Source organism: Sceloporus occidentalis, unplaced genomic scaffold (assembly GCF_023333645.1).
Source record: "Sceloporus occidentalis isolate IW3139 unplaced genomic scaffold, rSceOcc1.0.p SCAF_3, whole genome shotgun sequence".
Classification (NCBI taxonomy): Eukaryota; Metazoa; Chordata; class Lepidosauria; order Squamata; family Phrynosomatidae; genus Sceloporus; species Sceloporus occidentalis.
In genome coordinates this window covers 67936551-68068141 of record NW_028316983.1, presented here as the reverse complement: position 1 = coordinate 68068141, position 131591 = coordinate 67936551, and the positions used below count along the sequence as shown (strand labels likewise).

General features: G+C 41.7%; 3 protein-coding genes across 10 annotated transcripts in view; 1 reads left to right on the top strand and 2 right to left on the bottom strand.

Moving 5' to 3' along the window:
- The window catches only part of LOC149316132 (glutathione S-transferase Mu 1-like), a 25904-nt gene extending 20174 nt beyond the window's left edge, over positions 1 to 5730 (bottom strand). Inside the window, exon 1 of the mRNA XM_089514860.1 lies at positions 5624 to 5730. Coding sequence (XP_089370986.1) covers positions 5624 to 5659 — 36 coding nt within the window. The 5' untranslated portion in view covers positions 5660 to 5730. The remainder of the gene's footprint in view (positions 1 to 5623) is intronic.
- A 20159-nt stretch (positions 5731 to 25889) lies between these two features.
- Positions 25890 to 87825, bottom strand: AMPD2 (adenosine monophosphate deaminase 2). 8 transcript variants are annotated; one of them, XM_089514855.1, is made up of 19 exons: positions 66849 to 66911; positions 56214 to 56267; positions 55960 to 56090; positions 52465 to 52595; positions 51468 to 51536; positions 49785 to 49896; positions 48690 to 48876; positions 47500 to 47641; positions 44583 to 44672; positions 43974 to 44103; positions 42247 to 42441; positions 41464 to 41595; positions 40262 to 40425; positions 36860 to 36986; positions 36330 to 36493; positions 35827 to 35947; positions 34483 to 34656; positions 30819 to 30929; positions 25890 to 29491 (listed from the first exon to the last, which is right to left on the bottom strand). In XM_089514855.1, the coding sequence occupies exons 3-19, from the start codon at positions 55987 to 55989 to the stop codon at positions 29276 to 29278; spliced, it is 2295 nt and encodes a 764-aa protein (XP_089370981.1). In that variant the 5' UTR covers positions 55990 to 56090; positions 56214 to 56267; positions 66849 to 66911; the 3' UTR covers positions 25890 to 29275. The 8 variants fall into 8 exon arrangements, with proteins under 8 accessions (XP_089370981.1, XP_089370980.1, XP_089370977.1 ...); XM_089514854.1 differs by lacking the exons at positions 56214 to 56267; positions 66849 to 66911 and adding an exon at positions 87607 to 87825; XM_089514851.1 differs by lacking the exons at positions 56214 to 56267; positions 66849 to 66911 and adding an exon at positions 83012 to 83167.
- Positions 87826 to 105141: 17316 nt separating this feature from the next.
- Positions 105142 to 129918, top strand: GNAT2 (G protein subunit alpha transducin 2). The gene is made up of 9 exons (XM_089514850.1): positions 105142 to 105545; positions 114667 to 114709; positions 116492 to 116633; positions 122933 to 123090; positions 124844 to 124972; positions 125812 to 125941; positions 127563 to 127716; positions 128600 to 128807; positions 129751 to 129918. Exons 1-8 carry the CDS (start codon positions 105428 to 105430, stop codon positions 128788 to 128790), a joined length of 1065 nt encoding a protein of 354 aa, XP_089370976.1. The 5' UTR covers positions 105142 to 105427; the 3' UTR covers positions 128791 to 128807; positions 129751 to 129918.
- The last annotated feature ends 1673 nt before the right edge of the window (positions 129919 to 131591 follow it).

The following is a 131591-nucleotide window of genomic DNA, read 5'->3' as shown; positions in this document are numbered from 1 at the left end:
AGTTCGGAAGCCCCGTGGAAGCCCCACGGGAGGGGCTCCCGTTGAAAGCAACCAGGTGTGAAAATACATGAACGTTATGACGTGAGTTCACATCGCTCAGTCCGCACTCACCCTGGTTCTGAGTGAGAAAAACCCCGTTTGATAAACGCCTATGTGTATGGTGGACAGCTCCCATGCTCTTCCTCACAGCCAAATGTCGTCCTTGCTTTTTCAATCAGCATTCCTCAGACAGGATGGAAATCAGCTGTAGGCTGTCCACATCCATCCCAGTATTCACATATGTTTGTATACGTGTGTGTGTGTGTGTGTGTGTGTGTGTGTGTGTATGTATATGTATATGTATATATGAGTTGCCCCTTTGAGGGAGCCACTACAAGGCTGGGGTGAGGGAGAGTAGTCCTCCTTTTGGGAAGGCTGAAAAGATTCTTATTACATTTGACCTTTAGCGATAATAATAATAATAATAATAATAATAATAATAATAATAATAAATTTTATTTATGTTTCCCCGCCTCTCCCAGTGGATCAAAGCGGGGTTACAGACTAAATAAAAGCACAAAATGTTTACATAAAAATTCAATTACAAACAGCTAAAAACAGTAAAATATCCAACATCAGACAATGTGGCCTGCTAGCATATACATCTCATTTAGGCTGCATCCACACTGCAGAAATAATCCAGTTTGACTGTCAGGGCTCAGTGCTATGGAATTCTGGAGGTTGTAGTTTTGTGAGCCACTTAGCCTTCTCTTTCAGAGATCTCTGATGTCCCAGCAAACTACAAAACCCAAGATTCCACAGCACTCAACCATAGCAGTTAAAGCAATGTCAAACTAGATTATTTCTGCAGTGCGGGTAGACTCATAGAGAGCTGGGAAGGAGAGCAAGCCAGGAAGCAAGCATAGGTATAGTAAAGGCTGGAGAGAGAGATTGCATGGAGGGACATTTATTTTATTTTGAGAGAGAGGAAAGCCACAGGATAATGGTTGCTCAAACTGTCCCCTACTTCAAATAGCCTGGACAGCCCTAACAACAGAACCTCTGGGCTGAAAATGCTGTTGCTCAATGCCAGGTTAGTAAATCAAAAAACACAATTGATCCAGGACCTGCAGCCCAGCCCGCATTACAGTGTCCTGGGGGGCATTTCCACTTGCGATTTAAAACAATTTTAAATACAGCGATTTGTTTTAAAACTACTCAAAATACAGCGAGTGTTATCCCACTTTTCAAATCGCTTTATTTGTATCGTTTCCATTTACGTAACGTTTTATTTTGTTTCGCTGTAATTGACACAGTATCATTCCCATTCACGGATGAATTGATGTATATTTAAACTGGTTTTGTTACTTTTTCATTCACATTCACTTTTTAATTTGTATTAAATTTTGCGTTTTTAAAAAAAAGAGCCAATGAGGAGGCGCTTAAGCCCTTAAGAGTCCTGTAATTTCTGGTCTCTCTTACTTTTGTTATTCGCACTGATCGTATCTAGAAGCATGGACCCTCGGGGGAGGGCAACTCCCCCGAGCCAGCCCATCGCGCTCTGCTCCTCCCATCCTGTGGAACCCGAATCAAGACACCGAAACGTTCCCATTTAAATACAGCAATTCTTATATTGGCACAAGGGATAACCCAGGGTAAAACCTACTATTTTTTTGTGCCGGTTTATAGATTTCTGATCCGGTTTAAATGTTTGGATTCTAATCAAATTCGAATCGCTGTGGGAACGATAGAGGGTAAATCTAGAACTGTTCTAGAGTTAATTTGGGATTGAGTGAGAATGATATACCCTGGATTCGCTTTGTAAACTAGTGTATAAGCGAGTGGGAACGTGCCAATGGATGGATGCAGCTGATGGTGGGTGTAACCTTCTCTAGGTTTTTTGCTCCCAGTCTATGGAATACTTTGCCAAGAGAGGGTGAGTTGGCCTCCTCTCTGCTCTCTTTTTGCAAATAGACCAAGGCCTTCTTATTTAAACATGGCTTCAGCTTTTAACTGCTTTTGGTAGTGCAATGGGGAGGCTCTAATGCACTTTTAACTGTTTTCCATTAAAGTTTTAAAGTGGATTGTTTTAACGCTTTCAAAATTTTAGTGTTTCAAACTGCTTTTAGTTGTAATGTTTTAATGTATGGCATAAGCTTCGTGTTTTTGTATGAGAGAAAAGCAGGACATAAATGAAATAAATAAATGTATTTGAACTTCCACCATTCCTTCAACAGTCTTATTCATCAGAGGAAATCTTTTTATAACTGTGCAAGTACTACTATGTGCATTAGTTGAAATAGAACACAGTGGGTAAGAAAATAAGCTGTATAAACCAGGGGGAGGGAAGTAGATTGCGATGTATGATGTATTGTATTTTATTACTGTTAGCCGCCCCAATTGACCTCAAAGGGGTGGGATATAAATAAATTATTATTATTATTATTATAGTTTCTATGATGTAAACATGTTAGTATGTTGTAGTCAAAAGAGTAAATGATGTTGCTGCCTCTTAAAAATCTAACAATTGGTATTGTGCCATAAGCTCCCATCAGCAGAGTCCATGAGGAGGAATGAAGGGAGTTGCAGTCCCATCCAGAGGCATTACATGGCTCCCAATCTGGCACTACTAGGGGATACTATCCTGCACCAGTCACTCTCCATTATGTATCCTTTCCCAGGAAACTTTTCCTTTGCTGATGAAGAAGCCAGTGGAGCTTCCAAAGCTTGTAATATGTATTTTGTACATTTCGATTGGTCCTACAAAGGCATCCCCGTTTTGGGGATTTGGGATGTTTATTGTACTTTGCCATATGTCCAAAATAGCTACCACTTGATGTGTTTTCTATTCTTTGGTGTGTTACTTCTCTTCTTCTCAACTCCACGGCAAAGGGCTGAGGCCAGGATGCAGCAAAAGAGAGGCGTCAAAGGATCCTAGGGCCTGGATTGGCTGGAGGCAGACCTCCCCTCCATACATACCCACACCACTTTGGAAGAGATCTGGCTACTTGCAGATTAGAAATAAATAAATGGGGACTTATGCCAAGCAAGCATACCGAGTGGAGCCTATAAGAGAGGCCTCGAAAGCAAAGCACCATTGGGTCTTTTGAAGAATCTGTGAGTCCCTGAGCAGGGTGAGCATATGTCCTCACTGCAAAGAAGGACAAGGCACCACAAGATGGAGGACTTCTGAGACAAATAAAGGAGATGACCAAAGAAAAAGCAAAAACACTACTATGAATGTAAATCTATAGTCCTGCTCCAAATGGAGGGCATTTTGGCATTCCTCGTGGACAGAAGGTGGAAATGGACCCCAGCCCTTGACCCTCAGAGGAGAACCCCAGGCCAAGCCCAAGGAGCGCCCTGCTCCCCCCCCCCCCCCCCCCGGGCCTGGGCTTGCTTCTTCTTCCTAACTTGAAGGTTTCTCCTAGGGAGAGTTTTTGCTTGATCTGTTCAAGGACCCATTTGATTCTCTTTTTGGTTGTCCATGGACTCCTCATTTCTCTCCTCCAGCATCACAACTCAATACTTGCCCATAGAGGATCATTTATGGATTCCCCTTTTTTGGGGGGTTGAATGGTTTAGCAACCCAGCCTATTCTCTATGAGCAAGTTTCTCCAATGATCCTCTGTGGGCAAGTATGGTTTCCATATGGGCAAGTACTGTTGTTTGTTTTAGTATGTCCCATAGGGAATACAATGGCTTGGACGATTCTAACTTCATTGCTCAGTTGTTGGATATCTTTAACATGTTGTGTCCCTTCAAGTCTTGCCTATCCTGGGCTTTTTTGGCAAGATTTCTCCAGAGGAGGTTTGCCCTTGCCTTGCTCCCCCTGAGGCTGAGAGAGTGTGACTTGCCCAAGGTCACTCAGTGGGTGTCATGGCCTTTGCAAGGAATCAGTCCCTGCTCTCTAGAGTCCAACACTCAAACCACAACACCACCACTGGCTCTGTTCTTGTATAAGTACTAGCATGCAATGCTAATAGCTGGCCCTGCCTGGCACATCAAACCAGATGGTAGAAAGGTTGTTTTGTTGTTGTGTGCTTTCAAGTGAGCCTCTTTGGGTCCCTTTTTGGGAGAAAGGCAGGATAGAAACAGAACAAAACAAATAAATGTATCGAGAGATCTTGTAGCTCCTTTGTGACTCACTGAAAGAAAGAAGTTGGCAGCATGAGCTTTCCCAAACTTCAGCCAACATTTCCTCAGATGCATCTGAAGTCTATGAAAGCTCATGTTGCCAATTTCTTTGTTTCAGTGAGTCTCAAAGGTGCTACAAGATCTCTCTATGTACTAATTCTACAGACTAACATGGTTATATCTTTGAAATAAATATATAAATAAAGTAATTTCTGATTTATGGCAACCCCAACCTATCATGGGATTTTCTTCGCAGCTTTCTTTAGATGGAGTTTGCCCTTACAAGTCCTCTGAGGTTGAGACAGTGTGACTTGTCCATAGTCACCAAGCAAGTCTATGTGGCCAAGCTGAGATTCGAACTCTGGTCTCCAGAGTTATTATCCGACGCTCAAACCACACTTTGAGGGTAGAAAATGAAATGCACAGATATAGGATGGGGGACACCTGGTTGAACGAGACTACATGTGAAAGGGATCTAGGAGTGCAAGTAGACCACAAGTTGAACATGAGTCAACAGTGCGATGCGGCAGCTAAAACGGCCAATGCTAGTTTAGGCTGCATCACTAGAAGTAGAGTGTCTAGATCAAGGGAAGTGATAGTGCCACTCTATTATGCTCTGGTCAGGCCCCACCTGGAATATTGTGTCCAGTTCTGGGCACCACAATTCAAAAAGGACATTGAAAAACTGGAGCGTGTCCAAAGGAGGGTGACTAAAATGGTGAAGGGTCTGGAAAACATGTCTTATGAGGAAAATCTCAGGGAGCTGGGGATGTTTAGCCTGGAGAAGGAAGGTTAAGAGGTCATATGATAGCCCTGTTTAAATACTTGAAGGGATGTCATATTGAGGAGGGAGCAAGCTTGTTTTCTGCTGCTCCAGAGACTAGGACCTGGAGCAATGGATGCAAGCTCCAGAAAAAAGAGATTCCATTCAATATCAGGAGGAAATTCCTGATAGTAAGGGCTGTTCGACAGTGGTAGACACTTATTCCTCAGAGTGCAGTGGAGTCTCCTTCTTTGGAAGTCTTTAAACAAAGGCTGGATGGCTATCTGTCTGGGATGCTTTGACGGAGAGTTCCTGCATGGCAGAAAGGGGTTGGACTGGATGGCCCTTGCGGTCTCTTCCAACGCTAAGATCCCAAGAAATATCGCACAACATTTCTGTAGTGCTTTTGAGTTGTGGACTAGGGCTCTGGAGACCTGGGTTCGAATCCCAGCTGGACCATGGAAACCCATTGGGTGACCTTGGGCCAGTGGCACTCTCTCAGCCTCAGGGAAAGGCAAGGGCAAAAACTCCCTCTGAAGAAACTTGCCGACAAAGCCCCAGGATATTTTAGCCTCAGAAAGAACTTGGAGGCACCCCAGAGAGAAACACTTTCTGGCTGCATCCACACTGGTGAAATAACCAGGTTTGGCACCGCTTTAACTCTTTTCTGGCTCAAGGCTACAAAGAGTTAAAGCGGAGCCAAACTCGGTTATTTCTCCAATGTGGATGCAGCCCTCGACTTACCCCTCTGATGTCCCAGTAGCCCAGTGTGACTCCCATCCTCTTGGCTTGGCGATCCTCGGCCTCCTTTGGCTGGAAGGGCTTCAGAAGGCGAGATCGGCGCTTTTAAACTGGTCCGGGAGAGTTGCCTCCCAGCAGAAGGCGGGGAAGGAGTCTGGTCTGGCCTCGATCTCCCCCGGACTGGCCCTGGGCCACCTCCCTCCTCCAGCCCAGCCTCCATCGGAGCCTCCCCTTCTGGCCTTCCAGCCTTTCCAGCCCTTAGTTCTGCTCTTAGTTCAGATAGTAGGGAGGGCAATCTGCAGGCTGGCCCTTACCCCTTTTTTGGCCATGGGGTCACTGATAGATCGTCACAGTCAAGGAAATGTAGTGTGTATTTGCAATTCAAAGAAGATGTTTCCTTGGAATCCAGCCTGACTCCTTTCTTTGAGAAGCCACAGGATCCTATGTAGGTAGAGAACACCAGAAGTCTTCATGTTTTGCATCAGGAAAACTTTAAGTGGTGTAGAGGTAAAGCATGCCCATCAGTGCCAGTATTAGAAAAACATTGTTTTACCTTTGCTGGAGGCAGGAGCCCCAGATGGCAAGGTCCCAGTGCACTGGCTGACCAAAGGGGGAGATGCCAGCCTGCAGATAGCCCTCCCTACCATCTGAACTAAGACCAGAAACAGAAAAGGCAGACCTATGACTAACATCTTCAACATTTTCCTCCTGTTTGCCTGATGAAGAAGCCAAGAGTGACTTCGAAAGCTTGCAGCATGTAATTGTGCGTTTTGGTTGTTCCAATAAAGGTATCATTGTTTGGATGTTATTGGTTTTATAAAATGCATGTTGTTCTTCTGTGCCTTCCAGTCATTTCCCACCGATGGTACCCCTGAGGCCAGTCTTACTTCCCAGTTGACAAAGGGGTCAACCTGTGCAACTTATATGCAGAACATCTTGTAAGAAAGTATGTAGAGAGATCTTGTAGCTCCTTTGAAACTAAGGAGTTTATCACATGGGGAAAATTGGGACTTGAAACCTTGATTAACCCAAGAAAATCACTCAACTGACATTAAAAAACGCGATTAAAATGAGATTAAGGACCTTATCACACAGGGAAAATTGGGATTTTAAACAGCGATTATCCCATACATTATTATTTTTGGATTTCCCTGTGAATGATTTGTTGCGGTTTATTGCCTGTTTATTGTCTGTTTAATAGCAACCTCTCATGAAAATCTTAATTGCAATATCACATTTTGCATGGGATAATGCTGTTTAAAACCCCAATTTTGCCTGATTTTCCCCATGTGATAAGGTTTTACCACAAGAGCCATTATCCTGTGATATCCTGTGAATAACCAGGCACTAAACAGCAAAAAGTCTGTGAATGACTTTTTGCTGTTTCTTGCCTGGTTATTCAAGGGTTAATGGCACTTTAATCACGTTTCACCTGGACGTCGTGTGAAAACCCTCAGCCCAATTGCGCGATAATCATAGTCATAGTCTTGCACTCAGAGCACGAAGCCACACTGCCAATACTGTACAGTGTTTCTAAAATGTGGTGTAGTCAGGGCCAACCATCACAATTGTGGCCAGTACCTGTGCAAGAGTAGAGCCAGTGTGGCACATTGGTATGAATGCTGGACTCTTGACTCTGGGGACCAGGGTTCAATTACCAGCATGTTGTTGTTGTATGCCTTCAAATTGTTTCCAACTTATGGTGCCCGTAAGGCAAACCTGTCATAGGATTTTCTTGGCACGTTTCTTCAGGGAGGGTTTGCCATGGTCATTCTCTGAGGATGAGAGAGTGTGACCTGCCAAGGTCACCAAGTGAGTTTCCATGCCTGAGCTGAGACTCGAACCATGATCCCCAGAGTCCTCCAACATTCAAACCACTACACCATGCTGGCTTGCATGCATGTGCCTTTATATGAGTGTTTTGAACTTTTATTTGGTCCTGTCCTACATTTTCCTTGTCTTGCTATGCAGTTAGGAGAACATCTGTGGATCCGGAAGCACCCGAATGGTCTGTAGGGAAATGTTTGTGAGAAACACCTCTAGATGAAGTGGAGAGTTGTTTTGGGTGTGTTTGTTTTTTAAAAGGGGAGGTGTTACCCACTGGGTGACCTTGGGCAAGTCACACTCTCTCAGCCCTCAAAGGATGGCAATGGTAAACTCCCTCTGAAGAAACTTGCCAAGAAAATTTATAGGCTTAGGGTCTCCATAAGACAAAAATGACCTGGAGGTACAATTTACATATTTTTGGAATCTGGAAACAGAAACGTGAAAGAGAGGTCAGAGAGGAAAATCTATGTGGATCACAATTTGTGTTTCCAAAAAAAGTTGCAAGTTGTCCACAATCTATTGGAGAAGTAATTGCACAGCACTTCTCCCCCCTCCAACTAACCCCCGCCCCAAAAAAGTTGCTCCGGCATGGGGTAAATAGCAAAATGCTGCTATTGAAACATCCATAAAAGGGCTACACGATCCCTTTGCAGTAGTGCATACTGATACTGATATTCCAGACTAACACGGCTGTGTCTTTGAATTCTACCTCCACAAAAAATAGTTTTACTAATACATTCCACAGAGATGGGGATGGGAGAACATGTTCATATCTGTAATACACTGTGGCTTTACTGGGAGGAAGTTTCCAATAACTTCTACCCTACATACTCCAGGGCATCTGTTACCATTATCAGATAATTCCAGGAAACTTTTTGACAGTGAAGCAATGCTGAAGACTCTTAAGGAAACAGAATACAGGGCACTAAAGGCTTGAGTGATACAATCTGGCTTTAAAACAGATAAACGCTTGGGAAGACTTCTGTGGTTAAATTACCTGTTCAATTAATCTAGACATCTTAGTTATTTAATAAGAATCACCCAGTGTTCATGCATTATTTCTGAGACCATAGGCAAGTATATTTCACAAACCTTAGTGTGTACTTTCCAAAGTAATTGTACTGAAAATCTCCAGACACATAATGGTTTCAAAAACAGTGCCAATGCATGTACAAATTTCAGGCCAGTCCACATTCAGAAATGTACAACTTCTGTATACTGCCCAGCCAATGAGCCTAACAAGTGCTCAGGTATTAACAAGATTAATATAGCTAGAGAACAACTTATTCAGTTCAAAATATTCTGAGCAAAGTCTGTATTTTCATTAAATGTCATCTTTAGATTAACCCACTGGATGAAGCGTATCATTTTGATATGTAACTGTTTACCAGGCCAGATTAGATAACCATCTAAGACTGATCTTTTATACTTTGACTAACAGAAGCTCTTTGGACTCTGGGACAGAGGTCTTTCTCATCACTGACTATCCAGTTGCTTTTTAATTTGAAATGTTTTAATTTGAAAGCTTTGTCTGAAAATTTTTACACCATTTTTTCACTGGGGGAATCATAAAAACAAATCCATGTCATTTACCAAAATCAACAATAAAACAACCTCTTTTCTCATGCTAACAATCTAAAAGACTTAACACAAAAGGAAATGAGAATGCACGGTAGGAAGAGGAAAAGGCAAACCTAAGCAGTATTTCTACAAACCTCTTATAAGCAGCTATTAGATCAGGGAAGCAGTTCTAGGAGAGTTTTTTGTGGGTTTTCCAGGCTCTGTGGCCATGTTCTAGAAGAGTTTATTCCTGACGTTTCACCAGCATCTGTGGCTGGCATCTTCAGAGAATTCAAGGAGAGTACAAAGATCTAGATGTTTCTCTTCAATAGCTCCTTCTGCTATTGCAGTATTGTGTAGCTATTGTGGTAACTGAGCAAGTACATAGTAATGCAGGCATCACCTCACATAGGCAGGCTCTAAGACATGAAGCTTTAAGTTAAGAACCAGCACTTTGAATTCACCTCAGAAAACAACTAGCAACCAGGACAGATATTTCGGTATTATGGATCCTAGCTTGGGAAAACGATGAGATATAAATTTAATACATTTTAAAACAATCATGATATCATGCACTTGTTAGCAGTGTTGCCACATTTTGTACTGATGGAAGCTTCTGGACTCTCTTCAAGGGTAGTTCCACACAAAAAAATCACATAAATTGTAATCATTTAAGGAATGGTCTTATGGCTGCCTCCTTTAAGCAAGAAGTGGCCTGGCTTTTTGACAACATGGCAGTTGCCATCTAGACTGATTTAATTAGCCAGGAAGGGAGAAGGTTAAGCAGACAACAATTTATCATAAAAATAATTGCTTGCATTGACAACTCTGGTTTCCTGCAGCCCTCAGCATTATTGCCCAAGCGGTTTCCCAGATTCACTGATCCCACTATGATAACTGATGCCTGAACCTTTGTTATACAGTATTTGCATAAAGTTTTTGAGTTTCTGTGTTTACAGTAACCAGTCTTCTGAATCATCATCAGCCTGTAGCATTTGTTGCTAGGAGCTAACGCTTACCCCAGAAATGGAAAACTGGGGCAATTCCATGCTGAGGTCATGCTGGCAAAGCAGAGGTGGCTGACATAGGACTTCATCATATGAAAAAATTGGGAGTTTAAAAAGGCATTTCCCCCAATCATTTGCGTGATCATGGCAAAGATTTTCCCACACATTGTGCTTAGATAGGACTTATCCCAGGAAGAACCAAGAATGCTCCAGCAACAAATCATTAAGAACGATTTGTTGCTGGAGCATTCCTGGTTCTTCCTGAGATAAGTCCTCTCTAACCGTGACATCATGGGAAAATCCCAGGAAAATGCTTTTTTAAACCCCCGATTTCCCCATGTTAAAGTCTGTACATTAACAGCAAGGACCTGTTATACAAGGGCAAACTGAGTTAACAGAGACAATTGGGTACTATAGCCAGAGTGGTATAGTGGTTTACTTTTTGGATTAAGGCTCCAGGGTTTGAATGCTGGCACAGCCATGGGAACACACTGGGTGACCTTGGGCAAGCCCACATTCTCTCAGCTGTAGAAGAAGGCAATGGTAATCCTCCTCTGTACAAACCTTGCTGAGTAAACCCTATGATAGCTTCACTTTAGGTTCACCATAAGTCTGAAATCATTTGAAGTCACAACAACAACAAACAAACAACAAAGTTGGTTGCTATATAATAGTGTATCGTGTACTGAAATGTTGAACATGTTGCTTCTGCAGCTCAGGTGGAGTTGCCAGTTCTCAAGGCCTGGCCAATCTCCTTCAGTCCTCAGAGTGAAAGGCATGAATCTCAGGGTGAAAAGACTGCCTTGAAAGGGTTATGTGTACATGCATATTTTCCTCATGTTTTTTATTTAAATGATACATTTTGTGCAACTGTGGCTGATGCTTAATGTATCATGCTTAATGTGTCAGGGTCTCCCTAATGTAATACTACTCTTGCAACCATCCTTGTAACATCACCAGGGCTCTTTTCCTGTGACCTAACAAAAAATAATTCCTAAATCTCAGGTTTTGGCCCTGAAATCTCAGGAACTGCCATAATCCTGACCTGGCAAATTTACAGTCAAGTAACTTTTGAGGAGGTTCAATAGTGCTGAGGACAGAGGTTTATAGGAGCTGTGGAATGCAGTGGAGGGCCTTTGACTCTGAAGGTTAGGTATCTGCTGGAATATGAGAAAAACAGATGTTGCAAGTTGGGCAAAGACAATGGACTAGTGTAGAGGAAGATACAAACTGAAGTACTTTGTGTGCCCAGCTACTCTGGGAGGTCCTACATGGGCCTTGAACATACACTGATAAATCACGAGAAAACACCAATTTTTGAGAATAATGAACAGTCTTTGTATGTTTCTTTCCACCCATCTTCTACCTTGTCATTCACTAACCCAGAACTGAATTTCTAGTGAAAAAAACAATGGGAAGAATCGACAAATAAAAATGCAGGAAAATTTGACGGTTCTAGTGGTCTACTTTTCTTAAATTTACTCCCTCCACCCCCCCACCTTTGCTTGAGTTTTTGCTATCAGATCATTGCTTTTCATCATGTCTTCTTGGATCCAAGTTTGCTTTCCTGCCTTCTCTTTGACAGAAGGAATTTCATTTGTTTTAACAGGCACATGCTTCAATTTTTGAAGCTTCTTGTGAAATTTCCCCTGAATGTTATCCTAGAGGCTGAATGCTTGGCTCATAAACCACTCTTCAGACACAATGTTAGTAGTGTCCTTTAAAATTATATTGCATTCAATTCTTGCTTACTTCCTCACTTCTATTTTCAAACCTCTTTTTTTCCTTCTATTTTTTTAAATATTTGAACTAATTTTCTCATCTGGATTTCCCTGGATCAGTGTACATCTGAGTCTTCATGCCCTTCTGTCTTCTGCTTAAGATAGGTAGCTAAACTTTTCCTTTCCATCCCCCTACCTTAATATTTGGGCTAAACTGCTGTATGGCTGGGAACTCTGGAAGTTTAACTACACCGCAGAAAGTTTTATGAGTGTGCAGCATAGGATTTCATAACTGCAAAAATTGCTTCCCACCTTCTTTAGGCATGGAGGAGATAATGGGATGGGTTTTAACTTGTCTGCCCTAAGGACAGACAGATGAGCAGTAAACAGGATGTCTTCAAAACCCTCTAATATATAACTGTGCAAACTTCACAGGAACAGTTCAGAGATGCTATACAGATTCACTGGCTGAATCTACTCACAAAAAAAAGGAAAGTGCTAATACAGTTACTCAGACAATTTCTCTTAGAGACAGATCCTATGTATTACAACAACATTCACATGTGTACTTTAATGGTAATGACTCGTTGTCTCTTTTAGTTAAATATTTTTGTGTAAAATTGTTCATATTTCCCTGAGCCAGTAGTGGTTTGAATGCTGGACTAGGACTCCAGGAGATCAGAGTTTGAATCTCCACCTGAAAAACCCACTTTGAACAAGTCACACTCTCTCAGCTTCTGAGGAAGCCAATGGCAAACTTATGAACAAATCTTGTCAAAAAAAATAACAACAAACAAACCAAACCAAAACCCTGTGATAGGTTGGTTTACTTCCAGGTTGAAAAGAGGCATTCCTGGGCTTAAACAATTGGGGGGGGGGGGGAGGATGGAAGCATGGAGAAATTTTCATGATTGCCTGAAATGAAAAGGAAAGAAGGAAGGAAGGAAGGAAGGAAGGAAGGAAGGAAGGAAGGAAGGAAGGAAGGAATTGCAAGTAGAAAATAATACAAAATTGCTCTAAGGGACAAGAGAGTGCAAAAGGAAATAAGGTTTGTATGTATGTGTTCTGTCACTTCATTTCCAAATTTATGACAACACTACAGTGAACATGATAGGTAGGCTCATGCAAAAGCAAATTTCTACAGCGTTTTCCTCCTTGTATATTTTCCCTCATTAATACCTTTTGTCATGTTGACCACATCCTGTTGTTGCTTGGCTACAAGTGTCCCATTTTTCATCTGTGCAATCTTCAGGGTCTGAAGCCAGAGTCTTAATAATAAAAACAAAGTGCAATAAGTATATTGTTACAAATTATGCTAAGTATCATAGGTACAAGTAAAATGTGAATTATAATCCACATCAGAGTAATATCTTTATTAAGTCAGCCAAATACACACACATACGTTGTTGTTAACTGCTCTCGATTTGACCTCAACTCATGACATCCCTGTGGATGAGACATCTCCAAGACCTCCTAGCCTCAACTGCTCTGCTTAGGTTCTGCAGATTCAGGCTGGTGACCTCCTTAAATGAGTCTATCCATCTGGTGTGTGAACTTCCTCTCTCTCTAGCGCCTTTTCACTTTCCTAGCATTATTGTCTCTTGTAGTGAGTCTTGCCTTCTCATGAGGTGGCCAAAGTACAACAGCCTCAATTTAATCATCTTGGCTTCCAAGAAGATTTCAGGCTTGATTTGTTCTAGGACCCATTTGTTTGTCTTTCTGGCTATCCCTGGTATCCTCAGCACTCTTCTTCAGCACCACATGTCAGATGAGCTGATTTTCTTTTTATCTGCTTTCATCACTGTCCAGCTCTCACATATGTACATGGTGATGGGGAATACAATGGATTAGCTGATTCTAACTTTAGTGCTCAGTTGTATACTCTTTAGCATCTTGTCTAGTTCTCTCATTGCATACACACACACACACACTAGATGGCGAAACTAATATTTTCATCGCATTAAGTCCTGGCAGTTAAAGAGATGTCAAACTGCATTAATTCTGCAGTGCTGATGCAGCCTCAGATATAACTTTGGTCCTGGTGCTGTTTGAGGCACTGGTGGGACAAACATGCAGCTCATAGATTAGTTGTCATACCTTAGGAAATTGACATTGATGAGATGTGGCAAGAGAGAGGAAAAAGAGAACAGAAAACTTGCCACTGACATGTAATCTAAACATAAGCTATTCTACTAAATTAAATGGGTATTACTTTCACTTGGGATAGGATTCACTGTTGCATTTTACAGTGATTTCATAGATCCCAGTAGCAAGACAGGGTTAGTAAAATCCTGCTCTGGTTGTTGCCTGGGCTATTTACCATCTGATACATCTGTCTTATGTTACCTCTCATTCATGCCTCACCATCTGGGCTTTCACAGTCTAGAAAACATGCAGGGGCAACTGTGTTGGCCATTTAGTAAATTGGTGGATTTTCATCTGGGCTTTGTAATCCTTCCCTACATAGATTCTTCCCACAATGTCTGTGTCATTCTGTTGGCCTTCCTTCTAAGCTGGTATATCTTTGAGTTTCTTACACTTTCTCTGGGGCTGAAATGTCCTTTAATAGATACTAATACATAAAATTGCCTGACATCATGAATCAAAGTGGGAGGTGGAGAGAATGGTCTGGCCCCAGGGGCTGTGTTCTGGGAGAGAAAAAAGGAATATATATGTGGGGAAAATATATACAGTATTTTTGTTGTTGTTATCAAATATAAATTTTGCAACATAAAATGAATAATTTAAATGATAGCCTTTAAACTGCATGATTTTTAAAATGTTTTAAAATTATTAAAATATTTTATAAAATTAAGTTTAGGGTATGTGTATAAGGTGTATATGAAACAAAAAAAATCTGTGTTTAAATTGGATCCCATGTCCAAAATATCTCATCATGTACATATATGCAAATATAGATATTCCAAAACCAAAAACACTTCTGGTTTTGGATAAGGGAGATTCAACCTATAATTGGTTCTATTATTTCCAACAGTGGAAGGCAAGAAGCCATCACTGATATCCATCATTTGATTTTTTTCCCCAGTGTTTCCAAAATTGTTTTTCTATTTTTTATTAGTCTTTTGAAAACACAGGGAAAGAACATTTTACAAGCCATTTTTATGTTCAGATGCCTATCCAGTTTGGCTGTCTTGCAGGTTGTGTTCAGCTCCTACACCAGATCTATACATAATTCAAAGTCATAGCCACCACATTCAAGCTAGTTAGTCATGACTTAGTGGTAATATTTACTATGGTGTAAGCTCTTTGAACTATGCTGTTCTGGACAATCTTGTCTCTGTTTTTAATTTGAACAGACTTCTGTACTGTGCATTTCCAATGGGGGTGGGGAGTTATGTAGTAAACCTGACAATGCCACAGCACTACACAGCAAAGACACAACACAGAGCAAGCAATGCCCTTGCAATGTATTTATTTTGTGGCTTAAATCCAACTGCAAGTCCCAACTAGAGTAGCTCCACTGAATCAGTGGGAAGTTGGTAAGATGACACTCATGTATGTTTCATCGATTCAATAGGTCCAAGCTGGTTAGAACCAGCAGTTATATCCATGTCGGTAAAGTTTTCTGTTCTCTCTAACCAATGGCTGCATCTGACTTTTTGACCAATGTACTAACCAAAAACTCGTCCCAATGCACTTTTCTAATTTAATGGATAGTTTAATTGCACATTAACAATAACCTTTTATCATAGGTCTATATAAGTGTTTTTAACTGTACAGTATTTAATTAAATTTTAAGCCACTTTGAGTCCCAGTATTAATTAAAAGACAAGATATAAGTGAATAAATCATTATCACCATCATCATTACCATCATATTAATCATCTCCAGCTTGCTGATAAACGCTTTCTCATTTCTTTCTTATTTCTCTCTGCTTTTGCTCCCTGCTTACCCAGGAAACTGTGTAGTTTAGCCAAGGCAAGAGACAAATCTAAACAACCAGTATGTTCAGAAACTGAGATCTGGCTTTTTCTTTATCCAAGAATCCTATAATCAGATATCTGTAGCATCTCACAGTAACTAATTGATTCCATTTCCAGTCTCCATTTTGACACTAAGATCTCTTTGACACTACACAATTATAGCAGTTTGATATCATTTTAACCACCGTGGCTCCACCCTATGGAGTCCTGGGACTTGTAGTTCCCTGAAGCATTTAGACTTCTCCAGTGCCTCCCCAAACTACAAATACCAAGCTTTCATAGGATGCAACAGTGGAGGTTAAAGTGGCTTCAAAGTATCATTTGTAATGTGAATAATACCTGTAACTATGTACTGTGAAAGCGACCTAAGTCTAATGTGCCAGCCTTGTGGCCACAAAAACAAGCCTAATTTTGGTACAATTTTGTCCCTTCTCATATCTCCTGTTTTTTGTACCATCAAGACTAGAGGGGGGGGGTTCTTAATAGAGATTTTGTGAGAAAGAAGAAGTAGGACCCTATTGCCTATGCAACTAGACCAACACTCCATGAAATCCTATGTTGTGCTGATGATTCCATTGCCCAACAGTGCTGCTGGGCAAGTCTTTCATAACAATGCAGATGGACTTCCTTTCTCTTTATATCTTAAAATATGGTTCTTTTCAAACAAAGGCGGATTCTTTCAATGAAAGATGTGATAATTTGCAAGAAAAGTAGTAATGCTTTTTTACAAGAGCACAAAATATTTGCAACCAACACAAAGACAAAACATTTCATCTCAGCACTGTTCATATGAACTCTTTGCCTGTCCTACATACTTGGAAGAAAGGAAAAGAACAGCTCCTCAGATCAAGTCCTCAGAGCTTCAATCGATAATTTCAAGAAAATCAGCTTTGACTGGTTTGTTTCAGAATACCTGGAGCACCCTCTTCTGGCAGCATAGTAACTGAAGCAGCATTTTGCAACTACTTTATATTCTCCAGACATGGAGCTTGGGAAAGTTAAATTTTTGGAGTACAAATTCAAAAGTGTGTGTGTGTGTAATTCTGGATTTATACTCTAAAAAATAACATGCACAGGGTCTTTCCGTTTTGTGTTTTCTGCCTGTTTCTGAAAGGTTTTCTGTTCATAAAGTGCATCACAATTTTTACTTCATCCCCTCTCCATTCCAGGTGATCTTACTCGCCATTTGATTGACAGATGGGAAGCCAAGGCTGGGAAAGAGCCATTTGGCCAAGGCCACAAAAGAAGGCTAGAACAATGTAGCTTTGAACTCAAAATTTCTCCAATCTAGCCTTTTTAACTTCAGGTGCTCACTGTTATTTTATTAAACAACTGTTTTATAATTTTAATTTGCCTTCCACAGAAAAGAGCAAATATTATGCAAAACCTTCAGAATACACAGCAAAGAAGTTTGCATTAAGTAATCTGGTTAGAGTGCGATACTAATAGTGGCAAAAGTATGGCTTCACTGGAGAGCCAGTGTGGCATAGTGATTTTGAGCATTGGGCTATGACTCAGGAGATCAGGATTTGAATCCTACTCGGCCATGGAAACCCACTGGGTGACTTTGGGTGAGTCACACACTCTCAGCCCCAGAAAACCCCATGATAGCTTCACCTTAGGGTTGCTTTTAATTTGCAGATGACACCAAATTAGGAGGAATAGCTAATACCCCAGAGGACAGGATCAAAATTCAAAATGACCTGAATAGACTAGAAAGCTGGGCCAAAGCTAACAAAATGAAATTCAACACAGAGAAATGTAAGGTATTGCACTTAGGGCGGAAAAATAAAATGCACAAATATAGGATTGGGAACACCTGGCTGAATAAAACTACATATGAAAGGGATCTAGGAGTCCAAGTAGACCACAAGTTGAACATGAGTCAACAGTGTGATGCGGCAGCTAAAAAGGCCAATGCAATTTTAGACTGCATCAATAAAAGTATAGTGTCTAGATCAAGAGAAATAATAGTTCCACTGTAATCTGCTCTGGTCAGACCCCACCTGGAATATTGTGTCCAGTTCTGGGCGCCACAATTCAGAAAGGACATTGAGAAACTGGAGCGTGTCCAAAGGAGGGTGACTAAAATGGTGAAGGGTCTGGAAACCATGTCCTATGAGGAAAGACTTAGGGAGCTGGGGATGTTTAGCCTGGAGAAAAGAAGATTAAGGGGTGATATGATAGCCCTGTTTAAATATTTGAAGGGATGTCATGTTGAGGAGGGAGCAAGCTTATTTTCTGCTGCTCCAGAGAACAGAACCCAGAGCAATGGATGCAAGCTGCAGGAAAAGAGATTCCACCTCAACATTAGGAGGAACTTCCTGACAGTAAGGGCTGTTCGACAGTGGAACAAACTCCCTCGGAGGGTGATAGAGTCTCCTTCCTTGGAGGTCTTTAAACAGAGGCTGGATGGCCATCTGTCAGGGATGCTTTGATTTGGATTTCCTGCATGGCAGGGGGTTGGACTGGATGGCCCTAGTGGTCTCTTACAACTCTACGATTCTATGATTCTATGATTCTATGAAGGTGCACAACAACAACAAATGCCTTCAATGGAGACATACAGTGTACAGGAGCCTAGGGGAATCTCCTTTTTGCAGTCTGCAGGTTATATAATCAACTTTTACTGCTACAGTTGATGGACTACTTACTAGTTCTATTGCACCCCACCACTGGCCAGACTGGATATGGCTGAAAGGAACTGAAATTCAAGAATGCCTGGTGGGTCACAGATTATGCATTCCTTTCTTCTTCTTTGGTATTTTGGCACTGTTACTCAGTGGCACAAATAACAGAAACTCCCAGATTTAGTTCCTGACACTTCCAGCTGAATGGTTCAGGGAACAACTGATATATGAGAGACCTCCTCCTGCATCCCTAAAGAGCTTCGGGCAGTTAGATAATACTGGGCTAGATGAACAGATAGTCTTCTCATCTATGAAGCAGCTACCTCTGTTCTTATGAGCTTGATGTCTGCTATAATCTTGCAACTAGGCATACTTGAAAGGGAAGTTTCCAACTTGCCATGTCTACTACTCTCCCTGCCATCAGTACATCCCCATCAAAGTACCACATAATCCAGCAATATAGTCCTTCCTCACCAGGAATTCCTGTGCTGAGCTTTGTGTGCAGACGCTGCAAATAAAACACGCAAATAGCTATGCAAGAAAATTTCAAAAAGAGATGGTTTCCTTTCGTACTGGAAATAAATGCAAGCAAGAGAGCTGATATGGATACAGTTCAAAGTTATTCATAAAAGAATGTTGGTCTACACACCCTTTTAGAAAGGGAAAGGAAAGGAAATGTTCCATTTCAATGACATTATTTTATGAATGAGTGAATGAATGAAATTTTATTTCTATACCGCTATTCCTTGCAGATCACAGCGGTTTACAAAAATCACCATCAAAAAACCACTACAATACATCAACCCATAACCCAATAATACAAAAACCCATGATACCAATTTAAAAAACAATACAAAGTATCCTAAGACATTTCATACAATCATCCACAATCTAAAAACCAATTAAAATGACCCAATGGACTAATTAGATGTTAATTCAATGTCTAAAGCCCTTAAAGACATTTTATGCTCCTCTCAGAATTAATGTTACTGAGTATCTGAGAAGGAAATAAACAACAACATTTAGTTCAAAGAACTTTTTTCTTTTGTCTGACTTGCCTACTGCTTGTACTTGAACAAACTGAACACCAAGGTCCTTTCTTAGTACACAAACATAGCACTATGATTCCATTTTAGCTTTTATGGCAAAATCCTATGGAATCCTGGGGTTTTATAGTTTGGTTTGGCATTAGAGTTCTCTGTCTGAGAATTCTCCATTCCCACACCAAAACTCCTGCAAATCCAAAGATTCCATAGGATGTTGCCATGGCAGTTGAAGTGGAATCATAATGCTATAACTGTTGAACATGAAAAGCCCCCAATTCCACATAATTATTCATTTTAGTATGCATCTGTGCCAGATGAGTGGTTAAAAGCCTTCCTTACTCACTGGACAAAGGCAAGATGCAAATAGCTAAGGCCTCCAATCCAAGGACAGTTGTCAGTGCAGACTCTTCGAAACACAACTACATATGGAAGCAACCATTCTTTTTTGTGCAGGAGAAGGAAATAGCATGGGAAGTAGCATTAATAACCTGCTTAAAACCTCTCACTTTCTAATTTATCCTTCCTCAGTTGCAAAATGTTTTCTTTAGCTTTCCACCAATCTGCTTTGATAACCAGAAGTGAAATTTGTAATTTTTCCTGCTCTAGAAAAATGGTACAGACCATTATTCTATGGTGCCACAAGAACAACTTCATCCTTAATGTAGAACTTGGGAAAGTTAAGTTTTTCAGTCTACAATGCCCAGAATCCAGTGGAGGATTCTGGGCTTGTAGTCCAGAAAAGCAATTTTTCTCAGCTTTGCTTTATTGCTATGGTAGCTCCTGCTTGAGCAAAGAGATTACCGTACAAATGTAATGGGAAGAAGACCTGCTTAGAAGAAGTTATATCATCTTTCTCCTTGCACTTGTGAGACTGGCACTCACTTCATGAAGTAAAGCAATGTTTAAGAAAAGCTGTTTGGTGGGTCACTTGGAAGTCTTGCTTCCCCCCCCCCCCCCCTTCTTATTGAAAGTAATCAAGTGTTAACAATCTGAATGACAGGAAACATAGATAACCCTGAATATTCCCCCCCCCCCTTTGGATTTCAAGTGAAATTTAGCAGCAGGGGAATCCTAAAAAAGAGGGAGACAAAGGACTGGGTCTTAAATTTTTGAGGTTTTCTACCTTGAACAATGGTAAAACTCTTTCATTGAACAATGATTTGGCATGTTTTACTGCAACAGCGCCTCATTTTCCCCCAAGTGTAACAGTAGACTCCTTGATAAATTCAGTATTCTCTGCCTAAGAAAAGAGTAATTAGTTTGCACAGAACAGGGACATCTAGATCTCAAAAGAGCTTACTTTCCTGTTAGTGATGGGAACTGAAATTTTATCACCTGCCTTTCATTGCTCTTTGAATGCAGCTTCACTGTAGAAATAATGCAATTTAACACCATTTTATCTGCCATGGCTCCATCTTACAGAGTAATAGGATTTGTAGTTTTGTGAGATACCAACACACTTTGGCAGAGAACTCTAAAGACCTTTTAAAACTACCAATTCCAGGATTCCATGGGATGCATTAGGTGCCAAACTGCATTATTTCCACAAAGTAGAGGCAACCTTTGTACCTGGTCCTCACATGGCCAATAAGGAGAGTGGCTTCTGTCTGTGTTGAAATCCCTGAGTATCGTCTTAACTGACATTTCAGACAGAATGTAGGCCTGTGGCGCTAACATTATAATCATTTTTCTTCTGTATGATTTTAAACAACTTTTCCTGATGAAGAAGCGAGTAAAGTTTTAAAGGTTTGCATAATGTATTTCATGCTTTGGAGTTGGCCTAAACATGGTATCACCACTTGTGGATTTTGAATTTTGTTGTATTTTGCTGCACAGCCAAAACAGCTACCCCTGAATATTTTTTCAGTCTTTACGTGGATAAAGGGATAGCCATACATACAAGCTCTTTCTCTCCATAGAGAACAGTTTCAAAACGGTCTTAAAGTGCTACAGATATTTGTGAATCTGGGAGAACCACAGAGTTCTGTGGGTTACACAACAGAATACATAATACACAACACAATACATGTGCACTATTGAGTGTATGAACTGGAGCTAGTAACAGTTCTGTATTCTATATTCTCTCCAGGCCTTTGGAAACCTTTGTGTACAGTTCACATTCCCTTCAACCTGTGGGTGGTCACAGAATGACTGTTAGCTACATTTTTATCAGCCTGTCCTTTTCCTTATCTGTGTGTTCACTTGGGTCAAACTCCACTAGCTTGTGGATTTTTCCCAGATGAAGCAAAGTGTCTGTTATGTACATACACTTTGGTTTCTTGCTGTTCCATGTTCTCATAATAGCTCTTCCGAGCAGGACACTGTGCAAACACAGCACTAGTAACAGGACTCCTCTTTTTCTTTTCTTCATTTTTTACTGCCATTCATAAAGCTGTGTTTCAGTGTAGGGGGATATTTCACTGCTATACTGTTTTGACAACTGTCACATAAATTGTGTGTGTGTGTGGGGGGGGGTCACAGTTGGAGAGGGAAAGGTTAACCCTCCTGTCCCTCGGCAATGTGACAGTTATAGCTCTATGATTCCATTTTAGCTGCTGTGAGAACATCCTATGGAATCCTTTAGAGTTGTAATTTGTTGTTGTTAACTGTCATAAAGTCGACTTTGACATATGGCAACCCTATGAATGAGGGACCAAGTCACCCTATCATCTACAACAGGGGTAGGCAACCTATGGCCCGCGGGCCGGATCCGGCCCGCCAAGGCCTTCCCAGCGGCCCCTGCGCAGTCCTGCCGCCGATTGCCGCCGATTGTCCCCGTTTTTCTGACGCTCTGGGCGCCATTTTGTTTTTCAAAATGGCGGCTGAAGTCTCGCGTGACCTCAGGATGGCAAAGGTCACGCGAGACTTCGTCGCCATTTTGAAAAACAAAATGGCGGCGCCCATCTAGGAGGCCCGGTGCAGCCCCTGGAGCACTCCAACAGGGCTCCAGGGGCTGCAGTGGGCCTGCAGCAGGCTCCACCTCACCCTCCACCCTCCTCCTCCTCCTCCCTAAGAGCAGGGAAAGGAGGAGGAGGAGGCAGAAGGAGTGCAGAGCCAGGGAGAAAGGGAGCCAGAGCCTCAGCGAGGCAAGAGGTTGGTTCCTTGGGGGAGGGGGTTAGCTGGGTGGTGTTTGTGCAAAATGCCCTCTCAGCACCCTGTGGCTTCTCTGGGTTGACACAGTGTGCATGCTTGCTGCAGTTTATTTTCAATTGCATTTTAGTAATTTCCTTGCTTGTAACTTTATTATTAGTATTATTATTTATTATTACTACTTGCCCTGGGTGTTCTTTGTGCAAAATCCCCTCTCAATGTGAAAGAGGAGGAGAAAGAGGGGGAGGAGGTGGAAAGGTGAGTCATTTCAGGTCTGCCTTGGTTTTTTTTCATTAATTTTAAAAAATATATAACACTTATTTTTGTTTTTTTATTTCATTATTTTTATTATTGCTTTTTATTGTATTTCATTATTTTTATTATTTATGAAGGTGAGACAGTGTGACTTTCCAAAGTGCTGTAACAAAGGTCTGCTGTAACAATGATAGTGGTGATGATGATGATGATGATGATGATGATGATGATGATGCTTCGGTGGAAGCTCCACCCCTGGCATGTGGCTCCGCCCCTGGAGGGTGGAAGCTCCACCCCTGGTATGCGGCTCCTCCCCCAGAGGGTGGAAGCTCCACCCCCGGCTTTGGCCCCCCAGTTGTCTGAGGGACAGCAACCTGGCCCCCGACTCAAAAAGGTTGCCTACCCCTGATCTACAACCCTGCTCAAGTCTTGCAAATTCAGAGCTGTGGCTTCCTTAACTATGCATCTGTAATTAGGTCTTCCTCTTTTCCTGTTGCCTTCCATCTTGCCAAGCACTGTCTTTTCTTCTCATGTCTTCTCATATGTCCAAAATACAATTACTGTACTAAACTCAGTTTAGTCAGTTTAGTAATATTGGCTTCCAGTGAGAGCTCAAGACTGATTTGTTCTAGGATTTACTCATTTGTACTTTTGGCAGTCAAATGTATCTGCAGAACTCTTCTCCAGCACAACTCAAATGGTTTGATTCTCTTCCTATCAGCTTTCTTCACTGTCCAGCTTTCACAACAATACCTACAAATTGGAAATACAATGGCATGGACAATCGTCAATCTGAGATTCAATGATGGGCTCACCCTGAATTCTTATTCATATTATTCAGTCTGATTTTGCATTATATCCCTGCTTTTGCTAGTCTCTAGTCACTGTTAATACCATCCCATTTCTTCTCAGATTTTCATTTCCCAAGTAAAACAGCATGTAATTATGGGCCTGAACAGACAGGCCAAAATAAAGCTGCTTCGGGTCACTTTAGAGGTATGCTATTTAAATGCTGCATGCATCTTAGAGGCTGGAGGTTGTAGCAAAACCACGCTCCAGTTCTAAGTACTGGAGCATAGCTTTGGCAGTTTCTGGCCTCTTAAGATGTGTGTGTCATTTAAACAGCATACCTACAAAGTGACCTGAAGCAGCTTTATTCTGGCCTGTCTGCTCAGGCCCTATGTGACTCAAAATATCCCATTCCTGCTAAATTTGGCTCCCTTACCCCAAGTTTTGCATTGTTTATAAGTTTCATTTCTTGTACAATGTCTAGTTTTCCCGATCCATGCATCTCATATTCCACATTCCATCAGCACGTATTATGCAGCTTGATTTTCTTTTAATCTCTGAGCATGTCAACAGCTTGAGTCTAGTTGCATCAGTAGCTGCGGTGCTACTTGTACTTGTCCTCTGCTCTTCCCCAGTAGCTCACCGAGTGCCTTCCAACCTGGGAATCTCATCTTCTGGCACTCTCGTTTCATTTTGGATTGTCTCATCATATGGTTTTCCGGGTAGAAGGCTTCAGGAATGGATTACCATTGTCTTTTGCACAGTACTAACAAATGTTAGCTATGGTACATACCACTGCCTTTTTATCAAAGAGATCCACTGCCAGTGTCAACCTCACCCATCCCCACTACTACGGCTGCCCAGCAGCTGTTTGGCACCTTTAGTCTGGTTCCTCTGTTAAAGTCTGACATGGAAGACACCACCAGCAGCACAGGAGCGTGCAATCCCGCCACCATTGCTATTTAGAGAAGGGCATTTAGAGTTCTCAGCCAGATCTCTAGTGCCTCACCAAATTACAAGCCTCAGGGTTTGTATCATAGTGGAATCATAGTGCTAGAATTTTGTAGTTTACAAGGGCACTTAATCTAAAGAGAAAATGGCCTTTAGGGAATGCCACATTGGGAAGTAGGACTAATATAATAATGACAGCATTTGCAGCAATAAAAAGCTTATTTCACAAGAAGTGGGAAGTCCAAATTGAAGCACTAGCTCACTTGCCATTCCCTTTGAGAACTGTGCTGCTGTTTGGCAAAATGTAAGGAAGAGGAAATGGCTTCCTTTAAACAGTAACATCAAATCCTTTCATCAGTGAGTGAAGATTATTATCATCATCATTCTCATTCAGACAGGCTTTAGAATTGAAGATTTTAAATGAAAGGGCTTAAGAGGATGCTTATTGTCTTAATTGATTTTTAAGTGTTTTAAAATTGTTTTAATATTGTTAATAGTTTTGTTATATCTTAGTGTTGACTTTCTGTATGTTTTAATTATATCATTTTAATCTGTAAGACACCTTGAGTCCCAATCTTGAGGGGGAAAAGATGTGTTATTGTTGTTGCTGATTGATTATGATGATGATATGTTTCAATTGATTTACTGGGTTTTTGGGAAGAACCACCCAGGAGCATGAAAAAGGGACACGTAATCATCTTTAAAGTAGAACCCATATATTAATGTCCTCTTTAGTTTAACCTCCTTCTCTGTGAGAACAGTGTAAGATATAAATGTGTGCAAAGAGCTTACTAAACTATTACAGTCGGCTCTTCTTATACACAGATTTTTTTATACATGAATTCAAGCATCCACGGTTTGAAAATGTTCAAAAAAAGTATAAATTTCAAATATCAAACTTGATTTTCCATTTTTTATAAGGGACACCATTTTGCTATGTCATTATATTTAATGGGACTTGAGCATCCATGGATTTTGTTATCCACGGGGGATCTTGGAACCAAACCCCAGCATTTAACAAGAGTCCACTGGAGTTATGAATAAGGCCAAGGAAGTATTATCAGGATGAATCACTGAATGTGATGTGTCTAGTTAATACAAGTAACACTAATAGTGTTATAAGAAAAGTTTTCCACAAGCTGCATTTGTCATGTGTATCCTTATGTGTGATATCTATACATTTCGGCTCCCCTGGATCATGAATGTCCCCCCAACACAACCCCCCTCCATCCTTAGAGGGAAGTGACTTGAGCAAAGTGAGAGATGCTGAATGTGTGACTTTTCAGATGTTATTGGGCCACAATTCCCCTCAGCTAGCCAGCCAAACCAGGGGCAACAGATAACAGAGGCTGTGATCCAACATCATGGAGGTCCACCCATCTTCCAAACCCTGCACTAAGCCAAGAATAAGAAGAAGAGTTCATTCACTCAGAAACACAGAGATAATGGTTTACTTAAATAGTTTTTAATGATGGATCATGCTGATGTTCAATACGATTTCTAACACCACATTTCAGCACAAACAAATATAGAAGTCATCCAAATGACAGAATTATCAGTGATAAGAGTAGAGTTATTGCCAGCAAGACAAAGGTTTCATCTCCAGCTGACAACAAAGCAAAAACTAACATGGCATACATACCTTCCAGGTACCAAAGAGAAGCAAGGCAGGTTGTGGCAAGGAGGAGGAAGGTGAGACTGGGGTGGTGTGGGGCAGGAATAGAGAATGCTCTTAACATGGACCACAATTATGTTTCACTCACTGGCCAGACTGTTTCTTCACAAATTACCCTGCTTTGACCCAGAACATGTGGTTCAGATCTGCAAGGCACATCTGCTGGTTACAACCAAGGCAATTCATTTCCACCCCATGCTTTCTTGGTACTCAGCAAGATCTCAAACAAAAGTATAGAGATGGAGAAAAAACATTTCCTCCCTTCCAAATCATGGAGGTGGGATGCCAGACTAAGACTTTTTAGAAAGGGATTCCTTTCTCTCACATGCAAGCACTCTCTCACAAGACAATATACAGCACACTTCAGTTTCAGAGGTAAAATCACATAGAAGAGGGGGACTTTACTCAGTCTTGGCAAACTCCATGCATGACTCTAAGCAAGGCACTGGCTACAAGACAGATCTTGAGATTTTGGTCCATAGCAGCCTAAAGGGATAGCACTGCAAGCTCTCTGCTTACCTTGGAGACATTCCTTTGTATCTGTCACTGTTGTCCCCATAAGGTTTAGGAAATGCAATATGCACTGAATTAAATTAGCACTGCTAAGTCAGACATGCCCGGTGGCAAAAGGGAGGCAATGTTTAGGAAATGACTGCTGCTGTGGTTTTGGCCCTAAATGGCACAAAGACTCTATGAAATTGATCTCCTACTCTAAGATGGCAGATAGACAAAGGTTTCCCTACTATAGTTGTGCCCCATTATTTTCTATGGGGCTTGAGCATACGCTCTTTTCCCCATACGCGGGGGAAAGGTCTGGAACAGATCAACCACATATCGGGAGGGCAGATTGTATCTGCCTACATATATATTATGCAGGGCCAGAGACCTGACCAGAGGTTGTCTCCCTAACCTAGTATAATCAGGACAAGAGGGTTGCCTAGGTGGTGAGCCCAAGCATGGCACAGGGAGCTAAACATTCTCCCCAGTCCAAAGCAACAGGGAAGCGCTGTGTTTTCTGATAAAGAGTATGTGTACAAACATCTCCACAGTCACACACGTCAGGCACTAGGACACTGGCAAAAGCAGATAGGAGAGTAACCCTCCAACTTTTGTTTAAAAAAAGAAGCAAACAAAAATGTTAAAAGAATTCTCCAGGGAGAAGCAGTCAGATTTTGTTTGGGAAAGTAGTGCAGATGTTATGACTACTCTTCCTTCTGCACCATTTTTCTAATCTCGGTCCATTCCCCCAAAATGCTACTCTCCCTCACATAAAAAAAAATAAGGACAACTATAATGCAGGCTCCTGTATCCTTTGTTCTTCATGCAAGAACAGATTTGGAGGAACAATTTAGATCAGGTAAATGTACTAAACCCACCCTTCCCTAATCTGGTGCCCTCCAGAGCTGTTGAGCTATAGTCCTCATATTCTCTTTAGGCTGGCTGTGGGATTATGGGATCTACAGTCCAACTGCTCCAGACGGTGCCAATGTGGGGAAAGACAGGTTAACATTTTCCTCCTCCTCTCTATCCTCGACCAGTGCCACTGATCTGTTCAAACTGGAACCACTTCAAAGCAGAGCTTGGAAAAGTTACTTTTTGGACTCCCAGTGGTCATACTATCTGGGAAATCCGGGAGCTGAATTTTAGAAAAGTAACTTTTCAAAGCTTTGCTTTAAAATCATTTTTTTAAAAAACAAAGCACAATTCAGTCTTGATCACAGATCTTATGCAGCTCAGAAGACAAAGACAGTTCCTCTCCATACCGAACAAGCGTCACCCACCGCAACTGCTATAGAGGACAACCTTATCCCTTCAGTGCCAAAACCACTGTTAGCCATCACTCACCACATTAATAAAGGTATGCAACCCTTAGAGAAATTCAGAAAAGATATACAAAGGTTAAAAGTGCCAGATATCTGGCACACAAGCTTTTCCCTATTATCTCGAGCTAGAATGAGCTCCTCCCTGCTCACAATAATCCACCTCCTAAGGCAGAGGTTCAAGGGTTGAGGCTGTCCCTGAGCCAAAAAGACTAAAAGCTTTGAGCAGGGGTAGGTAAAATGCAGCTTGTGAGCAGCATGTGGCCCACAAGCCATTTTTAAGGCCTGTGGAGCCTTTCAGAGCTTCCCTGATTCCCTCTACCCTCGTTTTATTTTCTATTTTAAAATGATGTTTTCTGCTTCTGGAAGCTTGCAGGAGCAGTGTTTGGGTTTTTTCAAGGTCAGAGGATCCTAATCCTCCACAAACTTTAAAAAGTTTAAAAAAAAAGAAATTGACACCCAACAACTTCTAACTGAATATTTTTTGTTACTGGGATGGGGGTGGTGGTGGAATTTTTAGCCAAACTATGGTCTGTGGAAGGTCCTGGAGGCCAAAAATTGCCACCAAATCTTTCACCTTTGCCCACTCCTGGCTCAGGGGGCGGTAAAAGGCGAGGCAAAGGCTCTTGTCTATTGACTGTACTTCACTCACAGTGAAAGGTTTTATTGTGCAGTGGTAACTGTGGCAATACGCTACAGTAGGTGGATGGGAAAGGAGAGGTCTGGCTCATCCAGAAAGAATATTTTTTACTGGCCAATGGAAAACTGCAGCTAGGAACAGCCAAGGAAAGAAGATACTGTAACATGAAAATACATGTGAGCTAGCAGAAGGAGCTACCATGGTTGTTTAGCTTCTGGCCTGGCCAAACACATAAATCTCATTCTGAACCTAACCAGGATATGTGCTTGTTCACTGGTGCTTTGTTTTGCCTACATGCAAAAGTACAGACATGCTATGAGCTCCTGAGTTTAATCAACAGCTCCCTGGCTCATCATCTTCCCTGGATCTCTGGCTTCAGCTCAACAAAGAGCACTGCTGGCTCTCCCATCCACTTGCAGGAAGCTCTCTTCTCTCCCCTGCCCTTCCTAGATTGCATTCTAGACTCTGGTAGGAGCTTCTAATCATTTACAACTCAAGAATGTCCCCGTAGATTACCAAGTGCAAACAAAACATTAAGGCTTTTCCAGGAGAACAGAGAAGGTAATGGTATGGAAAAAGGAAACTAAAAGGGTTGATGGGGAAAGAATGGGTGTGTGTCCAGGGTCTCCTCATGCTCACAGAACAGCCCATCTTAGCAGGCCAGAATGGAGCTGATTGGGAGCTGGTGATCCAAGTTCCTTCAGCGGGCATCTAGACTGGAGCTCATAGTCAGAAGGTCTTCCTCCTGGATGGTCTCCAGCTCCTCTGTCTGCACAGCCTGAGTGATGAGAGTCAGCTCCTGAGAGAGCGTCTCGTAGCGATAGGCCACCCGGATGTCTGGCACATTGGTGCGCCGGATGTCATTGCCCTCTGGCCCCTCCTTCAGGTAGTTGGGCCCAAGCCAGTAGCTCTTTACCTGGGCAATAAAAGGCAGAGGCCAATCCATGGTTAGAATAAGTGGCACTGTATGATTTGTACTGCTTAAGCAGAACACCCACAGAGCCCTTTAACAGTCACACCAAGGTCCAGCACTAGCACAGGCCCTTAAATACACACACACACACACACACACACAGAGGCCCAGGAGCATTTCTTTCCTCTCATATGCAAACAGCAATCCCACATAATCTGTGAACTTTAAGTACTCCCTCCACTTATTTCATTATTTGTAGGAGATTTTTGATGAAAGAGCTATGCACTTTTCTCTAGCAAAGGACTGAACATTGATTCCATAAAAGTAATGAAATCAAACCTAGAGTCTTGCAGGATGACCATTTCCCTTTCATTATGTATGGTAGGGGAGCATAACTTGGGAATTTTACTTTTTGGACTATAACTCTCAATGGCTGGGAGGGAGGGTTCTATGCATTGTCGTGTAGAAAGGAAATTTACCAAGCTTGGAGAGGTAGAACAGTATGCCTCAACACAGACATTGAAGGCTAGAACTAGTACTGTGCAAGAGCTGGTAACCTGCAAAGAACCTTTAAAAATTTCTATTGACACACTGAGTCTGCATCTTATTTCCCATGACTGTGTCACTGGCTGTATATGCTAATTACCCTTAGGTTTTGTTGCCTAAGAAGTCTCAAAGAGTTTCTTAATTTCAGAAGCCAGATAGGTAACACCAGTGCTTAACCCTGTACAGGTCCTTCACTACTAAATTTAAGTGTATTTAAAGGGGAAGGGCTGAGAGAATATAGAAAACATGAGCAGTGACAGCCAGTGACTTCCATGTCAGCATCACTTGGGGTTTCAAGTCAGAATTTTTTAAAAAGCTATGGAAGGTGATGAACTTATTTTAGGGATAGGATTCAGCACTTGCATAATCTGGGGCATGCTTCAGTGTGGTGCACTGTGAGTTGCAGAATCGCTAACAAATTCATTATCCCAATAACATGGGGGTTAGTTGCTCCCCCTTTGCCAGTGTGAAGCCAGGATATGAAGTCAGGGCCATTACAGACCGGCCCAATATGCCAGCTTCTGGGCAGCATGGTGGGGCATGGTGTATGCATGATGCATGCCCTGACGCTGCCCTAAAGCTGGCGTTATGCCACTCTGTTAAAAGCTATGCCGCCAGAGCACTGGAAAGCTGTGGTGGTGGAGTTTTTCCAGCGCAAAAAGCAGCAGCAAAAAGCTGGTTTGGGGCCATGGCGTGTGGTTGCCACAACCCCAATCTGGTGATCAAAGGGGCAGCATCAATCTGTTTCAGCTCTCAGTCTCCTTCAGAAATTATTCAAGTTTACCTTGTGGGAAAAGCCACTCATGAGCACACTGTTACGTGCAAGTTCGCACATATCACAGGAGCTCAGCTTCCACACCTGTGTGGCAATACTGTATTCCTCCATCAGGGGCTCCTGTAAGAGAGACATTGTTGGTCAGGCTGGTTAGTGGACAATTGCAAATGGACACATGTAGTGTGAAAGCTAGCAGTGAAAAAAACCAAGCCACTTGCAAGAATGCTTAAAACTAAGCAGAACCATATCCAGTCAAAATCAAAACAACTTCTTTTTTATTACATAAATTTGAAAAATATGTGATCAGCATATCTGCAAGATATCTAGACAGATGAAGTACTATGTAATTCCCTAGCAGTAAAGCTCCATTACATTGTTGTGCCAGCCTGTCAGAAGTATTGTTCCATGTTGAGCCAAACTCAACAACAAAGCACATTCAAAAGCTTGCAAATATTATGGGTTTAGAATACAGTTCCCCAGACAATATGGCAGATTCTGTGAACTGTAATCTTCAAAAAATCTTTCCATTCAATGTTAGAGATTACATTGGAGATGGACCCCAAAGTGTTTTTGTTAGGCATGTTGAATGATGATCTGGAAAAAAATATGGGAAAATTATGTTTTATTTGTTAACCGCTGCAAGATTCATAATTGCAAAAAAATGGAAAGGAAAAGATGAATTGACTGTACAAGAATGGCTTCTGAAATTGTATAAATTTATGGAATTAGATAAGTTGACATGTTTATTAAAAGATAAAAGCTTAGAAAGATATAGAACGGAATGGCAACCAGTTATTAATTATCTGAAAATGGAGAAAGGTGAAAATGGAATAATAGCTTTTGATAAATGAAATCTGTATATCAGTCAACAATAAAAGAAAACTAAGTAAGAATAAAGGGGAAAAAGAGAGATACCAGGGAAGATATCATGGTATGAGAACAGGAAAGAAATTTAAAGGAAAAAGGGTTTATATCTTCATGTAGAATCCAATTAAAGTTACTACAAGGAAAAAGGTAAACACGAAGGTCATATTTCCCAGGGTGACTGGAGACCAGTAATAATCGCTGTAAAGGAAAGGAAGTTTTTATATTGTGTTTGTTTTTATGTTTATGTGATTGATGTAAGGTGTATATGTTCCATGTGGTATGGTTTGTGTATGTAAAATTTTAATAAATACAAAAAAAAATATATTTCCATTCAAGCTCTTTTCCAACACCTCAAGGCATGTAGAGACGTTGACTGTTCTACGGGACAGAAATGAGCCCAAGGAACAGATCACTAGGTGGCAGCATGTATGCTCTCAGAATCCACACACTCATGTCCCGAGAGCAACAGATGGCAGGTTCTGGTCCAAGTGTACAGCACATTATGTACTTGTACAAACAACAAAATCTGAAAATTCTGTTTTCAGAGAAGTACACATCAAGAAATGAAACCTGAAAATATGACTAAAAAGGAGGGGAATAAATGAAATTTTGTATAGTGAACAACAACTGCTGAACAAATCTCTGACCAAGAGATAAGACACGGGCTGGCCCATGGCATTGTGCTAGCTGAATTGGAACAGCCATCAACCACCAGACAGTTTTCTCAGTTGGCCAACTGCTTTGTCTCCTGAGACACAGCATCCTACAAACACATCTTCCCCCACCCTTGGTTGTAAATATAAAATAATAATAAACTAAATAACTAGTAATTTTTGTCCTTTCCTAACACTCAAAACTAGCACCTGAGGAGACCATTTCACCCTGCTTTGGGCACAAAACAAGAAATTCTCAGACTTCAAGGTCAAACTCTACAAGTTATTAGGCATGGAAAATGTTGTGGAACAAACTAGTCTTTTAAAAAATGGAAACAAGATATTGGCACTTATTTTTCAAAAGAGGGTGTGTGTTGGTGTTTAATATTAGAAAAGATTGCTGAGTTGTTTTCAAATTGATCTTTTCATGATTTGTGGAAGGAATGCCTGACATGTGCTTGGGGGGACTGTTGATTGAGATTGAATTAATCCTAGAGGATGAAGACCTCTGATAATTAAAATAGAAACTGTAAAATTAGTCCAGTATATAAAATATTCAATAAAATATGTAGCCAGTAAAACAGGCCAAAGGGTCGCAGAGTAAAACACATGTTAGAGGAATTGGGACAGACACCTCATAAGTTTTCTATGTTAGTGCCACAGGTTTCTGAAGAAAGGGAATTTGGAATAATTTGACCAACATCCTAGATCATGGGTGGGGAAAGTAGAGCCTGCATGCTGCCTGCAGCCCATGAAACCCAAAAACCTTGCTTAAAAGAGAGAGAAAATCAGTGCAACTTTCAGACAATTTTTGCCTGAGAACCACAAAGGAAGACCTTCCCAACATAAAATACACAAAACACACCAATCCACAACTTCCAACATCTCCATTTTCATTGGAGTCCCTCTCAAAATGGCAACAGGAAGTGATGTGACCCTGTTGTCATTCCTGTCTCTTTCTCCATCTAACAGCAGGAGACAAAAGGAAGTCCCTGATGCCCAGTCAACCTCCCCTCCACCATAACAGTAGTCCCACAGGACTTGGGGGATGCCTATGGGATGTGGTGGTTTTGGACAGGATGAGAGCGGTTAGCCTATTGTGCCTTGTTCAAAACAAAACAAAACAAAATAATTAGTGCATATAAAGTATGCATATATTAGAAAGAAGTTTCTGGCCTTGGTTTCAAAGAAAAGTAAGCATCATGGAATCTTGGCAGGATGAAGAGAAGAGGATAGTTATTGCTGTATACCAACTCCACAGGAAGGACCAAAAAGGCATGAACTTTATGCCATAAAACAATGTGTGGCACTGGGGCTACAGGCAGCCTCTAGAGACTATTTTTGAAGCCTACAACCACTCCAGAGAGTCCCTTAACACTCCTGAACACCTACAAGTTTGTTTAATGGCCTGTTGGCTGAAATAAAATTCATTCATTCATTCACCTACAAGAGCAACGATTCCCTTTTAAAATAGGATGTAGTCCCTGGCACCACACACAACACTGTTCAACACTAAAAAATATACTCAATTTTCAAAAATAGATGTGGACTTCTGGCTACATCCAGTATGGGGTTGTTGTTTTTTTAAGGTTTTTTTTTTTTGCTGTCATACTGGAGGCTCCCAGGGAAAGAAATAGAAATCCAAACCCTCCATTGTTGCTCTCCTGCCACAAATGGTTTTCAGCTCCTCACTGGCTGATTACTGGAGCCCTGAAGGTAATATATTTAATTTTACCACCCTCATATCAGAGAGCAGAAACATACATTGTCAAATGCTCTGAAGAAAAGTGAAAGAGTGTTTCATGAACTATTTATACTGCAATGGCATTAATTTGTTTTTACTGCAATGGCAGAGGGATTTTTAAATCTATTTCTTTTTGCATATTAGAATTAATGAAATTAACCCGATAATGGTCATGCATGTTTTAGCCTGGCTAAACATGCTGAAAATTTTTCCTTCTTACAGGTTGTTCCCAAGCAAATTTTAGAGATGCATAAAAGAAACCTCATTTATTAGAAAGTGTTTTAGCTGCAACATGTAGAACTGTTTTGCAGAGGTTAAATGCTACAGGAAGACGGAGTACAGCTTGTCACCCCCATGCCATTTCCCACTGGGTTACACCTTTGCTTGGCTGCTGCTACATCACACTCACCTTAGTGAAATGGAACTGCAGGGGATCATCTGTGGACAAGGAAACCATGAGGCCCCGAGACAGGTACTCTGGCAGTGGGTTACGGTGGTAGCTCAAAAACAGGCTGTTATTGCTAAGTGGAGACATGGCAATACCAATTTGGGCCAGGTAGTAAAGGTACTGTAGCACAGGTGCCTATGGAAAAACTCAGGGTTACACACAGGACAACATTTACTACAAAAGAGTGTCATCTGATGTTTGGTGAGGATACAGCAATGATACATGGGTGTACCCCCCCCCTTTCACCACATCCAGAAGACCTTTTCAAGTTACGCAGAAACTTATTTAGTATAGTATTATCTCCACTATTTGGGGAAGTTACTCTATGCAAAACAGTCCCAACTGTCTGCCTCTACATCTCCTTACCTTCTCCCTAGGTCACAAGCACATGCCTAGTGTTCAAATAATATAATGTTTCCCATAATGACAAAACATCCTGAGTCAAATGCAGAGGGAGTATAAGAATCTGCACCATATCAACTGAAAGCAGCTGCAGAGCTTGAACTACGTTTCCCAGAATCCTCCAGAAATCAAGCTTTGATATTTGTCCTTCTAACTATTGCCTAGTCTGCCTGACAGCAGTTCTCCAGTCTCACACTAAGGTCCTTCTCACCACCTTACTCTTTTAACCAGAGATGCCAGGTTATCTGAAATGCTGGAGATGCCTAGTAGCAGTCGGCTCTCCTTATCAACGGATTTTTTATCCATGGATTCAAGCATCCACGGCTTGAAAATATTCAAAAAAAGTATAAATTTCAAATAGCAAACCTTGATTTTGCATTTTATATAAGAGACACTATTTTGCTATGTCATTGTATTGAATGGGACTTGAGCATCTATGGATTTTGTTATCCATGGGAGGTCTTGGAACCAAACCCCAGTGGAAAACAAGGGCCCACTGTATGTGCATCCATATGCACATACACATGCTCCAGGTTTCATGTAAAAACAAGCAAGTTTTGTGGCACCTCAAAGATTAACAACTTTTCTTTGGCATAAGCTTACATGGACTGCAACTCACTTCTGCAGATATTCCTCAGAATTGCTATCATGTGCAGCACCAAATCTGGTCTGATCTTGGCAGCTAAGCAGAATTATGTCTGGTTAATACTTGAATGGAGGGCCGCCAAGGAATACCAGGTACTGTCAGCTATGTTTTAGATGAAGGCAATAGCAAACTACCTCAAAGTATTCTTTCCCTAAGAAAACCCTATGAAATTGATAGAGCTGCTATAAGTCAACATGCAGCTTGAAGGCACATACATACACAGACCATGTAGTACTGCATATTTCTCACTCTCTCACCTTTCGCAGTAGGAGGCCATGTGATATGTTTTCTGTCAGCATGAAACCTGACACCAGATGATGGATAGGCCCAGCCTCCCCACAGTGAGGCCGCAACACAAAGGTGTGGAAGCCTCTCTTCCTAGAAAGAGACAGAGCAACAATGTACACAGCTCAGTCAATGCTGTTATCTCAATACAAGCCATTCTCTAATAGGAGGAAGTAATAAGGTAATAAGATGAAAGAAGAAATGGAGACTAAGAACAGACTCAGAGGAAGATGAGAGAAGAAATGGAGGCAAACAACAGACTCAGAGGACCAAATGTGTAAAGTCAACACATCTTAGGAGCCATCAGTGCTCAGGGGCTCAGAGCATCAGATTGTCTGAAATACTGCTGTCTATCATGCTGCATGCAGGGAGCCAGGATTCAGGAAGTTGCATTCAGCTCCTTAGAAGCTAACAAGTATGAGAGTCCCATTCTGAAATGCAGAATGGAGAGGGAGATAAAAATAGAGTCACCAACCTGCGCAGGTGATTCAGCACCACCATGTTGGCGTATGTGTAGTAAAGGTAGTAGGAATAGGGAGGGTTGTCTTCTTCTACCCAGTTCCCAGGCAAGGGGCTATCCAAGTTGAAGATGTGGTGTTCTGGTTTGGACTCATCATCTACACTATCAAAGCCATCTACCTGCAAGTTCAGAAACAAGGAGAAAGAGAAAGAATGAAAGGAGAAGGCTCCATTCAGATTCAAATACACTTAGAATTTCTCTTACTTCCTGTACTTTTAGGGAGATACTTATCAAGACTACCAAGAACAACATAAGAAAGAGTAGCCAAGTCAATTACTTGACTGAGACATCCACAAGAAAGCAGATGTTCAAATGCTAGAAGACCTAGTGTTTAGGTATATTCCGCCTTGGCAAAGTCAGTCCTTAAGGTAAGGAGCAGCCAAGCTATATTTGGTACTGCTGCCCTTCATCTTGCCCCTGACGCTCCTAGCCAGCCCTTTCTGAAGTCTTGGAAGACTGTCTTCGCATTTCTCCCACTCACTTACATGCTCCAAGAAAAGATGCAACTCTGGGTGGCTGGCAGGATGGATTGTAGCTTCAAAGAGGGGTAGGAAGATGTTCTCCAGCATCTCCTGGAAGTTGGCCAGTTGCTTCTTTGTTTTGTACACATCACTGTTGAAAGCCAAAGAGATGAAAAATCACAAATGTCATTTGCTGGAGCCTGAAAATCTGGCAATGTTCACAGGTCTTTGGTAATTCCATCACACACACACACACACACACACACACACACACACACACACACCATTTTGCACTTCATGGGTACCATTAGATGGGTAGCCTAATGATTAACAGACACAGAAAATCCCACTTCTGCCATAAATTTGCTAGGTCACTGATTCTCAGCCTTTGGCCTTCCACATATTTTAGACTACTGGCCATACTGTCTGGAGCTTCTGGGAGTTGAAATCCAAAACATCTGGAGAACTAAAAGTGAAGAACTACTGTATTGGTGATCCAATGCTTATGTAAACTACACCACTTAGACTCAATTTTCTCTGAAATACAGACAAATAACAATACTGAGCTGAAACAACTAAAACTGCATATTGCTTTTTAAAAAAATCTGATTTCTACAAATTGTTAGAAATTAACAACCACCGGTTGTATTATTAACAAGCCTCCTTTCCTTTTCATTATCAACAGGAAGAAAGCTCCTTCAGTCTCTTTCTCTCTCTCTTTGTGTATTCAAACAGAGAGGTTTGGGACATTCCTGCCCCAGCCAGCACAACAGGTGTTCAGCTTAGAACATGCAACCCTATCAGCATTGCTTGCAAGCTGTGTTGATAGTGTAGATGAGCAGCTAAGCTTCAAGTGTGCTCTCTCACTAAGCTAGAATTACAAGTATGGTTAAGGCCAAATATACAGATCTAACAACAGACAGATGCCTCTAAATTTCTCATCAAGACGGTTTATTTCCCTGGCTGTTGAAAATGAAAAGAAAGCTACTTATAGTTTTAAAAATGTGTGACCTGAGGTATAACTGGATGTATTTGCATTACATGTACAGTAGCTTACTTTTTTACATTAATATTATATACTCAAGAATGGCTTATAAGTTCTGTTTACTTTTCCTTCGTATCACCATTATCACATCAGAAAAGGCTACTTGGGCTGTAATCCTAGTCACATGTATCTATTCTTGGAGAAACCCTCACTGAACACAATGTGACTTGTTCCTGAGTAGACATGCTTAGGTACATACTATTAAAGAAGTATTAAAAAGAGATAAAAGGTGACACACATTTGCAGACCAGTCCTGGGTATGTTCACTCAAAAGCAATTTTCACTTAGCTCAGTGGGATTTACTCTCAGCTACGTGTGTACAGAACAGCATTCTGAGTGGCCTAACTATCTGCTTTAATAGCACTGTTTTCTGCACTCTTCTAAAACTGAAGTGATGGAAGGCTGAGATGCACCATCTTGGCCTAAAGATATGATATCTGATGAAGAGGAGAAGGAGTACAGAGTGTCAGCCTGAGACGCAGAGAATTATTTTCCTCTGCAATAAACACTTCCACTGGGTATTGTTGGTATGTCACATTAGGGCAAAGTATAGGATCAACATATATCAGAAATGACTTGAAGGAACACAACAATAACAACAACAACAATTGTCCAGTTTATAATACAGTAAATCCCTTTTTCATTCAACACATGTCTACATTTAAAAAAAAAGAATTAGTTATCCCCCCTAACCACCATATAACTAAAACAAAATATGTGTTATTATCTACAAATACAATAATATTTGGGAAGCGGGAATGCAAACGAAAAGAGAAAGATCAATTCATTCATATTTTTATTTAGGCAGGCTTTTGAATCTTAATTATAGAGTTGCAGTATGTGAAGTGGTGTGCTGTGTGTGTGTATTTCTCTTGTTTATTGAAACTTTGTTTTAAATATGTTTTAAGTGTTTTAAATCATGTTGATGTTTAATTCCTTTAAACTTTTGTAAATGTTTTGGTTTAAAATTATCATAAGATTCTTTGAATCCCTTTTTGAGGAAAAGGTTGGATATACTGTATATATTCAACTATCATGAAATTTATGCCCCAAAAATTGACCGTAAAATCCGTTAAAACCTTCTCTCCCCATCCTCCTCTGGATCTCTCTCCCCACAAAACACCCCATTTTCCCCCAGTTCCTTCCCTCTTCAATCTGGTGCTAACCATCTCTCCTCATCATACAAACATCCCTTTCCCTCCAGTTCCTTCCCTTTGCAATCCAGTGTTAACCCTTTCTCCCCATCAAACACCTTCCCCTAGGGAAGTGGTGATAGCTGGTCAGGGAAATGGAGAAGGAGGAGAAGGAGAAGTGGTGCTTTCCTCTTTAGATCTTTTGTTAGATGCCCCTAAGTTTTACCCTCAACTTATCCACGGGTTGATCCTTGGGAGATCTGGGAAATATAAATAAACATTATTATTGTTGTTGTTATACCACCAAAATCCATGATTTTGGCCCTAAAACCTTCCCTCAACTTACACATGAGGTTGACTAGTACACGAGTATATATGGTAAGTGCAATAAATTATAGATTAATAGTTTCAGTCAAGGAAGCCATGACCCTGACTTTGCAAGTGCTGAACAGAGCAATTGATTATCAGGGCTCTTGCAGCTCTGATTCATAAATGAAGCTGATTGAACAGCAAACAACAACAACAACACTGCCTGCATGTAACCACTGCAACTGTCCCTTAACTTCTTTTAAAAATAATAATCTGTTTTAACAATCTGTCTCTCTCTCTCTCTCAAGGGAATACAGCATTGCCATAAAGGTATGGAAGCTGAGCTCCTGTGACATGTGTGTATTGGTATGCAGTGGTGTGCTTATGAGTGGTTTTTCCTCCAAAGTTAAGTCGGATCATTTCTGAGGAAAACTGACTTCATGTTCTGACTTTGCACTCAATGGGGAGTGAGATACTGGCTCTGATGTCAGCAGAGTGCTGAATCTGTGCCCGGTATTCATCTAAACTTAAAGGAGCTATCCAGGGTGCTGAGCCCTATGTCAAAACAGGTTAATAATATTAAATAACATCTTTTAAATTCTGACTAAAACCCACAGCAAATTCACTACTCCACTGACATGGACAGCCAGCTATTACTGCTCATGCTTATTATACCTACATCTGTCCCTGACCTTTTAACACAGGTAGATCCACAGGTGAAGGACCTGTGCAAGATTTGATCAAGAAAGCCACAGCCTTGAGTTTTCAAGAGCTCAGGAGAGCTTTGGAGAAGTGGGGTTCAGGGAGTCTCTCATTCATAGGGGTTGCCAGCAGGTCAAAGCCAACGCGATAACAAATAATATTCTAAAACAAGCAACTGTACTTTTGTGCCAGGTCATTGAAATGGGGATCTCCACAATGCAGGGATGTAGTACTCACAAGAGACGTGGCACCTGCACAAGCCAGCGCACGTTGTTGGAATGCACCTTGTGTGTCACAGCCCACTTGGCCAACTTGTCCCATTCATCTCGTGCTCGGCCATAGATGGAGAGTCGCAGTTCTGCATTCTGGTACTTACTCTCTTCTAGGTCAGACATTACCTCCTGCCAGAAAAGAACATGTTTGTTGGTCTTAACATGTCCACAAAAGAGCAAGCATGGAAAGGCTGGTACAGCAACAAATACTCTTATGAAACACACATAGGCACACCTTTCTTTGTTCTGGAAATAAAACATGAATCAGGAATGATAAAATCTATTATGAAGCTATATAGAGCCCTTACATGTGCCATGTGTGTGGAAACAAAATAGCTCATTTGCCTGGAATTCTTCACTTTGGCTTCCAACTAAATTTCTCTAGACTAAGGGTGAGGCATCTTTGGCTCTCCAGAGGTTTTAGGCTACAAATCCCACCATCTACACCCAAGAACAGCCATTGGCAAGGCATAGTGGGAGTTGCAGTTCAAAACACATGGCACACAAACTGTTCCTCCACTCCCCCTTAGGCAGATACATTCCTAGTTTACTGAATCTAAGAAGGAGTGAGGAGGATTCTGAAGCTTGGAATCTAATCAGACCTACATTGTCTCCTGACAGAAAGGAAAAACTGCAAGCCTATTGTGTGGTGAATAGAAAATCGGAGAAATCTGAACCTGATGTAAGTCTTCATTTTTCCTGCTGAAGTACAGAAACTGCTGCCAACTAAAAATGCTGGCAGCCTAAAAATGCAAGCACTTTCTAAAAACATAACAAAGTATCTTACAATTTCTCATAACTACAGAGTGGGGCAGAACAGGAGTGTGCAAATTTATAAGGCTAATCTAGTAATGGCCAAAGCTGAAATGGGTCTCCAGTAATTGTTAAGTCTTCTTGTCTCTTTTAACTCTATTAATTAATATGAGCAAACTTGCATGTCTTTCCCCAGCTTTAAAAACCAGGAACAAAAATGCATACATACTTAGACTTACCTAGACCTAATTCAAACTGTTAGTACTGACTAGAGTAAACATACTGAATCAACCTCTGGATTGTAAAGCAACATTGATTCAATGGATTTATTCTCACTGGGATTAGCAATTGGATTTACTTTGGTTTTAAGGAGACACTCTATAGTATGCAGTGAGGATACTAAGTAGCTCTCACCTTGATGATATGGGCAAAGTATTTCCCAGAGACTCTGTTGTCAGTCTTGATGAAAATCTCTCGCAGGACAGACTCACCAATGGGATTGTATTTGGCATTGAACTTGTCAAACCGATGGAAGGTGTTACGATCCTATTCACAGAGGGGGAAAAATACCATTGGAATTAGATAACAATAATAATTATGATTCTTCTGTTACCCACTTAGCATCTCCAGTGACTTCTCAACTGCTCATCAGAGATGGCCACCATAAAACATTTTTGTTCCAACTATACAGAGGCAGTCCTGTAAACTGTGCCCTCCAAGCCCAGAGGTTGCTGCTCAGCCTAATGAGCATCTTCATCTTTAACATCCCCTCTAAGCCAAACGTTACTGCCAGAATACCTGCATCTGGGCAAAATGAGGCTAAACTTTCAACTGAGTAAAAGCTAGACATGTGGTCATCAATGAATAGAGCACAGGTAGGAATCATGTTACCTTCCAAGTATTGGACTTTAACTCGCAGCACTCTTTACCCTTGGCTGTGAGCTAGCGCTGGTGGGACTTGCAGCCCAACAGCATCTGGAGGGCCACATGATTCCCACCCTGAAATAGAGGGAGAATTAGGAACTAATATTCAGCATGAAAGACAGAACTGTAGTGTGAACACAGGGAGCAACTAGAGTCTCAATTATACCAATCTCATCCCTGAATAAGCACAACATTTCTAAACAAGACAACAGCTTTCAACAGTCTTTCCAAGACAAGCAGCTTTATCCTCTTTGACATTAATATTTCACATACCGCATGGACATCAAGTGTGTCTACACTGAGATCATAGGCTGTGAGATTCATGGTCTCAAAGACCTCCTTTAGAGTTTGCTCCTTGCCCTTCTCCACATGAACAATCTCCTCCAGGTGCTTCTTCATCGCTCGTTTGATGAATCGCAACAGATGCTTCTGGTTCATGCAGGATGATGCATGGATATGTGTGTCCACCTGCACAAGAGGTTAGTGAATAAGGGGACAAGCCAGAAAAAAACAGAGTTCAAATCTTAATTTAGCTATCCATTCACTTGTTGGCCTGCAGATAAACCACTATCTTTCAGCATAATTCCACACCCGTCAGTCTGTAAAATGGGGATCATAATACTGACTATCTTACAAGGTTCTGAGAATTAAGATAACTGTGCTTTTGAAAAATGGAAGCCAAATCTTAGTTGCTATCTAAACAACTGGCATGCAAATATATGCAGGCAGAAACCACCCTCTGAAACCAATTACCATATATACAGATATACCTCAGTTACCAGAGTAGATGTGTTCCTAGGCACTATTTCTTTAACATAAACTCTGTCACCAGAGGCAAAAATAACATGGGAACATTTGAAACAAAAATCCGGAGCACCTTGAACATATTTCAGCAGACTTGTTTTTCAGAACTTAAGGTATGCTCGTGTGAAATAAAACAATATAGTCAGGTAAGAACTACATGTCTAAACAAAGACATTTTCAATTTTCTAGGCTGCTGTTGTTTACCTTGCCTGTTGTAAGGAGGTATACATGGCTACAGTTGGATTGGCTAGACCAGAATATTGCTCTTTCCCTCCTCAGACCTTGAAGTTTATCACACTGGCCCTGAAATGGGCCCAGTGCGTTCTAAAATGTGCACGCGTGGGGGCGCGCATGGAACAGGATGGGGCTACGAATCCCATTTTATCGCATGCTGGAATGCCGCCTTTGCCACTGGGCATTCCAGTTGCATCCCCATTCCGTTCCAGAGGGCGCCATTACTGAGAATGCTTTAGAACAGTTCTCAAAAATGGCGCCCTCTGGAACGGAACAGGGACGCAACTGGAACGCCCAGCGGCAAAGGCAGCATTCCAGTGTGTGATAAAATGGGGTTCTTAGCCCCATCCCGTTCCATGCGCACATGAACGTTTTAGAACGCACTGGGCCCGTTTCAGGGCCAGTGCGATAAACTCCTTTATTGCATTGTTTACCACAAGGAAGCTTATGCAATCCAGTACCAAGTTTGTTTCTGCAGCACTCCATCACCATCTGTCCAATATTAATGCTGCTAAAAAAAACCTTTTACCTAGACAGCAGACAAGGAAGAAAGGGAGGCTTGGCAGCCATAAAAATAAGTTTCTTCCTCTGAGGTTTTATTAACTGAGGTATGATTGTATTCAGGTTCAACAAAATAATGGGTCTGTATCTCCATCAAACCTTTCACTCTTTCCTTTGCCATTTCAGAGGCCAGGAATTGTTATGATCTGGTAGAATTTCCTGGATTCCAGCAGAGCTGGAATTGGTGGAGGATTCTGAGTTGTAGTCTGCAAGAGTGCAACCCTTCAGTACTGTGGTCTACATGAGTATAACTCTTGTACTCATGTGGACTGCAACTCAGAATCCTCTATCAATATGGACACAAGGGGATACTGATAATAGTTAATCCAAAACCCAGTTTTGAATTCCAGTTATGTGTGATTCTAAGCAACATCTGTAACAGTAAAAAATAGTACTGGCACCTTCCGGATGTTGTAGAAATCACGATGTGGCACCCTCTTCTGGGCTGCCAACTCTTTCATCTCATTCAGCAGGACATGCATCTGGAACTTTGAACTTAGGTACTGCAGTCGTCTGTAGCAGAAGGATTTTCTGTCAACCAAATGTGAAAAGAGAACAGGGTAAGCTTTGCATACCTCTGATCAGATCCTCTCAACACAGCAGGGCAATACTAATGCCTGAAAATCTAGTTTTGATATGTATTGCCCTAAAACTCACTTCATCCCCTGTCAATGGTCCAATAACAACCTCTGTTTCTCACCCATCCTTCAAATGGATGAGAACAATTAGGTACTATTTTCCAAAGACCGGATATGAGAATTAGAAGTTAGAACAAACTTTTTGTAATTATAAAAAAAAAGTCATAGGCTGTAAAAATATTAAGAAAAGAGGCATGATCTCTCTTAAATCCTGCTATGAAAATGAATTCTACATGAGAGAGGCCAAGTTTGAAATCCACGTAGCTTGAAGGTAACCAGCTAGACTGAGCAGAATTTCTGTTTGAAAGAAGGAACCTATCAAGCCTCATTCTTACCTATACAAATCAAGACAGCAGAAAAACTTTCACTTACATGGGACCATTAATTATCAGAGCCATAAGGACATTCATGTCAGCAACAAACTCTTGCAGGTCAGGGTAAGGCAAATCCAGTTCTGTGCTCCTTAAAAAACCCAAAATCCCAACAGATCAAATTAAACATTTGGCACAAATGACATCAACCCAACAGCATGCTGGATAACACAGAAAGAAGGCAGGTAGCAGCTATATAGTATATATTTGTCTGGGTAATGTGTACTGTAAAGTCAAAATTAGTCCTGCCAATAGCATGTTACAAAGAAGAGCTAACTCCAATCACTGATTAGATGAAATAAGGCTTCAGAAATGTATGTTGGATTGCAATTTCCATGATCCCTTACTACTGATTAACCTGGCTAAGACTGATGGGATTTGCAATCCAATGACATCTGGAAGTCCACTCAATTCCCAAACCTGAACTTAATTATAGAAGAGTTACAGAAGAAGATTTTATCTCAGAAAAAAATTGGTAAACAAGATACTCTTAATTTTAAAAAAATACATATTTTCAATATTAATTTGGCAGATATTACCATTGTTTAAAATTTGAATTGCCAGAAAATCTGATTCAATAGTGCACCAACTCTGGTTATAAAAGTATCTTACCATATGTATTTGGTTCAATAAAAATGGTATTCCCAAGTATTTTAGGTTTCTTTTAAAAATAAAACAAGGTAACAGCTGTCACTATTATCTAGATAATTGAAAACAAAAAAGAGGTTTCTGGCAATCGTTCATATTTTGTCTTTTTACATATTACTCTTTTCTTTATTTATACCTCTTTTCCTGCTACTGCAGTATTTAAGGACTCAACAGACGGCCTCATCAGATCGAGGCAGCAGCAACTGCATGCTGCAGCCCTGATCTGGCCTTTCCGTGATGCAAAAAGAAGCCTCAAAAGCAGCTCCTTTTTGCACCACGGAAAGTGTACCCTAGTGGTGGCAGTGGCTTTTTGGTGCTCCTTTGCTGCAGCATATTTAAATGCTGCGCCAACGGAGCACCATGGCACCCCATCATGTGCCAATCTGTACAGGCTCTACATCAAGAATTTCTGGTTTTTGAAAAATTCAAACTTGGGTTTCAAAGTAATGAATATATACTGAAGAACTTCCTGAAGAACTATTCCCATGGATACTGCAAGGTGCAAGCTTGTCCATAATGCTATTTAAAAATTCTTTATGCAACCACTGAAAGGGACTATCAAAAGTATTTGGACTGGTGAATCATCAATATGCTGATCACATCTCAGTCTATTTTTTTTTTACACCAAATCCAGGAGCTGCTACTACTGCTGTGTGACACTGGACTCGGTTATGGTTGGATGAAGATGAATGAATTGCACCCGAATCCAGACAAGACATAAATGAGAATAATGGGGGGATCCAGTAACACAAGAAAATGATAGAGCTGCCTTTCTACATGCAAGTCAGACTCCAACTGAAGGTTCAGATTTATAGTTTGGTCTTGATTCAACAAATCAGACAATTTAAATTATCATCATCAAAGACAATAAATTAATCCTTCTAATTGTCAAGATTAACAAATTAATTTCAAACCAAGCTCTGGCAATGGTGTTTAATGCTATACCATGTATATATAGGGAAGAGGGAAGACTTTATTTTAATTGCACAGTGCTCTGAGTGTGTTAAGTTTATTATCAATGTTTATACACATTTAATTAATAACAGATACTTTTGAGTGCATATAATGAACAGTCCTGATATAAAGTGGATTTGCCTCTTTGTGCTTTCAAGGCTGTGTATGTTTCAAGGCTATCAGTCACATCCTCTCCCCCAACCCTCATTTAGGGGGCCAGTCACACTTACTTTTTTTGCACGGAGAGATTCGCATCTGTGAATTGATTCAAAATTGATCCACCATTCCCACTGAGTTTTAAGGCAGTGAATCTCTCCATGGCATTTAAATCTGGTCTGAAGTTCCCATTTGCCACCATTCCGGAACAAAATGGAGGTGCCTCCATTTCCTAATGCTGGCTGTGCGATCTGAATCAATCCACTATCTTACTCACACTATCAGAGAGGCAGCTCATTATGGTTCTTAAAAAATTGTAGCGATGAGTCCAGGAGTACTCCCAAACTGCGAACTTTGTCCTTTAGGAGAAGTGTGACCCCATCCAGGACTGGTTGACAAATCTCCTTCCCTGGACTTGAGGTACCTATCGCAAGTACCTCCATCATCTCTGGATTCAGCTTGAGTTTGTTTTCCCTCATCTAGCCCATTACCGACCCAAGGCAGGCATCCAGAGGGGAGATGCCATCCTTAGTTACTGCATCAGTCGGAGACACAGAGAAATAGATTTGGGTATCATCAGCGTACTGATAACACCGCGCCCCATGTCTCCAGATGATCTCACCCAGTGGCTTCATGTAAATGTTAAACAGCATGGGGGACAGGATGACACCCTGAGGGATGCCAGATGTCAGCTCTCTTATAGAAGAGAAGCTGTCCCCCAGCATCGCCATCTGCAATCTGCCTGAGAGGTAGGAATGGAGCCACTGGAACGCAGTGACTCCAATCCCCAACTCTCTCAGGCGTTCCAGAAGGATACCATGGTCAATGATATCGAAGCCTGCTGATATGTCCAAGAGCACCAATAGGGTCACACTTCCCCTGTCAATGCCCAGACGGAGATCATTGACTAAGGGAACAAGGCAGTCTCAAATCTGTACCCCGCCCTGAAGCCAGTTTGAAATGGGTCGATATAATCGGGTTCCTCCAAGACAGCTTGGAGTTGTGTTAGGCATATGCCATCCTTACTTATCTGAACAAAACATATAGGATCAACAGTACAGAGAAAGTGCCCTGAGTGACAACTGCTAACCTCCAAATTTTCCCCATCACTAAAGAACATCCTCTCTTAGTCAAATAGGCAAACTGCCATTCTTCCTTACTTGTCTGTGACATCTTGCTTGGTGTACACGTGAACTACTCCATTGACCATCTTGAGGCCAAATCCAAGGTCTGCAGGCATTGATTCAGGGTCACACTTCTCATAAGGGTGCTGATTTGTAAATGGTGGGTGTACTGGAGCATCTGCAGCACAGGAAGGAGTATAGTAGTTATTTAATAGGAAATTAGCATACATATAGTATAGTCAACTAATTTCTGGAGCCATCTGTCTAATCAAAGCCTGAGGGGGGAAAATTGTCAATCCAGTTTCTGCCAGAGTTGCCAGGCAAGCAAAACCAACACAACACAAACAATACCGCACCATGGTGGCTGAAGTGATAAGGAACACAATCAAGGCAAAAAATGAATATAGGATGCAAGTGATCCACTGGGTCTCAAGTGTGCAATTTCCTCCCCATTCACCCCAGTTGTGTCTACATCATTTCATGGGATCACAGAAACCTTGTAGAACAGGGCCTCAGGTCCAAAGTTCAGTTTTCCATAGAATCTCATTTTTTTCTTTTTTTGGAGAGGAAATTTCTAGTTCTCATGAATGAAGATTTTAAAATGTGTGGGGAACCCCTCACAATCCAGGAGGGATGGCTAAGCAAGGTTTTAGTAGCCATGGAACTGACGGCTTCAGTGTCCTGCATACTCCTTACCTTCCCAATCACTAGCAAAATCAGAACAAAAGTACAGAGCTAACTTCACCAGTATTTTCTAGCTTAGCTTTTCAAGATTGTACAATGACCTATTTGTTCCTGCATCTAAACATTTCAGCTTCAGTGACATGCTGGCCATGGAATTCTGGGAGTTGGAATTTTAAAAAATTAACTTTTCTACCTTTTGTTCCTATGTATCCCAGGCTACAGACAACACAGTGCATGCTCCTGGGGCCTTCACTGGTTATTAGCACTGAAAAGTTACCGTTTTGGACTCCAGTTTCCTAAACACAACAGAGAGATTCTGGAAGTTGTAATCCAAAATGGTAACTTTTTCAAAGTCTGGTCACAACAAGAGGATGGGAGCTGCCCTCGACTATGTATTGCATCCCAAACACCTTGACTACCTGGCAAGTAACCAGAGAACGAACACTATTCACATTCCTTTCCTTATCCATCTCTTAGAATTCTCCTTCACTGTAAGACTAGAAATGCCCTTTCTCACCCATATGCCCAGACCACAAGCCCACCTGCTGCCACAGGGGTCTCCGGAATCTCTTCGTACATCCTGGGAGCCAAGGGCTTTTCTGAAAGGTCTTGCAGGAAGCGAGCTGTGGTCTTGCAGAAGCTTTGCAGAGAAAGTCCCATGTATTTCTCCCGAATGAACAATGCTTTCACTACACTCTTGGCAGCATCCAACAAGTCTGTGAAGGGAACCTGAAAAGGGCAGAAGGGGGAAGGAGAAGAATTAGATTGTTCCTATCACAGGTAACAGGCAGACCTAATAGGCTTAAGAAGTGATCGGCTACAGATAACTAGCCCAAATATGTATAAATAAGAATAATGTAATACTGGAATCATACCAGTGTAGGAAATGATAATTGATTCCAATTGAACATATTTCATTTCAGCAAACATATATAGTATGTATAAAATAATGTCTGGTTTCATTCAAACTTTATTACTGAGACCCTTCCCAGGCTTGGAAAAGCCGAGTAGAGAATTCTGGGAATTGTAATCCAAAAGTAACTTTTATGCTCTTCCTCTGTTTCAGTGCAAGCAGGAACCATACAGTTCTTGGAGGGCTCACTTCCCAGCATCCCAGCAGATCCCACCACATGGGATAGCACTTGGATTTTGCACTGAACTGTCATTCCCATCCCACAGTAATTCCCCACTGAGAATTGTGTATCATCACCAGAACAGCAGTTTTCCCTGGCACCCCCACTGACCCCTCACCAGCTGGCCTAAGGAGAAGAATGGGTGCAGATCTCTGGGCTACACACAGAACTTTGTTAGCTACAAATCGTTAGCAAGCATCTGAGGGAGAGTCTCTTGGTGTATCTGTACTACATAGCATTCTGATTCTGCCTGAACTGCTGCAGCTCTATCCTACGGAATTTTGGGATTTGTAGTTCAGTGAGGCATTTTGAATTTTCTCCTACAGATTTCTTCTCTCCTCCTCTAACAGAGAATGCTAAGTAGCTCACTGGGCTACAAGTCTTGAGATTCTACAGGATGGAAACATGACAAATAATGTAGGATGAAACTACTGTAACCATATAGTGCAGATGCACTCTCTGTCATTAGCTTGCTCTGACCTAGAACAATGGAATGAGTCTTACCCCACATGTCTCTTCTCCAGAGATAGTGACCCTCTGAAATTCTCTCTCTAGAAGTACATCTCGTTCTTTTGGGAGGTGGTCCACCACATCTTCACCCTGCTCCTTAAACAATCTGTCCAGCGAATGGGAAGAGAAAAAACAGGGAAACGTGAGGATGCAACAGCTAGTGACAGATTTTATCCACTTCCTGTCCTGCTACAGGGAGTCCTCTGTTCAAAAGAGTCACATGAAGACATCAAAGCAGGACACACTGCACACAAACACGTGCAACACAGGGAATTCTAGGCCTTCCCTCCCTCCCACCTTAGCAGGCTGCTTCAGAGTCATGGGTTACTTACAGGGAGGGAGCATACCTGGAAGGAAGATTGCCCCTGAGCCTCAGAAAGAGAGGGAATTATGACTTAGTACAACATTATTTGTGTCCTAGACTGCTGCTGGCAACCCATTACTTACATGCATATGTTTCTTTTTAGAAAGGGCACAGGGGGCTATTCTGCCCTTGCATTCCATCCCCAAACTTTCCTGCCCTGCACCTGTCAAGACCCAACAGATATGGCTGCCGCTTCTTACTGGTGGGGTGGGAAGGGAAGGGGAAAGGAAATTCAGACTACAAAATTGTGGTTGCTCTGGGCTGTCAGGGGAAAGAAAATGAGGGTGCACTCCATGAGCACAGATTAGATTCTTTCTCTTTCCCACTGAGTTGCAACTTCAAGGTTGCCCCCCTCTCCCCTCTCCAACAGTAAGCAGCAGGAGCAGACCCTCCTGGGACTTGACAGCTATGCCAGGGGGCATGGACACATAACTGTGTTCATAAAACTACACTCTGAGGTAATCCCCAGAGCAGTGACTTGGTCCTGGCCAAGCTAAAGAAGCTGTTATAGGTTATCTTTAACACAATAAAATAGACTTTTCTTGACTTAGCTGCTGGGCTTTCTCAGATCCAAGCTGGTAAGCTGGCCAGTGAACAGTAAAAAGAATGTGATCGGGTGATGAAGTATCAACACAGAGAAAAGAGGTTTGCTCTATCCACTATGCCTGCCATTAAAAGAATAAAAAAAGACAGGCATGAAATGGAGCTCAAAGCAAAAGAACGAGGGAAAGTGACTGGCAGAGGAAAGTGAGCTATCCCACACTCGCCAGTGTCAAGACACTGTGGGCCTAGCAAGATGCAAAGCTCCAGTGCTCTCTTGTATGACTTGAAAGAGATCATGGCTTCCCAGTTGTGCCTTCTTCTTAGAAGGGTTTGCCAAACAGATACACCAACACAGAGCAAAATGGCAATTTACTTTGCCCTTTCCTTTTCAGACATGTTTCCATTCTCACATGCCAATATTTCCTTCAAAGATCATTTCTATTGGTTCATTACCCCCTCGAGTTCTTGATTGCTTCACATGCTTCTAATACAGGAGATTGGGAAAGTAACTTTTTGAACTAAAGCTCCCAGAAAATCTTTCAGTGGGGATTTGGGGAGCTGAAGTTTTAAAAGTTTCTTTTTTCCAAACTCTGCTCAACACCTGGATCCATGTAGATTTTTTTCCCTTAGCACCCCCAGTGATCACAAGCCCAGTGTCACTCACTTGTGTGTCTGACAAGGTGTGGGGACAGGATGAAAATTCAGCTTGTGGGGTAGCCCCACACCCACCACTGAGTCAAGGGCAGAGAGAGTTCATGCCAGGCACTCACTGTAAGTCAGCAGCACTGTCAATTTTCAGGAAGTCCTGTTTGGCTCTGAGTAAAATGTCGGGCTCTAGTCTGAGGACAAATGGGAAGTGGAGGCCAAGGCCAAGGTAAGGACAAACAGACAGACAGAGAAAGAGGAAGACAGGTGAGGAAATGGTGGTGGAAGAAGATGAGGAGAAAAAGAAAACACTAGTATTAATGCAGAAACCAACACCAGAAATGGCAGACACTATACAGTAATATTCACCAGCAATAGGATACAAAAGAGAATGAATGCAAGAGGCCTGAGTCAGACGGGATGAACAAACCATGGTTTAGCCATCATGATAGTGGACAACGCTACACCAGGACATTCTCAGTGGCCAAACCATGGTTTGGACAAGATATCCGAACTGGGTCATATTTTTCCACATTGCCCCTCCTCTCCATTTCTGATCTTTAAAGGTGAATAGACAACAGTTGTCAAAGAGAGCTGAAGGAAATTCAGATGCCATTTGCCAGCTGGTAAGGTCACTCATTACAAAGAAATCCTACCAATGAAAATCTCAAAGCACCCAAGACAGACTGTGTACAGGACAAGCAATAGTGTAAAACTAACAGTCATATATACACACATAAGTATACATACACACCTACTCCTATGTGAGTAATTACACGGGCAGCTCTGAGAAGACTTTTCAGCTGTATTGTTGCTTCCCTTTTGCCACTTGCTACTCTCAGTGGAAAAGTAGGGGCAATGGAAAGAGGGGAGAAAGAAAACAATGGAAACCTAATGTCTGCTTGGTCAACCTAGTTCCTTGGTAAAGCCAATTAATTCCAGGTCATGAGTAAAGAAAGACTCCCATCTAGTTTTTTGCCTCCCTTCTCATTGCCCCAGTGCCATTATTCCTTCAGTTCTTTGTCCTCAGATTTCTCTGAAATACTCCTTCCATGTCTCTTGGTAGCATCCAGAGAAGGAACCAGGAAGCAGCCAGAAGGCAAAGAAATCCCAGCAACTTACTTCACATCCTGGCTGATTTGCCGCTCCAGCCGCTGACGCCTCTCCTCCAGTTGCTCAATGGGGCTGTCTTCAGGGAATTCATAGGGAGCGCTGCGCATTTCACTATCAGCCAATGAACGGCAGAACAGCTCCTGTGGGCACAGCAGTGCAGTAGTGTCTGTGTAAATGAGCAGAAGGGGGTGGGGAACCAAGCCTACCACAGAGTAAACCCAAGATAAGAAGCACAGGCAGCTCTGGAAAGCATCCATTCTGCTGAAGCTGGAAACCTACACCAGCAATAGTAAGAAGCATAGGGAGCCCTTGGCATCTGCTGGGGTTTGGATCCAGGATACCAAAATCTGTGGATGCTCAGGTCCCTTTAAATACAATGGCATAATAAAATGGTATCCTTTATATAAAATGGAAAAATCAACATTTGCTTCTTGGTATTTATATATATTTGAATATTTTCAAGCTGTGGATGGTTGTAGATAAAGAATCTGTGGACACAGAGGGCCAACTGTACTGTGACTGAGTGGAATAGGGAGATAGAATAGATGTCATGACACTCTCCAATCCAGAGAGGCTGGAAAGGTTACTTTGGGGAATATCTACAGCTACAGACCACTTCACCAGATATTCTGGGAGTTATAGGTCCCACCACTGCCACCACTAAAAAAGAAAAAGAGAAAGCAATGGAGGAAAGCATTTTCCTAATCTCTGTGTTCAGGCCATTCTCATGGAAATCTCCACAGCAGTGATTCAAAATTGCTACTTGGTGAATATTGTTGCTTCTGGGTTCTCACCATGCAGTCATCAAAAGGTACATTACTGATTAATGAACTAAAAGTATTTCTCTCCATTGCTTTTTCCTAGGTGTTTCTGACACAATAACGAGTCAACATCTAAAAGCTATGGTGGCTAAGTTATTCAAAAGGCCTCTTTGCCTCCTAAGAAGCTAGGACAGAATCTATGACTTCTAACTCTTTCTAACTTGTCATCCTAATGCCCAAATATTTTGCCCCTCTTTTTAGGGAAGTTTCTCATATTATAGTTTTAAGAAGATGCATAGTAGATAGATCTGTATTTTGTATCCATTAAAAAAAGGTGTGACCATTGGGTGGCCCTAGAAATGTAGCGGGGGTTTAACTTCCATCAGTCCTAGCCAGCATAACCAGTGGGAGGGATGATAAGAGTTGTTATCCAACATGACCACATATTGCCCACCATGACACTAAAATGTAACATCCGAAGTGTATATTTAAACAAATGAAATAGGACTAATGAATGTCTCCCCACAGGGTTTCTGTGGCATATGTAGGGCTGTTCACTGCAGCTATTTTGGTTTTCATAGGTAAGCAATACGGTGGTCTGTAACGTGTATGTATTAAAATCATAATGTTTAATGTTTTTTGGAGGTCAGTCACCCAGTAACTCAGTGATGGGGTCACCAACTTGTAAACAGAAAGGAAGTAAAAAAATCACATTCTCAGTGTGTCAGGAGTGAACGGAAAGACCTTTGACTGTTTTTAAAACTGTTGGTCTAGCATGCGCCAAAAATAAATGAGATTTCAGAACTGGAGACAAATTGGCTAGAGTGTGCATCAAAGCAAACAAAAAAACAAGCTTCATTTATATACCGCTTCATACTACCTAAGGAGTGTCTAAGCAGTTTACAACTGTAAGCTAATTTGCCCCCAACCATCTGGGTACTCATTTTAGCGACCTCAGAAGGATGCAAGCCTGAATCAAGCTTTTGCTGATCTTGAACTTGCAACCTTATGGTTTTGAGTGAGTGCCTGCAGTACAGACATTTAACCACTGCGCCACTAGGGCAATAACATCATTAAAATACCTCCTCCCACCGAGACCTTGGATCTCACTGTGGATTTTCTTAAGGGTACTGGGTAAGGTGAAGGAAGAAATTTATCCTATATAAATGTATGCTCCTTTTGGGTAGAGTTAAAAAGAATCCTGCTGTTTCACAAGGGAAGGAACAAGATAGACATAAGTTAAATATATGTATATGAAAAGTGGCAACGTGTGTGGCGCGGGGTTGTAAAGCTGGTGATGAATCCATTACAGCATTCTAACCATAGTTTATTTATTCTCCTGTTACACTCATATCCTTCCTTTCATTCAGTGAGCACAAAGCAACACACATGGCTTTCCTCCCACTTCATACAACAACCTTGTGAGGCACGCCAGGCTGAAAAAGCATGCCTGCCCCATGATCACCCTATGTGTTTCATGAATAAGCGGGGACTTGAACTTGGATCCTCCATTTAACATTCTAACCACTACACCATGCTGCTTCTTTTTGGGCTCCATCCACCCGCACCCACAAATTATTTGTATCCCAGTCTACAAAGCATGAAGCCATTTCGACACACAGGCAGAGCCTTTTACTATCTCAGACCAACTTCTAATGCTCCCAGTACTTGTGAAAGGACAGTAGATGCAGAAGGAACTATTTGCTGACTGCTTTTCCCTGCTGCAGCTGAAGAGGCCCCAAGCACTGGCAGAAAGCACATTGGGCCACATAACAATGATGTGACCTGGGAAGTGCTGAGTCAGGCTAGCTCTGCAAGGATTTCCCCTAATAAATCAGACAAGCAAATCAATTACTTAGCCTGCTGCTCAGTCAAAAGAAATGCATTTAAAATTAATTCATCTGGGACCCGATCCTTGAAACCCTGCCTGTGGTAAAGCTGCTTTCACTCTTGAAAAGTAACTAAAGGAAGAAAGCCAAATGACAAGAGCCCATCCAGACATAAAGTCTGTCCAAAGCATTGCTGTAATTGCTCTCCTTACAGACGACCCAGCTCACACTTCCGCAAAAGACTGATCTCCTGCTACTGGAATTAAAATTTATTCCAACTGAAACTGGGAGCTGAATCTCTCTCTCTCAACAAGAGGAAAATGTGAGTGTCCCCCCTACTACTGCTTTTAATGTTGTTCCAGCATTGTTACTAACAACATCCTTCCAGATTCTTGTGACTTCAAAAATTATTCTACACCAGTAACGGAGAGCACCCAGCCCCATCCAGTCCCAGTGTTCCTGGACTACAGCTCCTATTAGTTCTTATGTGACAAATAGAGGACAAGATAAGAATTGCAGCATGGTAATACCTGAAGGTCTACATATTCTTCATCCCTATTCTAAACAATCCTAAATACAGCTCTGCAATCATGCAAGTGACACTGTCAGGGTTTCAGGCCAGATTTAAGATGAAAAAATACAGGTCTCTCCCAGGCCTCGGTTTGGAAACAACCAGTCCCCAGCACTGTGCTAGAAAATTCACTTGTCTAAGAACCTTGAACACTGACCAGTGGTCAAAACCATCCCAATAGCACCTTCAAGCCAGCCATGTACAAGGCAGCAGCCCATAATCAGACATAAAAGAAAAGGCAAGAAGAAACTCAGAGTCATTGAACATCACTGTCATAGCACTCTTAGGCCTTGTCCTAAGGTTACCATATGTGAATGCTAAAGTGCAAAGGGAGGAAGGGTACCTCAGCAATTTCTTTGTACTTGCCATCCATGGAGGTGCGCAAATCAACAGGAAAATGCTTCAGGCAATGGGAAGGTCCTGGGAGGGAACGTGCAGGCTGCAGCTGGCGAGACCGTGGCCCTCCGTGGATCTCTGTGGAAATATGCAAGACAGCAGTCAGAGAGACAAGAGAAAACCATTGGTGACAGGCTCAACCACAACAGTATGAGGAAAGAACAGAAGTTTAGTAAAATGCAGCCTGCAGAGCAGTTTTACCTGTTTATCATAAACAAGATCTGTCCCCAAACAGTCCTACATTCTTTAGATCTTCTTCAAAAAGAAAAGAAAAGAAATATTTGTAGGTTAACTGACTCCCATTTTTTCATTTAAGAACTGCTAAATATCACCTCCTTTGCTCCCTTCTCAGCCCCATTGCATGCATTTGATAGAGGCAGGTTGTGGCTTACAGAAGCTCATATCATAATATGACAGTCTAAGATGTTAAACACTTCAATTTTTGTTTCAGAAAGTGGCCCAGGAACACCAAGGATTCACACTGAGATGTTGGAGCAATTAAAGGCACAGACAGAAATGACAAGTGTATACTATCTCTGCCAACCCACAAAATTCTTGAAAGAGGAATCCAATTGTCAGGCTTGTTGCATGAGAATGCTTTCCCTGAAGCCTTTCCCATCTGCATGCACTGAAAATTATGATGCTGCTAGGACTCAGACCAGTCCAAGACACAGACAGAGCAAAGATGCTATTTAAATGAGAAAGAAAGCAACCCTGATTGCTACTCGAAATGCATCTTTCTGCAATGTCTAATAACTGCAAGATATTATTATTAACTGCATTTGGGAAGCCAGATGGTTTCCACTCTATTTTCTGTAACACAGTCCAGCTCATCAATGCATCAGCTCAATTCACTAGTTACAGATTTCATATTAAAACAACATGAAATGGATAGCTAAGACAAGTGCTATACTCTTATCTTGATCAGTTTGCTCACCCATCTCTAAAGTCCACTTCAAAAGGTCAGTTAAGCTCCACAACCATATTACCAGTCATCTGTCTTTGTCATACATCCTGGATCTGTTCTCTGACAAATGTCCATGAGCTATCTTAAGACCTAACCTCCTCAGTTTGCTATTACAGCTGTTCTGTATCAGAGAAAAACACCAAGTCTCATAGACTCTGACCCAGACAGATGGCTGGTAATATTTTCTGCCATTCTAGTGGTATGATGATAGCACTTCCACATGACAGCATTCATACTCTCAATATACTATCATATATTAATTTCCAAAGATTGTGTGAAATGCACAGTGCTTACCTTCTGCAACCTCATAAAGTTCTATGAGGTAAGATACTCTATTACCCTTTTACAAATAGGAGAGTGAAGATGAGACTGTAATTTGGCCACCAATACCTAGTGAATTTTCACAGCCAAGGTGCCACAGAAACAATAGGAAATGCAGATGAACTGAAGACTGGACTTCACAACTTCAGCAACAATCCTTTATCAACTGGCATAACCAGGGCTGGGTCTACTGTTAGGCAGATGGGGCAGTTGCCTCATGTGGCAGATCCAGCAATAAGGTGCTGGAGGGAAGAAACTGTACTAAAGAAATTATCCATCTGTTAGTTCAGCTGGCTTTTGTACACTGAATGGGAGCAAGGCACCATCTAATTCTTTGTCTCAAGAAGCATGGTTGGAACTGACCCTGGGCATTATAATTTATTCATGGAAATCAAGACACTAAGGCATTTTCTCTTTACTGTACAGATGGAAACCTCCAGTTCTGAGGTGCAAACAGGTTTAACAGTGAATTTCTGGCAGTCCAGAGAACTGAATCTCTTAACTATAATGAAGTGGTGACATAATTGTGAGATATTTTGCTTTGTCTGTAAAATGAGAAACCCCCAATTTTATTTCCTACCATAGTTCCTTGAAAGGTTATTGTACTGAAAAGCTAAATATCAGATCCCAAGATTATGGAGAAACATGGACATCAATGTGAAAAGGCCAAAGGGATATGGCTGGAGTTTGGGGAAATTTGGATTACAACTCCCAGAATCCCCCACCTAGCACAACTACTGGCTGTGCTGGCTGGGGCTATAGTCCAAAAAAGTAATTTCTCCAAGCTCTAGATCTAGTTTCATGGTAAGGCAAGATCCTTCATACTGTACACCAGCTTGAATATTTAGCCATCTCTTTTGTGAAGCACTCAAAAAGGTAATCCTTCTCTGCCAAGGCTTCCACTTATTGGGCCACAAAGCCTGCCCATTACCACTGGCTTAAAGAGCAGCACCTTTTTTTAGTTTAAGGAGAGACTAGCAAAGGGAACAATGCTTCCTTTGTTCTACTAAAAAGGAACCTGTCAAAGACACATAGAGATACAGCGTCCCTTTCTCTCCTGTTTTCCAGCTGCAGAGGCTGACAGCAAACACCAGGGACAGATCAACCCGACCTTATGTTGAGCAGGAGATGAACTGCTCAAAGTCCATTTTATAGGGGTGACTGGCTTTCAGCTCTCAGGCCTCAAGGCTTTAATGAGAGCCAACTACTTGCAGACCAGACCTTTCCATCCTGCTGTTGCTCTTAGCTCCAACGTGGAGCACAGAGGAAACTGCTGGAGAAATCAATAACAACCAACAGTAGCCATCACAGCTTTTTATTTGCTGAGGGCTGCAATTTGTTCTGAGGTGGCTCTCTGGAGCCACACAGGAATCTAAGGGTGAACCGAACCAACTGCCTACCTTCCACAGAGCATGCAGGCAAAGTGAACTGGGAAAAAAAATACTAAGGCAAATAATGTGTTCCCTTCTGCTGTAATTCATGCCACCAAAATTTACAGGTCAGGCCACAAAATTCCTAAAAATAAAACATGGTAAACAATATAGATGCAGGGGAAAGGGAAAGAAAGAACGTAGAGTTACATTTAGCAGGCCAGAGTCCCCAAATGCTGTATGTTTGTGGTATGAGTTGTAGAACCTAATACACTACTCCATAACAAATCTTAAACACACGCACCCACAAACACTTGACAACAACCTCAACCTCTTTTTCAACCAAGAAAGCATGCTGATACCTTCATCTTTGCTATCCACAAACTTCTAAAAGTAAGCCTGCATTAAGACACTCCTCAGTCGAGTTTTGTGTCCTCTCAACAACTACCTGGTATAGTCATGTGTACTTTTGCCTGCCAAAAGTACACATGACTATACTGAAACCCAGGGCCCAATTCTAGCCAGGACTCTATTAAATATACTATTATTAAATCTGTTGTGCTAACACATGGAAAAACTCTGGAAGGAACCAAAACACTGAAACTGCTTGCCTGCTCATTAAACGACTACACAGAGATTCAGTTTGGAAGGTTCTCCCTGGCTTAAAAGCAGAAAGGAAGATGAAACATAAGCAGTAAGAATACCACAAAAAAGAGTGATTAACTGATTCCATTCCTGTGTTTTAAAGGTTCCCTGTAATGCTTTTTAAGTCACTTAAGGCTGCTTGACCCAAGACAGAAAATTGTTTTTCATCTCTCTGTTCATGTCTCCACGGTGGTTTAAAATAACTTAATATATGTATATGCCATCATGCATCATACCATCATACACCTATGTTCATTTGCCAAAACATGCTAGTCACCATAAAGAGGCACAGTGAACGAACAGGAATTTATTTTTTCTAAATGGTCTAGTGCAGATGTAACACTAACAAAGTTCTACCCTGCAAGGTTGTTGTGAGAATGAAACGTGGAAAAGAAGAACCAAGTACCTTCTCCTTCACTGAAGGAAAAGTGGGATACAAACTGATTAGTAAATGCATGCTCTGTATCCATTCTTTCCCTACTCCCTTCTTTTCCTGACTAATGTTAACTATGATGAACTATGTCTTCTTTGGCTGTAACTGCGATTTTCAAACCAGATCCGAATCCTGGCTTTAAATTCCAGCTTGAAACTAATTGTGTTTAGCACTGCTGCAGATGTTAATATTGTTCTATATTTAATAACCAGGTAAGACTTTGTGTGACAGCAATGGTAGGGAGGAAATAGAGGGGCCGTGTGAACCTGCAACTAAATCCTTAGATTAGCAGATGGCCAGAATTCAGGATATGTAAAGTAGCCCCAAGAAAGAAGCAAAGTTTTATCTATTCAGCAAAGAATAATAAGCAAATAAGGAGAAAAGATTCAAAACAAGAAAAAAAATCATGCTTCTTGAGGAATTAGAATACTATAAACAGATCCTGGCAACTACATTATTGGACAATGTTGCCTGCTTTCAAAAATCAGGCAGTACAAGTATCTGGTCAATTATATCATGAGATATCATGAAACTTTATCAGAGCTTCCGTTTCAAGTCTTTGTAGTCACAAACAAGGATTCAGACTAATGCCCTGAAGGATTTCTGAATGGTGAATTGAATGATCCACACACTACATCCCACATGCATCCTCCTCATTCCTTCTTATAAGCCAAGTGTGAGTCAAGAATAGATGATGTGGCTACTGGTCCTGGAATGGGGAAGCCCAGGTTTAGATCAAATACAGTGAACCCTTGTTATCCGCTGGGGTTTGATTCCAGGAATCTCGATGAATAACAAAATCCGTATATGCTCAGATCCCATTAAATATAATGGCACAGCAAAATGGTGTCCCTTATATAAAATGGAAAAATCAAGTTTTGATACTTGAAATTTATACTTTTTTTTGACTATTTTCAAGCCCTGTGTACTTGAATATAAAGAGGGGCAACTGTAATTCTTCAGCCATGAAACTCAGAGTGATCTTGAACCTCTCAGAGGGCCAGTCCTATCATTGGGCAGGGTGAGATGGTCATTTCAGGTAGCAGATTTTGGATGTTACTAAAAAGTAATGAATTGTTACATATTTACTTTGCTAATATATTTTCACTGGCAGGGATAGGGAGAAGTACTTGTGGGATGTTCTGCCACAGTTGCCAAAATAATTTGGCTGACTTTCAGTACTATGCATCTCCATTTGGATGGGTCATGATGTGCTATGCATCATTTACACTCTACTTCAAACAGCAAATATCTTGGGTCAGCCCTGGCCTGTCACATTTTCTCAACCAACCTTACAGGATCTCTGTGGAACTAATGGAAGACAGAGAAGGGAAAGTAAAAGGTTGATGTATATCACCCTGAGCTCTCAGAGGATGTATGGAATAACAATGTCATAATTAAGCCACACCTCATAGAATTGTAAGAGACTACAAGGGCCATCCAGTCGAACAGCCCTTACTGCCAGGAAGTTCCTCCTAATGTTGAATTGGAATCTCTTTTCCTGGAGCTTGCATCCACTGTTCCAGGTCCTGTTCTGTGGAGCAGCAGAAAACAAGCTTGCTCCCTCCTCAAAATGACATCCCTTCAAATATTTAAACAGGGCTATCATATCACCTCTTAACCTTCTCTTCTCCAGGCCAAACATCCCCAGCTCCCTAAGTCTTTCCTCATAGGGCATGGTTTCCAGACCCTTCACCATTTTAGTCACCCTCCTTTGGACATATTCCGGTTTCTCAATGTCCTTTTTGAATTATGGTGTCCAGAACCGGACACAATATTCCAGGTGGGGCCTGACCAAAGCAGAATACAGTGGCACTATTACTTCTCTTGATCTAGACACTATAATTTTATTGATGCAGCCTCCTAGCCAGATGTTGCCTTATTAAACATTTTCCACCCTTAACACCTCATGTTCACTTACTGTCATGCTGTTCATTACATTCTGTTTTTTGGAAAGGCTGATATAAGTATATTCCTTCATGCAAATGCATAGCTAATTTGCACATATTCTACATTGCAGAATATGGAATTTTCTTGTGTTAATTCTACAAGGTCCATCTATAATTACTGATATCATCTACTGGCCGAGTAGCTATATCTGTCCCTAAAAAAAGTTACTGTCTATAGCTATAAACCAGGACACTTCCAACCCAGTCCAACTAGTCTGCAAAATTTGTCTTCTCCCTCTTTCTCTGTTGGACTGTAACTCTCATCATCCCTATCCAGCTAATTCCCAATGCTAAGATATTATGATGAACTGCAGTCAAACAACAACTGGTGGGCCATAAAATGTCCACCTCTGCTCTACAATTACCCCTAAAAATCACTCCAAAATACAAGATATGGTTTAATTTCTTCAGAGGAAAGTTCTCAGCCAATTTGGAGGTGAAAAGCCCAATTCACAGAAGATATGAACCTGCTTTACACTCAGTCAGACCATTGGGCTTATCTGGCTGAGTACTGACTGGAAGCAGCTCTTCAGAATTTCTAGGGCCTTATTATCTACATCTACCTGGAGGTGCAAGGAAATGAAGTTGGGATCTGCTGCATGCAAAGCTGATGCTCTCATCCTGAGTCACAGCCCTTCTCCAAAAGTTTTGGGTCACAATCCAGAGACCCTGCCTTGATTCCAAAGCAGAAAACAAGCAATTGATGGATCCACTTTCCTATACGATCTGCATGAATTCTAAGGTAGCATGCATGACTCCAGTTTTAGCCCAGAGGAGAAAGAGAGTAAAGACAGAGGAATAAAGCAATGGAGTTAACAGACTAAAATAAGCAGTCAGGATAAGAAGTCTGTCATCAGTTGTTGTCTCAGAATTATTTAAATAATAGACAGACCCCACAGGTTGTTACATGTCAGCCCTACATGCAAACTGCCAGTTCAAATACATTTTGCTTTAATATCCAACTGGATATAACACGGCATTTTCATAAATAGAGGAGGACACTGCAGTGGGGCTCAGGGCCACACTCAGATATCTGGGACTACTCAGGGGCCACACTTTTTGAAAACATTTTTTTAAAAAAAATCTGACTATCTTTTCACAAAGGAGGAGTGGGAGTGTTTGAAAGGATCATGATTTCTGTTGAAGAGGGTTGAGCAATGAGGATTTATGGTGAAGGGGGTGGAACAAGGAGAACTTAAAGCAAGTTTTTAAATCCACCAGAGGTGATCGAAGTAGGGGTGGGAGAATTTGGAAGTTGTTGCTCAGGACTGAGAGAAAACAGGCAGCAAGAAAGTTAATCAGGAGTAGAGGGGGGGTGGATGGAGGGGGTAGGAAGGTGTAGGAGCATCCTGGTTGTTGTGGCAAGTAAATGATTGTTTATGTCAAGATCTGGTGAGTGATGCTGCCTATTTTCAGGTAGTGAGGATCTCTCAAATTTGCAAGGGGGTTCTTCAGAGGCTTGGGGGTATGCTTTGGGGTCTGGAGGATCACATGCAGCTTCCAGGCTGCACTTTGCCCACTCCTGTTGTACAACAAAAAATCTGGAAGCACCACATCTGAAATAAGATACAATGATTAACATTTCTCCACCTGACATTCTTAGCAATTGCATCTGCATTAACTAGAATTCTTATTATTGGGTTTCTGCTACCTACCATGAAAAATAACTGAACACTTAAAATAGCTTCTGATTACAACCCAGAAGCAGTTGCCTCACAGGGGCTGGTGAGGTACATTTGTACGTGTGAAGAATTTTCAAAAAGTCATTTTTACAGAAGAAAATTACTTACAACAAAACACTGCCAGCATTAGCAGCCTCTTCCTAAAAACCCTTTGGGGGCACCACAATACCATCCCTTGGCGCCAACTAGATTTCACAAGTACTACAACTATCCAGTGAGGTGGGGTGATACAGGAACAGCTAATTTAGCTTCCATGTTTATCAATATCTTGCACACAATGGACGTATGTCAGAATTCTAAAACACACAAGCACCTGGGAAGATAAAATCCTGCAAAGTGCCAGAGCTTGGAAAGTTACTTTTTGGACCATAACTCCTGGATTCTCAGGATATGGATCTGGGAGTTGTTGTTGTGTGCCTTCAAGTTAATGGATGCAAGCTACAGGAAAAGAGATTTCACCTCAACATTAGGTGGAACTTCCTAACAGTAAGGACTGTTCGACAGTGGAACAAACTCCCTCAGAGTGTAGTGGAGTCTCCTTCCTTGGAGGTCTTTAAACAGGAGCTGGATGGCCATCTGTCGGGGATGCTTTGATTGTGAATTCTGCATGGCAGGGGGTTGGACTGGATGGCCCTTGTGGTCTCTTCCAACTCTATGATTCTGACTTATGGTGACCCTAAGGTGACGCTATTACAGGGTTTTCTGAGGGTTGAGAGTGTGTGACTTGTCTAAGGTCACCAGTGGGCTTTCAGGTTGAGCAGGGATTCGACGCTCAAACCACTAAAAGTAGCTTTTCCAAGCTTTGCAAAGGAGAACAAGAGAAACATAAGGCCCTCTTCCAGCACAAGTAGCACAGAATTGTCAACCGTCAAATCTGATTTTGGGTGCTTCTGTCATTGATGCTCCTAGAGGCCAAGTCTCCTCTGTATTGTGGTGGGCATGTGACAGGAAGAAATGTTTCCTCTGGGGCTGTCCTTCTCTCACACCCCATCCAGGCATGGGCTAAAGACAGACAGGCCCCAGTATGCCTCGCTAATGACCCTCACATGTCTTCCTAATGGGCTCCCTGTGCACAGTGCAAACAATCAATTCATTAGGAGAGGGAGAAAGCAAAGGGCTGGGGAACAGCCAGGCCAATTGCAAAGGAAAGGCTTGGCAGCCCCATCAAAGTGAGCTTGAGTCTTTCGCTCAGGAGGGAGCCAGCCAAGTACAGCTGCTCCTGTAGCTCCAATTGCTTTCTGGGTGGCTGTACGACGTTCCTCAAAGTTTCTATCATGTCCACCATAGAAATGTGAAAGTCTGGAGGAAAAACGGGGAGCGGGGTCCTTTCAAAAGGTTTTTCTGTTTAAAAAAAATAGGAAAAAAACTTTTCCTCCATTTGCTTTCAGAAAAATGGGGAAAACAGTTTTTCCCATTTTTTCTGCACCTTCACATCTTTAGGCCACTGCCAACAGCTTCAGGGTGTTTTCAGCACAAAAACTGGCTTTGGCTGAAATTAATTTCTGCTGAAGTCAACCAGGGAGCATCCATTCCAAACACAAACAATGAGCAGCAAGCTTACACTTAAATAATCCAAGAAGGAGGGAAACAACAAATGCTATATATAAATGACTGGAATAACTACAACAGGGACGTGTCTCATTCACAAAACATATACATTTGAGTATATTGAGTATACTCAATATTGTTAATACAAATGTATATGTTTTGTGAATGAGACACATCCCTGTTGTAGTTATTCCAATCATTTATATATAGCATTTGCAGAATCCATTCCAAGCCAAACCTTCAATGGAACAAAGCCCCTCTGACACTGCAGCCAAATTTTGTGAGGGTGAGGAATGCCGTCCCCCCTTTGCACAGTCAGATGACTAGTGTTCATTACATTAATATGAAAACTTTTCCCCAAGGAGTTCTGTATATGGTTCTCCTCCCCATTTGTATCCTGCCCACAAAAGGGTTCCTCTAGTGAGCTCCTCTTATGTTAGGCTGAGAGATAGTGGTTGGTCCAAGGCCATCCAGTGAGTTTCACAGATAAGAGGGGATTCAAACCTAGGACTCCCCACTCCTAGTCCAACACTTTAAATACTACTCCACTTCTGACAATATCAGATTGTCAGAAGAAAAGACAGAGCCATTCCTACATTGCTTCTCTCACTAGCCACATTAAAATCTAATTTGAAACTGTAATTGTCTTCCTGTAGGGTGAATGTGGGAACCTGGATCTTAGTCAAACTCTTGCCCGTATGCAGAAGTGCCTACAGCAAAATTATGATCTGATTCCTATTATAGCCCAAATTGAAGTCAACCCTTTAGATAAATGGAATTTACATAAGTGTTGACTCACCATTCAACAGGTCTATTCTGGTTGAGACCACCTATAGGATTCAGATCCAAAACTATGGATGCTGGAAAAAGCTAAAAGTTCTTTGCCAAGGGGTGAAGTTAGCTTCAATGACTTTTAAAGCAGAATTAGGCCATTCTCCTATAGTAGTATGTATGAAATAATAACATGGAGATATCAAAATAGTATCAGTAGAGAAGATATATTTTCACTATATTTCCCCTTTGTATTGTTGTATCTGCTAAATTTAAATTGTACACAAAACACTAGTACCAAGCATACTATAAACTTCAATGAATCAATTAATAAAGACAACAGAAAGCTTGACTGCACATTAAGGACTAAAACATTTTATTGTGGCATAACCTTTTGTTGACCCCAGCCCACTTCAAGTTTATACCAAATAAAATTAGTTACATCTTTAACGTAATCTGTGTGTGTGTGTGTGTGTGTATTATCTACAACAGATTAATGTCACAACCCCACATCCTGAAAAATCAATAGGCATTTGCTATTTATTTGCATAGTCTGTCCTTTCTCACTGGACGCTTCATGGCACCAAAACAGTAGAACAGAAGGGCCAAAATACAAGGAGACAGAAACATCTTGCTCTTTGTAAAGTGCTGACACATTTTGTGAACAATAGGATAGGAGCCTCCAAAAGCTGCAGATGGTACTGCGGTGTTTGGTGATAAAACACACATTTCAGCCTTTGTATAACACTATGGTCTCAAGTGATGAGCATCTACCTCGTGAAGATGTCAGACCAGTTTTGTGGAATTGTCAATGGATTTCTAACACCATATAAAACAATTTCCCCTTGTCAGAATTTGTAAAACAGTACACACAGTCAACTCACAAATTTTCCCACTCAGACTTTGGGCATTCATCTACAACAGCAGCCCCTGCAAAGCTTGTCTAACAAGAAGTCTGCTCATGTGTCCTTTTCATGTCAGCAGCTTTCAACTGTGTGCCCCTTAGCCACATTTCTTGCCACTCCAACGCATTAAACAAGCAAAGGGCTTTGCTTAGCCTTCAAGCATCTTATAACTCCAGACTAACACAAGCAGCTGCAGCTCTAACTGGAGGGATAAGAAGAAGGAAAAGAGATTTCCAAACACTTACAGACCTGGCAACATCAGGGCCTCTTCGCTAAGCTGCTTCCCCCACCCCCCGGAATTCAAGAAACTGACAGGCTTATGCAAGGAGCATCACCTCCTACCCAAGCATTGATCAAAAAGCCCGAAGGGGAACACTTGAGGTGACCCAGTCCTCACAAGGCAGCTGCTGTGGGTGGATCAGACAGGGGTGCCTGCTGTCAGTGCCGCCGGGTTGTTGCTGGTTTCTCATAGCCACCTCTCTTCAAGCTGCAGTCCCACAGGATTCCAGCTCCAGAGCCGGCTTGGGCTGTACCAACTGCAGCTACTGGGGGTGAGGAAATGACCGGAAAATAACATAAAATGACAGGCTCTTCCAAGGGACAGTCAGAATTACAGAATTGAGAGAAGACACTAAGAAATCACTGGTGGTTGGGCAGAAGAGCTAACTCCAGATCTCAAAGGAAAGAGGAGTTAACCCATCAAGTGCCAGCCACAACAATTGACTCATCTCTCTATGTAAGAGGAAGCAACGAAAGACTTGTTCACACATCAGGCTTTCCAAAAGCACACAGCACCACATACTGGTCACTTAGTTTTGTAAGAAAAAGGTGAGCTTCAGACAAAAGCTGCCCTAACTTTAAGCACACATACAATTTTTTCCTATTATGAGCCACGAGTAATCGGATGTGTATGCAGAGACTTTCCACACAGTGATCAGTTCACAAAGCATAATTCTCAGTCCTGCCCAAAACTGGCAACATTCCAAGAGGCTCTGCCCTCTTACCCAATTCCTTCTGCACCAGCTAGTAAAATATTGGCTCCTTTCTCCTGTCTGCAACAAGGTTCTTCCACTGGCCTCACAAAGCACACACAGTTCTAACCATTATACCTCACTGCCTTGGACATGGCACAGTATAACCTGACTGCTACAGTTGCTACCACTCTACAAATGCATTAAGCCAATCTACATTGGAACCGGTTCAGTTCCAAGGTAGGGCACAGAAGAACCAGTGTTGCGCTGCATGAAGGGGCAGGGCTCAGTGTGAGCAATGGAAGTGGCAGTACTGTCCAAGGCAGTCAGTGAGCTTTGTCTCCAAGAGCTGCAGCAGCCATGGGTTCATTAAGAACAAACAGGGAGTTCTGAGAAGCAGCTATCCCCTCTTGCTCCTAGAGGATGTAATGGAAGCAGTTGCAGGCAAGACAGTCATGGGCATCTCATTCCCAAGGTCCAGTGTTGCCAATTTCTGGGGAATTCCCCAGAATCCAGGGAATTTAATTACGTTCTTTCCTGGGATTTTGAATGAATAATAATAAATATTGGGGAATTCCAGAGATTGTGAATTTGGTAAAACATTCCAGGGAATATCTTTGAGGCTTGTTGGCAACACTGTCCCGGTCATTCTTTGAAGACATATTACTATCTGCAGGTTCTGAAGTCCTGTCTGACACTCTCCCTTTCTGAAAGTCTGTAAGAGGGCCCCTGGATGATGCTTGTGTATACACACACAAAAAAACATGCTGCATCTGGTTCTCACCAGCTAGACCACAACACCTGCCCACAGGTCCTATTGCTAGAGGGAGTAAGAGCTGGATCCAATCCCTAGTGGGTTGCTTGCCAGTAAATAACACCACTCCCCAACAACATGAAACTTGCTTTAAGGGTTGGAACTGAGTCAGCAAAGTCCAAAAATGGTATAAATGGTGCAGCTGAGTCCAAATATGAGGAAGATGAAATGATATGATGGGCACAGAACAGGACAGATCTTGACAGTTGCAAAATCCCTGAAGGCATTTCCGTGGTGAATTGTTTATATCACATTTCTAAACTCAGTAAGGTACAGACTTTATATGGTTCAGTTGTCAAATTAAAACCAAGTAATGCTCCAAAATATTTATCAGGCAACAAGGACAGCAGGAAAAAAATGCACCTTGTTATGCAGCTTCCACAACTTTTCTCATGATTTTGCCAACTGCACAGTACAACTAATCAAGAATGTTGTGCAATCAAGAAACAGGAGACCATTGGTTTTGAGTGAGAGAGCTCAATTCCTCTTCTTTATTTTATTGGAATTCCTTTCATAGCCCAACAGCTTGTCCAATGAATTCTGTTGGGGGCTATTCCAAGTATCACAGCTACTTCTGTCAAGGTGTTGAAATCTGTACATTTACTTCCATCCCAATATACATTTGAACACTGGGTATAAACAAGGCCTTTGCAAACATATTTTCTTGTTCCATATATCTCTGCCCTATTCCATCTCCATCTAAACCTTGAATTGATATGTATGATAGAAGAGAAATATATAACAGACCGAGGTTAATTTCTACCCTGTGGACTCCATTACTGAGAGGGACGGATATTTTCATGCTGATTAGCATCCTTTTGAAAAGCGTCTGTGCCAGGTTTTACATGACAATATCCTCAAAGACCTTAGCTGCCGATCTGTAATTCCTCCCTTGCACCATATATATGAAGTACAGATTTAGTCCGAATAAACACAAGGTAAAACTAGACAGCTGATAAGAATTCTGACTTGAATGCTGCCTGAACATTTCAGTTTGTTGCAATACCAGAAACAGAATAAAAGACTGACAGTATAATCCCATGCTGTGTATGTGCCTTCAAGTCACCTGTTGACTTTTGGTGAGCCCATGAATTTCATAGGGCTTTCTTAGTTAAGAATACTCACGAGGTGGTTTGGCCAGTTCCTTCCTTGGAAATATAGCCTTCCACACCTGGCATTTATTGACAGTCTCCTATCCAAGTACTAACCTGAGCTGACCTTGATGAGCTTCCAAAATCAGACAGGATCTGGTGCCTTTAGGATATTTAGAGCCCTTCATACATATTTACTCTATAGTAAACACTACTATTTTCAGCAATAACAAAAATCCATAAAGTGTGTTTAGGATTGACTTCTTCATAAAGTGTGTTTAGGACTCAAGCCCAAAGAAGCTTGCAATATTTATAGATAAGAACAGCAAACAGTCCAAGGCTTTTATTTGTATACCCATATACACTCACAGAAGTACAGAGAGCACTGTTAATCAAGAGGTTGAAACATATGTTTCTTCTTCTTTAGAACACCCAAGCTGGACAATTTTCTTAAATGACAGAGGTGAACATTCTGTAGCAAGTTCTTATAGTTTTCCAAGGAACAGAGTGGGTGTTTTCCTTTTAAAATTGGGCCATTCATATTTCATAGACATGCCTGCTTTTTACACAAAGTGTCATCTAACAAAGGAAGAGATCACAGCAGATTCTATTGGAATGACCCAGTCCTCTATTATGGTGATTCAGGAATTTGGAAATTTTCACTTGCTTAAATTTCTGGTTTTATAAAGAAGCCCTGTGTATTGTACATACATCTGGAGCCAAATGCCACACTGGTAAAGTAATAGGACATATGGGTGACAATTTCTGCAGCGTACAACTGGGTGGCTATTTATTTGGTAGACATTCCTTGTGCCAATGCTAGGAGCATCCATGTTCATGGCTCTCCCATGCATCACATTAGTTATTATTGCTAATAACCACTTCAGTATTGTTTGTTTTAATATGAGTACTCTACCAACAACTTGGTAATTCCTGTCAAAAACAGTTGTTTTTACAAAGCATATGTGGTCACTCTTCACAAAGCCTTTGGCCTAATTTCAAAAGCCTGCTACAAGTCCAGACTTCCAACAAACACTTGCCTTCTATCCTGACAGCCTGCCTGCCAGGCATGAAAGAAGGAGAAAAGGGATGAGGTGGCCCTCATCTCTGATGGCTTCATCCCCTACCAACACATGGTCCCTGAGAGATTACAAAAAATTCAAAACCCAGAGAGCATCCACATGAACCCATACAGGAGAGACTTATTTCAAGATACTATGAAGTGATGTTTATTATTGAAAAGTGTTACATGCTTCCCCCTCTTGATATTTTTAGATCTTCCTCAGCAGATCAAAGAAAACAGTCTGTGGAAATTTCCAATACTGTAAAGGTACAAGCAAACTGTATCAGATCCTGTTATCAAGCATTGTTGCAAACTGCTTTTGTTGATACCCAAAAGAAAGCCTTAAAGCAGGAGTGGGTAAAGTGTAGCCCCTGAAGTCCACTCACCCCCGACTGCTCCTCAAACTACTTTTTTTAAAATGCAACCATTTTGGGGTTATTTCTCCCCCCAAAAAACAAATGCAGTAGTTTGCTTCCTCCAACTCCTCCCCCACCCCCCCAAACCCAAAAAAATGGGCTCACAATTGGCTAAAGCACTGAAATGCAACAATGCATCCCATCAGGAGGAACCGGGGGCAGGGGAGAGAATGGTCTCCCTGCTCTGCAGTTGCCCACCTCTGCCTTAAAATAGGAATAATGTCTACTAATGTCTAATATTACCGCAGACTGTTTTCTTTGGTACAGAAAAGAGAACCTTAAAAGTATAAAATAATGTTTATTATTTCCAGTAGGCAAAACTAGAGATACATCTCAAAGATATTAAAAGTTGGATGCTCCATTAGTCAAAAAGCCCAGCATGTTTTATCCTGTAAACACTCTTAAGGTCTTCTTCAGGGAGCTATATAAAATCATAAAAGGACACCATTTCAATACGTAACTTCACATTAGATGAAATCATAATCACATTGGTTCTTTACCTGTGGCTTCTACTATTTAGAATAAAAGTTCAGAAATTTCTCAAAGAAGAACTCTTAAACCATTCACTGGACAAGTGAAATTATACAGCCCCTGAAAAAGGCCTTTAGAGGACACATAGCCGGAAAGCTGGATGTGTTTCGGACTAATTAACCAACCACCTTTTAAACATTTTGAGATTTATGTCCAGCTGTATCCTGCAGCTTCTGCTTCTTTTATTATTTTCAGTTATAAACATCACCACAAAGCATCTTAAAACGTTCTCTCTCTGACAGATTAACCCTTAAGAGAAAAGGGGAAAGGAGGGACAAAAACAATCCCCTCTCCTTCTATAAAGCTTCTGTTTCAAAAAGACATTTTGGAATTTGTAATCCAGAAAGTTCATTTCTCTTGACTTTGGTGCTGACTAAAGCCACATGAGTGTGCACTGCAATCTTGTTCCATGATAAATGCTTCTTTCAAAGAATGAGATATTCTGCAGAACAGAAAATGAATTCAACCACTTGAAATGAGCTACTCAGATAGAAAGATGGATCTGGTGGAATCCGATGACAGCTAAAATTTATCTGCTCATACCATCTGTGCTAATTATGCAGGAGTTACCTTATCCAGATGGAGGTAACAGGCAAAATTTATTTTGCTGAAATAATGGAGAAGAGTAAGATGCAACATTTCAGTTTTGTACTGAAGAGTGTTTAGAAGCGATTGCCACTTCTGTACTTCTAAAACAGGGCTGTGAATCACACAGTCCTCCAGATGTTGTTGTCCTGTAACTCCCAGCATTCCTTATCACTGGCTATGCTAGCTAGGATTGATGTGAGATGCAATTCAACAACATCCAGAGAGCTCCATGATTCCCATCCCTGATCCAAAAAAAATCTTTTCTCAGACAGATAGTAAGCCAGATTCAACACCTGGCTTACACCACAAACTGTTCTGTATAAGTCAGGGGTAGGCAACCTGTGGCCCATGGGCCGGATCCGGCCCGGCAAGGCCTTGGGACCGGCCCCAGTCCGGTCCTGCCGCCGATTGCCGCCGGAGCCTTTGGCCTCTTGCGTGAGGGTGTGGGGCCTTTGGCCTATCAGGAGAAGATGGGCAAGGGGGGGCAAGCGGTGGGCAAGGGGGGCAAGCAGCGGGCAAGGGGGGCAATTGTCTATAGAAGCCTCAGAAACAAGCATTTATATTAACATTTTTTTAAAAAATCAGCAAATTTTTTAGCGTGTCCTCCACTGTTTTAAAAGGTGTCCTCCATTTGAAATGTTTGTCCTACATTTGTCCCGGTTTATTTATTTATTTAATTTTCTAAAAAAAATATTTAATTATTTATTTTTTGGCTTCGGCCCCCCAGTTGTCTGAGGGACAGCAACCCGGCCCCCGGCTCAAAAAGGTTGCCTACCCCTGGTATAAGTGATCGTTTTTTAAAATATGTGCTCTTATTCAGCAGGTGCATTAGTCTTGCAACAGAAAAATACACACCGTTTGAAAGGTATTTATTATAAAAACAAAACCCATTTTAACAAGAAGAAGAACACAGACAAAATTGTCCAGGTAAAGACCAGGGAGACCCAGATTCAAATCTCCATTCAGCCATAAAGCTTACTTGGGGGCTGTCCACACTGCAGAAATAATCCAGTCTGACACCACTTTAACTGCCATGGCTCAATTCTGGGAGCTGTAGTTTTGTGAGTCATTTAGCCTTCTCTGTCAGAGAGCTCTGGTGCCACAATAAACTATAGTTCCCAGAATTCCATAGCATTGAGACATGACAGTTAAAGTGGTATGAAGCTGCACTATTTCTGGAGTGTGGATGCAGCCTGACTTTTGACCAGTTACTACTGGTCAAAGAAAAGATCATTACTCAAAGAAAAGGTGTAATGTTGATGTAATGAAGGAGTGGAAATCATACAACTCTCTAGATGGCATTGGATTACAATTATTATTATTATTATTATTATTATTATTATTATTATTATTTATATAGCACTGTAGATTTGCACAGCGCTGTACATAAAATCAGTTCTCATAAGCTCTAGCCAGGATAACCAATACTGAGGATGCTGTACACAGATGATACATGTAGAATTCTCATCCTGATGCAATACATATACTGGCTCTGATAAGCTGATCAGGTCCCATTTAGTGGTCTTAGGCCCAAAAAACGCTGCAGAAGTAATCCAATTTGAGGCCACTTTAACTGTGCTGGCTCAATGCTAGGGAATTCTGGGAACTGTAGCTTTGTGCGACATTTAGCCTTCTGTCACAGAGAGCGCTCTGGTACCACAAGACACTACAATTCCCAGGATCCCCTAACACTGACCCAAGGCAGTTAAAGTGGTCTCAAACTGGATGATTTCTGCAGTGTGTTTTGGACCTTATGCCACACAAAAAAACAAGGATTGCTGTGGCTGGAAGCAAAACCATTATTTCAGTTGCTCCAGACCACTGTAATTATCTCCATCCTAAAATCCTGTTTCCTTCTCCTGGCTTACTATTTGGAAGGCTTGAAAGTCAACAGTTCTTTCACCTTCCCTTTGTCTAGCTAGTGGCTGTTGCTTTTTCATATGAATTGCTATTAATTCAGCATTGCACCCAACTTAGTACTGACAGCAAGATGCCTTAAGCTTTGAAAAGTGACTAATGTTATCTTAAATAAGGGAGGAGGGAGAGGGAAACATGCTGGAAAATTCCCTTACAAAAGAAAGATCAGAACATGAATTGTTACACAAATCACCAGAGACTCTTCCAAAGCAGCAGCAGAGAACATGCAGCACTCCAGAGATGTTGGTCTGTAAATTCCATCAGTCCTAGCCAACACAGTCAATAGTAAGGGATAATGGGAGCTGTAGTTCAATGAAAAACCATGCTTTATAAGGAGAGACTTAGGGAGCTGGGTATGTTTAGCCTGGAGAAGAGATGATTAAGAGGCGATATGATAGCCCTGTTTAAATATTTGAAGAGGTGTCATATTGAGGAGGGAGCAAGCTTGTTTTCTGCTGCTCCAGAGAATAGGACACAGAACAATGGATGCAAACTACAGGAACAGAGATGCCACCTCAACATTAGGAGGAACTTCCTTACAGTAACAACTGTTTGACAGAGGAACACACTCCCTCAGAGAGTGGTGGAATCTCTTTCTTTGGAGGTCTTTAAACAGAGGCTAGATGGCCATCTGTTGAGGGTGCTTTGACTGTTTATTCCTGCATGCCCCTGGGGGTTGGATGTCCCTTGTGGTCTCTTCCAACTCTATGATCTATGATTCTATGACATCTGGAGAGCCACACATTAAAATGTTTGTAAGATTTCTGAAATCAACATATATGTTCACTCTTTTATGGTAACTTTTCTCTCTCTCCCCCGCCCCTAAAAAAAACCATGTGATGAAACACTAATTTAATATGTACATTTTCACCACTGGCCTGTATTCCTTGCCTATGACCAATTTCACAATCTTTCCCAGTCCTGGAAATAAACCCATGCATAGATGCCACCCAAACTCCTCTTCAGTCTCTGTTCCTGTCCCTCTCCACCTTCTCTATTGTTGTTTGCCTTAAAGTCATTTCCAACTTATGACAACCCTAAGGAGTTTTCTGGGGCTGAGAGGGTGTGACTCGTCCAACATAGCCCAATGAGTTTCTGTGGCCGAATAAGGAATCAAACCCTGATCTCCAGAATCATAGTCCCACGCTCAAACCACTACATCACTCCTGCATCACCATTATTCCATAAACTCAGTCCATATTACAATCCTTTCTTCGAAGGCTTTCTTTTTTGTTTCAAGTTGTCCCTTCTTCATTTGTACATTGGACTCTCTATTCTCTAGTCTCACCTCCTGCCCTTCACAATCTCTAAAGTTCAGCCTGAGGTTATTATTATCACACAGGAACATAGCTGTAGCCAAAAAACCATCTCCTGGTTTTTATGTCACCATAGTATTTGCATTTCAAAAAGATTTCTTGGATCACACAGTATGATCACCCGTTCTCTAGAAATTCTTCTCCCATGAGGACAGCACACTAAATATGATTATGATCTCAGGATTTTATCCCAAGAGGAACAGTCAATATTATTTTTGCTTTAAAAAAAAAAGGCTGAGAAAATGTTCTGGCTGCCCAAGAAAAAAAATAAGTTAAATAGTATGACAAGTTTGCTATTTAAACATCTGCCTTACTGTTTTTCCATTTACTTTGCTGTGTAGAGGTCAGTAAATATCGCAGCAGCCTTCTATTTACAGCAATCGCAAACCTGGTTCATTAAAAGACTTATTTAGTTAATCAGGGATGTATGGTTCTATACATGTTGTTGGACTATGACTCCTGTAATCCCCCACTACTGGCTATGTGGCATGGGATGATGAGAGGTACAGTTCAACATCATTTGACGTGTGCTCCGACGAGAGGCCCCTAATAACTGGGGTCCCTCAAGGGGCCATTCTGTCTCCCATGCTATTTAACATTTACATGAAACCGTTGGGAGAGATCATCCGGAGACATGGGGTGCGGGGTTATCAGTACGCTGATGACACCCAAATCATTTTCTCTATGTCTCCGACTGATGCAGTGACTGGGGATGGCGTCTCTCCTCTCGTGGCCTGTCTAGAGTCAGTAATGGGCTGGATGAGGGAAAACTGACTCAAGCTGAATCCAGAGAAAACGGAGGTACTAGTGATAGGCTCCCCTGGTCCAGGAATGGCGGTGGTTCCACCTGTCCTGAACGGGGTCACGCTCCCTGTGAAGGACTCCGTGCGCAGTCTGGGGGTGCTTCTCGACCCGTCGCTCCACCTGACTGCTCAGGTGAATGCGACGGTCAAGAGCACCTGTTATCAGCTTCGGCTGATTCGCCAGCTGCGCCCATACCTGGCCCAGAGGGACCTAGAAACTGTTGTACATGCTCTGGTAACTTCGAGACTGGATTTCTGCAATGCACTCTACATGGGGCAACCCTTATACCAAACTCGGAAGCTGCAAATGGTGCAGAACATGGCAGCCCGGCTGGTCACTGGTGCTTCCAGGACCAGCCATATAACACCGGTTTTAAAAGAGCTCCATTGGCTGCCCATTCGCTTCCGAGCTCAATATAAGGTGTTGGTAATTACCTATAAAGCCCTAAATGGCTTGGGCCCAGGATACCTAAAGGACCGCCTCTCCCCGTACATTCCGCCTCGCACCCTCAGAACGACTGGGCAGCAGCTACTGAAGGTGCCTGGGGCTAGGTTAGCTTCCACTTCTCGGAGGATGTTTTCCATAGCTGCCCCAGCCCTTTGGAATGCGCTGCCCACAGAGCTCCACTCGTCTACTACCCTGGCCCAATTTAGGAAGGACCTTAAAACCTTCCTATTCCAACAGGCATTCCCCGAATAAATATCCTGTGGGCCTCCCTCCTCTTTCGTGGCCAAGAGGTTGGGCTATGGGGCTTTTTTACTGTTGGTTTGTTTATATGTGTATTTTATTTAGAGTGTATTTTAATCTGTTGTATTTTAATGTATTGTAAGCCGCCCTGATCGGAGGAAGGGCAGCATATAAATAAAAATTTTATTATTATTTATTATTATTTATTTGGAAAGCAGTATGTAACCCATCTAAGAGATTCAGTGTGATAGTAGTTTGAACATTAGGCTACAACTCTAGAGACCAGAGTTCAAATCTTCGCTTGGCATGTAAACCACCGGATCACCCTGGGCAAGTCTCACTCTCTCAGCCTCAGAGGAAGGCCATGGCAAACACCCTCTAAGCAAATCTTTCTAAGCAAAACCTGTTATAGGCTCATTTTAGGATCACCTTAACTCAGTAACTACTGAGGCACACAACTACATTCTCATCTGATATAGACCAGTAAGATTTTTTTTTAAATGTATTTTGTAAATTTCATATCCTGTTTCTCAGATATTTTCCATAGTTTTCATAGTACATCCTTAAAGTAGCAGTAATGTTACTTTCTTTACATAACATGTTCCCCCCCTAAATGAATAAATGCTCTGCTTTAAGTTAGACTCCTAATGCATACTTTCCAGACAATAAGCCCCACTAGGCACAGTGAGAGTTTATTCTGAGTAAACAAGCATAGGAACACCCTGCCTATTGCTTTAAAAGTAATTAATAAATTTGCCAATCCTGCACATACATACAGCTCCAGTATCACACAGCCCTAGGGGAATGGGGTGGGTTGGTCAGATAACAAAGAAGAAGAAGGCTGAATCAGTAGTTAAACTGAACGACTCAGCAGATTTGGAAGCAATCCTTTGCTATACCCTGTTTCTGTGTGATCCTGGACAAATGAAGGACAGGAGAAGTCCCAAAGTGCTCTAAAGAGTGAATGCATCTTAATTGCACTGATAAATAAAAAAATGTAACTACTGGAACAAAACAGCTGCTTCACTTGCTATGATTGGGGATGTTTCAAGACAGAGAGCTCCTAACATTGCCACTCAAAAGGCACTGTGCAACTTCTCTGTCTTTCCCTCCTTAACAGAAAAGACAGAAGTTGAGCAAAAACAGGAGAGGGAGAAAGATGAATGAAATCGAGACCATGCCAAAAATGTCCCACTTGAGGCTGGGCAACTGCACAACAGAACCTTCTGCTGGAAATTCCCTGAGCTAAACGGCTTCATGCACTGTGAAGAAAAGTACAGGTAGTTACCATGATTCCAGATTGCACACTGACTTAATTGAGGAAGTTCTAATTCTGTAGTCTGAGCTTGTGCACTTTTTTTAATGCTCTGTTTGAAAACTGTGCTTAGAACCCAAGTATGATGTTTACAAAGGATCCATATTTGCCAAAGATAGGAGAACTAAAGCGTACAGAAACCGGAAACAAAACAGACCTTTTTGTTGTTGTGTGCCTTCACATGGACTCTAATTTATGGTGACTGTCATAAGGTTTTCTTGACAAGATTTTACTCAGAGATTTATTATTGCCTTCCTCTGAATATCACCTACAGGACCTAAGCAGTTTTAGGCAATGCTATTCAAGATGTTGAATAGCATGGACCAGTGTCAGTCCCCAAGCTATCTGCAGTTGGTCCCTAGAGAGCTTTCAGGATAAAAGAAAAGTGTAGCTAATGGGCAAAAATATACTGCAGTGCCATTCCCTGGCACACGGGAAAAATAAACTGTGGTCCCCCACATCAGACAGCTTAAGAAGTACCAGTGTAGGGTACTGATTTGTCATTCCCTTGTCACTGGGAGTCCTCCTGATGTTCAGCCTCCCCATGACCTGTCAGCTTCTGAAATTTCATTTAACCTAAAGAAACTTCCTATTTGAAAGGAAACAAAAATGAAAACAGTCACCAGCAAATCTGATTTTGTGCCTTCTATCAAATTATGTGCTTGCGCAGCAATCAAGTATCCCTGACATTACTCCTGCCTCACTAGAGGAATAAACTGGAGTTTCAAGGATACTATTGTGGTGTGGGGGGTTTTCTTTCCCTTCTCACTTTTTCTTATTAAAGATATTATGGTGCTGTTGGTTTAAAGAGTGTGGTTAAAACAGTTCCTATTCAATGTTAGTGATATTATGCTGGGCAAGGCTGTTGGTTCCATTGATCGCTATCTTACTACTGCTGGATGCTATTCAGAGGCTAAAAACATACCTCATGTTCCATAGAGGGTGTGTTGGTGCAAAAAATTCAAATTATTTTGTGGGAGCAGGTGAGTCCTCAAAGGTTTCCTGGAGGGTTAATGTGGCCCCCTAACCATCCACAGTTGCCATAAATTAACACATCAGAGAAAAGAGTATACTATAGTCGCACTCTCTGTTTACTATACAGAGAAAGTTTCTAAAGCCAAGATGTTTTATGGCACCATTACTAGTTGTTGGCCATTGATTACAAGGATGGGAACAGAAGACAAGATTCTGAGCCACTAACACCCCCACAGATAGCTCTCACTGCATTCACTCTCTGCTGGGGACAAATGTGAAACAAATGGAGCAAGAAGCATTTAAGAGGAGTAATTTAGAACTGCATATCAATGGTGGTGTTTAGAACAGGGTTCCCAAATTACCATCAGAACATTGCCACTTCAGAAGAACTAAGACCCAGGCTGCTGGGAATGCAGCATTTTGGGAACCAGGTAGATCAACATTATTCTGCAGTAATGATTATGCCATGCAAGGCTCTCAGCTCCAGGCAGAGGAATGGAAATGTCATTGGGGACTGCAGCAATCCCACATTGTTCAGGATTCAAAGAATCCTGGAAATCTGTTGAGGAAGTCATGAAATAAGACATTTCAGGAGAAATACACAATGTAACAAGCCTCTTCCCCTAAAAAGGCCTTGACCAGCTGTGGAAATGTGTGCTCCTTCAACACATGTTGTGTGTGTGCCTTCAAATCACTAGCCTATGGCACCTAGTATTCATTGGCGGTCTCCCATCCAAGAACACATGTTACAAAAGGCAATTCAGTTCGAGACATAATATTTACCCTTAACACCATGATCCCCATCTTCAAAACTATGTAGCCCTACACATCTAAACACCAAGCCATCCAAAATATGTCCCATCTATATACACAGATTAAACAGGGGCAGTATATTTTTAACTACCAGCTGCCTGTGCACCCATAGCTCCATAGGAATAAAATCCAGGAGCTTTAAAGGATACATGAAAGAAAAGCAGATGGAGCAGCAGTCAGTAGGCTCAAACGCTCTGTTCCTCTGTCATTCAAGTGCAGTTCCCACATGCCTACACAAAGCAGATGTACTAGCCCATGAAGCTGAGGGATTGGGGGTTGGGAGTATTTTTAAAAATGCAGACTTCCACATTTTTCACAAAAGACAGAGATGCTGCAAGAGACAGAATGCTCAAACAAAGACTAGGAAGCATGTAAATATCACTTCTACGCTGGCTGTTCTCACAAATTAAATGCAAAGCTCTGTAGATACTAATCTATATACACTAAGCAAGAAGGCAAAAGCAAATCTAACAGGAAAGTGCAGGCAGTCCTTAATTTCTCAGAAGAGGTTCATGTGTCCCTAAACATCATCTCTGATCTAGGGAGTACAAACTGGCCACAATTGCTCACTAGGAATTAAATGCATTGTGTATATGCTCAGATGCCATGTCATCTTTATTTTTCAGAACCAAATTCCTTATTTAATACACATTAGCATACTGACCCTTGGCAGAGCCTGATTTAAATTAAGCCACAGAGTTTTAAACAGAAATACTCAGAAATTGGTATTTGGCTGTCTTTTGCCAATGTTTATTGTCTTACATCAGGCAGGTACAGCTGTTATTAATGTCTGTAAACCATTCTAAGCAAATTTCCCATAACTTATACATTAGTAGGAAGGGGATGGAACTATGTGTCTTTCTAATGTATCAGTAACAGGGGTGGGGGAGATGCAACAGAGGCTGCACCTGCACTGCGAAATAATACAGTTTGACACCACTTTCACTGTCAGTGCTCCATTCTATGGAATTCTGGGATTGGAAGTTTGTTGGGGCACCAGAATTATCTGTCAGAGAAAGCTAAATATCTTACATAACTACAAATCCCAGAATTCCACAGCAAAACCATGGTGGTTAAAGTGGTATCAAACTGCAATAATTCTGCAGTGCAGATTAGCCCTGAGGCCTAGATATCATGTAACTCTCCCAATACTTTAAGGGCAGCATACAAAAACATTCCCAGAGAACCCCTCCAAAATCATCCTCATCAACAGCCCAGCGTCTTAGGGGTCTCTACTCAAAGCTCAAGTCAGGTATTTCTGATCTTCCTTGAACAGATGATTCAGACACATTAATGCTAAGTTTCTGAAGAAGAAGACATGTTAGTCTGTTGCAGTGTAAAAAGGAGAAAGGGAGGGGAACATATCTAGTATGGGTCTCCACTACTGCACTTACAACAAAAGAAATCTCCTCAGAGAAGGCTTTGCTTTCATACATCCATAATAACTATCCACCATAACGCTCTAAAAGTTCTACATCACCTCTCACATCACATCCCTTTGAAGATTTAAGATGAAGGTCACAATTTGCATCTTTCTGGGCCTAGTTTATCCCACAATTGTATCAGTATGCCAAATAATTTGAGGCTTTTATATCACTCTGTATTGTATCTGAAGAAGTGTACTGCTACCCAGGAAAGCTTCTGCTAATTTTTTTTTTTTTTTTAAAAATAGCAATTAACTTAAAGGTGCTTCTAGATTCCTTCCTCCTCACCTTCCTTTTTCCTGTTTATTAATGATAGGGAAGGGGTAAGGTTGTCAGCTCTCTCCTCCCTCTCCAACAGCCAAGCATGTGGTCTTCTATGTTCCTGCCCTGTCCATTCAAACACACACACACACAAGGCAGCACATGTGTACCTGCAAGCAAACCATTCCATCCTGATGCTGCTTGAGGTGACAATCCTATACACACTACCCTGCAATCCTACTATCCTGAGATCCTGTACCTGCACACTACCCTGCAATCCTATACAAACTATCCTGAGATCCTGTACCTGCACACTAATCTACAATCCTATACAAACTACCCTGAGATCCTGTACTTGCACACTATTCTACAATCCTACTCTACAATGCTACAGACTATCCTGAGATCATATACTTGCGCACTACCCTGCAATCCAATATACACTACTCTGAAATCCTCTACATGCATTCTACCCTGCACTCCTACATACACTGCTCTGAGATCATATATCTGCACACTATCCTGCTAATCCTATACACACTACCCTGAGATCCTGTACTTGCACACTACCCTACAATTTAACCCTACAAGCCTTTACAGACTACCCTGAAATCATATACCTGCACACTACCCTGCAAATCCCATACACACTACCCAGCAATCCTATACACACTACTCTGAAATCCTCTACTCATACCATTACTCAACATTCCTACATACACGATCCTGAGATTATATACCTGCACATTACCATGCAATCCTATACAGACTATCCTGAGATCATATACCTTCACACTACCCTGCAAATCCCATACGCACTACCCAGCAATCCTATACACACTACCCTGAGATCCTGTACCTCCACACTACCCTACAATCCTAGACAGATTACCCTAAGACTATTTGCACACTTCCCAGCAAAGATAGCACACTACCTTGAAATCATCTACCTGCCTGTTACCCCGCAACCTCTACATACACTGCCCTGAGAGCCTATACCTGCAAACTACCCTACAGACCCCATATATGCTACCCTGCAATCCTATACACACTACTCTGAAATCCTCTACCCCCCACACTACTCTGCAATCCTACACACACTACCCTGAGATTATATACCTGACCACTACACTGCAATCCTATACACACTACCCCACTAAGGCTTTGTCTCTCCAAGTCTGCCCAGCTAGGGCTTGCGAGCATCTAGAGAAGGCAGCAGCCATGGGCCTAAGGAAGCAGGAAACACATCATCCAAATACAGAACAAGGGAAGGAAGAGCCGGGTGTGTGTGTGTGTGTGTGTGTGTGTGTGTGTGTGTGTGTGTGTGTGTGTGTGCAATGCATTACCAGGGAGGAAAGCTCTCCCTCCATTCTCTTGCAAAGGGATGGATGGGGAGGGAAAATGCCATCCACCCACGCTCACCTCCTCCTCCACTACTTCCTCCTCCTCCGAGGGCAGCTTGAAGGCTTGCCCGTTTCCTCAGGGGTGAGCCAGTCTTGGGGGGCACGGTGCCAGACGACATTTTCCTTGCTGCTGATGCTCCGGAGAGAAGGCTGCCAAACCAGTGCTCTTACTACTACAAAGCTCTCAGTCAGCAAAGAGGCAGAGCCTCAGCTGCCCCCGCCCCTGGGATGGGATGGGAAGGAGTGGGGAGGAGGAAGCCCAGCCCGGGGGGGGAGAGACACCAGGCACGTCCTCCTTTCCCAGGACACGTCCTACATTCCAGCCTTCTCTCCAGGAGGAATTCCAAAATGTCCCCCATTTGGAGCAGGAGTCAGAAGCAAGGGCTGATGTCTGTATCTGTATTAGTATTTTTGGCTTTCTTTAAAATTTTGGAATGTCCTCCATTTTTCCTGAAAGCCCTGCATTTTTTGCTGTACATTCCCGCTTTCTGTCCAGGAGGAATCCCCCAAAATGGGATGTACTAAAACAAATGGCAGTACTTGCCCATAGGGAAAGCCATCCTTGCTCACAGAGAGTCATAGGGAAATCCTTGCCCATAAAGAATAATTGGAAAATACTTTCCCATAGGGAATCATTGGAAAATACCTGCCCATAGGGAGTAATAGAACACTTGTCCATAGAGTATAAAAGGAGAACACTTGCCCATAGAGAACCATTGGAAAATACACTTGTTGCTCCACATCTGCAGCTTTGACCTTTGCAGCTTTGATTATTCACAGATTTTATCAATATGTTCTCTCTAGGAATATTCCTAAAGAGGTGTTCTCTCAGGTAGTGATTTTGTTATTTGCGGTTTTTCCAAATTAACAGGGGTCATGTGCCCCTAACCCCAGCAAAAATGGAGGGATGAGTGTATTTGCCCATAGGGAATCATTGGTGAACACTTGCCCATTGAGAATCATTGGAAAATACTTGCCAATAGAGAATATAGAGGCTGGGTTGCTAAACCATTCAAAAGGAATCCATTAATGATTCTCTATGGCCAAGTATTCTCCAATGATTCTCTATGAGCAAGTATGGTTTCCTTATGGGCAAGTGCTGTTATTTGTTTCAGTAGTTCCCTTCCAAAATGTCTCCCTTTGGAGCATCACTAAGAAGCATCGGTTTATATTTTTATGAGTGTTTTTTTAGCTTTTTATTATGGAATGCATTTTTCTTGAAGGCCCTACATTTTCACTGTGCTTTGTCCTTCTTTGCGGTTAGGACCTCTGGACACTCTGGCCCAGGGGGACCAGACACATCTCCTTTTTCAGGGCATGTCCTATATCTCAACTTTCTGTCCAGGAGGCATTACAAAATGTCTTCCATTTTGATCAGGACTGAGAAGCAAGCATTTATATTTCCATATTTGTGGGGTTATTGAGCCTGGGGAGCAAGAGACCTCAACCGATCTTGGAGCCCCTTTGAGACTAACTGAAAGAAAAAAGTTAGCAGCATGAGCTTTCATTCCTCAGATACTTCCTCAGATGCATCTGAGGAAATAGACTTAAGTCTACGAAAGCTTATGCTGCCAACTTCTTTCTTTCAGTTAGTCTCAAAGGTGCTACAAGATCGGTTGAGGTCTCTTGCTCCCCAGCCTCATGCAGGGGAAATGGAAAGAGAAGAAGGCCTCTCGTCACCCACACACCCCATCAATTGGCTTTCCAAAAGGAGACTCAGGCTACCTGGATCCTCCTGCATCCAGACAGCAGAAATAATCTACTTTGATGCCATTGTAACTGCTATGGGTGCATGCTATTTAATTCTGGGAACTGTAGTTTTGTGGGACTTTTATCCTTCTCTGGTTGCATCTGCACTGCAGAAAACAATCTGCTTTGACACCACTTTAACTGCTGTGGCTCCCTGCTACAGAATTCTGTGAATGCTAGTTTGTTGGGTCACCAGAGCTCTCAGGCAGAGAAAGCAAAATGTCTTACAGGACTACAAGTCCCAGGAGTCCATAGAATTGGGCCATGGCAGTTAAAGTGGTGTCAACCTAAATTATTTCTGCAGTGAGGATGCAGCTTCTGTCAGGGAGCTCTGGTGATACAACTACAATTCCCAGGATTCCATAGCATTAACCATGGCAGTAAAAGTGGTGTCAACCTGGATTATTTCTGTAGTGCAGATGAAACCCCAGGCTGCAAGTTCTTCAGTCGTATACTGCACAGAATCTGCCTCTGGCTGTTGTTTTTTCCACCCAGGGCTGGAAGTGGCAATGTGGGACCTGGGATTTCCCCCAAACAGAAAGTCCTCTCTGCCCCCCCCCCCCTTCTATAATTCACTTGGAATAATTATGCCCTCTGGCTCCTTAATCACTTCCACTGGCACACTCCCACTTACATGCATGCATTGCAAAGACTGTGAGAGAGAGTGTGTGGGTGTGGAGCAGCCTCTCTATGCTTAGCCTTCAAGGCAAAAGGGCCTTCAAAGTGGGCGTAAATGTTGAGTAACTAGAATTAAAAGGATCTTGAAAATGGTCCCAGCTTTGCCTTACTGAAAACAAGCTTAAATTTGTTACTTGCATTGCCAAAGGGTGTCCAGGTATCCATGGCACAGCCCAGAACCCCAAGGGTGGGCAGGTAACATAACATCCCTCCAAATATTGTTGCATTGAAGCTTCACCATCAGCCCAAGTTCCTCCAGGGTTAAATGGGAACTTTGCCCCCTCTCAAAGTACTATCTATGTGCCACATTATCATCATATTTCCCAACATGCCAGAGACAGGTAGTATCTTTGTGCCACATTATCATCATATTTGCTTGATTTCCTGGAAACCTATGGTGGGTCACCAGCTCCTGGCTCCCACACCCCCCATTTTGAGAAGTATTACACTAGCCTGCATGCCTAGTGGTGAGGAGTGATGGGGGGTGAAATCCCAAAACATCTGAAGTGTTGCAACATTTTAAGACCAAACACAGACCTTATTTGGCCTCGGAGGGCAGCCCACTTGCAAAGGGATCTTGGAGCATGTTTGAGACTAACTGAACAGAAGAAGCTGGTAGCATGAGCATGAGGCAAAAATCAGGGGGCGAAAAAGATCTTGCAGCACCTTTGAAACTAAAGTCCAAAATACACTGCAGTTTGAGACTGCTTTAACTGCCCTGGCTCAGTGCTAGGGAATCCTGGGAATTGGAGTTTATTCTGGCACCAGAGCTCTCTGACAGGGAAGGCTCAATGTCTCACAGAACTAGTTCCCAGGATTCCCTAGCACTGAGCCAGGGCAGTTAAAGCAGTCTCAAGCGGCACTGTTTCTGCAATGTGTTTTGCACCTTAGTTAAAACCTTCCTCACGCAGATGAAGACATGGGCTCAAGTCTAGCTCAATGCTGCCAACTTCTTTCTTCCAGAATTCAAAGATATAGCCATGTTAGTCTGTAGAAACAGGACGCAGAGAGATCTTGTAGCACCTTTGAGACTCACTGAAAGAAATTGGCAGCATGAGCTTTGCATGAACTTTCATAGACTTCAGTCTGCAATGCATCTGAGGAAGTAGACTTAAGTCTACAAAAGCTCATGCTGCCAATTTCTTTCTTTCAGTTCGTCTCCAAGATGCTGCTCCAAGAGCTCTGTGCGTACTTGACAGCCTGACTATGCTGCTTGAACCTCAAAGAAAATGGGGTTTTTAGCTGGGTCCAGCGAATGGATTGAAACAGCCGGGGGCTGGACCTTCTCAAGACTTCTTTCTTTCTTTTTTCCTTCCTTTCTTCCTTCCTCAAGCATTCATTTCTCCCCCGGAAGCCTGGTGAGGCCTCAAGAAGAGCCTCCTCCATTTCGCCATCCGCCCAAAAAGGCAAGGCGGAAACATTGGGCTGAAGCCTTCGTTCTCAGGGAGAGCAGACCTCCTCCTTTCCCCGGACGCGTCCTCCATGTCCATCTTCTGTCCAGGAGGAATTCCAAAACGTCCTCCATTTGGAGCAGGACTAGGAAGCATGCATTTCCATGCATTTCTGTTAGTATTTGTGATACTACAAACAAAGGGTGACCGGGCGCACTCCTTTCCCCGGACGCGTCCTCCATTTCCATCTTCTGTCCAGGAGGAACTCCATAGCTGAGCCGGGATTCGAACCCAGGCCTCCCTGTGTGTTAGTCTAACGCTCATCCATCATCATCATCATCATCATCATCATCATCATATTTATATCTCTCTTTCCCCCCCAAAACTGAGACTCGAAAACGCTTACAATTCACAAGCAGAAACATTCCAAAAGGTCCAAAACACACTGCAGAAATAATCCAGGTTGAGACCGCTTGAACTGCCCAGGCTCAGGGCTAGGGAGTCCTGGGAACTGTAGTTTATTGTGGCCCAGAGCTCTCAAATAGTCTCACAAAACTACAGTTCCCAGGATTCCCTAGCCCTGAGCCAGGCCAGTTCACGCGGTCTCAAACCGGATTATTTCTCCAGTGTGGATGCAGCCTAGGAGTGTTTTTCGCTTTCCTTTGAGCAGGTCCTCCATCTGAGGGGTCCTTGTCCTCCTTTGCCTTGGCAGCCACTGGGGGCGACCATTGGGGAGGGAATGGCCAGGAGCTGCAGGAAAAGCCCCAGGTTTCTTTTGTTGCAAAGCCTTCCTTACCTGAAGCCATGCTGCTGCTGCTGCTGCTGCTCTTGGCTGAGGCTCCCAGGAGTCACCAAAAAGCCGAAACCCGCAACCACTGAGCCTCACAGCCAAAGGGGGAGCGGGTTGACCCCAGTATTTCCAAACCCCAGAGTTTCCACTCAGGATTTAAAAAATAGACTTCCTGTTTTTGGCCTGAGAGCTGTAAAGTCAGGATGCAAAGCAGGGAGAATGAGGACTTGCTGTGGAGGAGAAGGCCAGGCAGCCCCTTGAAGGTGTGGCTCCTTCTTCTAGGCAGGCCTACTTGGTGCAGTGAAGTTGTGGGGCACAGCTAGGGCGTACTACAACTCCCCCACACTCCTCCCAGCCCTGGGAGGGAGCAAAGGAAAGGTTTGCTCAGCTTCACTCCACGAAATTCATCTTTCAGTCCATGGAGTGCCGCCATCTCGAGGAAAAGTTGGCATCCCTCAAGGCAGGCTGAGCAGAGGCCCTCGCCACAAAGGAGGACAAGGCACCCTAACATGTCAGCCCTTTGAGGAAAATATAGGGTCTTCCAAGAGAAAAGCTCAAAAAAGGGCCTCACATTCGCACTACATAATAAACCGGTTTTCAAACCACTTTAAACTGTAGTTCTTTGTGGGTTTTTCAGGCTATGTGGTCACGTTCGAGAAGAGTTTATTCCTGATGTTTCACCTGAAAAACCCACAAAAAATGATGGATGCTGGCCATGAAAGCCTTCGACTTCACACAGTAAACCACTTTGTTCACACTGGTGCCCAATTTCTGCAACACAGTTTGTTGCGGGGCAGCCAGCCCTAAACCCGGGTAAAACGGTTCTTCAGAACACAAGGCATTTACCGCATCTTTTTAAATGATTTGGTTCAACGTGTCCAAAAACTTACAATTAAAAACTTACAAACATACAATTTAAAAACAAAATAAGGAAGTGGGGGCTTCAGCCCACTCCCCTTGTTATAGTTATGTGTGCCTTTGAGAGTCCTTTTTGACTTATGGCAACTCTTAAGGCCATAAGTCCTTATCATGGGTTTTCTTGGCAAGTTACTTCAGAGCAGGGTTGCCATTGCTATCTTCTGAGGTTGAGAGAGTGTGACTTGCCCCAAGGTCACCCAGTGAATTTACAGGGCCGAGCCAGGATGGTTCAAACCCTGGTCTCCAGAGTCACAGTCCAATACTTAAAGCAGGGTGACTAGATGTCCTTACCACAAAGGAGGACAAGGCACTACAAATTGTAGGACCTTCAAGAAAAATGGAGGACATGACCAAACAAAAGCTAAAAACAGAAATATAAAGCCATGCTTCTTAGTCATGCTCAAAATGAAGGACATTTTGGAATTCCTCCTGGACAGAAGGTTGAAATGTAGGGCATGCCCAGGACAAGGGGGACATATGTGTTCAACCTGGCTCAAAGTTGCTTTTTGGAGGCAGCGTCCAGGAACCCAGGGTCAACATGGAATTTCTTGTTCAAAAAAGTAACTCTTCCAAGCTCAGCTACTCAAGCATACAGGGTTGTTGTGAGGATAAATGGGGGAAGGGTGCCTTGATTTCTGAGAAGTGAGGCCAGACTGCGGATGGAATGTTTAAAAATTGCCTCACTCAGAAGTGTGGCAATACTGCTGATTGTTCCTCTCTTCAAAAGGAGGGGGAATGTGGAACAAGTACTTGTTCTGCCTTGTGAATCATTAGTAATGGTTGTTTTCTTATGTCAAGGATGGAGAACTTGTAGCCCTCTAGTAGTCCCAGGATTACACCTTCTACTGTTGCCTATGCTTCCTGGGGCTGATGGGACTTGCAGTCAAACAACATCTGAAAGGGCTATCTTTGTGCAAACCTTAATGCATAGGATATCACATATGAAGACACATGGCTCTCTTTTATTCTGAATTAATCCAGAATTTAACATTTAATACTATGGTTACTTTCTTGAGCCTTGCTGTGCACATAATGGCACTTAAATCTATTTGTTAGTCCCAAGTAGAGTAGACATATTTGATAAATGCAATTTACATAAATGTTGTCTTAAATCATTAACTCAGTGGGTCTGCCTTGGATGGAATTAGCAATAGGATTTAGTTCATAGTTTGCAATCCTCACAATGTTCTTTAAATAAAAGACTAACAAACTCTACATCATGTGTGCAAATGGTAATATCAAAGTTCATTTGTAATCATATTTAGAGGCTAATCCACTGTATCATGGCGCAATAGTTAACATTCAATATTGGGTCCATGGAAGGGAGCCAAACAGTGAAATCACAGGTTGAGATTTCATATTAATATGTAAAAAATCAACATGATACTTTGCATTTTTCTGTGCTTATCCAGTCATTATTGGCCTTTTCTCATAGAGAGAAAAAGCTGGTTGCTTTAATGTACTGTTTGTATCTTTCCATGTCCTAGGAATTCTTGGTCAGTGCCCTCAATTTTTCTTGTTTTATGCACAAAGAATGTGAGTTATTCTAGAGCCCTAAAACTATGCATACCACAGAGGAATAAATATCATCTTGGTAATAATAAAGGTTATACAAATGGCCATTTGGGGTTTAAGATCTGTGCCCTAACAAGTGTTTAAAGCATAGTGCAAATAGTAACAACGCTTAAGTTAAATTTTGGAATAGTGGGATTAGGCAAATTCATGGAGGCATGTTAGTGGCTGTGTTGGGATAGCTAATATGCATCCTACAGATTGAAGTATTATCTGTGTAGTATTATCTCATGGTTTCCCCCCTAAACCAGCACTTTAAATTTGGTCCAAGCAATGTAGGTAATACAAAATTGATTAACTCATGCTTTGGCTGAATAATTCCACAAGCATTTCTGCTTCTGCACTCTGAACCATTGGAAATTTCTGAAGAAGCATTTAATGTCTGGATCTTCTGTTTTTAAAACAGGGATAGGCAAACTCCGGGACAGGCCACAGGCCTCACCCCCTTGAAAAATATGCTCCAGAAAGTCAGGTTTGGTTCTGAAAACATTCTCTTGAGCTAGAGGTGAATTGCTATCCCTGGAAGCTCCAAGGAGTGGCAATTCTCTACCTTCACCCCCATTCCCATTTTAGGCCAGGGAGAGGTCCAGAGGGGTTCTACAAGGCAATGCAGCTAGTCCGTGTTATGACTGCCTGGTCCACTATAAGCATTCTTGTTTCTATGTTTACCAGATGAATCATGTCAGAGGCACAACTCTGTAGAGTATCATAACCTAGCCTGGATGTAACCAAAGCAGACTGGCAAGCCAGTTAAAGGTGATAAAAGGAAGTCTTGGTATCTGGTGCTATCTGCATGTTTGCCAGTAGTGTTGTGAAGCACTGATTGTGCCCTTCTATCCAGATCAGCACAATTTTATCCCATTAGCAATGCTGGTTCAAGAAGTTTTCAGGAGATTCTATTAATCTCCCTATCCATATTAATCTAAGTTTCACAAGGATGGGTTATCTATCTCCTTTAACACAGAAGATTTCAATAAACCTTTCTATTTATAACTGTAAAGAATTTCAACATTTAAATGACATGTTGTAACATTTCTGCTGTCTATACTTAATATTAGTGGAACTATTACATTTTGTAGAAATTACCAATTTTAAAATAACTTCAGTTTGTGAAGCCCGAATTACTTAATCTGTCTAAATTATCAAAAGTTGATTATGGCAGTGTACAGACCGCCCCTTTCCCTGATGGATCTATCACAGCGGCAGCCCCGGAGGCCCCGATCCACTGCTTTTCCTGGCCTCGGGGAAGTGGCAAAAGGCCACATCCCTGTGGCCTGGAAAGGGGTGTCCTTGGGGCTTCATGCCCCAAGGACACCCCAACAGCGGCGGGGAGAGAGAGAAAGGGGACGTGCCAGCGATACACATGGCAGAAGGAGCTGTTTAAAGGCCGTGCCAGCTATACACATGGCAGAAGGAGCTCCAAAATGGAGCTCCTTCTGGCGCTGCTGAAAGGGTGCAACAAGCGCCCTTCAGTGGCACCAAGACATAACAGCTGCACCGTACCATTTGGACACGACACGGCCGTTACGCCAAAATGGCAGCGCCCGTGTGAGACACCCCAGGCAACCCTAAGAGAGACACCCCCAGACAACCCTAGTACGTACGGGGTACGTATAAAATGGCCCATCTGGACAGGGCCTATATGATGTAATTGTGTTGTGCAATTTTCTCTCCAGCAGATTAATGTAATACAGGGTAAAGAAGACAGCATAGTATAGTAGTTTCAGTGCTGGTCTAAAACTCTGGGAGAGCTGAGTTTGAATCCTTCCTCAGCCGTGGAAACCTGCTGGGCCAATCACAATTCTTTCAGCCTCAGAAGAAAGCAATAGCAAATCCCTCTGAACAATTTTTGCTAAGAAAATCCCATTATGGGTTCACCTTAGGGTCTCCACAAGGCAGAAAGGATAAGAAAGCACATAAGATTAATGTAAATAAAAGTACATGGATTCAGTGGATTGAATAATATATCCCCATAATGTTGTGCTAATATTATCAGTTAAAGTATAAAATAATGTATTTGATACTACAGTTGATTCAATAATAAATATTTAGAGGTTTGACTTGGAAGTACATTTACTTATAGTTTTGAGAGCTTATTTGGCTTAATGCAATTGATATATTTTTGGATTGTGTTTTTAACTATGCATATCATTTTAAGGTAGTGTTGTGCTTCAATACACATGTGATTGGATAAAGGAAATAACACCAGCATTAATTCTGCTATTTGGAAAGCAGATTTCTCAGATTTCTTGAGAGTAGGTGTCCTTTGTCTTTGGATATGCTTCTTCCTTTCTTATCACTGTTTCTCAGCATAGCAGGCAGCTAGAGATTAGTAGGTTCTCCTTTATAAGGTTAGCCACCAGTCGGGGCTAGAGGGTATCTTCAGGAAGCATCTGGAAATAAAATAACTCCTCTATTGTACACATCTACAAGGGCCTAATGGCAAGTTTTCTATGTGCTCTCACTTCTGTATTTCCAAAAGCAATGTGACACAGAAGTTTAGCAAGTGAAATGTTCCTTTTCATTTATTTCCCTACCAAGAAACATAAAACCTGCTTAATTTTGGTGTAACTAACTACTAATAAAGGGATGGAAGTGTCACTACACAGTACCTGTGATCTGTCTAGGGCCATAGACTTCTTAAACCAGGGGTAGGCAACCTTTTTGAGCCAGGGGCCGGGTTGCTGTCCCTCGGACAACTGGGGGGGCCGAAGCCGGGGGGTGGAGCTTCCATATCATATTGAGGATGGATCAATTTATTTTCTGCTGTTCTAAAGAATAGGATATGGAGCAATTGATTAAAACTACAAGAAAAGAGATTCCACCCAAACATTAGGAAGCACTTTCTGACTTTAAGAGCTGTTCAACAATGGAATACTCTGCCTCAGAGTGTGGTGGAATCTCCTTTTTTAGAGGTTTTTAAAAAGAGGCTAGATGGCCATCTGTTGAGAGTACTTTGATTGTGTGTTCCTGCATGGAAGGGGATTGAGCTGAATGGCTCTTGTGGTCTTTTCCAACTCTGATTTTATGGAGTTTATAACACAGGAGTAAAGCACCCAAATCCTGTGCATAAACGGGCTTTAAATCCTAAGAAAATCCCACAAGAGTGAGATTGTTTTCAGCTATGTCACATGAATTAAGCATTAATACAAATTAACCTGTACAAAAAGCGGCAAAATCGTGCTGCTTTTTAATTTGGGGAATTTTCCAAAGTTAAAAAGCGGCATGATTTTGCCACTTTTTGCATGGTTAATGTCACATTAATGCTTAATTCAAGCAACATTGTCTGAAAACAATCCCGCTCTTGTGGGATTTTCCTGGGTTTAAACCATGTGATAAACTCCTATGAAACTTGCATTTTTCACCTGATCACCCTTAACTCCACCTGTTATTTAACAAATCCTCAGAAGCACCCAATTTGGAGAAACATCACAGTAAGGGAATGAGTGCCAAGGTCTGAGGAGGCTAAGCATACCTCGTTCATATCAGAACAGATTTGTGTCTGGTTAATGAAATCCCACAGTTTGGTATCATAGCTAAAAGAGTGAATGGCAAAGATCCCTTCAATATGAGCTACAGTTTTAATTGAAGCTGGACGTTGAAGGATAATTTGTGCTACACAATCTCATAGCCATTTGGCACAGAGCTCAAATTTAATCTTTTCTGAACAAAAGTTGGCCTTTCCCCTTTGATACTGCTCTTTATTTTGCTACCAGTTTAACTTACAACAGTTGTAGACCACATTTTAGCCCAATTCAATGTGCAATTTAATCTTTAAAACACTGGAGGGGTACATGTAGAGGTGGGACATTAGTGGTTTCATCATAGTAATCAAGAGTAATCTCGATGCCAATGCCATTTTAAATTAATATTGTTTGTATTGTATAGTTACCATAGCAATAAAATTTACCCTGAATTGTATTGGTACAATTTTCTACTACTATTGGTGTGTGTGTGTTTATTTGTAACAATGCTAGCACAATTTTACTTCCTTAACAATGTAAATTATAAATACAATAAAATGCCTACAGATAGGTAAATATCTGTCTTGTGAAAATGATGCTTTTTGTTTCTGTCATGGTGGATAGGTAATTGGTAGGACTTGAGCTGTGAAAGGGCTGAAAACCTCTGATTTAAAGTATTTAGGAGACCTCTTGAACTTGACCAGCTCCTCTCTGTTGTTCCATTGTACCATTGCTTTACTGCTTCTTAAACTGTTGGTTATCTTGGAAACCTAGAAAAGAAAGGGATAGAAAACTAATTTCCAAAATCCGAATTGGAGATAAGAGATTTACGGAACAGAAAAAGATTAAAGACATCTTTTACGATCACTTTTGTAAAATTTATAAAGCAAAGGAAATAAACAAAAAGGAAATAGATAATTATTTAGACCAATGTAATATAGGCGTGCTACAGACCATCCTTAAAGGACAGTCTGGCAGCGGTGCCATTTGTGCCACCGGCAAGCCGCAGTGGATATACTGCGCGGCTTGGTGGTGGCAAGAAAAAGAAGCCGCAAAAAGTGGCTTCTTTTTGCGGCACGCCAGTGACGCCGCAGTGCACCATTGGCACACTCGCGATGTCACCTGGGTGCTGCAACATACGGACACGCTAGGCGTCCGTTACATAAAAATGGTGGCGCCCGTGTGAACAGAGCGCCACCATTTTGTACATACTCCATACGTACTAGGGTTGCAGGCATTTAAAAGAGACGCCACCAGGCAATCCTAGTACGTACAGAGTACGTACTTGGGATGCCTGTCCATAGCGCGCCATTTTAACCTTAAATGAGGTATACAGATAAAAATTAGATCAACCAATTACAAAGGAAGAACTACCAAAAGCAATTAAAAAAGCCAAAAACAACAAAGTGCCAGGGCCTGATGGCTTTACATCCAAGTACTACAAAATATTTAAAGAAGAAATATGTGATGCTTTATTGTCTACAGTGAATAACATTAAAGAAGGGAAAATTCCACCCACCTGGGAAGAAGCAAATGTAACTCTGATACTGAAGGAAGGAAGAGATCAGCATGATTTAAATAGCTACAGACCTATTTCTTTGTTAAACACCAATTATAAACTCTTTGTATACATTTTGGCTAGCAATTAAAAACTGTGTTAACAAAGGCGCGCTACAGACAGGCACCCAAGTATGTACTCTTTTAGATGCCTGCAACCTGTTTACACGAGCACTGCCATTTTGATATAACGGACGCCTAGTGTTCCCACGTCACAGCGCCCAGGTGATGTCGCAAGTGTGCCAATGGTGCACTGCAGCATCACTGGTGTGCCGCAAAAAGAAGCCACTTTTTGCAGCTTCTTTTTCTTCCCGCCACCAAGCCGCACGGTATATCCGCTGCAGCTTGCCGGCAGCACAAATGGCACCGCCGCCAGACTGTCCTTTAAGGATGGTCTGTAGTGCACCAAAGTTAATATCAGAGGAACAATGTGAGTTTTACTGGGCAGACAATTAAGAGAAAACATTAGACAAGTCATAAACATAACAGAGTATTTTGATTTCCACAATGAAAAAAAGTTAGCTTTGAATTTGTTAGATGTAAAAAAGGCATTTGATAATATAGTTTGGAAGTTAATGATAAAAATTATAAACCGGATGAATATAGGATCAAACATTATTAATTGGATAAAGACCAAATATGAAAAACAAATGGCTAAAATATTAGTTAATGGATTAAGATCAAAGCCAATTATGATAAATAAAGTGAGACAGGGATGTTCCCTGTCTCTAATATTATTTGGTCTAATCCTTGATATAGTTATAAATGACAACAAAAAAGATCCAAGGAGTAAAAGGAGATCGGTATACAATAAGGGCATTCGCTGATGATATTGCCATAATGTTGGGAGATCCTATAAGTAATATTAAATATTTTTTAAAACAACTGAATGATTTTGAAGCGATATCAGGACTGAAAATAAATAGAGAAAAAACAAATATAATTATAAAGAACATGACTAAAATAGAAGAACAAAAAATAGCAGAATTAATAGGATTTAACATAAGTAAGAAAGCTAAATACCTGGAAATAATATTAACAAATAAAAATTCGGATTTATTTGGAAAGAATTATGTTAAAAAGTGGAATGACATAAAAACAGATCTAAACAATTGGAGAGATCTGAATATTCACTAATGGGAAGAATATCAGTAGTGAAAATGAATATTTTACCTAGAATCATTTTTTTTGTTACAATCTTTACCTATAATTAAAAATGAAAGCATTCTCAAAGAATGGCAAAAAAAAAAAAAAAACACCTTGCAGATTACATCTGGGTGGGAAAAAAACTCAGATTAAACAAAAACACATGCAGGGCACAGTAGAAAGAGGTGGTACCCAATCTAAAATTATATTTTGAGGCCAGTGCCTTTATGTGGATAAAGGACTGGCTGAAATTAGAGGAGTAGAAATTGTTAAAATTAGAAGGCTCTGAATTAAGATTTGGGCTCCATGCATATCTTTTCTATGATAAAATGCAAGCAAACAAAGATTTCAATAACCATTTTAATAAAGCTTCTTTATATAAAGTTTGGGGAAAATACAAAAACAGAATTTTTCCTCAAATATCATTATGGGTTTCATCCTATGAGGCGTTATTTAGATTAGATCCCCATATGAACGAAAAATGACTAAAATACAATGAAATCCTAAAGAGGGACAAAAATGGGTACGAAATGAAAACACTAGAGGGACAAAAATTTGGATGGTTTTTGTATGAAAAATTAAAAGCAAGATTTATACCAAACAAAAAAACAAGTGGAATAACAAATACAAAGACTGTTTCAGAAGAAACTGTCTGACTGGGGAAACCTGCCTTTCTATCAAGAATGTACAAAAAACTGCTAGAAATTCATACAGAAGAAGATGTAATAAAAGTAAATATGATTCAATGGGCCAAAAATTACAGACAAGCAATAGACAATGAGAGATAGTGCGGAGTAAGAGATTAAAATAATTGACTAGTCAGGATATAAAAGAAAACTTTTATAAAATACTATATAGATGGCAGCTTTCTCCAGACAGAATAAGTAAAATGTATGGAAATGGGAAAAGCTTATGCTGGAAATGCGAAAGAGAAAAAGGAACCTTTTTCCACATATGGTGGACCTGCACAGATGCAAAACGATACTGGAAGGAAATATATATAAGAATTAAAGTAATATTGGAAACTGACTTAGAATTCAGACCTGAAGTATTGCTTTTGAACATGATAGATGAGAACAGCGAAACAAACTATGAAAAAAATAATCTTTTACATGTTAACTGCTGCTAGATTAGTTTATGCGAGGTATTGGAAAATCAAAAAGGAAATACAAATTGATGAATGGGTTATTAAATTGCTGAATATGATGGCGATAGATATAATGTTGAAAAATTAAATAAAAATACAAACGAATCATATATAGATTATTATATGTATATATTTATATAAGGAAGAAATGGGAGAATATCCCAACTATAAGTATTATGAGGCAAAAACAGAAAAGATTATAAAAATAAATAGTGGTAACATTACCATATTGTTGGTTGAGCATGTAGAGATTTGAACGGTAGACAGATTTAAATTAAGATAAAATTGAAATAAGATATGCAGAAAAGAAAGTAATATGAATTGGTAAAGGGTTGGTTGAAAGAGGTGCCAAGTGTATGGAATGAATGTCATGTATTTGTATATTTCTTTTGTATTGTATGTTTGTTAGTTTTTCATTATGAATGTCATTGTTTCAATGTATAATTTTATATAAATGAATAAACAAACAAACAAACAAACTGCTGCTGGTGGTTGTTCCTCACTGCCTATTTATTTCTCCACTGCAGCAGGATCCACAGAGAAATCACAGCATGATATGTGAAGCCAGTACGAAGAGAAATGTTCAGTGTCAGGATTAGAAACCTGTTCTAGGCAATTGCTTTGCAAAATCACTTTAATCCTTGGGCAGCGAAAGAGGTATTTTTAGAAGCCAGCTCTAAGCAAAAGGAATTCCATATAGTCACACCTGTGGCTCCTTTTCAAAGCCTGGTGGCAACACAGATACATCTACAATAAAATCAGGGAAGCAGGGAATAATAGTAATTTTATGGTGACAAGAATAAACTGAATCTATTCTCAAACTTCATAGACTACCTAGTGGCCCAGGAAGGTAGAGAAGAAAGATCTGAAAAAGAAGCCATAGCTATTTTGGGAAATGTATTTAGGCTCTAATCCATTGTTTTACATGTGTTGATAGGAAACAGTTTTGCAAAATGAAATTATCTTCATCCCACCCCCACCCCTCTACCCCGACTGCAGCAGGGAATACAGCATGTCCCTGGCGCCGCAAATAGCTTAGTTATGGCCAAAGTCTTACTCCATGCCAAAAGTGGGGTGGGGGGTTCCACAGACTTCACACATGCTTTTAACAAATCACTTTGCCAATGTAAATAAAGGCCACCACTACACCCATATTTATGAAAATGACAGTAGCACAGTGGGTGGCTGTGCATGAATTACATCAACCCTACAAAGCGTCCAGTTGATACAATTTTGCTGGGTGGGGGAGAAAATAGTTATGATATTCCTGTGGTTTAGTTTAATGTTCCCATTCAACTAATATATTGTTGTATTCTTGGGTTTTTTAAATAGGGAAACACAGTTGGGGACTAAAGGACCGTACAAGAATGTGAAGTAAGACATCACGAAGGCAGGCAAGAAAGAAAAGAATTTAAATCATAATTCTAAGCATGCTTATCTGAAATTCTTATTGAACACAATGCTACTTTACTGTCGTGTAGACGTTCATAGGATTATACTGGGATTTTATACACATTCACATGGCAATATGTCCTACTGAATTAAATGGTACTCACTTCTGAGTAGACATATGTAAGGATAGGCTGCTAATGAAGTATATCTTTGAACTGAGAACTACACAGAAGGTATGAGTGGGGCAAATAAAAAGCAAGAATGTGTCTCTTCTAAACTTGGAATTTTTATGAATAAGTTTTCCATTTCTTGGATACTCTTTTCTAAAAGGAGAGAGGAGGAGGAAGCAATGCCAGTTATGGTGGAAATCTTATAGATAACATAAATAAAATTTAAAACCAATAAAAATAGTCTATAATATAAAGCAACATCTATATCTAAAAAATAAATTAGAGGGATAATGATATATTCTGGCCTAGTTGCACTGTATCACTTATCAACCAAGTCATCATATAGCCAATGAAGAGTCATAATAGCCAATGAAGGGATGTATAAAATTGGCTACTCACAACTGAGAATAATTTTAATCTGGTGCCAAAAAGATTATAATCTCAGGACCAAGCAGGCCTTATTGGGGAAAGTATTCCATAAGTGTGGGGCCAAAACTGTAAAGGCCCTCTTGTTTGTCACTATCCCATAACCTTTACTTAAATAAGTTACTTGGGGAAACCCAACTCATGTTGATCTCAGCAGGTCACATACAGGTTCATGACAGGAGAGGTATTCCATCAAATATTGAGGTCCCAAGCCTGACAAGGCTTAAATCGTGGAAATTGTGTTGCCCTCCAGATATTGAACTCCAGCTTGCAACATCCCATCATTGGCTATGATGACTGGGTTGATAAGTGATGCAGTGCAACTAAACCAGAATATATGCCTTTTATGCCAAGCTTCTGGTCCCTACAGTCATTCTGTTTGCTGTATTTTGCACTGACAGAATGCTATCCAAATTGCTTTCAAGGGCAGTCCCACATATATTGCATTGCTGTAATTTAACCTGGAGGTTAGAACAGTATATACCAATGAAGCTAGGCTATCTCTTTCCAGGTAGGGTTGTAGCTGGGCCATCAGCCAAATCTGATAGAAGTCACTCTATACCACTGAAGCCATCTGTATCTCAGTATCTCAATAGTATCTTAGCAGCAACAGATCCAAGGAGCTGGCATTAATCTCCATGAGGTCTCTATAAGAAAATTGCAAGGTAATACCTACTGAGTGACCTTGGGCAAATTATTTCCTCAGAGGAAGTCGGAAACAACATATAAAGGCACACAGCAACAGCAGTAGCAACAACAAAAAGTATTAGATGCACCATGTGTTAGCACACGTGCATGTAAGTATAGGCAGATGAGTAAGACACCACAAAATTAACATCTGGCCATTTTATATCCCAGGGAGGCTTATTTTGAACACTTAAAATCATATAAGTTCTTTATGTTTTGGCTTGGCTCCAGACTGCTGAAAGACTGCAGCTACTCATTTGGGCCTGTTCAAGTTTTAAGATCTTCAGCAGAGTGCTTTCTCTTGGTCCCACCACCATCACATTTCCCTTTACTGGAGACATGGGAGAGAGCCTTCTCAATGGTTGCTCCCAAGCTGTGGAACTCCCTTCCGCCAAAGTTTCAGTTGCCCCCAGCATTATGCTGGCATTTGGTTTTTAACTTGTTGCAGCGGTTGGCGCTTTTAGTGGAAAGGGGTATTTGATGTATTTTATTATATTTTTAACTTGTATTTTTAGATAGAATAAGGATTATTTGTTTTTTCAACATTATATTAGTAGGCTGGAATCCTGTTGGTTAGTCCTACCTAGATTAGACTTGACTAAACTCATTTAGTAAATTATTGAATGGCGAATCAACACATACTGGTAGGTAAATTCTACTGATTCGACGGGTCTAGGTAGAATTGGCAACACAATTCAGGTCAGTGTTTTAGTTGTACTTTGTTTTAAATGTTTGTATGCTGCCTTGAATCTTGTGTTGGGGAAAAGATGGGATAGAAATAAAATAGACTTTTCTAGTATATCTCTTTTTTTAAATGCATTTTATTAAATTTATATTCTGTCCTTCCCCTATTTTTATTCTCATAACAGCCCTATAATGTAAGTTAGTCTGAGTGATAGTGACAAGGACAGTAAATACAGGACACTTGCATGTCGACTGTAGAAAACAAAGTATCTTGCACCAGGCCTGTCTGTGTGTCTGTATAACTCTCTCTCCTGTTCTATTTGGCTGTCATATGATTTTGTGTGTGTGTGTGTGTGTTTTCGAGAAAGAGAGAGAGAGAGAGAGAGAGAGAGAGAGAGAGAGAGAAAGAGAGGAAGCAGAAGCACAATACTGATATGTGTTTGTTTATGGTTCCCCTGTCTGCGTACCATGGGCTGTAAAAGGGGAAGTGGCCAGTGGGAACTTGTATCTGAATTTTCAGCTATGGATGCGGCACTAGTTTTTATTTCCAGAAGATGACTTTCACTCAGCGGACTTATTCCCACTATGATTTAACGCAATTGCTGATTGGTTTATATGATCATTGTTCCCATTTGAAATGGGTTCTGATCCTATTTTGATCGATTTTTGTCATAATAAAGCGAGGCAAACGCAAACCCCCAGTTTTTCCAGACACTAGTTTTCTAGTGGTTCTTTTGGAAAGAATCAGTTCCGGAGTGTGTTCAACAAATGGGAACGACGGATCTGAATTGTATCACACTGCAGGGGAGGGCCTAATGGCAGAGGGATGTTTACCATCTCTCCTCAGCTTTTGGTAGATCCACCATTCCCCCCTCTCCCCCCAAGCGATGCCTTTATGCTTGTGGTATGACCAATGGGTGCATGATTTTTTTAAAAAAATAAATAAAATTGATAGTAGATTCAATCCACTGATTTTGCAACTACTTGCAATCAGTGAGGCAAGTAGTTGCAAAACCAATGAACTGAATCTTCTATCAATCTGAAAGCTGCAAAACTGAAATGTTAACTTATACTTACTTTGTTTTAGTTTTAGCACCTCAACACAAAGAACTATAGGTCTTTACTAAACATAAAGGACAGAGTAACACAACAAGAATTTGTTTATCTGACTTTGCTTCAGGTGCAGGATTTATCACAAAAAACTACCAGCTTAGCCTTCAACATTTCACAGATTAAAACTGGGGCATGTGCGGCCAAGCAACAATAGAGTGTAGTTAAGATAGCAAAATGTATTAATGAGGAAGAACACACATGGTAGGAGATGCTGCAGCAGTTTGCTTTTGCATACTGGAAAAGGCATGGCTCCACCCGCTCGTCCCTGCTCCCCTCCTATTCCCTTCCTGAACTAATTGAGAGCAAACTACATTTGCATTTTGAACTCAGTTTACAACAATTGAAGTAAGATGTGGACAAAGGGCAAAAGTGGGAGGAGAAGAGAGAAAAGCAGCTGAAAGATTCAGAGGACAACAGATTAATCATGACTTTCCCTACCAAATCAGGACAGTTTGAGGGTATGCTACCTGAAGCCCTGGGCACTATAGTTTTTTTCTGCTTTGATCTTACATGGCAGCTATAACTACATCAAAGTTCTCCATAAACAAATAATACTCTTTGCATAATATTTCACTCCATTGAATTTCAGTCCAGTGGCAACATAATTACCTTGTCACTAGCATATACTCCAGCTCATGCTGTCTAAGCCAGCTTGTTGATGAAGAAGAAGAACATTAAAAACATTAAAGTTTACACAATTACAGTACTATGACTCCACTTTAATTGCCATGGCTACATCAAATGGAAATGGAATGGAATCCTGGGGTATGTAATTTGGTGAGGCACCAAAGTTTTCTGGCTGAGAATTCTAAGTGCCCCTCCTTCAATATGTTTTAGTATTTTATAATCCACCTTCATTCAGGGTTTTGTAAAGAAAATACAATTAAAAGAGAAAATTCTGTAGAGAAGTAGTCCATAGGCAAAGGAATTTACTGGGGAAGGAAAAAGGTTTTCGAAAAATAAAATAAAATAGCAGCTTTGGGAGAAAGTGGCCTGAAAGAACATCTGACAATGGGGTTATCAGAACCTGCTGGGAGCTTTAAGCAAGCCTCCTTCACCAGCCAGCAGCACAGCACAGAAACTTCCTGATCTTTCTAGAGCTGCAAGCTACCTCGAATGTAGTTTGTTGCAGGAGGGGTGGGAAGGGGAGGGAGTTGTGTGAACAACACTAACACTTTAAAGCGCTTAAGTGGCACGATGGAGAGAAGCATGATGACTGTGTGCAATTATCCTTTCCAGCATTTAAGGATTAAACTCACTTTTTACCCACTGCAATGAATTATTTCATTCCTCATAAAGAACAGTGGTCCAAGAAGTGGGTAGAAATGGAAGAGAGAAAAGAATATTTTTATAAAGAAAAGAAACAACCCTGTCCCAAAACAGTTATGACAAGAAACACGTGAAAACAGGTTCCCCACTGTTTTCAAGTTCAGTGATTTCCCACCCAGAATTTAGATAGAAGGTAGCTCCTTTCCTCTACATCATTTAGAAAACAGCAGGTTTCATTTTCTTTTAACACAATAAATGAAATAGAGGCCATTTTCAATTTGTATTGCCCCAGTTTACAGCATTTAAAATTTACAGAATTTCCCCATAAATAAATATTTTGTCCACAATACATATGAAAAGAAACAACTGCAGTCCTGGTTTGCTAGAAGGAAGGGTTTTGTTTGCTTGCTTAGAAAGAGGAGCATGAGAAAGAAGAAGAAACTGGAATCTTGCTATTGGCAGAATGGGTTATTCTTTGCCAGCTTAGAAAGGATGGGTGTGAAGATGAGGAAAAAGCTGGAATCATGCCTCAGAAGGAGTTTCCTACACCTACTTAAAAGGTGTGTGAGAGGGGGTGAATAAATTGGAATCTTGGGATTTAGGTGTTAGTGGACCAGGTTTCATGGTGCAGTGGTTTGAGTGTTCCATTACTTTTCTGGAGCCTAGGGTTCGATTCGCAGCTTGGCCATGAAACCCTCTGGGTGATCTTGGGCAAGTCACATGCTCTCAGCTTCAGGGGAAGGCAATGGCAAACCTTGTCTGAACAATGCCTGCCAAGAAAACCCCATGATATATTCATATTTGGGTCACCATAAGTCAGAAACGATTTGAAAGCACACAACATCAACATCAACAACAACAACAACAACAACAACAACAAGAATGGAAAGGGTTTAATCTGCTTGTTTAAATGGGCTTGAGCAACTGGACTCTTAATCATCTGGAAGGGGTTTCCTCTAGATTGTAAAATATAAACTCTGATGTTTTATGCTTTAAACTTCCTTAACAATTTGAATAAGTTCAACAAGTTGAATAAAATTGCTATTTTTGTGGTTACTTCAGCTCTTTAAGACCGCCACCCTGTCTCTTATTATTCCCTAAGGAACTGGCTCCCTTTCCCATTTTCATCAGTCTCAATATCACAAGTCCAGGAATGCAATCCTGACATAATTCAAGACTTATTTGATTTATTTTTGTCTTTAGATCTATGGAAAGTGTCCACTTTTTTACAAGCACTGAGGATGGAAAATTTAGGTCCATGGGCCAGTCTTTATAAGAGTTTCCAGTGCCTTCCTCCCTTGGAGGGAAACAGTACAGCCTCACTATCACATCCAGCTGCCGACTGGGAATGGGGTGGCACTTTCACCCTTTCTAGATCTGAAAAAGATGGGGGGGGGGGGAGAGAAAAATACTGTCAGTATTCCTCACTCTTCCTGCCTACATGGACAGAACAACAAGAGAACATAAATAGCTGCATCCAATCACTCACACATTTCAATGATGTCATCGACATATTCCCTAAGTGGCACCTGTTTGGGATAACTGGTGTTCATTTTATTGGGTTGCAGCTGCCAAAATGGGGAGACGAGCAAATGCATGTAACTAATAGTTATTCTTAAACTGTCTTCCATGTCAGTTTGGTTTGCAGAATTCCCTAATGAGCCCCCAGGGAAAGATTAAACAGAGGAGGAGGAGTGGGGAGGGGATGATGAAGAGGATACTGCAGACTCAGGGCCTCATCCTTGGGATCCAGAAGATTGGCAGTAGCAGTATTTCTTGTCTTGTACGTACGTATGTGAAGAGGGCTGTTAGCTTGTTCTGATGTTACATAACCTTCTTCTCCACACCACACAACTTGGGTTCAATGTTCTTCTTTGCCAACCATTAATCTTTGCCATCTTGGGCTTTTATAATTGGATTTCCCAGGTCACATGGTGAGATAAAAAGTCCTCAATCCAGTGTAACAAAATTGGGTTATCCATGAAGACTTAAGGGGGAGGGGGAAGAAAGAGCACAGAGCAAGGAGAAGGGCTTTGATGTTACCTTTGTGGCAGTCTTGAACCAGCAGCCTTTCAACAGGCAGCTCCGGAATAAGGTAGCTCTGTGGAGCACCTATATTTTTTCTCATGCTGGAGGATTCAACATAAATATATTTTTTGATATCTCTTATTCTCCCCACCCACCAAGGGTGAGCTGACCAACCTGAAGAGCTGGAACAGACAGAAGAGTTAGAGAACTTAGAGGCGTTGGAGGAGGAGGTGTTGGAGGAAGAAGAAGGTGAGATGGGGAGTGGAGCAAGCGCTGAGGACAAGGAACTTGCCAAGAGGTCCAAGGAACTGGAAAAGAAGCTACAAGAGGATGCAGATAAAGAGGCAAAGACAGTCAAGCTGCTACTGCTAGGTAGGCATACCATAATAGTCCACTTATCCTTTGGGCAACACGTTTGGATCTTTGGGAGGGGGCTGAAAGTAGAACCCACCATTGGTGGCAATGGCCGACTCATTTTTTGTGGAACGTGTTTGTCTCTTTCAAAGGAAGGGGATACAGATGGAATCTGCCACTGGTGGTGGAAAGTGGCTGCATTAAGAGTTACCTTAATTTTACATGTCTTTAACGTACACGCAACCCTTGAAGAATTGTGGAATAAGATGCCAGTACTTTATCTCAGTAGGATGTCAGTCAGGGCCTGCCTGAAGTGAAGGTCAAAATGGTGGCCTTCCCCATTCCAGATACAGAAGCTGACCAGACTGGTGGTTGAATCTTACTTCAACACAGGTAAAGGACTAGCATCACCCAACTCACCTTTCCAGAGCTAAGGGTGTTCATGGCAAGTTGCATGGTATGCAGAGCTCTACTCCTTGGGATAGGCGGGAAATATAAATAAACATTATTATTATTATTATTATTATTATTATTATTATTATTATTACTCTCTAAAACCCTGTCACTATTTTCTGCCCCCAGAATTTGCCACCTAAGGTAGCTGCTTCTCTATTGGGTATGGCCTTGGTACCAGTAGAAGAAAAAAATGGTGGAGTGTCTTCCAATGTAGCCCAAGAGCCCATGGAATGGGAGCTGTTAGACTTCAGTATGCTATTCACCAGGATATGTTTATCCCAGGGCCAAAGGTCAAAAACTGTAGTTGGAAATGCTATCAGGTAACAGTCCATTGTAGATGGCCAAAGCCATTACAGAATGGAAGAGGATCAGGCTGACCCAAGTTTATTTCAGCACACAAAAAGAAACACCATTTAAAAATAAGAACTAGGGAATATCTTTTGCTAAGTTGCACCAGATGGTTTCTCATTAGCTTTATGACTTCCTAAGTCAGCCGATTAGCAAGAACACAGATATGTCAACCCATTGGATGCAGCAAAAGGTCAGCAAACACCCTCTTCAGCAAAGTAGTCCGGGACATTGGTGGTTGTCAGAAGTGATTAAGCATTTCCAAGAAGGGATGATAGCTAGAGAAGGGACAAAGAAACCTGAGGCTCATGTTATTATTTTAGGATATGCAAAACTCTTGCCTTTTGCTTTCAAAAGCTTCTTTTCACAAGAAGCTGGTCTGCCTTGTAAAATAAAATATCTCATCCTGGGATAGTTCCCTGTCGTTTGCATAAAGAATTTAGGAATCCGCAACTGACTCTGCAAAAATAATGCCCCTAAAGACGGTTATTTAACCAGCCTTAAGGGTTTTTGCGTTTTGCATTGATGTTGTTTTAAAATATGTCCATGGTATGTTAATGCCCATGGATAATATCCAACTGCAGCTCATAATTGTGATCCCGTTGCTGAAAGAGCATCACTTGTTTTCTTTGGGTTTATACCACCATGGTGAGCTAGGTTTTTGTCTGCTACATGGTTCTTCTCTTTTAATCATTTCTGTTAGTTGCAAAATGTGTTAATTGTTGCTAATTCAAGACAACCTGAGTAGACAGTGATTGAATTAGATCTATATTCAGTCACCAATTAAGCCCAGTTGCAATCAACGAGACATAAACCGGTGTTCAGTTTAAGCCCCATTTATTTCAGTGGTCTCCTTGAAATATGAAATCTAGATACAACAGAGTAATTAATTATGTTGCCAAGGGCTCTACTTTTATCTTTCCAGCCACTGTCTTTTTTAGTGCTTAGTTTTTTCCTTCTTCCTCAGAGCTGGCCTCTGCTGGCACTGCTTTGATAGAAAGTGGCTTTCCAAATGTTAACTGTGGTGTGTAGTGCCCTTATGGCACTGTATATCCACTTGAACTCTTGATTACAACACATATTAACTAATTTGGATGATACCCAACTGTGGCTCATAATTGTGAGCTCAGTGTACCTTAAACTAATCTAGAAAGTGAATTAGTAGCAAGAAAGTTGGCAATGAAGATTTTCTAAGGAGGAGTTGCACAAGGATGTTTGGAACAGAAAAACCCATTGTTAAAGAACATATCTCAGACAATCATATGGTTAGCATTTTGGTCTCCATGTTCCTGCAGTAGATAATTTTAGGTACAACTGGGCTGCAGAAACAAGCAAACACACACACACACACACACACACACACACACACACACACAGAACACATTAATCCATTAATCTCACTGGACAGAGAAAGAGGAATATCTTGTTGCAGTAGTGGCCTGAAAAATATAGATCTTCTAGGCAAAATGTCTGGAGTAGAGATGGGCAACTGTGATCCTCCAATCGTTTGGGGTCTGTAGCTCATCATTGCTTATGTTAGGTATGGCTGAGCGGAGTTTTAGGATAAGAACATATAGAGGGCCACACCACCCCAAGCCAAGAGGATATAGCCAAGAGGATATAGTAGCACAGATGTGACAATGCCAAGGACAGAAAGCCTATTCACCTCCCTGCCATGGACAATCAAGCAAAGAGCAAGATTTTTTTTTTTTAAAAAAAATTATTCCTCTACAGCAAGAAAATATATTGGCCCTGCTGCTCTTTGGTTCAGCAAGCATTAATATGAAGAACTGGAAATCTCAACTATGAACAGCAACTAGGAAGGAAACACATCCCTACTTATACAGCATGGCTTTGTAAGCCAATGCTCCCCCAAAAAGAAGAAGAGTGTTCATCAAATACGTGAAGGAGCATTGCTCAAACAGCAGTTGCTGTTTGCAAAGTGAAGGCAAGCAGCAGGTAGTCTGTACTTGCCTGCCTTTGTGCAATGTGGGTTCATCCAGGTGACAGCAGGGAGGTTGGAATCAGGGCACATAAATCCTAATTCTAAGCAGCTTCCTGTTTTGGAATAAGAAGCTTAAAATGGTGAGATGAGGAAAGATACCATGGCCACTGAAGAAGACTGAAGGGCAAGAGAAGAAATCACAGTTACAAGAGTGTGTTAAGAATACATGCTTCTAGGCTAGCATAGCTACAATGCAGGTTATTGATTTAGAATGACACATAAATTGGCCCCTGTTAAACTGATGTATCAATCAGTTTCACAGGTATCAGTTTTGCAAGTATTAAGTAGACTTTTTTTTTTAAAGGAAACATAAAATCACAGTGTTAATGGCTCACACTGGTTGGATCAGCTTAGGGCTTCTGATCTTCACTCAGTCTGGAACTAGAAATTTAGATACAAAGGGGGAAATATTTCTAGTATTATCCTATACATGGCTATGAAGAAGTAAATCCCACTGAATTCAATGGAACCTACTCCCAACTAAGTTGGAATAGGATTGCAGCCTAAAACTATTCCTCATTTCAGTTCATGATTGTGCCATACTTTGCAAAAACTAGATACCTCCATACAGTGAAAAACTAGTCTGAGGAATTGTCATGATGGATTGATTTGGGGCCAATACTTGTATAGCACTTTACATCTGTGCGAGGTCATTTGGAAATATTTTTACTGTAGATTTATACTTGGACAAATACTACATCCAAAGGCATGACTCACATTGCTTACAAAAAGTAAATCTTCTGTGGTCTGGTAGGGATTTAAGGATAGTTCAGTTAATAGCACTGTCCCTTTTCAGGTATGCTAAGTAGCTATGGAATTTACTCTAAAGGCTATGGAAAACAGTCAGAATGAGCATGTAGTGGAATCAATGTATGTAGGCATTTATTGTCCAAGCTGACAATAAAATTCTCCCCAAAGCCTCCAGACAGGCATTTTTATGTCACAGTTTTATTTATGCTAGCTTCCATGCAGGATCAGTCTCCATGTACTGGAATAGCTGGTAGCCTTGCTCCTGATCCTGCTTGCTGTTTTATTACATGGGGAAAGAGAACTCTTCCACTTCTAGACACTGTCGGGAAGTGCCGAACCTCTAAAGCAACTAATAAAATGATAAAACTTTATTAAAAGATCACTGAAGGATACAATTGATGGGAGAGGGGTGAGCAGAGATCCATTTAGGGAGAATCAAGGATCACCATGACTCCCTATATTGCAATTATTTCTTATGTAAGGGTGTGCAACCTGTGGCCCTCCAGATATTGCTGGACTTTGACTCCCAGGCACTTTGCCAAGAGTGTCAATGGTGAGGGATCGTGGGAACTGCAGTCCAGCAGTTTACTATACTATGAGGTGGGGGGGGGGGGGGAGAGACATTTGACCCTCCAGATGTTTTGAATTCCCATGCCCACAATCCCTTAGACCTTTGACCAAAACATCTGGAGGGCCAAAAGTTCCCCAATCCTGAAGTGAAGGACAAACAGGTAACCATGGCAAATGTCCATATTGGTTACAAACGTCTTTGTTGAATGAAGGAATTGTAATTAGACCTCGGTTATAGCCAAGATAGACCTTTAAAACATGCTTTGAATCTTCTCTCTTAATCCACTACAGTATCTGCCTCAAGAAAACTAAAATGGATACCTAGGGCAAAGTTATGCAGTTTGCCTCTTAGGGATGTAATAGGTAGCAGTCAGTAGGCATCATAACCGTCACACTGTGCTACTCCACAACACATCTTTAAACACATTAGTCATACTATCTTCCAATATATAGGTAACAAGGAGGGAGGAAGAACACTTTAACAAGAAATAAACAACATTCAGGTGAATGCTGGTGAATGCAACACCAGGGTCTCCTCTTTTTTTTTTTTTTTTAATAAAAAAGACCATCATGGACATTGGTTACATCAAAAGCACAAATCCAATACCAACTTTTCCCTCCCCCTAAACCCTGGATTCTACAATAGGAGGATGGATCCAATTAGAAAAAAAGACTGAAAAGCTTCAGAAATGAAAAAGCCAAGTGTAAAAGAAGTAGTTACAGAAGGCTCTGATATGTGGAAAAAACTGTGTGGCTGCTTGCAAAGCACAGCATGGGGGTTGGGTCTCAGTATAATAATCAGTTCTATACCCACTTCTATTCCCATGGTAACTTCCTCCGTAGTAATTATGTTGCCTCTTTTCTTTTCTTTTTTTACAGTACAGTGTGTTGTAGCAACACCCACAGCCATCCCTATTCCGCTTTCTCACACTTCATGCTGGGAGTGGCATAACCCATATGTTTTGCAAGCAATAAAAACATCAATAAAGAATGCTGTGTTTCAGAAGACTTTATGTTCCACAAAGATAGTGGCCATCACCTCTCTCTCTCTCTCTCTCTCTCTCTCTCTGTAATTACTGTCAAATTTGGGCAGTAATCAAGGTGCTCAAAAGTACCATAGCATTTCCTAAAGTGGCACTCTTCAGATGGGTGATACTACAATTCCAGGCATCACCTGCCAGGGCCATGGGCTGGTGGGAACTGTTGTCCACATCTGAGAGGGTACCAAGTTAGGGGAGACTGCAGGGTTTTGTTTTGTTTTAAATCTTGGCACTAGGAGGAGCCTTGTTTTCCAGGGAAACAGCTGTAGATGGTATGCCACAATTCCCAGAAATCTGAATATTATCCCTGTTCCAGGCTTTTTAAAAAGTTGAAGCTCTGATAAGAACGTAACGTAGCCCAGACTCTAACATGTTTAAATATATACCATCACAGCTGCAATGAAACACAGGAAAAATGGGAAATTGTCTTGTACTGAGTAAAATAATAAAGAACTCTCAATCTTTATTGTGGCCTATGGGGAGGGGGGCATCTGGTAGATAGACTGGCAAACAAGGCCAGCATTTTCATTGGTTTATGAAGGAGAAATGTAGGTTGTTTTCTACTAATTAATTAGAACAGTGAGTTTATTCTTACTACTTCACACATCTTCAGTAGAAAAATATTACATAACCAAAAAACTCTGTCTTGTTTATACCTCTAAGGCCTCATTCACACTACATAATAAACTGGTTTTCAAACCGGTGTAAACCAGTTTCAAGGGCCTTTGTTTGCACTTGCACTGAATTTCTGGTGTGGTTTGCCAGGGGGCTGCAGAGCTAAACCCAGTTAAACCGGTTCTTCTGAATCCACGGCATTCCCCGCATGTTTTTAAATTAATCGATTCATCGCAAGTGTGAACACGCTGTTGATTGTATTCAGTTCCCGGTGGCACAGTCACCCCTTTGAACCAACTCCATTTTGATTTGATCCTATTGATGAATGTGAACAAGAAGTAGAGTAAATTGAAATGTGCAAATTTGATTGCCGTTTGAATAGTGTGAACATCTATTCGGCACTAAATTGCTCAATCAATTCAACACAAAAACTGGTGTATGATGTAGTGTGAATGAGTATGTCATCTTCTCCACAGTGGTGTTCTTTAGATGTTTTTGGGGAAAACTGAGATGTGCAGTTAAACACATCTAAAGCATAACAGGTGCGAGTAAAGCACAACTGTGAATTTAGAAAGAGGGTGCACAGAATCATTTCTGGGACATTACGAAACCGAACATCACCAAAAACATGTCCTTACTCTCAGTGTGTGTGCACACAAGAGCTTTCTGTTGTCAAGAGAACAACATTCTTCTGTTCTCACGGCAGAAGAAAAGGAACTGAGTGGGAAAGTGGTGAGACACATCTCTGAACATGCACCCTAAGGATGGGAGTGCAGTTCTCACTAAAATTCGGGTCTACCACATTTCCACTGTGCCTTTTTACCATTGGAATATCCATATGGGTGACTCCCAGTGTCCATGAAGTAGACAACAAAGTGACAGCTACATATTGTGTTAAAATAAGACATACCATAGTTGATTTATATGTTTTAGCACAGATGTGCTTGCTAAAATATATGGTCCATTCTACATGTGCCTTATGAGGTAGATATGTGCCTTATGAGACAGAATGAAATAGATTCATAGAATCAGAGTTGGAAGAGCCCTCAAGAGCCCTCAAGTACAATCTCCTGCCATGCAGGAACACACAATCAAAGCACTTCTGGCAGTCAGCCATCCAGCCTCTGTTTAAAAACCTCCAATGGAGGAGACTTCATCACTCTCGAAGGCAGTGTGTTCCACTGTCAAACAGCTCTTAGCACCAGGAAGTTCTTCCTAATGTTTAGAAGGAATCTCGTTTCCTGTAGCTTGAATCCATTGTCCTAATCTCTGGAGCAGCACAAACAAGCTTGCTCCATCCTCAATGGTAGAAAGTGACTATATTGATTCCAGGTGCAAGGTGGTAGATGCCATTTTGTAATGTTTTCTCACTTTAAAAAAATCCTTGAAAATAAAATGGAGTGGTGCATCAAGTGGAGGAATGCAAGACCAGCCTGCATCTTACTCTGCTAATTTCCTACTTCTTGTGAGTCTGTTTTGGTTCTGAATTTAACATACAAGAGCATTTTGAGAAATGAATTCCCACCAATAGTGTGAAGTATTACAGTTCTTAAACCACCCCAAAACACTGACCATTTCAGCCTAATGCATGGTTTAAGCAATCTCTGGAAAGATGCAAGGAGAAAGATAATTAGTAGTAGTAAAACATTTTATTGCTTGATGGAGAAATAACCTATTGAACCACCAGATCTAAAAGCAACACGTTTTATTGCCATTATAATAAAGTTACAGGCAGGTCTCATTTTCAAACAAGTTACATGCCAGCCTTAAATTCTGAAAATTATTTTAATGGCTCACTTTTGAAATAGGTAAACCAGAAGTATGTAGAAGGCCTCTGACTACCATATATACTCAACTATACATCGACCTCATGTATAGGTCAAGGTCAGATTCTAGTGCCAAAATTATGGATTTTGATATGATCCATGGATACTGTAAGTCAAGGGTAAAACTTAGTAGTGTGTAACAAGGGATCTAAATGATGAAGCAAAGGAAAACAATGCTAAAGTTTTTACAAAATTCCATCAGGCATAACTGTTTGTGCTCACCCTAAAGAGTGGATGGATGAGAGAGTAGGGGAGGTGGGTCAATGCTTCCAGGACGGATTACACCCTTGCCTTTCACCAGGGAATGGTTCATTTTTAAAGTAAGAGGTAAAGTACAGTACTCACATTAACCTGTGGATAAGTTAACTCAAATTTTTTGGGGTCAATGTTATGACCAAAATTTCTAGATTTATACATGAGCATATGCAGTATGTACAGACCATCCTGTTCATAGCATTAAGCAAACCTTTTTCTTCATAGATATGTGGGACAGGAAAGTTACTGTCCACAGAATCCAATGAAACATTGCCAAGATTCAGGCTAACAGTGGGCTGTTAGTATTTGCAGAAAGATGTCACTAATCCTTTGAAAATGTTTTCACCTTGTTTACAAATGTCCACTAGTTGATGTTGTTATTCCACACATTTTTAAAATTCTTTCCTCTCTTCCTGTCCCTAACCACATCAATGTGCCCACCTCCCTTGCACTCTTAACCATGAGTGAGCTATCAGATTTAAAGAATTTATTCATGTATTGCGCTATTATTTCTTAGATTGTACACTATGGGCAGGTTTACTCTTATCTATTTTACTGTTTGTATATAAATAAAACACAATAACAATAATAATAGTCTGAATTGCTTGTGTAACACCACACCCACCACCTTTCAGAGATTCTGGTGGATTTAAACACAACTAAAGTATGCTTCCTGAGCATGTCTAGTAGTGACATTTGCAATTCTTTGAAGCTCATGTGGTGATGCTGTAAAATTTCATAGGTCATCCTAGGCCCTGGCTCTGATGCTGTAGCACCTTTGCTACTCAGGTGTCTCACTGAATAGCTTGCTCCCATTAGCATCTGAAGAGGAGGTGTTGGCTTTCCTGACACCACTCCTTCACAGAACAGAAAACTATGAAGATCCTCCCCTTTCTATGATGCAGTACCTCATATATGAGTAGGCACCAACATTTACTGGCAGGTTATATAAATTCATTTCCAGCCGTGACCTTGGCAATGCACAACAATGATAATAGAAAAACACTGCATAAGCATTTGTTCATCTTTATGGTACCACATGATTTCATGTCGTTGCTTGCTACAATCAACTAACAAAGCTATCCTTGTGCAAGTAAAGAGAGCAGGGAAAAGTTACTTTTGCAACCTACAACTCCCAAAACACATAGGCCAACATGGTTATTCCAAGTTATGGAAATAAGGAAATATATTTTGCCTGTTTGCAAACTATTTGGTCTCTGTGTATTTCTTTCCTTGTATACTGGCATTAATCTACTTTCTTTTACCCATTCTAGGTGCTGGTGAGTCAGGCAAGAGTACAATTGTCAAACAGATGAAGTGAGTACCATATGTTGGAACTGGGGTACAAAGAGCCCAGAAGACAGCTGTGCTCTTTAGAGTTTTTCTTCTGTGTTTGTTTCATGTCAGCCTAGTGTAGCATGTTGACAGGCACTTTCAGTGTTGCTGGCAACCAAGCTGGGCTAAGGCAAATAACTTAAAGAGATTATGGAAGGATTAAAACACAAATAAAAATAGCATTTGGTTAAAACCAAGCTAGGACAACAGGGAGCAACTGCTTGATTCTTCAGCTGATCCCATATAGGATAAGAAATTCCTTTTCAAACAGGTACTGATCAGCAATCAACACTGATTTCTGTGCATATAGTTTAAATGTCTCTCATAGGAGATCCAAGAATAGCAGTTTTCTAAGTTCTGTGAAATGAGTATAAAAGTGAAAGCACCATGAAGACAGATATAGATCTATTATTTGGCTCTCTTTTTCTCTTGGATCTTTAACTTAATATTGACATGCTACTAGGAAAATGCAAGCCATAGAGATGGAGAGGGGTGCCTTCATGGTAGCAGTAATCAGTGTTGAAATGCTACTACATGCAGCAAAGGAGCTGTCAAAGTATAACATTGGCTAACAAACCTGGTGTTTTTAGTTGCCAGAATTTCAGAGTTCAGTGGCAGACATACTGAGAAGCATGATAACTGTTGCTACAAATTCACTTCCAGAGGATGGAAAGACCAGATATTCTTCCCCACACCCCATTTCTGGCCACAAATGTTTTTATCTCTACTACCAAAGAATTTAAATAGACCATTAGCCTATTCTAGATTTACAACTTTCACAATCTCAGGGGATAAGGGCAGGAAACATCAGTGGGATGGGCAGTGTTTCTGCTATACAAGTAATGGGAATGGCACTCAAGAGCACAATTCAGGCAGAGCCAAAATCCACTCCTCACCTAAGACATGATCTCACAGTCAGGTCTATGGGCAGGTCCTGCTCCCGCTTCCTGAACTGAAATCACTCCAATGCTGAAATAACAGCATTGATTGCCAGTTGTTTTCTGGGCAAATTTCAAGGTGTTGTTTTTAACCTTTACTGCTCCAAGCAGCCTAGAGCCTAGCTGTCTGAGGGACTGACTGTCTTGGAATGAACCAGCTTGGTTATTAAGGTCAACAGGATCTCTGGAATATCCTCCACTCATTAGCAGAGACCCACTTGTAGGGCCTAGGAACAGATTTGCACACAAACTAAGTAACCTACCGCTCAAGATCTCAGGTTATGAAGAACCTTTAAATGGAATATCCCCTGCCTACATTTATTATTTCTGTTTTAATTGTCTTTTCTGTTAGAGTGTATACTTTTTGATAATACTATGGAGCCTCTTAGATTTGCTGCAGTTAGTGCCTCAATTTGTCTTAATTGAGCCCTGGAAAAAGGACTTTGTTCTGTGTTGCTCCTGATACAAGGAACCCCTCTAAAATGGAATTATGATGGGTCCCCCAGTCTTTCTGTATTCAGGAAGACAGATCTTTATAGTTTGTCTTTTTTATTTAAAAAAAAACACTGTAGTTTATTGTTTCATGTGACAGTTTTTCATTATTGTCATTTTTTTTTTTTTGCATACCACTTTGGTGAGTGAAAACTTGCCTGATATAAAATAAGCTTCTATTGTATCATGAACAACAGCCTTTTTGTTTTTCTTCACACAAGTGAATTTTTGCCATCTGTATCCCTCTGTGTGTAGCTATATAAAATTGGTACAACTTCAAAATATAGTTTGGCATTTCATATGAAATGATTGTATCTTCTGCTCCTTAACACAGGATTATCCACCAAGATGGCTACACGGAAGAGGAATGTTTGGAGTTCAAAGCAGTCATTTATGGCAACATACTACAGTCCATTTTGGCCATCATCAGAGGCATGACCACTTTGGGAATAGATTATGCTGATTCAAGCCGAGGGGTCAGTATTATCATAATTAGTCAAAGAATGTTCTCCGTCAACCTGGAAGCATTACTGGTCATGTAAGCTAGAGGACTCTGGGAGCTGTAATCCAAAACAGTAATTTTCCTAGGTCTACCTGAAGTGGAGGCAGAGGGCAGAACAGAACTTTTTAAAAAGTTGGAAATTGTTCTAACAATAGGAAATAGTTATGTGTTAACCAGTCATACACATTAAAGTCATGCAAGTTAAAGAGATAAACTGGAGGAAAGGAAAAAAAAGTGGGGGGGGGGGAGAGAGAGAGAGAGAGAGAGAAGAATGTGGTATCACCTTTAAGACTAACTGGTTTTAACTTTACCAGGAGCTTTTTTTGGTATAAACGGACTTTTTCAAATGCAGTAAAGAGTGAAAACCAGGCCTTAAGATATTGTGAGTGTGTTTCTGTAGTGTATATGTGTGTGTATACATGTGTAGTAGTGGTGGTGCATATGTGTGTGTATAGTAATAATAATAATAATAATAGTAGCGTATATGTGTGTGTATACTAACACACACATATACACCAGTTAGTCTTAAAGATGTTGCTACATTCCTTCTCCCTCCCACTTCTTTTTATACTGCAAGAGACTAACAAGAGAGCTACTTCTTTGTAACAGGATGGTTTCACATTTCCTCAGGATGAGGCAGTTATTGCATGATGCCACCTGGTGGTTAAACAAAATTTTGACCATTTACTAGTCTCTTCTCAATGGATCCTCAGATTTTCAGAGCTGGAAAAAAAAGACAGGAGTAAAAAGTATATTCCTGACAATAAATAATAATAAATAAAATTTTTATTTATATCCCGCCCTTCTAAAAATCAGGGCGGCTTACAACATAGGTTAAAATACAGTCAATACATACATCAAACAAACGTTAAAATCCAATACAATAATCATAAAAAATAACCAACAAAAGCCCCATAGCCCATCCTCTTGGCCACGGAAGAGGAGGGAGGCCCACAGGATTTTATTCGGGGAATGCCTGTTGGAACAGGAAGGTCTTTAAATCCTTCCTGAATTGGGCCAGGGTGGTAGACGAGCGGAGCTCGGTGGGCAGCGTATTCCAAAGGGCTGGGGCAGCTGTGGAGAATGACCTCCATGTAGTGGAGGCCAACCTAGCCCCAGGCACCTTCAGTAATTGCTGCCCAGACGTTCTGAGGGTGCGAGGTGGAATGTACGGGGAGAGGCGGTCCTTCAGGTATCCTGGGCCCAAGCCATTTAGGGCTTTATAGGTGATTACCAACGCCTTATATTGGGCTCGGAAGCGAATGGGCAGCCAATGGAGGTCTTTCAGAACCGGTGTTATATGGCTGGTCCTGGGAGCACCAGTGACCAGCCGGGCTGCCATGTTCTGCACCATTTGCAGCTTCCGAGTTTGGTATAAGGGTTGCCCCATGTAGAGTACATTGCAGAAATCCAGTCTCGAAGTTACCAGAGCATGTACAACAGTTTCTAGGTCCCTCTGGGCCAGGTATGGGCGCAGTTGGCGAATCAGCCGAAGCTGATAACAGGTGCTCTTGACCGTCGCATTCACCTGAGCAGTCAGGTGAAGCGACGAGTCAAGGAGCACTCCCAGACTGCGCACGGAGTCCTTCACAGGGAGCGTGACCCCGTTCAGGACAGGTGGAACCACCGCCATTCCTGGACCAGGGGAACCTATCACTAGTACCTCCGTTTTCTCTGGATTCAATTTGAGTCGGTTTTCCCTCATCCAGCCCATTACTGACTCTAGACAGGCCACGAGAGGAGAGACGCCATCCCCGGTCACTGCATCAGTCGGAGACATAGAGAAAATAATTTGGGTGTCGTCAGCGTACTGATAACCCCGCGCCCCATGTCTCCGGATGATCTCTCCCAGCGGTTTCATGTAAATGTTAAATAGCATGGGAGACAGAATGGCTCCTTGAGGGACCCCAGTTTTAAGGGGCCTCTCATCAGAGCACACGTCTCCCAGCTGCACCATCTGGGACCTCCCGGAGAGGTAGGAACGGAACCACTGGAGCGCAGTGCCCCCGATCCCCACCTCTGCCAGGCGCCCCAGAAGGATACCATGGTCTATGGTATCGAAAGCCGCTGAGATGTCCAAGAGCACCAACAGGGACACGCTTCCCCCATCGATGCTCAGACGGAGATCATCGACCAGGGCGACCATGGCAGTCTCAACCCCGTAACCCGCCCGGAAGCCAGTTTGAAATGGGTCCAGGTAATCCGTTTCATCCAAGACCGCCTGAAGCTGGATCGCAACCGCCCTCTCGATCACCTTTCCCAAAAACGGTAGCAGCGAAACAGGCCGATAATTATTATGAACCAGGGGGTCGAGGGAGGGCTTTTTTAGGATCGGTTTTACAATGGCCAATTTAAGATCCGATGGAAATAGCCCATCCCTCAGAGATGTATTAATTATCCGGCGTAACAACAATGTTACCGCCGGTCCCCCCTGGGCTGCTAACCACGAGGGGCAGGGATCAAGAGAGCAGGTTGTTTTCCGGACACTTCCAAGGATCTTGTCCACATCCTCGGTACTCACCAACTCAAACTGATCCAGTTTAACATAGTCCACGGAGGCTCTGGACACTTCTACTCTAGGTTCTGCTATAATGTCGGCGTTCAGACCTTCGCTTATATGAGAAGTTTTATCTGCAAAAAAGTCGTTAAACAAGTCACAGCAGGCCTTAGAAGGTTCAAGGATCTGGTTCAGGGCGGGAGGGAGCTGAGTTAGCTCCCTGACCACCCTGAACAACTCTGCCGGACGCGACTCAGCGGACGCAATACGAGCACCATAGAACGAGTTCTTTGTTGCTCGTATTGCCTCTCCATAGTCCTTTAACAATTGGTCTAGGAGAGTCTTGTCGTCTAAGCGGAGGTGTTTGCGCCAACGGTACTCTAGCCGTCGCAGAGCTCGCTTCCTTGCCCGGAGATCTTCCGTATACCAGGGCTTACGCTTGGAAGCGGGCCTGAGAGGGCGCTTGGGAGCGATCCTGTGTATAGCCCTAGAAAGACCGGTATTCCAGATACCGGTGAGGGCATCAACAGAGTCGCCGTCATTTCCAACCGTGAGCCCCTCTAAGGCTTCTTGGAACCTCTCAGGTTCCATCAGCCTTCGAGGGTGGACCATCCTAACAGGTCCACCACCCCCGGGGGGGATCTGGGTAGAGGCCTTGAGTTTCACCTCTACCAGGAAATGATCCGTCCATGACAGGGGGGAAACATTAACTATTTCCGCCCACGGATTCTCCGCCTCCGAACAGAAGACCAAATCAAGAGTATTACCCGCACAATGCGTAGGACCCTGTATCAGCTGGGACAGGCCCATGGCCGCCATGGTCTCCATGAATTCCCGAGCCGCACCGGATGGAACATGGCTGGCCGTGAGGGAGATGTTGAAGTCGCCCAGGACAAGAAGCCTGGGCGTCTCCAGCATCAGCTCAGCGACCAGCTGTGTCAGCTCGTTAAGGGAGTCCGCTAATGCACGGGGTGGCCGATACACTAACAGAATCCCTAGACTGTCCCTAGCCTTTAGGGTCAGGTAAATACACTCGATATAGGAGGTCTGTCGGATGTGGTTCCTGGTGAGGGACACGGTGTTCCTATGTATCAAGGCCACACCCCCCCCGCCCACCTAACCTGCGCTGATCCTTCACCGAGAACCCAGCGGGCAGGGCCTGAGCCCACACCGCATCCCCTTCAGGCCCCAGCCAGGTCTCGGTAATGCAAGCCAGGTCACACTTAGAGTCCTCCAGCAGATCCTGGAGGATGTGGGTCTTGTTGTTGACAGACCTGGCATTGCACAGGAGCAGCGACAGGGTTTGTGGCACGGTTGGAGTGACCCTCAGGTCCTTCTGGTTGGGAGGGGGACAGGAAGGCGGGATAGATATGATGCATCTATCACGCCTTCCCCTGGAACGCCAGTCCCTTCTCCCACCACCATACCTCCCCCTGCCCCACACAACCTCAATTGGAGCCCCGCTCGCAAGGATGTTATCCCCGGCCCAGGCATCCCCCGCTTCTCTATCCTCCCCCCACCCTCCTATGGCTATTAGAGGAGCAGGGGTTAGCCACCACAGGCATCCCCTGCTCCCAGGCTAATCCAAGGCCTCTTCGCCCAATAAAAGCTGCGCAATTGCGCAGCTCCGCAGCAGCGGAACTCCCCAGTCCGTGGGCGGCACTCCCGGGGCGGTGCGCAGATGCGCACCTCCGACACCCCGGGAGGAGGCCGCCCGGCCGAAGGCGCAGCTCTGGTGGCGTCGGTGGTCCGGCGAGAGGGAAGAGGGGGGCGTGTCAAGGAGGCGCCGGTTGCCCGGCTTTTGTACCCGCCGCTCTCACCTGGCGGGCTCCTCCCTGCTTCCCCCCAGGTGTTCCTTAAAGGCCCACTCGCTTCCTGGCCGCCAAACGCCAAAGCCAGAAGCCAAGCCTAGAGTCTTAAGGGGGTCCCGCCGCGGAGCTCCCCAGTCCGTGGGCGGCACTCCCGGGGCGGTGCGCAGATGCGCACCTCCGACACCCCGGGAGGAGGCCGCCCGGCCGAAGGCGCAGCTCTGGTGGCGTCGGTGGTCCGGCGAGAGGGCAGAGGGGGGCGTGTCAAGGAGGCGCCGGTTGCCCGGTTTTTGTACCCGCCGCTCTCACCTGGCGGGCTCCTCCCTGCTTCCCCCCAGGTGTTCCTTAAAGGCCCACTCGCTTCCTGGCCGCCAAACGCCAAAGCCAGAAGCCAAGCCCAGAGTCTTAAGGGGGTCCCGCCGCGGAGCTCCCCAGTCCGTGGGCGGCACTCCCAGGGCGGTGCACAGATGCGCACCTCCGACACCCCGGGAGGAGGCCGCCCGGCCGAAGGCGCAGCTCTGGTGGCGTCGGTGGTCCGGCGAGAGGGCAGAGGGGGGCGTGTCAAGGAGGCGCCGGTTGCCCGGCTTTTGTACCCGCCGCTCTCACCTGGCGGGCTCCTCCCTGCTTCCCCCCAGGTGTTCCTTAAAGGCCCACTCGCTTCCTGGCTGCCAAACGCCAAAGCCAGAAGCCAAGCCCAGAGTCTTAAGGGGGTCCCGCCGCGGAGCTCCCCAGTCCGTGGGCGGCACTCCCGGGGCGGTGCGCAGATGGGCACCTCCGACACCCCGGGAGGAGGCTGCCCGGCCGAAGGCGCAGCTCTGGTGGCGTCGGTGGTCCGGCGAGAGGGCAGAGGGGGCGTGTCCTTGCCTCAGCTGCTGCCCAGATGGTAAAGGCACAGGCACAGGCAGTTGTGTGATCATGCTGAAGATTTTCAGACATATCACGCTTATCCAAGACTTCTCCTGTGAAGACCCAGGAAATTTCCAGCAATAACCCATTCATTATCTGATGAAGATTATCAGATGACGTTGCGCTTATCCAGGCTTTATCCCAGGAAGAACCAGGAATGCTCCAGTAACAACCCATTTATGGGGAAATTCCAGGAATGGTTTGTTACTGGAGTATTCCTGGTTCTTCCTGGGATAAGGCCTGGATAAGCACAACATCATCTGATAATCTTCAGAGCAATTGTGTAATTATTCCAAGAGTATGCTTTTTTCTTCCCCAATTTCCCCGTCCGATAATTTCCTCAGGAGCTCAGGCACAAAGCTGTGGGACCAGGACCAACTTCTAGTGGCGTCTCAGTTGATGATGTTTATGGCTACACCCAACATATCCTCAGCTGCTATAAATAATAGTGGGGTACAAAATACTAATTAAATTCGGTGCTGGTGAAAATGTGCTGAGATGCCAGCCAGCACCTGATTTTCCTGGTAAGCTTCTATGTTGGAGAACTGCACAAATCATGTCAAGATTTGTGAAGACCCTGGGGGAGCCACCAGTGTGCCTATTTGAGAGGAAACATGGAAGTCAAGACACTATCGTTGTCCAGTTATTCTGTTATAGGAAGATTCCCTGGATGTTAGTATCATCAACAGATAACATGTTCTTCTTCTTATAATGCTCCACAGGATCTACTGTAAAAGTTTTACTATGCCTTGGTCAAATCTGATCTATTGCAATTTTGACTTAACTACTTTTTACCCTTTCCTCAACAGCCATGGTCAACAATTGTTTTTATCTTTTCCCTTTCTTTGGGTAATCATCATCTAGTTTCTTCAGTGAGGAAAAAAACCTCTCTCAAAGTTCTGAAGGATTAAAATATTCCCAGTTTTTTGACAGAGGTGGTGGGATGCATTGTTTCCACAAGATCAAACACAGACAAGATTCCATCTTTGAACCTCATTTTTCAGCCATGCTTCAAGATATCAAGGAAACATGGTCACCTTATAGATTATACGTCTTTTTCAGGATGATGGGCGACAGCTGTTCAACTTGGCAGACTCCATTGAAGAGGGAACCATGCCTCCAGAGCTAGTGGACTGTATAAAGAAACTCTGGAAAGATGGAGGGGTTCAGGCCTGCTTTGAGCGAGCAGCTGAGTACCAGCTGAATGACTCTGCTGCATAGTGAGTCTGTCTTTACAGTCATATCTCTATGGAAAATATCATAATGGAGAGGGGAGAGGACATACTATCAGCTCAAGTGTTTGTGATGAGAAGATTTTGAAGAACAGAGCTGGAGAACCTCTGGCCCTCCAGCTGTTACAGGGACTCCAATTCCCATCAGCCTGGTCAATGATAAGTAATAATGGGAGTAGTAGTTCATCAGTATTCAGAGGGCAACAGGTTCCCTGGCTCTGTTTAAGAAAGATCATAATGCGCTTATTCAGTACAAACCTGTTATGGACTCACCTGCTCACGTTTTTACCATCATTTGAAACACAACCAGCTTAGTACAAAGCAGAGGCTACTTCCTTCCCTTGTTCCAGAGGAGCCCATAAAGCCAGAGAGTTTGAGTCCTGGCTGTAGTCTCCATTATTATAAGAGCAGAGGTGATCAAGGATGAACTGTAGATCATATATGATATTTATGGAAACGTCCTTTTGTCTGTTGCCTAGATCTTGTGAGATTTGTTGGGATCAATCAGAAATAGGGTTAGAGGAATCTCAAACAACACTCCTGGGCCTTCTGGCCTGGCTCCAACTTAAAGCCCAATTTCCAGAACAGAAAGACTGTGCTTGTGCAGTTAAACTAGAACTGTGTGAGACAAGAGAGAGATTTATTTTTCCCTATTTATCCTGACCAGTGGGAAGGATAAGACAAAGAATAAGACAGTGGGAGCTAGTGTTACAGCTGCTCCTGGAAGGATTTGAAGTCTCCTGAATAAGTGCCTAATTCACTCACAGTCATAGATTCAGTGCAGCCTTGGAAATAATATTTGCACATAAGAGAACAGATTCCTATCAACAATTGTTGTCCTTGTGTATTACAACAATTTACAACCCCATAGTCCTCTTTTTGCAAATGCTGAGCAACATGAGAGCTGTCTGCTTATGCTGGCATGGTTGATCATATTAATCTTCCCCACTGGCACCCTCTCATCCTATAGGAGAGATGGTCAGTGGAGAAGACCCAAGCAGCCTGGCCCACCAGCTCCCATCCAACTGGTAGGTACATAGGAAAGAGGAGTTGCTTTCCACATAGCCTGTATATTGTAAGCTTCTCACTGACATATTTGATCAAGGAACTGTCCTTTTGTTTTTGCTATCATTAAACATTTAAAACAGAGGCTTAGTTAATCTATGTAAAGGATTTGCATGCTTTCTAAGAAAAACAAACAATTGTAACTGTAACTAGATCCAACCAAGCAAAGCAGTACAACAAACTGCAAAATATTAACTCACACTATTCTTACAGTAACCTAAAGCAAACATAGTGGTAAATGTTTTTATGCCTCCAACGTCACTGAATTAGAAAAGAGCTAACCATTGCTCACGTCAGACTCCTGCTTAACCCATTATATTCTAATTGGGTACATGAAGAAGAAAATCAGCAATCAACTCCTAGTTGTCACTTCATAGTTTTCTGAATTGCTGAATATTTACAGCAGACAATGCATTCACTGTCTTGGATCATACCTGACTTGTCTGTCTTTAGGGGGTCAGTGTTCAGCCAGAATTCTGTGGTGGTTTGAACTTGGAAGATCTGGTTTCAAAAGCCTAATCGTGTATTAAGGCTCTATAAAGCTTTTGCTGGGTGAGCTTACATCTCCTTATGTAAAACTGGAATACAAATGATTTAATCAAGTGATTGTGAAATGTTACAATCAAATCTACAATTTAGAGGTAGAAATTATGAACTACTTTGCTTTCTTGTATAGTTACCTGAACCAACTGGATAGGATCACAGCTCCTAACTATCTACCCAATGAACAGGATGTATTGAGATCACGAGTTAAAACTACAGGTATCATAGAAACAAAGTTCTCTGTCAAAGACCTCAACTTCAGGTAAGCAACCCCCTACCTTTCATGAATTCCTTGTTGACTGTCTAATCATAACTAATTCAATTTCTTTTGCCCAATGTGCAGTATGGATACATTCTTAAATCCTTTGAACTTTAATTATTAACTCCTTGTATTGGTGACTCTGGGAACTGAGTACAAATACATGAGGTCTCATTCTGTGCATTTTTGCCAAATGAAACAGCACACTGTTACTGGTGGACTTGAAGTTAAGAAATCATTCCCAAAAGCCTACCTGGTTCTAACACTGTCCTCGGGCACCAGGCAGACACCCAATTTTTCAAAAGACCTTCTGGGTTTAAGGATTTGGTATGTATTACTTTTTTTCTGAAGCAATAAGCGTAGGCTATTTCATTTATTTTATTATTGTTACCCCCTGTAAGGCATGTTTTGAGGCTTTCCTGGGCCCCTAGTGGGCATTTGCAGACCTTTTGAGGGGGAAATACAAGTTTGCAAAATTTTACTTTGATCTGGATGGTGGTGGTCCAGTGGGGGCCCTTCCATACCACCTAGAAATCATTTCTGGACATTTTGGAACATTCTTTTTGGCAAAAAAAAAATAATTTTTTTTTTGACCCTAGCGGGCCACAAAAACAGCCCTAGGGAACTGTATGCAGCCCATGGACAATATTTTACCTACCCCTGGTCTACGTTATTGTCATGCAGCCTTAAACAGCCTGATGAGTAATAAAACAATAATTAATTTATACTACTAAATGTTACGTTCATTTAAACTACATGTCAGCTGGGTGGCTCTTTTCCTGCAGTGTATTATTTCGAACAGTGCTAAATAAATGTCACAAACATCATTCTTCCTTTTGCAGGATGTTTGACGTAGGTGGACAGAGGTCAGAGCGCAAAAAGTGGATCCACTGCTTTGAAGGGGTGACTTGCATCATCTTCTGTGGAGCTCTCAGTGCTTATGACATGGTGTTGGTAGAAGATGATGAAGTGGTATGTTTTTTGGTTCGAACTCTAAGTCATGCATGCATAGACAAAAGCACCTTTTTGTAGGTGCCAGTGAGGTTCCAACCCTGGAACTCTGATGGTGCCTGTAAATGCCAGCAGAGAGCGGCAGGCTGTGTGATACTCCCTTTTCTGGATTGGAAGGTTTCTGCTTCCACACCACAGGGAGCAATGGTGGCCTGGGAGCCTCCATAGGAAAGATTTTTACCTTCTACAGGTGAAATCAGGCCTATCAGCTGAAGGTCCCAAATCTATGAACAGAGTCAATAAGTGCTCCACTGCCAACCATCTGTCTATACTGCAAAATCAAAAATCACATCAGACACCTCCACCACCACAGAAATTACAGTGGTGCCAGATTCTTCCCCTTAAACAAATAACCTGATGAAAGTTGTGCACAACATGAGGAAGAAAATTAAAGAGCCCTGAGGGTACCTACTGGTTTGTTTGCCACAACACACTGCTCTGATGCAAGTCCAAGAAGCAAATAACATTTGCCTGACATTGTCTTAACCCCTGCCTGAAATTAAATATCTTTCTGTAAGCAGTTAAGAAGTTGGGAGGTAGGATTAACTTGCGCAGAACAGCTACAACAGATCTAGTTCATTCCAATCCTCCATGTGAATTATAAGGACAGGGAGAACCTCATCAACCTACGTCAAAAGTGACATCAGCATGCAGGCTTTAGCAAATACATGAATAATAATAAGAATTCCCTTCCTAGTTTTACTAATGGGTTCCTGAAAACCAGAGTGGAAAGGTAATCAGTTTCTTTTAAAAAAGGAGAACCAGCAACACTGTTGGATTTCCAAAGGAGAAGTGTGAGTGGTGTAGACTTGCCCTGTTTCCCAAAATTTGTACACCCCTGTTCAACATTATCCCCCTGTACAACACTAAAGCACAAGTAGGGGGGGGGGAAACACTTGTGGGATTTGCTCAATTTTGTTTTTTACTAGCTCCCTGAGATTCATGAACTAGAACCAAAGGTCTAGGTAGTGGCTCAGTGGAAGAGACAGAACTAAAGCATAAGGGAATCGTTAAGCCACAGGTGGGTAACATGTGGGCTGCATGCTGCTTCCAACCTCCTCTTTTTGTGGCCCCCAGAACCCCCCGCTTTAAAAAACCTGGTGTGACAGCACTTCACTTCTAGTTTGGGTGCAGCAGTGCTCTGAGGCCCAGGTATGAGGGAGCTGCAGGAAGATCTTTTCTAAAAGAAAATCACCCTCCAACCTACCTTTGCTTCAGCAGGAATGCTAGATTTGACCTTTTATTTCTTTAAAAGTAACATTTTTTCCTTAAAGGTTTTATAAGCAAGCTTTTAAAAGGAGCTTGGTTGCTTTGCATTTGATAAAATTAGAACGTTATTACATATATGGATTCATATCCACATATTTCTTTTTACAGAACAACTATATTTCTCATATTATTGTTTATTCAGTGGAACCATCCATTTTCATTATTTTAAGGAATGCAGCTTCAAATTTGAAGTCAATGTACCTAGGAATATTTTCTGATGGAGTCTAGCAGTGTATTTTGACGATAAAATGAACAGATACTTGGCACAAATTTTGAAGCTTAGTTGTTTTAAAACTTGTGGTTTTCTCCCTAGAACCGCATGCATGAATCCTTGCATCTGTTCAACAGTATATGCAATCATAAGTTCTTTGCTGCTACCTCCATCATTCTATTCCTGAACAAGAAGGACCTTTTTGAAGAAAAGATCAAGAAAGTACACCTCAGTATTTGCTTCCCAGATTATGATGGTGAGTTGCTAAGTTTGTCCTTTTTATTCTTCCTAATAAAGTCATTAGATCAGAGAAGCCAATTCACACAGCCCCTTTCTTTCTTGAATGCACAATACATTGCTGAGTGCTATCATGCATGAGAAAAGATCTGTTTTCAATCATTATGCCCCTTTTCTCTTGTATAAATGGTGTCAAATATGAATAAGCCTTAATTTTTCTCTTGCAACTGGGCTAAAGATTTAACAGTTTGAAACAAAACACAGCAGCTCATTTGTGACACACTCCTTTGAGTAAATAACCCCTCTTGTTGCACCAAAGTCATCATTCAGTATCTTGTGCACCTTAACGATCTTAAAAAGATCTCATGGCAAATTGCAAACACATACTACGAAGTATAAAAATTCATTTCAATTTGCATTGTGTTTATTATGAATGCTACATTTTACTCTCATTTTCATACAGAAAGCACTGGAGAGGCACAAAGGGGTTTATCGGTTTGTTTTTCTCCCATATAATTGAAGACCACTTTGCAAAAGTGTTGCTAAGGAATGTTTTTATACAATGAATACATTTTCGTATGAAGCAAGAGATGGAAGTTGCAAGGCAGACATGAAACTTACAGACTTGGGACCTAAAACTCCAAGGGCAAAACTCTGTTCACAGGATGCCTCCACTGGTGGAAATAGATTTTTCCAGTGTATTCTTGTGATCTCTCTGAAGTAAAGTGGGAGGTAACAAAGAGGGAAGAAGAAATTGTCAAAACTCCCCTCCCCTTCCCTTCCCAATAGGAGACTCCCTTGGAACAAAGGACCTTCCTCATGGAAGGATTGAAGTTGTACATTTCAAATAAGCTAAGCTTCTTTCAGCAACATTTCTATATCTTGTTTCCACTTTGACACAGGTCCCAATACATTTGAAGATGCAGGCAACTACATTAAGCTTCAGTTCCTTGATCTGAACATGAGAAAAGATGTGAAAGAAATCTACAGTCACATGACTTGTGCCACAGACACACAGAATGTCAAATTTGTATTTGATGCTGTCACAGATGTCATCATCAAGGAGAACCTCAAGGACTGTGGTCTCTTCTAAATCTTCATTTTTTAAAGGTAATTTTTATCCTATAGATAGAACATAATGTTCTAGTAATTCTCCTTTAGAAAGACAAGTGGATGAGTGTACTATACTTTAGCATTTAGCTATTAAATGTTTAAAACAATTCTTATACCTGATCTTGCATTTGTGCTTACCCCAGTAGCCCAATCCAATGGATACTACTGCTACAAAAACACTAACCCACCACTTATTTTAGCAGCATTCTTAGCTTCCTTCAGATTGCAGCAGGTTTAAAGACCTGTTTTAGGAAGATTAACATAGTATTGAATTAATTAAGAGGTTGCACTACCACTGAGTTCTGAGGCAGTTTCCCCAGTTCCTTTGCATATAAATTTCATTAACTGGTACTAAACATTATATACCAGTAATTATATAGTTAAGATAGAGAATTGGGGCACCTACTGCATAGGTAGTAGTAATCCTAATACTACATAGGGGAGGGGGGAATTCTCTTTTGAAAAGAACTATGTATGTGTTCTGATTTTTCTTATCTTCTGCCTAGTTGACACAGGCTAGGTTGTCACATAAAAAGTGGCAAGTCTACTGAATTCTTTTTAGTTTGGGATAAGCAAGCATGCTGACTCCTTGACCTACACTGCTTCTCTTTGCAGTGGGAATAGCAAAATCCACATACTCTCAGTCCATGGTTTATGTTGTCTCAACGCCCAGTAGGAGCCTGGTCCATGGTTGTTAAGTTACTTCTCCAGCAAATGAGAATGATCAGACATCAAAAGTCAGCAGGCTGCCAATCTTATGAGCAACCTGAAATGACATCTGCACTTATAACATGTCCAATGTGTTGGATACAGGATGAAATTTGAGAGGAATTTTTCATCAGTTTGTCTGTAATGGCATGAGCTGTTTTGGAATTAAAATGCTGTAATGTAATTTTTATTTTATTTCTCAAAATAATCTTTCACCTTCTTAATCCATTAGGAAAAAGGACTTCCAGATAGCTTCACTGTTCTGCTGAGCAGAGCCAACGGAGTAAATAGAAGTCACCGGACAGTCCACACTTTTCTATATCCCATCCATGATGCAAACTGTATACCTCCAGTAATATGATTATTCTTCTTTCTGACATACTCTGCAATCTGTAAATTCTGAAACAAAATGAACATGAAACAACAAAATCTCGTCTGCAAACAAGGGATCATGTGTCAAACATTGGACTTTCCTGTCTCTACACAACTGTGATCTTTTAAAAAGCATCACTCTCTCTGGGAAAAATATAATCAGTGCTTTTGTGGATTCTTTGATAGAATGGTTCACTTCCTTTACCTACAAATTGTCTGAACTATGATTCTCCTGATTGTGAAAATCACCATCTGATAAAACCGAAGTCCAATAACTCCTATATTTTATGTGTGCTCAGATAAGCCCCAAAACTTGGGTGGCATCTCTGAAAACTTCTAAATGATCACACACTGTTCTCTCAAACTGGTCCAATTTGTCCCCACAGCCTTAAGTAGGTAATTTATTTTCCTTCCAGTATTCAACTAAATCATTACTGAAGGCGTAATGAACCCAGACTGAATCTTCCTCTCCATACTAATCCCACAGAATGTATCAGTACTGATCTCAGCCCAACTCACTTTACCTCCTGCTGTGGAGACAATTGCTCTAACTGTCTCACTTGTCACTGTTACTAAAAGGTCACAACAGTGTACCAAAGCAAGTCATAGGGTTAGATAATTTCTCCTAACATATAGGAAATAGAAAAGATTCAAAGTGGAAATGGTTATGTCAGGGCTCTCATTCTGGTATTTAGAACTGTATTGTTCTTGACCATTTGTAAATAAGTCTCATGTTACTAGTCAATATTCTCTTTGTATTAATATTTACTGGAAAAAATTGCTTATACAGCTTCAACTAAATGTAGAAAATCCAAAAATAAAGAAATGTGCATTAAAACTGTTGACTGTGTTATCTATTTTAAAAAGTAATTATTCCGACTTCCTTAATTTTCATATTTGTTTCCAAAAAACATCAACACATTTTCATGCTTTGCACAGAGGCTTAATAGTGTAAGAATCAGTACAATTCAGTGGTTAACATTGTATTTGAAGACCTGGAGTTAAATTTTAACTAGTGCACGAAATACACAGGCCAAATAAAGCACCTTCTTGGCGCTCTGGTAACATGATGTTCAAAAGATACAGGTTCCAAACCTCCTGGAAGTTGCTTCGAGGCTGCCTAAGATGGGATGAAGTTGGTCCAAAAGGGAGAGGCAAAATCCCTACCTGCTGGCAGCACATTTGGGACTATGGCAGCAGTCAGCTTCGGAACCACAGCGTCCAGTCACCACAACCCCGGAGCAGCCTGTGGCTACTCCTTTTACCCTGTCTGCTTCAGCCCTAAGACAAAGTCTCATATGTGTATTCAGTGACTTCAGCATTAAGGTATAGGTTGCATGTGTGAAATTTTCACAAATCAAAGCTCAGATAGAAATCAAATGTCAGTTTAAACACTGTTTTTCAACAGAATGATTTAGCTTGCCAATAACTGACCAAATACTGTGTACTAAACATGCATATATGAAATCAGCCCTGAGTACCCTTGGGCAAGCTGCAGCTAACTTGCCATTTGAAAATGAGTACATTACCTTACAGTGTTAAACACTAATTTTCAACACTATCATACCAAAGTGTGCACACAGAGAAACCTAGAAACCCAGTAATCTGTAACAGCCTCCCAAGTGAAGAGAATTTGGATCACCCTTTTGCTGTACTCTTAGCCATTATAGTCTATAGCAAATAGTCACTATGGAGAATTTT

Bases quoted from the DNA above. Each gene is read 5' to 3' on its own strand.
- AMPD2 (XM_089514851.1), bottom strand. From the start codon at position 83,111: ATGTCGTCTGGCACCGTGCCCCCCAAGACTGGCTCACCCCTGAGGAAA. The intron at 51,537-52,464 runs GTAAGTTGCTGG...ATTTGTCCTCAG, and splicing joins CAAATCAGCCAGGATGTGAA to ACTAGAGCCCGACATTTTAC. The intron at 40,426-41,463 runs GTGAGAGCTACT...CTTTTCTGGCAG, and splicing joins ACTTTGCCCATATCATCAAG to GAGGTAATGTCTGACCTAGA.
- GNAT2 (XM_089514850.1), top strand. From the start codon at position 105,428: ATGGGGAGTGGAGCAAGCGCTGAGGACAAGGAACTTGCCAAGAGGTCC. The intron at 116,634-122,932 runs GTCAGTATTATC...CGTCTTTTTCAG, and splicing joins ATGCTGATTCAAGCCGAGGG to GATGATGGGCGACAGCTGTT. The intron at 125,942-127,562 runs GTATGTTTTTTG...TTTTCTCCCTAG, and splicing joins TGGTAGAAGATGATGAAGTG to AACCGCATGCATGAATCCTT.